Source organism: Panthera leo, chromosome D1, assembly GCF_018350215.1.
Source record: "Panthera leo isolate Ple1 chromosome D1, P.leo_Ple1_pat1.1, whole genome shotgun sequence".
Classification (NCBI taxonomy): Eukaryota; Metazoa; Chordata; class Mammalia; order Carnivora; family Felidae; genus Panthera; species Panthera leo.
The window spans coordinates 104,839,132-104,954,841 of NC_056688.1; the positions used below are offsets into that span (position 1 = coordinate 104,839,132).

Here is a 115,710-nt window from a genome sequence, read left to right on the forward strand (position 1 = left end):
CTAGTCTCTTCATCTTCCTATTAAGAGACTGGTCCTTCCTTAAAGTGTGATCTACAGACCAGCAGCGCTGGCCATCCCCTTGGGAGGGTGTTAGAGATGCAGAATTTCAGCCCCCACCCCCACCCCCCACGACCAACTGAATCAGTCTGCATTTTAAGGAGTGCCTAGGCTACTTGTATGCTCATATAGTTGGAGAAGTAGTGGGCGAGGCACCTAGGAGTCTTTAGTGGTCACCTTCTAGAATTCTGTCCTACCAAGTTCTGCAGAGCCCGGTGGGAGACCTCCTGCCCTTCTCTGTAGCCATAGCCCTGTTCCTCCCTGTTAATTGACCACATTGTGATGAGCCATAGACCTCCACCCCCAGGCTAAATCCTTCACAGATGGCAAAGTTTCCAGCAAACTTTCCAGAGCAGGGGTTTTACCGGGAGGCAGAGCCACCGGGACTCCCTGGGACCCTGAATCTTCCTGCCCCTCTCTGCAGGTCTTTATCACAGGAGCGGCCACCCTGATGGCCATGGCAAATTGCACGACTCCTAGGGTGAGTTTCTCAGCCACCGTCTCTACCTCCGGGTACAAGGCATCCTGGGAAAGCTCACAGGATCCTTGTGGGAACCTTTCCACAGGATGGCGGGAAGGGTGCAGAGGGGGCTTGGTTCTCAAAGCTGCCTGCCTGCTGTGGGACACCTGATTACCCTCCTCCCCTGTGGGGGCCTCCCGCATCTGTGCCTGTCAGTAAATGTCCCAGTCCTCCACGCCTGCCGTACAGCAGAGCCCTTCCCGCGGCCGCCATGTTGCCCCTGCTGGGCCAGAACTTCAGAGGACACCACAACGATGATTTCGAATCTAGGGAAGCGAGATGATGTGTTCATCTCCGGCTGCCAGAATGTATTAGCACAGACCAGGGGTGCTTCAAAAAACAGAAACTCATAGCCTCACAATTCTGGAGGCCAGAACCCCCAAATCAAGATGGCGGCAGGATCACGTTCTCTCTGAAGGCTCTGGGGCAGAATCCTTCCTTGCTTCTCCTGAGCTTCTGGGGGTTGTTGGCAGTCCCTGCCCTTGCCCCGCTATGGCTGCAACCCTTCGCCCCCTGCCACCTTCATCACATGACATATGTCTCTTCCTTTCTGATAAGGACATTAGTCATATTGGACTAAGGGTCCACCCTAATCTAGGAAGACCTCATTTTAACCTGATTACGGCTGCAAAGGCCCTATTTCCAAATAGGTCCCATTCACGTCCATAGGAATTCAACCTATCTTTTTGGAGGACACAAACCCACAGCAGACGGCGGGCGGCTCTTATACTGATGCCTGCTCTGGTGGATTACCAGGATTGATGTGTGCTGTCTGCCGTGGCACAGGAAGGAAGGACCATATGTGCGTCACCTGTGCCATCGGCACCAGAGCAGTCAGGACCAGCAGCAGCTCTTGGGGTCTGTGGCCCGTGGGGTCCACGGTCAAAGCAGAAATGTCTTTCCTACCTCCGGTAATCAGCTCCTAGTCCCCCGGGGAAGGTCAACAATTCTCCCCCGATCAAGAGCCCATGGAGGAAGCCTGTGACTCCCGAAGCGTGTGAGACCAGCACACTCCCTTGCTGGCTGGGCCGTGACAGATGCTCTCTGATCTCCTGGGCAGGTGAAGGTCAGCACAGGGCTGAACCTGGTCAGCTTGCCGTGCGCCAGCCTCGGGATGTGCGCCTTGGTGGTGCAGCTGGCTGCCAGGAGCAGGTACCCCCGGGTGAGTGCCCCGGACCCAAAAGGTAGAGCAAGTGGAGGGGCCAGGGAACCAGCACCTGCCCTTTTGCACACCTTCGAACCCCGGAAACGACTCCCCGGAGCTGTCTTCTTATTCCGCACTTACCGAAGTGGGAGCCAGGGGATGCGACTGAATTGCTTTCTCAATGAGCTCGAAGTCACGTACCTACAGAGGGACTGCGGCGGAACCCGACCCCAGATCTGCCTCCTCCAGACTTACCGCTAGACCTGCTCTTTTGCTTCGAGTGGTATAAAGAATGCTTGCACGGAGCGAGAGGCTCCAGCCCGTCACCTCCTACGCAGGGCGCCCTCCAGAGAGCATACAGAGCTGGGAAGACGGTGAGGCTGAAGGTAACTGGGCTTCACCAGTGAGTGTCACCCTCTCCTGACTGGGGTCCAGGTCCGATCTGCAGGACGATGCACAAACACATCGTGCGGTCACTACCGTGGCCCCCGATGTGACAAGAATAGGGAGCGAGGACACTGGTCAGAGTCCTTTCTGCTTACGTCCCAGGGGAAGGCCAGGAGGGGCCAGTGCCACTCTTCCCAATGGGGTCCAACACCCCACGTGGGCACGGGAGGGCGGACACACACCATCCCGTCCACTGCCGCTCTGTCCTGACCACCTCAGCAGCCCTACTGCCCATGACTCCAGACCTTCCCCCAAACCCCCAAGACTCCACTTCCTGCCCGTGACCTCACGTGCACCTGAATCTTCACATGGCCCCCCTCCAAGCTGTCCTTACCAGTAGAGCCCAAATTGTTCCTCCTACCTCCCACCCCGACCCTTGTTCACTGCTCCCGCCTTCCGTCTTCCTGAGTGCTGAGACCATGGTCCTCCCTCTCTCCCCTTTCACGGCCAGGCATCTCTTCCCGTCTCTACCTCCTCACCTCCCACCTGCCCCCCAGCTCTCCTGTGCTCCAACACCAAATAATCCTAGACGCTCTCCTGTGTATTTTCTTACTTGACCTCTCTATACTTTTTGCTGTGGGAAGTCTGAGTGGCTGATCTTGTGGAATTTGGAACTGGATGGCTTTAGCTCCCCCACTGTGTGGCTATGTTTTTCTGAACCTCAGTTTCATCCTCTGTGAAATGGAGCTAATAATATTACCGACCTGATAAAGGGATTAGCAGGTGCTCAACGGATGGCTGATGACTGCCACCTCCTTGAAAGCTTGTCTTCCTTTCCCCGTCCCTATACCAGTCTTCAGCCCAGTACCCAGTGCATGCCCTCCCGGTCAGATCTGCTGGACTGACTCCCAGGACCCGAGCAGGGGTGCAGAAGGGAGGAGGGACAACAAGAACATTGGGGTGGGGGAGGGGACAGAAGCCTCTCCCCTACACCCAATGTGCAGTGGCTAGGGTGAGCCCCACTGGTCTACACTGGGGGGCTCCTGTGCAGCGGCCAGGGTGAGCCCCTCTGGGTCCATGCTCGGGGATGCTGCTCTGGGGAGCCCCTGAGAATGGAGAAGAGGGCTGGGGAAGAAGATGTCTACAGGAGCTTAAAGGCCAGGGCCACTGTAAAACTGACAGGGGTAGGTAGAGGGGCGAGAGCGTGTGGCAAGGCCAGACAGATTGGGGCAGCAGATGCGATGGGGAGAAAGGGCAGAGGGGTGACACCTCCGGGTCCTGGCTGGTGCCTGAAGCTGAGCCTGCCCTGTAGAGGTTGGTGATAAGCTCGTTGCCCTGGCCCCTCACGACCGGCCTTCCAGGGCGCAGGAAAGGGATTCTGTACCATGTCACAGAAGAAAGTGAGGCTCAGAGAGTTGACATAACCTGGCTGAGGTCACAGCCAGCTCTGGAACCCAGATATAACTCGTGGGCAACCTTCTTTCCAGGGGATACCGGGGCTATAAGAGGAACTCAGCCCCGAGCCCGTGGTCTGGGGGTCAGGCAAGTGCTGCCTGGCCGGCAAGTGGGGAGGCCTGGGTCGCAGAGGAGCAGACACAAAAAGATCTTAAGGGATCATGGGATTGCGGGGGCTTCAGGGCGAGCTAAAGTCAACTAGCCTGGCTCTTCCTTCCTCTCCCGACTCTAGCACCTGCACCCAGGCCATGCCCATGGCTATAGCAGCGCCTCCTGAAAGCCCACCTCACCAGGTGCAGGAGCCCCCACCCGCTGCGTGAGCACAAAGCACCTGCTGTTCCCGGGGGCTGAGCTCAATATGGTCTGTGAGGACTCTTCTCTGGCACCCGGCCTCTCCGAGGCTCTGTGGTCTCTCCATTCCTGTCTCTGGGGGTTTGGAACTCCCAGCTTCATAGATCAGTCCCCCAGTTGCACGCACACACACACACACACACACACACACACACACCAGCATGGAGACAGACTTGCTCGTGGTGTCTTGGAAACATCCCCCATGTGGCTTCTTTGTCATCAATAAAAGGTTGGCACTCAGCTGGGATCACATCTGTCTGGACGCAGTGCCTAAAGTTGCATAGCTTACCTGTGTGTGCAAGTCTGGGGACCCCGGGCATCTCATGTCCACATGGGTAGATGGACAAGCAGGCAGGATTATCTGTCCATTCCTCATGTGGCGACCCGATTTTGTTTCCCAAGACCCCGATGCTAAATGAGAAGCCATGAAAGGAAAATATTTTCGTGAACATGAGTGGAGAAGTTACGATACTTCCATCCATTCCCACCCAAGGAAATCCGGCAACTCTCAGAAAAATGCTCAGTAAAGACAAGCGTACAGGTAGCAAGCCCTGAATGTAAACACACTTATAAAAAAAAAAAAAAGTATAATTGTTTCATTATCCCCACCCCCCACCCCAAGGAAGGAAAGCGTCGTAGATAGATGGCGGGTGGAGGAGGAGAAAGTCCCTCCCGAGATTTCTTCTTCAACATCTTTACCAATTTCATTTGATTATGGAAGTTTGGTGAGTCTAAAACTCTGATGGGGTAGACCAGCAGGCTGGAGATTCAGAAAGAGTTGCAGCTCCCAACTGTGCCTTCTAGCCAGAGGCAAATCAGTCTTTGTTCTGTTCAGGCCTGCAACCGATTGGACAAGGCCCACCACGTCATGGAGGGCAATTTGCTTTACTCAAAGTCCACTGATTAAATGTTAATCTCTCCCCCCTCCCAAAAAAAAAATCTCCAAAGAAACATCCAGAAAAGTGTTTGACCAAATATCTGGGCACTGTGGCCCAGCCCAACTGACACACAAAATTAATCATCACAACCCCCACTTACCCCAGACCAAGGCAACCCACCTTCTATGGTGAAACCCCAGTCTCCACAGAAGAAGCCGATAGAAGTCTCGGGAGGTATACTCTGTGCTCTCTGACAGATCTGCTGGGGAAGAATCCTTGTGGGGCAAATTCTCGTGGACAAAATGCATGTGCACCCGCTCTGTGCCAGACCCCAATGCAGGTGCTAGGGAGGCAGGAAAGGGCCAGGCAGAGTGGTCTCCCCACCACACATCTCGACATCTAGCTGAGACCACCAGGAAAGCCATTCCCGGCCCTTGGGGAACTCCAGAGTGGAACAGGAGTGCAGAGGAAACTATCCTAAAGCTGGCATCTGGGGAAGGAAGGGAAACTGGCCGGGCAAAGCGAAACGGGGGTCCTTCAGAAGGAGAGGAACACGTGCTGAGGACCCACAGAAGATCGCACAGTCAAATCAGAGGGTAACGTGGGAGAGGTGGAGGCTAGCCCTTGCCCCAAATATTCATACCCCCGATCCTTCCAGAAAACAGACCCAGGTTTGTTCGGCTCACCTGGTTTACGTCTGAAAACAGTGCGAGGGAAAGAGCGTGTGTCTGATGTCAGGGACTCTGACAAGTCCAGTGATGCCGAAGATGTCTTCCGTAAGGTTAGCAGGCGTCACTCCCCAGCAACGACCGAGCGCCAGGGCCCTACCCCCGGTCTCTACACGCGTACCTCAGTCCCTCCTCCCACTATGGGACATGGGTGCCAACCTGCACCCCATTTCACACCAGAGGACACGGAGGCTGGGAAAGGTAAAGTAACTGCTCCCCCCATCACACAGCCTGGTTGCCCACGGCTGAGACGGTCGGACTCAGCAGCCAGCTGCGCTAACGCTCCGTGTGTCGCTGATTCCAGAGGACCAGAGACCGGTGGCGAACCGGCGTGAACCAGAGGCCTCACCCTGGCAGAGAAGGTACTGTCGACCTGCTGATAGACATTCAGACGCGCGCCGCTTCCTGGTGCCCACCTCCGTCAGAGGTGACAGCAGGTTGCAGAATGCACATGCCAGTACCTGGGACGTGCCAAGGTAGAGTGCCCATGTGTCCTTAGTTCAGGTCTAGTTACACCTGTCTTCGTGATGTGCCACCCAGACCAAGGCTCCCATCTGGGTGATAAATTATCAGGGCACAGGAGCCCCTGAGAAAGTTGCTCTCAACCCTCAGCCCCAGAGACATATGATGACAGGCCACCAGGAGGTGGTGTGGAATTAGGTACCGAACGTGGGCAGCCACTGAGGCTGCTGTCCCAGTGGATCAGCTCTGCTCAAGGCTGCACCCAGAAAGATATTTATTTGGGGTGCCTGGGTGGCTCAGTCGGTCGAGCATCCAACTCTTGATTTCGGCTCAGGTCGTGATCTCACAGTTTGTGGGTTCGAGCCCCACATCAGGCTCCACACTGTGCAGAACCTGCTTGGGATTCTCTCTCTCCCTCTCTCTCTCTCTCTCTGCCCCTCCCCTGCTCTCTCTCAATAGTCCTGCCTGCCGTGCAGATCAGAACTACTTGGTACCCTTCAAATTAATAATCTCCCAATATTTGTGCAACGTTAACTTGGGGTGGGAAAAAATCATTTTCCCATAGATAAAAATTGTAACGCTCTTTCTTCATGGTCGAAATGGAGTTGTATGCACCGACCAGAACTCCGGTTTATTTGGAATTGTCTTTCCTGGTTCTCCTCTCCCGCATGTAACACAAAGCTGGATGGAGCGCATCACTCACTCGGTTGCCAACGGCAGAGTGACTTTCCGGGGGAGCAAACAAGTCTCTTTCTACATAGAGTTTCCAGGGGGCGCCTGGGTGGTTCAGTGGGTTAAGCGTCCAGCTTCGGCTCAGGTCATGATCTCGCGGTTTGTGGGTTCGAGCCCCGCGTTGGGCTCTGTGCTGACAGCTTGGAGCCTGCTGCAGATTCTGTGTCTCCTTCCCTCTCTGCCCCTCCCCTGCTTGCGTGCTCTCTCTCTCTCTCTCTCTCCCCATCTCTCTCTCAAAAATAAATAAACATTAAGAATTGTTTTTCAAATACAAAAATAGTCTCCACTTGTCTGCAAGTGTTCATGGTTTACTCTCTATAGTTATTCTGTCTGTAGTTTCTTTGCAACCAAAAACTTTTGTGGAGACATTTAAAGTCTCGCGGATGCGATCTTGGTAAACACCTCTTTGCTGTGTATTAATTGGTTTCGGAATCTGGGCTGCCTGGCAATGCCCACCCCAACCCCCGGGGGCTGCCAGCGGGCTGGTCTCATGGCTGGACAGGCCAGTGGACACAGTAATTTGCGATGCACATCAAAAAATATCCCCCTACCCCCACTGACATGTGCCAGTGCTAGGGAGGAGAAAGCTTTCTATTTAAGGGTATTATCCACTTATGTACTTACCTGTTTAAGAGTATTTTGGCAAAAGGGACATGGATTTCCTTTCCACCAGCTCCATGAGGACCTACAGGTGGAAACCTGAGTCAACAGGCAGCAGATTTCTGGTAAATCCCTATGAGGTTTCAGTGTTCCTCTGAGTCAGTGCCTGGGGAAGCTGCCCGCCTGGACCTGCCTCCTCCAAGAAGTCCTCCCTGATAGCCCCTCATCCTCAGGAACCTCAGCTGGTGAAATCTGATCGGTTTTGCCCCTGGGCCTCACTTGCCTACTTGGGTTGGCTACCTCACAGGCTTCAGCTGGTCTCAGCTAGAGGACAGCGTCCCCGTCTTATGCTGGTTTGTGCACCCGTGACATCCAGAACATGCCAGGCAGCAAAGACAGTTTGCTGGAATCGATCTCTTATGTGTTGACTGATTCTAAATCCCTCTAGAGAGTGTCCAGGAACAAAGTCCTTGAACAAACCCCTTTCGTATGCACCTAAAGACCCCCTACCACTCATCATACATTTAACAATTTTTTTTTTTTAATTTTGAGAAAAGGTTGGGACTCTTAACTATTCACTCTTGTTTTATTTTTTTTTTTAGTTTTTTTAAACGTTTATTTATTTTTGAAAGACAGAGAGAGAGCACGAGTGGGGAAAGGGCAGAGAGAGAGCAAGACAGAATCTGAAGCAGGCTCCAGGCTCTGAGCTGTCAGCACAGAGCCCGACACGGGACTCGAACCCACGAACTGGGAGATCATGACCTAAGCCAAAGTCTGGTGCTTAACTGACTGAGCCACCCAGGCGCTCCAACCCTTAATTATTTTAAATGTTCTCGATTCTCATCATTCTCTATTCTATTCTCCACTATGATTCTCAAGAAATCCCCACCGCGGTGTGAGCTGGCCTTTGTCCAGAAAATAGTGGTGCAGTATCATAACAAGTATCCCAGGTAAAGTTAAATCTCTCTTGAGAAACCATCATCCAAAATTGTGCCGGCTTGATGTGTCATCTTTATTGACTCATTCATTCAATAATTATTTATTGGGCAACTACTAAGTACCAGGTATTAGTCTGGACTCTGGGAATATGGTAACAAACATGATAGGAAAAAAATCCCATCCATAAGGCACCAACATGCTTAGCTGGTGGGAAATAATAAACAAGTAAGCATGTAATACATATTAATTTATTGTAACTAAAGAACAAGGAAAGCTTGCCCACCCAATCTGCTTCCAATAAAGTCATGAGGCTGATTAGGCACCACCCCTGCCAATCACATCTGCTCCAAGAGAGGGCGCAAGACGTTGCCCCTTGAGGTAGACACCTGATTGTAAGCAAATACCTTCTGTTGCAGTTACCATTGCTTCGTAACAAACAACCCCAAAACCCAGTGATGTAAAACATCCATTTTATTACGCTCATAGGTCCTGTGGTGCAGAACCTGGCATAGCGGGGAGAGTGGCCTCTGCTCCATGATTTCGGGGACCTCTGCTGGAAAGATGCAAAATCAGGAGTCACCTGACAGGTGGGGGCTAGGATGATCTGGAAACATCTTGGCTCATGCCTGGCAGACGATGCGGTTGTCAGCTGGAACACCTTCACTGGCCTCGCCATGCGGTTGGCGCATAGGACGATGGGGGCTTCCTCACAACATGGCAGCTGAGTTCCCAGAGTGAGCGTGCCACGAGAGCCAGGCAGACGTGCATGACATTCTTACGATCTGGCCTCAGAAGTCACACACCAGGGGCGCCTGGGTGGCTCAGTCGGTTGAGCGTCCGACTTCGGCTCAGCTCATGATCTCACAGTCTGTGAGTTCGAGCCCCGCATCGGGCTCTGTGCTGATGGCTCAGAGCCTGGAGCCTGCTTCCAATTCTGTGTCTCCCTCTCTCTCTGCCCCTCCCCCATTCAAGCTCTGTCTCTCTCTGTCTCAAAAAAAAAAAAAAAAAAAAGTCACACACCATACTCTTTTGGCCAAAGCCATCACAAAGGTCCTTCTAGGTTTGGATGTAGGAGAGACAAAGACCCCGCTACTCAAGGGAAGGGGTGTCGAGGTCACACTGGAAGAAGAGGACGTGGATGGCAGATACCGTTGCTGCCAACTTTAGAGAATGCGGTCTCCCACCCCTTCTGTCTCTAATCTCAAAAGGAAGAAAAAAAAAAAAAAAAAAAGCGGGGTATCCGAATCTGCCCAGAGCCATCTCGCAGGTAGAGGGCTAAAACCACTCGGGCAGAGAGTGATACTATCTGAGCATTGTGTGATATTTTATTTTGAACTGAAAGTAACAGAGCCTGCTCTCTATGCAAGGTGTGCAATTTCTTAATGACCTAGAATGCCTGCCTCCGGGCTTATTCTTGATGTAGGTCCAATGGCTAAAACACAAGGGCAGGGAGGTGCGGGTGAAGGCGCACACGCTTTGGGGGCGGAGCACTGTGTTCAAATCCTCTCTGTGCTTTTTGCCAGCTGCCTGTTCCTGGACAAGTTCCTTCTCTAAAAACCCGGGTGGTGGGAGCAACTTCCCGAGGGGGCTGTTGCCACAGCCTCCATGCTTGGTAACCACTCTGACAGAATCTCGGTCATCTGAATTTCCAGGCGTGCCTGGGTGGCTCAGTCGGTTAAGCATCCAACTCTTGATTTCGGCTCACATCACCGTCTCAGTCGGTGGGGTCGAGCCCTACATCTGTCGGCACAGAGCCTGCTTGGAATTCTCTCCCTCTCTCTCTACCCCTCCCCCACCCATGCTTCCTCTCTCTCTCTCAAATAAAAACATAAAACGTTTAAAAAAAAAAATAAACTTCCAGGGACATTGGTATGGTTTTGTGTATTTTCCATCCACTGCAATAAAATACCTTCTCGTAAATTGCTACAATCTTTATGTCCTGAAAATTCACCGTAAACGATACGCTTTTAAAAGCTGTAAACGTCTGTAAACAAACAGACTTGTTTGTTTCTACAACGGCTGTTCCGCAGAACAAGCCTTGGGGTGGGAGATCCAGAAAAACGAGGCTGGCGGATCCAGCGGGGGCGTCAGGGGCAGCGACTCCATCTTGCACCTGGGGAGTCTGAGGTTCTGGAAGGCGCGTGAGAAGAACAAAGAAGCAAGACCGTTGGCTCGGGGGACACCTCATCTCACTAATCTGACACTGAGTGAGTCAGCTCAGTCTGATTCGGGGCTGGTCACAGCGCACAGCTGGAGGGTGCAGAGGTGGGGAGAACTGAGATTTCCTGGCCACGGGGCCTGCAGACCCCATCTTCAAACAGGGACCACCTCGCTGGTCTGTGCTTCAGGAAGGGAGCCTCATACTTTGCTCCTTGGTCACCAAGGCCAGGTGTCCAGGGGTTGCCATGGAGATGAGGGCTGCCATCTTGGTTGGGGGAGGCATCCCTCCCTGGAGCAGATATCCCGCCAAGGAAAGGCCAGAGCCTAGAAAGACAAATAAAACTTTAGGGGAAATGAAAGGAGAAGAATTAGCCATCGGGGAGGAAGGGAGGGGAGGTGACTCACTGTGAAACTCTGCAGTCAGGCAGATCTCGGAACTGAGAGTCGTGGGTGGGGACATGGGAACATCTCTCCGCCAAGTTCTCCATCCCCACACAAGGATGAAGCCCCCAGCTGTCACCCGCTGATGCGTGTCCAAGGCCTGTAGCCCTGCCTCCTAGACACAACCTTCTGGAGCAGAGATGGCTCCTGGCCAGGGCCGGGCAGCCAGATTTCGACTTACGCGTCCTGAGTTCAGGTTCTGCCACCTTCCAATTGCGCGAGGGCCGGCAGGTCACGTGGCCTCTCCGCGATGCTATTTCCTCACCTGGACACTAGGGAAAATGATTCGCGCTCCGCCTTCCTCCGAGGAAAGTTTCAAGATTCGAGGGTTGAATATCTGTGCCCCCAAGACAATGCAGGCGCCCTCCCGGGAGAGGCCACAACTGCCCTGCTCGCTGCTATACGCAGAGCTCCGGCCACAGAGCAAACACTCAATAAATATTTGGTGGATCACTAAATGACAGGGTGGTGGTGAGCCTGGCCCCACCCCGTCTGGGAAAGTGAAGCAGGAAAGCTCTTCCTGCACCACTGAGCTTAGAGAAATGCGGCCTCTCAGGCCTACTCCAGACCAACCGAATAACAATTTCTGGGACCAGGGCCCAGACTGGGTTTCAACACCTCCCTAGGGTTCCGATGCTCCCCGACATTTGATAAACATTGCTGTTTGCAATGCTTGCCGGGGAGAGCTCGAGGTGGGATACGAGCTGCCGTGGCCCCCCTCCCCGGGGACTCTCCCTCCCACCTGGCACAGGTGTTCATTCCCCAGCCCACCCCCACCCCTTCCTGGACCTGCCTGGAGACAGGGGGACATGCTGTGGCGGCTGCCGCAGGGAGGAGGTCTTGTCTTCTGGGGGGGTGGGGGGGGGGGTAGGTCTGCCCCTTCCTGTTTTAGCAGAACCTGCAGCTGCCGTGGGGGATGAGGAGATAAGCTTTGAAGGTACCCAAGAACTTTGCAGAGTGGCCCCTTCCCCATCCAGTCAGCTTCTCTGTCCCCCGGCAATGCCCCGTGGGACAGCTGGGAGGCCTCACACCAAGGGTCCCAGGTGCTACTCCCCCCAACCCCCACCAACACCCTCTTCCCCAGCCCCTCTGCTGTGGTCTCTGCCCCGCTCCTCCTGAGGCCCTGAGAGTCAGTGCAAGCTTCTGGGAACACACAGGAGATGAGCATGAGATAAGCACCCCTGATAAGAACTGACACCATAACCTTTGTCCTGTCACACGTTCTCAGTAGGATCTGATTCAAGGTTTCTAGAAGCAGCAGTTCACACATGCAAAGGGGGAGGGGAGCAGACACTGAAGGAGGGGAAGAGCTGGATCTCCAGCAGGTCAAAGCCAAATGCAGCCAGGCCAAGTGACAAAGCCCGCACCTGTCCAGGAGAGCCAACGGCTCACGTCCAGGATCCAGGGGACGGCAGCTGGAACCAGACTGAGGGTCTCCGTTGATGGCTGGCCATCAGGAAGAGGATGGGGACCCGGCCACCCTGATGGGAGTCGTGGAGCAGGGAGGTGACAAATGCACTCAGCTCTCCATGGGGCAGTCAACCCTGGGGGCCTGTGGGAGCACTGGACACCACATTCTGGAAGGTTGTAGAGCACTGCTGTCTTTCCCGGAGGTTTACTGTGTTGTCTGAGAAGGACAGCTGGAGGAGAGGGAGACATTTGGCCTGGAAGAAGACAACCCCGGGGAAACTACAGGAAAGCTGCCTTCAAATGCATGACAGACCTCTGAGTGGAAGGGCGGCCCAGCCCCACAACACCGCCACCTGTCCTCACTCCAGCCACAGTGGGCCACGTCCCACGGCCAGCCGCCCACCCACCTCCCCCGACTAAGGAACCCCTTCCACGTCCTCAGCTCCCCCTGCCTCTACTCCTGGCTCAGGGATGGGACAGTAAGAGTGTGGGTGTGGCATCAGGAAGCCCCAAGCTCCAGTCCTGTCCTTCCCTCCGTGTCACTCTCCCCAAGTGTCACCCTCTGCCAAATCACAACCCCTTCCAGCCTTGGATTTCCCTGTCAGGAAACCCGGGGCGTTCACCTCCCACCTGACTCAGGTGTCCGGTCCCAGCCCACCCCCCGCAGGGCGGCAGTGAGCTTCTCCCTTTGTTCACTCATTTGGCAAGTGCTCGTCTGGTCCTAGCAGTCACCCGCTTGCACTGACATCCCACGGGACCGAGCAAGCACCCAGGAGAGGCCTGGCACTTGGGGACTGCCCGGTTAGTGCTGCTGGTGACTACAGGACCCATTCCCTGGCCACCTCTGATCTCGATGCCGAGCAGAGGACCGTACAGATACAGGCCCCTGACATCTGGAGACAGCCGAGCCCTCTCACTGCAGCACCTGTGGCTGGCTGGGGACCGATGGCTCAGAGGAGAACTCCCGATCCATATCTCTGTGGGCACACGGTTTTCTGCAGTCAGCAGATCTCGGGTTACATAAGTAAGGCGAATAGTGCCGATAGAGCACGCTCTGCCGGCTGCACGCGGTGCACAGAGCCACAGCTGGCCCGTGGGGCAACCAGGCACCCAGCACCACGGTGCACGGACCAGTATCAGCGTGAAGAAGAGGCGAGCAAGGCAGCTAAGCATCCCAGCTCTGGAACTGTAATCCTAACACCTCAGTGTGTAGCTGTGTGACTTCAGGCAAGCACCTTAGCCTTCCTGTGCCTCGATTTCCTTAGCCAGATAATGGGGAGATTTACTCCTTTTTAAAAAAATTTTTTTTAATGGTTTATTCATTTTTTGAGAGAGAGCACGAGCAGGGGAAGGGCAGAGGGAGAGAGGGAGGCACAGCATCCGAAGCAGGTTCCAGGCTCTGAGCTGTCGGCACACAGCCTAACTCGGGGCTTGAACCCACAAACCACAAGATCATGACTTGAGCTGAAGTCAGACACTTAACCAACTGAGCCACCCAGGCACCCCACCCCCCATGGAGATTTACTCTTAAGAGTTGTGGCTCTGTGGTCAGACAGCTGGTGTGGATCCCGCCTCCACCACTTATTTGCTGTGTGACCTTTATAAGTGTCCCACCCTCTCTGTGCCTCAGTTTCTTTATCTCTGGGAAATGGAGTAATATCAACAGCACCTGCTTCGCAGGGGTGAGGATTAAGTAGGTTTGTATAGAGCAAGCCCTTGAAAGAACGCCGGGCCCAATAATTGCTCACCCCAGTGTTTTAGGCTGCGTTCCTCCACAGCCGACTTGGAGACAAGGACTTACATGCAAATAGTCTATTCAGAAAATGAGCCCAGCAGGGGCACCTGGGTGGCTCAGTCGGTTAAGCAGCTGACTGTGGGCTTCAGCTCACGCATGGTCTCACGGTTCGTGGGTTTGAGCCCCAGGTCGGGCTCTGCGCTGACAGTGCAGAGCCTGCTTGGGATTCTCTCTCTCTCTCTCTCTCTCTCTCTCTCTCTGTCTCTCTCTCTCTGCCCCTCCCCCCCCCAAATAAATAAATAACCTTAAACAAGAACAGAAAATGACCCCAGCAACACCTATAAGGGAGTGGGAAAGCAGGGACCAGGAAAAAGCCAAAAGAGGGTGTCTCTGCAAACCACTGGGGCTCAGTCCTGCTGGGGGGCCTCTGCGGAGGGGAGAGAACCCCTCAGCATCCTTTCCCCACCCCCAAGGGCAAGGAGGCTGGGATGGTTGCAGTAGGAAGCAAGGGAGTCCCAGCAGTGACCACCGCATCGGGCTTCTCTGAAAACTTCAGGCCTCTCCCCTGGGCCCCTGAGCACCATTTATAATGACACTGACAAACCGAGCTCAGGAGGGAGTGGAGGGTTCTGGGCCAGAATTCACTCGATGCCTAGGTTGATGAAGGGTCTCCACGCGGGAGATTCAAAGGATTCAAAACATTCTGTAAAACATCTCCCTTTCTCACACCACCCTAGTAGGGATCTGACGCCACCCTCTGAAGTATTTTAAGCAGGGACGGTGGGGATCCGATCCAACTGGCATTTGTGAGTGACCCCTCCAGCTGAGGACAGGAGTTCAGGACGCAGGGAGCAGAAACTGGCCTGGAGCAGGCCTGGTCCAGTCTCCACCAGCCACCCTGGTCATGCACACTGGGCTCAATTCTGAATGGCAGGCCATTTGGCCTCCAGGCTGGAGCAAAGAATTTAAGGAACCAAGAGCCAGGGGCTAGGAGAGCTGGGTGAGGAGGGGTCCTAGCTGCTTCTGCAGTGAGGAGCTGAGCTGGGCCTTCCATGGCCCGGGAACAGGAGGGTGCTGAGCCTACAGATGGAAGGGCCAGGAAGGTAAGAGGCTGACACGTGATTACCGCACAAGAGTGCAACTATTTCTGATGACATGAAGGGATGGTGGAGAAGCCTCCCTAACCCTTAGGGAGGGGGTTTCAACAGGCCGAACTCACCAGGATGCATCTTGGATGCCGTGGAGCACTAGCCAAGGGGCAACGGGTATTAAGGGATTCTCAGTCCACTTTTCCATCCTCCAGAAACCTTTGTCTGGGTTTTCCTCCTCCTCACCTCCTCCTTCATCAGCACTCAAGACACCCTGGGCCCAGTCTGACACTCACTCCCGCTCCAGTGTCAGCGGAGTGACTCAGCAGGTGGGGGCAGTGCTCAGGGCCTGGACTTCTGCTCTGCCTTCTCTCTGTGTCCCCTGAGCACCCTTGGACAGCTTCCCAGGCCCTCTCATAACCCCTCAGCTGGATAAAGAGTGGTCTGTAAAAGAAGCCAGTGGGACAGCCGGACAGGGGTCCTGGGATCCCTGCGGGCCATCCCCAGGCAGTTCTAAGGAAACACTGAAGAAGATCTGGGATACAGCTGGGCAGCTTCCAAGATGTTCGTCATCAGACTCACGCTGTGAGTGAATCAAAACTTCCTCTTGGGTCTCATGCAGCAGAAGGGAGAAGGCAGGCTCACACCTTGCAGCAAGGACCTCTGCCTTGGCTAAAAAGCAGCTCAGTGATGATCTGAGCACGGTTTACAGAACTGGGGCTGAAGGTGCAATTGGGCCACAGGACAAAAGGTGGTGCATCTTACCAGCACCTCAACTTCACGCATGAATGTTGAAAATGTTGAAAAGGGAGAGCCATAGATACTTAACATTTCCCGCTTCTGGGATTCATTACAGAGCATTAACTCTGGTGGTTATGAGTACTCCGTCAGGATGATTCTCGATACACTAAGCTCGTGCAAAATCACCCATATTACAAACGAGAAAATTGAGGCCCCGAGAGTGGGACCCCTGTCCAATTAATGGCACAGGAGTGAGTTCGCCGCAAAGTTTCCACCTAGCCTTGCCTACAGGCGCCCTGGACCTCTTCCCAATCCTCGTCTCACCCGGGAATGGGTCACCCACCCCCTTCCCTCCTCTGCCTGCACACTCTTTTCCTCCACCCCGGGGGAGTAAGATTGCACGAAAGGCAAACGCAGCCCAAGAACGGGCCATCCCCCGGGGGTAAATGCGCCAAAGCGCTTTGCGCACGCGCCTTGTAAGCCCAGCCCCCTCGGGCCTTCGATCCCGCCTCTCCGCCCAACACCGACCCGGTCTCCCCGGCAACAGCCCCTCCTGCCCCACGCTGATAGGGCGGCCCCTGACGTCATAGGACGGCGCCGGTAGCCGCAGAGACGGTCGCGGCTGCACGTGGGTGAAATTTGGAAACTTACAAGCCCCACCATGGATACACCGCTCAGGCGCAGCCGGCGGCTGGAAGGCCTAAACCCTGAGTCCCCCGACACCCCCAGCTCAGTTTTACAGGTGAGACGGGCCCTTGTGGAGTTCAGGTCGGACCCAGAAGAAACGAGGGAGCCCGGGTCACCTCGGAGTGCGCGGCAACCCGGCCTGGAGTCCCCCCGACGTCAGCCGGAGACAAGCCCGGGATCGCCTATTCTACCGCAGGGTGCAGGCTTGGGGTCCCCCCGAAGGGAGCCAGAGCCGGGCCCAGAGTCCCTCCAGCGCCAGCAAGATCCAGGCCCGGAGCCGGGCCCAGAGTCCCTCCAGCGCCAGCAAGATCCAGGCCCGGAGACGCCCCCAATACTTCCGGAGTCGGGTCCAGTATCCCCCGGATTTCAGCCAAAGCTAAGTGGGGAGTCCGCAGAGTCCTCCCAGGCCCAAGAAGAACTGGACTCGGAGTTGGCCCTGAATAAGAAGGAGCTGGCCCCCGGGTCTCCCCGACATCAGCTGCAGCCGGGCCCAGCATCACCAGAGCCTTACCAGGGTCAGCAAGCGCCGGGTCCGGAGCCCTCGCGGCCACTACAGGAGCTGACAGCGCAGCCACCCGGCTCCCCCAGGGGTCAGCATGAGCCGAGCAAGCCACCTCCGGCTGGCGAGACGGTGAGAAGCGACCTCGGGGCAAAGAAGCGGACGAGCTCTTCAGCCCAGGCCCCAGCGTCCAAGAAGTTGAAGGAGGTGGAGGAGGTTCCCGTAATACCTAAGGGAAAGCCCAAATCGGGGCGGGTGTGGAAGGACCGCTCCAAGAAAAGGTGAAGTTGGAGACCGCGGGGCAGGGGTGTCGTTCTCTGTGGTGTTGGGGTGCCAGTGCCGCCTGGAGACGGGCCCTGGGTTGGAGAGAGCTCACAGTTTGGGGGTCTCACACAAACAGCTAATTATAATCAGAATGTGGTAAAACGCCCCGGAAACCCAGGGAGGGTGAGACCGTGCCCTGGAAGGTTATGTGAGGCTTTCCTCCTCAGAGTACCTGTGGACCTCTCCTGTAACACCTTATTTGTGTTTTCCTTCAGCAAGCATTATCTTTGCCCTCTGCCTAGCGAGGGAAGCAGAAGCGAGTAAAGCAGCCATAACTTGATAAAAAGCCGGGAGGCCTTCACCCCCTTGTATCTGTTAACAGTTATTTGTCTCTGTGATAAGAAGTATTACCAAGCCCTGAGCGTATAGAATACTGCTAAGCATCTTGGTGAGGGTTGGCCAGGGCAAAGGCCTTGCAAAGAGAGGGACCGGCACGCGTCGTGCCATTTAGTCTGCACATCAGTACCGTGAAGCAGCTGGTGTTAAGATTCTGCTCGTTTTACATATGAGGAAATCAAGGCTGTGGGGAGAAATGGGGGGGGGAGGGGATATCAGACGATGGGTCAGGAGTGAAAGCCGAGAGACCAGTAAGGAGGCGGTTGTAGCAGAAATAAAACAGGTTCAGAAGCTGCAGGCCGGGCTTGTGGATAAGAGCCAGAGGGCCGTTGAATTGATGTCTGGGGTCTTTGAGGAAGCAGCTTCGGCGGGTGGTGAGTGGGCCCAGAGACCGGCGAGGTAGTATCTGCAGCAGGAGGTATCCGAAACGAGGCCTGCGGAGGGAGGCAGTCAGCTGGGAAGGCCTGGCGGCAGCCCCACCTTCCAGGCTGATGTCAAATGGCACCTGCACAGGGCTCCTTGGGTGTGCCGTCTTCCTTCTCTGAAGGGTGGCGTTTATTGGGTACATACCATGCGCTCAATGCTTCTCCAGCCTTGTCTCCATTGATCATCCCACACCCTTCGGAACAGGAGCCATTCTCGTCTCCGTATAACGTGGGAAGTCGCTGAAACCCAGGCTACTTCGCCCAAGGTCACTCAAGTAGTAGGCAGTGGATTCAGGCCCTGAAACCCAGGCCGGCCTGCCTGCCTGCCTTCAACCTCCAGGTAAAGCCAGTGCTCTGGAACCGCACCGCCCCAGTAGCTAAGCCGCCGGGCACATGTGGCGATTTAAATTTAAGTGGATTAAAATTTAAGAACCCCCAAATTCCGATTCCTCCGTCACACCAACCACATTTCACGTGCTCAGCTGACAGAGCGACTGGAGGCCACCTTACAGGACAACGTCAATACAGAGCATTTGCAGCATTACAGGCAGTTCTGCCGGGCTGTGCTGCTCTAGAAACATGCAGCATTGTGTCCCGGGGCTCTGTGTGCATCCAAGTCCCCACTTCCTTGTCCCTTTGGGTTTCTCGCAACTGGGGTAGGGAGGAAGTTTGTGCTCAGCCCCATCCTTTTGGGCTTAGGAAGGTCTTCAGCACCGGGTCCTTGGGGAGAGGGCGAAGGAGCAGTCTGTGTGTGTGTGTGTCTGTGTGGAGGGGCGGGGGGTGTTCTCGAGTCAGAACTCGGCCGAAGGCGGACAGGCCTGGGGTCAAGGTCCAGGCTGTGTGTACCAGACTCCTGTGGAGCAAGAAGGCGGGGAGATGACCCACGAGAGCAGAATTGATTGACCCTTCCCCACGGTGGGGAGTGGGCTCTGCCCTGTGTGCACCACAGCCTTCAGAGGCTGGGGCGGGCCTGCCGACCTCCTGTGACCACTTGGGGTCCCATATAATGGAAGTGGATGAAAAAGAGCTCTTTCAGAAGTCAAGAAAGGGGTAGGGGAGGCAAAAAGGCCACTGGGAGAGGATCTGCTAAGGAGAAAAGGCCCACGGGACACCCAGGAAGACTTTAGATAGTTCTAGGAGAAAGACCTATGGAAAAGGGGAGAGCATAGCTAAGTGAACCCCCATGGTCTCATCACCTGCTCAACTTTCTTTTTCTTCCTGCAGTATTTTCCAGCACATCCTAGATGGATCATTCCACGTGTACATCCTTGCAGTATGCAGTCTAACAGAGACCATCCCGTTTGTCCTGTGACTGTGATGTCACTCTCACACTCAGGAACACCAGGACGTCCCCGATACCTTCTAATGCTACTGCCCCTTTTACATTCCCCCTACTGGGGAGAGGGATTCTGAAGAGTTCGTTACAGAGGCCCCTCACCACCCGCGCTGTTCTGAAACAGAACAGGCCGGCCCCGGAGGGAGGGAGCCCTATCTCCAGAAGCATTAGCACCCAAGCTGACTTTGCTTGGTGGAAGCAGCAGAACTTTGCAGAAAGGCTGTGTGGTCTGGACTATGGTCACAGACAGCCTTCAGTCTTGACTGCCGTTCAGGTACAAGGTGACCTTGGGCGATGATTCAACCTCTTTGAGCCTTGGTTTGCTCCTCTGTTGAATGGAGAGGACAAAGTACCTGTCCCAGAGACCCATAACTAGGGCTTAAGAAATGGCAGCCGGCATGAGTGGGGCCCATTCCTGCCCCAAGTTTCTGCAGACCCAGAGGGCTGACTGCCTGGCAAGCAGGCAGGTAGGGATGTCATTCTCCCTGGGTTCTGGGGTAGAAGGTCCAGAGCCGAGAAGAGAGTGGGCATCGGTGCCCCCCACGGACTACAAGAGTGCCCGTCATCTCCCACACAGGTTCTCCCAGATGGTTCAGGACAAGCCCCTGCGCACATCCTGGCAGCGGAAGATGAAGGACCGGCAAGAGAGGAAGCTGGCCAAGGACTTTGCTCGGCACCTGGAGGAGGAGAAGGAGAGACGCCGGCAGGTGAGGGGCCAGCCAGCCGGGCTGAGGCTGGAGCTCAGGGGCCTGATCCGGTGACTGCTGTGATAGGCCTGGGTGGGGGAGAGGGGGACTCCCACCTGTGCCCAGAGGGAGGCAGGGCACCAGGCTAGAAGCAGAAGTGGGGTCTGGGACCCCAGGTAGGGAAGCCCAGTGGGACGTCCAGCTTTGCCCAGCGCTCCATACGACACTCGATGATGGGGAGGAGCCCGGGACAAGGCCCCCCCAGTGGCCCTCACTGATGATAGAAGCATTTGGTGAGATGGGCTTAGGTTCCTTGCTCAGGTGGAAAAGCTTCATCCCCGGAATCGTTCCCATCGTTCTCCAAGAAGCAGCCACCATGCGTCAGCAAAGTGGATACCCCACACGTTCCTCCGGCTGTCTCCCGGACGTTGTTCCCCAGGCCAGAAATGCCCTCTCAGAGGTTCCCGATCTCTGGGAAGCCCCAGGGTGGCACACAGAGAATATGGGTCAGGGACCATCACACCAGGACTGGCATTACTGGAGGAATGTCACTTGCCTAGTGATCCCAGGGTCACGGGAGGAGTGAAGCACCTCACCCCGAGTCTGCTCACTGAGGGAAAGGGCTGAGCCAGTCATTCCGTCATCCGTCGCCTGCTCCGAGCCGCCCCAGCTAATCCCGTGGCCGAGGCCCTGCAGATACTGAAGCGGCTGCCGTGTGCCAAGTCCTTGTCTCACTTCCTGTGTGGCCCTGACTCCCTCTTGAGCAACACAGGCCTTCTTGTCACCGCCCCTCGGGAACGCCCCTGCCCGGCCCTCAGCCCGGCCGGTCCCCTGATGGGAGCCCAAGTCTCACTTCTCCTTTCTCCCCGGGGGCCCAGGCCACCCCTGTTCTGCTGAGAGGCCAGGCGAGGCTCCTGACCATACAGCGGCCTCGGGGCCGACATCCCCTCGGGCCCCACCAGGGACAGCAGTCACCACAGCCAGAAGGCACTGGACTCCCCATTCCCAAGACAGACTCCAACTAGATTCATCTTTGAAGTGCTCCCAGGAGGCCGGGTACCATTCCAGGGCCGGTGCATGTCCTCATTCATTTATTCCTCAGGACAATCCTATGTAACCCTCCTCACGTTGAAGATGGTGCGTTGAGGCACAGAGAGGTTAAACAAGTTGGCCAAGGTCACCCATCTGGAAGTAGCAGAGTCGAGATTTGAGCCGGGGCCAGATAGCTCAGGAGCCTCTTCTCCATAGCCTCCACCCTTCCCAGCCCCATGCCTGGACGAACCTTAGGGGAGACCCTGAGGAGGTGGGAGTGAGGGAGAGGGCCAGGCCACCCCTCTTCCCTGGCATTTGATGAGGGGCTGGTGCCAGGGGCCGTGGTGCACATGCCCGAGTTTCCAGGTAGGGAACCACCGGTGTCTTCCCTCCCCCGACCATCCTCCTATCTAAGCCGCATAACCAGGCACCTGCCTTGTCCGCTGCAGTCGGGAACTTCCCGCCGTCGTGGGCCTCTCGTCCCACGGGCATACCTCTTCGCTGGCCCTCCCCCCGCCACACCACCAGCGACAGTCGGGCCGGGGTGAGAGGGCCTTTCCTCCTCCCTGGGAACTCAGCCAGCTCTCACTCTGGGGCCTAAGAGACCGGGGCTGCCTCAGCTCCTAGACCCAAATCCCCATCCTCTGTGTCTTCCAGGAGAAGAAACAGCGCCGGGCCGAGAACCTGAAACGCCGCCTGGAAAATGAGCGGAGGGCAGAGGTCGTCCAAGTGGTGAGTGTTGTCTGGCTCGGGGGACCTGAACCACGGCCAGGCTGGGCACTGTGTTCGAGAGACCTCGGCAGCCCTGCCTCGCGGCCTCCACTCCCGCTGCGTATGACCCAGGCCCCTGTGGGGAGGCCTCTCTTCCCGGGGCGCAGGGCAGAGACTACAACCGCACTGACGCCTTCTCCTCACCCCACCCCCAGATCCGAAACCCTGCCAAACTCAAGCGGGCAAAGAAGAAGCAGCTTCGCTCCATCGAGAAGCGGGACACCCTGGCGCTGCTGCAGAAGCAGCCCCCCCAGCAGACAGCAGCCAAGGTCTGAGTCCGGGACACTTAGAGGCCGTCTGTGGCCCACCACTGTGTCAGACACCGCACTTCTCCGGCCGCTGGTCACGTGCCTCTGCGGGTCTCGGCCCTGCAACTCTAGCCCCACTCCACCCCACCCCACCCCAGAGGGGCTCTGAGCCTTTGAGGACTCTGGGGCCCGGCAGAGACTAGAGGAGGGAAGAGGGTCAGCACCCCCCGCCTCCTTCCCCCTCCTTCTTCAAGTGCCTTGCCACCAAGAAGAGTAAATTCTCTGGTTCCTCGGGGAGCTAACATCTGGAGGGCGATTCCCCAAATGTGTGTTTCTGTCTCAAGGTCATGGGTCCAACCCAGGCCAGGAGGCTGCAGTCGGGAACTGGTTCCTCTCACACCATCCCAATGACTGCTCTGGGTCCCTCTGCAGCCCACTGGCCCTGTCGCCCGGCAGCCTGAACCCAGCTCCCCTTCCTTTTCCACACTGAAAGATTAAGGGAGGTTGCAGGGAGCCAGGTTCCCCCAGCTCCCTCTCGCCTGTACCGGACGCTGCAGAAGCCCCAGAGATTGGATTCACGCCACGCAGTCTGCATCAAAGATATTTATTGAAACACTGCTGTATACAGGCTCAATTCTAGGTATCGGGGAATATAAAGGCCCCTGCTCACAAGGAGCTTTCATTCTGACGGAGAAAATCTAATAAACAAGAAAACGGCATTGTGTGTCAGGCGGCGACAAGTGAGGGGAGGCTGGCAGGGCGCGTGGCGAGGTGTTAAGAGGGGTGTCTGTTCAGCCAGCTGTGCATCTACTATCCGTTTGCTGAGCACTTACTGTGGGCAAGGCCCAGCACCGTGGCAAACGGTAAGCTGGCCAGCCCAGTCTCCAGGACCCCAGCCAGGAGCGGCACAGGCAGCACTGGACCGAGAGCCCAAGAGGGTTTCTCTCTCTGCTCTCCCACAGACGTTTCATCCACCAGTTACTGGCAGCAACTCTGTGCCTGGCCTCGGGACAGACCTAAGCGCAGCGATCGTTGTCCTCCAGTCCATGGTGGCAGAGGAAGCACATGGCACAGTGGGTGTGCTACAAGGGAGGGACGAGCTACCCCTTACATCTGCAAATTGGAAGGCACAGCTGCCCAGTGGCTGCTAGTCGGGAGGTGGGTTGCAAAGATTTGGGGATTACCAGCATTGCCCACAGGGCATCCCATGGAATACCAGGCCTATACAGGTGTCAGATTCGCAAGGAAATGTCCCGTGCTGGGGTCTCCGAGGCTGCCGTACACGTTGAAATACTAAACAATGAGAAGACCTTCAGCAAAGATGCCCGTTGCATTTGGGTTAGCCCCGGTTGACCACGACAGCCCTCGCTTTTGCTACTTTATAAGAAAAGCCTTATAGAAAAGGCCTTGCTTTTCTACCTGGGGCAGTGGAACGTGTAATGGTTCATGGTCAGTGTGCAGACCCTGTACTTGGGGCACGTGGATGAACCTCCACGTGCCTCAGTCTGACCATGGAACCTACCCTCCGGATTGTGAGATAAAGCGTCTAGCTCAGTACACGGTGGCTGAGGGACTAAATGAAGAGGTTAGACCAGGCCAGTGCTTCCCAAACCTTTCCCCTCTGTTTTCTACCCCAAAACCCATCACTGGTTTCATGTGAAAACACTCCCCTCCCTCCCCCTCCCACCATCTGACAAAGTTGAGCTTCAGGGGGAGTGTGTCCTGCGTGCCTCGGGAGTCCACTGCCCAGTCGGAGAAATCTTGTGGTTTTCACTGTGTGTTGCCCCTGCGCCGACCTCGTCTCCAGGGAGCTTGCTAGAAATGCAGAACCTGGGCGTCCCGCCCGGCCTGCCGCCTGCCTAGGATTCTGAGAAAGGCTGAGGAGGCCGAGCGCTGCAAAATGCAGATCCCTGGGTCGCTGCCTGACGTCGCCCTCGGGACGCTCTCGCTCGGCATCGCCGCCCTCCTTTGCCTCCCGGGCCGGCGAGCCCCGGCCGCCCTCTTACCCCGAGGTGGTGCTCAGCGCCCGGTTCAGGGGGCCGCTCTCGTCCTGGGCCCGGGCCCTCTGCGCGGACGCCAGGCGGCCGCCGCACAGCCAGGCGAGCCAGCGCGGGGGCCCGGCGGCCGGGCGGCCGGGGGCGGGGCGGGGGGCGGGGCGGGGGCCGGAGGCGCGGCGGCGGCGGCTGCTCCCCAAGCCGCCCAGCTCGCTGTCGTCCAGCAGCACGCTCTCCAGCACGCTCCGCAGCGAGCGCCGCAGCTTGTGCAGCACGTCGGGGCACGTGAGCACGTAGAGCAGCGGGTTGACCACGCTGTTGATGAAGGCCAGGCTGGTGACGAAGGGCAGGCCGCGCCACACGAGCGGCCGCAGCTCCGCGTCGGCGTGCGCGCGCGCCTCCAGCAGGCTGAACACGTGGTAGGGCCCCCAGCAGAGCGCGAAGGCCGCCACCACGGCCGCCACCAGGCGCACGAAGCGGCTGGGCCGCCGGCGGCCGCGGTGGCGCAGCTGCACGCTCACGACCGCGTGGCTGGAGGCGATGATGGCCAGCGGCACGACGAAGGCCAGCAGGAACTTGCTGACGGCCAGGGCCGCCTGGCGCGAGTTGCACGTGGCGTCGCGGTCGGGCCCCGGGTTCAGGAGCAGCACGTTGTAGTAGCACATGATGCGGCCGTCCAGCCGCGGGATGGTGTCCCGGAACACGAAGTAGGGCACCGTGTTGAGGACGGCCAGGGCCCAGAGCACCAGGCAGACCCTGTGGGCCGCCGCCACCGTGCGGTGGTTCTGCGCCCACACGGGCCGCACCACCTGCAGGCAGCGGTCCAGGCTGATGGCGCTGAGCAGGAAGCCGCTGGCGAACATGTTGAGGAAGAAGACGGAGGAGTGCAGCTTGCAGAAGGTGGTGCCCAGCTCCCACGAGTGGCCCACGGCCAGGAAGTAAGTGAAGAAGGGCAGGGAGGCGGTGGCCAGCAGGTCGGACAGCGCCAGGTGCAGCACCCAGGTGGTGACCACCGTCTGGCGCATGCGGCAGCCCACCACGAAGAGGATGAGTCCGTTCTCCGCCAGGCCCAGCACCGAGGCCAGCCCGTGCAGCAGCACCGACACGTGGTCCATGTAGCGGATGCTGGAGTTGCTGTGGCTTTGGATGCGGCTCATCTGCTCCAGGATGGGGCAGAGCGGCTTCAGCGTGACGTTGGCAGACATGGCCGGCTCTGCGGTGGAGAGGAGGGGGTGCTGAGGTAGGCAGTGCGAGGGCAGCAGGGGACCCCCCTCCCCAGGGGATTGGAACCTGACCCGTGAATGGTATAGATGAGGCCACCGGGGACCAGTGACATTGAGCCAAGGCAGTCAGGTGGGGGAATAACATCCCAGCTGCACGCCCTTGGGCGAGCCATTTAACCTTCCTGGGCCTGCTTTCTCCTCTGGGACACGGGCATCTGTCATAACAAGACCTAGCTCATAGGGCTGTTGGGAGTGTTCAATGAGCTAATATACATAAACGTTTAGAGCGGAGCCTGGCACACAGGAAGCACTGCATCAGTATTGTGACTGTTGTTAGCAGGTCCCCTAAGGTCACATGCGAGGCCAGGCCATGCAGGACTCCCAATCCCCCGGGGCCACTGGGGCACAAACAAGGCCCCACCTGAAGGACAGGGGTGGGTCAGCTGGCCTGGGGGATGGGAGTGGAAGGAAGAGGCTGTGCCTTTAAGACATGCGCCCTCCCTATCCACAGCACCCCCAGATCTTGCCTCTCTGCAGCTTCTCTGTGCAGCCCTTTGCTCCCACAACCGTGGCGTGTGGGGTATGTTGACTTTGACCGGTGGAGCCAGCCCCTCCTCTCATAGTTGGAGAGGAAATAAGATAAGAGGAGGGAGAGAGCTAGGCATGAGAACTACCAGACTGGGGCTCTGGAGGCCCAATGGGGCTGAAAGACTGCCATCTGCCCAAGGGCGCCGGGCCACCCTCCTGCCCCAGGAAACCCATTCCTTTACTGACTCACGCATTCATTCAGCAGGTAGTGATTGAGAAGCTACTCAGGTAAGCGCTGGGGAAGCCAGCCCCTGGCAGATGTGCGGACACCCCAGATGTGCACACCCACAGCTTCATCAAAACCCCAAGACTTCCTGATGTGAGGCTGGTTGAGATCCACGAGGGCAGGGGGGCGGGGGGGGGGGGGGGGGGGGGGGAGGCTGCCGGCAGGAGGCATAGGATGGCTGGCAGGGATTGGGAATTCAGATTGTCCTGAGGCCCCACTATGCGCCAGAGATTCCAGTAGGTCCTTTACATAAGCACTGTCTTGCTCAGGACTCTAGAAAAAAGGCACTAGACCTTCACTCCATTCCATTTTACAGGCGTGGAAGCCGAGGCTCAAGCCACCCAAATAACAGACAAGCGGGGAAGCAACAGTTTAAGGCTCAGTGTGTTCTCTTTCCTCCACCTCTGCCGTAAGCAAGAAGAGAAGGAAGCGGGGGGTGGTCTTCAGTAGTCACATTTCCAGGGGTAACACTGTTGGCCGGGATGAGAAAACCCACAGTCTTCTCCAGGTAGCACGGGCCTCTGGAAGGCGAGGCCCCAAGAGATCAGACTAGACTTTTCCAAGCAGATGAGCCCCAGGATCACAGGCAGGTCGGGGTGGGGGGCAGCAGTTGGGCCCGTGCTCCCCAAGAATGCTTACGCTTCTCAAGCTTTACAGTTTGCAGAACAATTACACTCGCGGTGACCCTGTGAGACCCCATTTTTCAGAAGAGAACACTGAGGTCCAGAGAAGCATAGCAACTTGCCCACCATTCCTCAGCTGCAGTGGTACAGCTGGGACTCCACCCTGCAGACAGATGAATGCCATCCCCTCTCCGCACTGGAACATTCCCTTCAGCACAGCAGCCTCTTGCCAGGTCTCATGGGGATGCTCAGAGAGCACAGTCCTGCTACACCCTGGGGACCCATCGGGATCAGTCTTTCTGGCTGCATGGAGTCGGCCCCCAGCCTCCCGGGAGTCTTGTGGAGCCCAGCAGCCAGGGGGTTAGGGGCAGGGAATGCGAGCTTTTAGAGTCAGTTACCCTAAAACTGCCCCTGTCATCCTCCCACCCAGACTGCTGTGAGTCTGGAAAGAGAGGCTTTTGTGCTTACCCCTGTGCCCTTTGCTTCTCTGAGCAGTGTGTCCCCTCCAGTCTTTGGGAAATCCAGCCCTCTGCCATCCTGACTGTTAAAACTGTGCCTTCGTGGATCCAGAGAGGGCACTAAGGCTGCCGAGCCCCTGGGCTATTATTGCTTCCTTACCTGGGCACAGAAGGAGCACAGGATTCCAGCCCCAGAGACAGCTTCTGGTGGCAGCCAGACGAGTCACCGAGTCACCGGCAGGCAGAGGCAGGGGAGTGGGGCTGAGGGAGGAAATAGCTATCAGCTCCGGAGTGTGTGTGTGCGTGTGTGTGCGTGCGTGCATGTGCGCGCGCGCGCGCGTGTGTGTGTGTGTGTGTGTGTGTGTGTGTGTGTGTGTGTTTAGGGGTGGGATCTGGGGAGGCGGGGACAGCGGAGGCTGACTTGTTACACTGGTATTCCAATAACATTTATCTCCATCAATGGGAAAGGGACGTAACTGCCGGCAGCCCGTGCTCAACCCCCTCCCTTTACACAGGAGATTTGGCAGAAACCCCAGGTCGGTACGCGTGCCCGTGGGGAAATGGGAGTGTGCATCAGGGGCTGCATTTTCGAGCGACCGCTGTGTGGGAGAGAGGCATGAGGAAGAGGACATCTTGGGCACATGTCCACCGTCCTGGCTGCCCTCTCCTCACCCCAGAATTCTCAGGAAGGCAGGGCGCGGCAGTGGGCAGAGCGGGGCCAGGCCAGCCCTGCAGCCGCAGCTAGGAGGTGAGCCACTTCCGCTTGCCAGGCCGGGTTTTGCCATCCGTGAGCAGAGCGACGGCGTCTACCTCGAAGGCTTGGCAGCGAGGTGCCTCCGTTCACAGAGCGCCCCGCACACGGGAGGTGCTCTTAGAAGTCAGTCCTTGTCCCCTCCGGGGAGGAAATGGGTAGAGGCTATAGGGCGAGGGCAATACAGCTTTTATTTAAAGTGGGCTGTGAGCTGACAGAGCTTTATAAATTTGCATTTAATTGCTTTCCAGGTCCTTGCTGACCAAGCTTCCCGGGGTCAGGAACCGTTCCTTCAAACCCAGCGTCCCAGCACGTCGGAGGGACTCAGTAAAACATGTTTAAAACCCCAGTGTCCCCCGTATCAGGGCAAGGCACCCCCTCCCACGGGATTGAGTGTACAGGAATCTTCCACTTAGACACAGGCTTAATTTCAGGGCCTGGAGCTTCACGAGCTTGCTGAGAGCCTGCGATCCTGAGTGAAGAATGTATAAAATACCAGGACCGTGTGATGGGGATAATATTTCTCGCTGCACCCCAAAGTGGCAGATCGGTAAGAGCCTGATTATCCAAAATATGAGCGCTGGGAGGCGTCCCTTCCTGTAGGTCACAGGGGGCTTGGTCTTGGAGGCAAGTGCTTACAGCCCTCCCAAGAAAATAGGCAGGTGCCTCCATTCTGCTTTGGGGAAAGGAGCACCCACCCCACCCCTGCCCTGCTGACCCATGAACATCCTCTAAGGTCATGCAGTGGAGGGTGGTGGGTAAGCTCAGGGACTCTGGGGCCCGACCGCTTGTGTTTGGATCCGACACTGCCACTCCCTGGCTGTGTGACTTGGGCAAGTAACTTCACGGCAGTAGAATTTTTACAAAGGACTCCTGCCCAGCCCCTTCCCCAAAGTGCAAAAGTCGGTGCACAAATTGCTTTGGGGGCTAAAAAAGAATCCCCCCCCTCATCCCCCTCCCTCCCCACTGGATCTCTGCCCTCCCTTGCCCCCTTGTGCAGTGAACATCTTGCACAATCTCTCAGGGCAGCCCCGCTAAGGGGCTTCGTACCTGAAAGCTGCATTCCTCAGACCTTTCCCCCAACCCTTGTTTCCAAGTGGCTCATCTCCCAACCCTCCTCCCTGAGGACAACTTAAAAGCTGCTAAAACAAACAAAAAAGTACTCCAGATGAACAGGGCCCTAAGGCATTTTCTAAAGAAGGAGGCAGTGACGTTTGTCCCCGTGGGGCCCCTCGGCTGCACTCCCACGGTGGAGACAGACCTCTGGGAACATATTCCCAGAGCCCGTGTGCCACCCGCAGTCTCTACGTGTACGATGCTAGGGTGCGACGAGCCTCCTCCCGGCTGGTTGCAGGAACCAACAGCCTGTGTCTGCCCCTCTGAGAGAAAGCCTCGGGAGCAGAGGGGGCCTGGGGCGGGGCCTCGCTGGCTGGAAGCAGAGGACAGGAGCCTCCAGCGACAAGTGTCAAGAGCACAGGCTGGGGGCCTCAGTCAGTTAAGCGTCCAACTTCAGCTCAGGTCATGATCTTGCGATTCATAAGTTCGAGCCCCGAGTCCAGCTCTGTGCTGATTGGTCAGAGCCCGGAACCTGCTTCAGATTCTCTCTCTGCCTCTCCCCCATTCTCTCTCTCTCTTTCTCTCTCTGTCTCTCTCAAAAATAAACATTAAAGAAAAAATTTTAAAAAAGAAAGAGTGCCAAGGGCCCTCACGGAGAGCAGGGTCTGGAGGAGGGTGACCCAGGCCTTTGGCGAGGGCCTGAAATAAATAGCAGAGACCAGTAATGTGCAGCTGAGTGTACATCTCCCAGAGGGCTTGTTGAACCCAGGACGCTGAGCCTTACCCCCAGAGCGTCCGGTCCAGCAGGTTGCATTTCCATCAGGTGCCCTGAGAGATGCAGGGGCTGCTGGTTCAGGGGGACCACAGAGATCGCTGACCCACTGGAAAGGAGAATCAGGGTCCTTGAGGTCTGGTATTAGCTGAGGGCCTTCTGTGACCTCCCTCCCTCCTGCTTCGAGGATCAGAGGAAATAATGAGCCAACTGCTCAGCTCACGGCCCCCACGGGGCAGGGATGCACAAACCAGCTGCCATTTAGTTATTTTCAGTGCCGTGTGCTTTGATCTCAGTCTCTTCCTGACTCCAGGCGGATTGCATTTGCCTTTCCCACTCACATAGTGGCTGAGAACCTCATTCTGGAAGCAACTGAAGGCCACACCGTAAGCGGTGAACCACAAGATCTCTGTGAAAGAGAAGTCAAGCCCTGTGCTCCAGAGACCGTCAAAGTCGGTATTGTTATTACCTGCTGTGGCTGTGTTCCCCGTTTCCAGGGCTTTCGTCGCAGACCTATTTTTTGAGGGGTCACCACCCAACCCACTACCGATAGCACTAGCTAACATTTATGGGGTACCCACTACGTGTCAGGCACCCCGCTCGGCACTTCACATGTATCGTCCCGCCAGCCTGGAGAGGCCCCATCCTCCCCTGGCACCCTCCTTCTGTCCCTGGCTTTCATGAGCAGGAGAGACAGGATGGAGAACTCAGTGAGCCCGTCTGGCTCACGGCACCCCAGCGAGGTTGATCTTTATCTTTTTCTTTTTTTTTTAAGTTTATTTCTTTATTTTGAGAGAGAGAGAAAGAGAACACAAGCAGGGAAGGGGCAGAGAGAGAGGGAGAAAGAATCCCAAGCCGGCTCCAGGCTCTGAGTGGTCAGTGCAGAACCCAACGCGGGGCTCGATCTCACAAACCGTGAGACCATGACCTGAGCCGAAACCGAGAGTCGGACGCTTAGCCGACTGGGCCACCCAGGCGCCCCTAGGTGGATCTTATTCTTAATTCCATTTTACAGATTAAGTAAGTGAAGCCCCGTTTTAAAAAGTGAAATGTAAAACGGTAAGAAGAAAATAGAATGGTAAGAAGAGATGAGCAAACTGAGGTTTAGAAAGAGGCCAAGTGGGAAGCCAAAATCCCAAGTCTGGTCACTCTGATCTGACCCTCTTTCCTCCGCAGTAAGAACAGTGGTGGCTTTTATTGCCACTGTGTTCAAGTGATGCAGGCTTTGCTCTCAACGCCGCACGTGGGTCTTTTCATTTCACCTTCACGGCCAGCCTACGAGTTAGGTAGTTATTGGCCCCATTACACAGATGAGGAAATCAAGGCAACACGGTCTCCAATGTCAGCAGAGGAGCTGACATCCTTCCTAGGCTGATGAGCTGTGGTGCCCGTGAGCCTTTGCAAGAATTGGAATCCTAACCAAGGGTTCAGGGCTCCCCCTCTCCAGGACAACTTGGCACAACTTTTCTCAAAGGCATCTTCCGCCCTTGCCGTGAGGAAGTTCCCTTGCTCTTTTCCTGCCTTTCCAGGGCCTCGGGAGACACATTGCCTTCGTGTGCAGGGACCTTTCTGTATATCAGATTCCATCCCTACCGTAATCATTCCCATTTCTTTTTTTTTTTTTTTTTAATTTTTTTTTTAACGTTTTTATTCATTTTTGAGACAGAGAGAGACAGAGCATGAATGGGGGAGGGTCAGAGAGAGGGAGACACAGAATCCAAAACAGGCTCCGGGCTCTGAGCTGTCAGCACAGGGGCCCGATGCGGGGCTCGAACTCACGGACCGCGAGATCGTGACCTGAGCCGAAGTCGGCGCTCAACCAACTGAGCCACCCAGGCGCCCCAATCATTCCCATTTCTACTTTACTGGTGGGAGCAGGTCCCTTTGCCCCTGAGCAGTGAGCACAGGACAGAATCCAGGTTCTCTGCTCCTCTGGCGGGGGTTGGGGGGGGTGGGGTTTCTCCACCACTTGAGCCCTGTTTCCTCGCAGGGATACCGCTCTGTTATGGCAGAAAAGCAGATACACGTGGAAGGAATGATGGAGGCAGGAAACCACCGCACCCGTGGGTGACTGTTGGCTAAGGAGCAAGGTGATCACATACCCAGTCTCAAGGTGTCTCCTATGTTCAAAGAGAAACAGTAACTTGACCGCAGAGGCACCTGGCAGACCACATCCCACCCAAGTGTTCGGATTTATATCAGCAGCGATAGGACAAACCAGCGTGATGAGCCTCCTGACAGAATGCCCTGAGGAGACACAATGTCACTTCTAGGCTATTCCTGCCCGTTACGGGCTGAATTGTTCCCCCCCGCTCCCCCCCCCCCCCGTTTGTATGTGGAAGCCCAACCCCCCAGCACCTTGGAATGTAGCTGTATTTGGAGACAGGGCCTTTAGGGGGTGATTAGGTTAAAATAAGCCTGTGAGGGTGGGCTCTAATCCAGTCTGACTGGTGTCCTTATAAGAAGAGGAAATCTGGACCCACAGAGAGCCAAGAGAAGACCACTTGAGGACACGGCGAGGAGGCAGCCATCGGCAAGCCAAGGAGAGCGGCTGCAGGAGAAACCAGACCTGCCAACACCTTGGCCTTGGACTTGCAACCTCCAGAACTGTGAGAGAATAAATTTCTATTGTTGAAGCCGCCTACGTGGCTGTATTTTGTTACAGCAGACCCAGCAAACTAATACACCGCCAAAAATGCATAGCCTGAATCTAAGCAGGAGGAAACGCCAGACAAAGCCGAGGGAGGGCCATTCTGTAAAGAAATTGGCCTATACTCCTCAAAACATCAAGGGTATGAAGAACAAAGAATCACGGACTGTGCCAGGTTGGAAAAGCCTAAAGCAGCACCATCTTGGCCTTGTATTGGATCCTAGTCGAGGAAAAACAAACTTTGCCCTTTGCTATAAAAGTCACGATTAGGACAGTTGGGGAGCTGCATGAGGTTTGTACGTGAGACACTGGTGTTATGCCAGTGTTGATCTGGTTTGGATCATTTTCCTTGTGTTTCAGGAAGTACCGTCTGCAGTGTTTGGGGGTAAAGGAGGACCATCTGCAACCAGCTCTCAGATGAGAAGGGAGAAAGTGTGGATGTGGGTGTCTGTGTACATAACAGAAAGAGCTAAGAGGAAGAGCTAAAACAAACGTGAAGAGACACCGCGTTAAAAAATAAAGTGCAACTGAGTACGTTTTAAACGTCCCCTTGGCTTTCTGCGACCGTTGATGAATCAGGCAACATCCAGTCTAACAGGAAGGCGCCCTGAGGAGCCGTCCAAAAAGACTTTTCTAGGCAGAAGGGAGCGAGGGCTCGTGTTCACCGGAAGCGGGGCTTGAGCTCACCCGACGTGGGACTCGAACTCACAAACCATGAGATCATGCCCTATACCGAAGTCAGATGCTTAACTGACTGAGCCACCCAGGCACCCCCTTTTGTCTTGTTTTTAACAACAGCTAACGTTCAAGGAATCTGTGTGAAGGGTATAGGGAGATTCTTTTCAGTAAGTCTGAAATTCTTTCAAACTAACTTTAAAGCCTTCCCTTGTCCTTCAGGAAAAACCCCCCTCACCAGCCCCGCCCCCTCCAGGGGCCCAGACCAGCCCGAAGTCCACGTTTGCAGCCCTATGCCTTTATCTCCCCCAATTCCCTCTGCCTCAACACAGTACCCCCGCCACCATCCCCTGTGCCCCCCACACTTCTGACCACCCCTACCCCGGCCTGGCCCATCCCTTAACCCGCTCTGTACCCCGGGTGACCCACCAAGCTTCCCCCACGTAAGCTCTCGTCACGGCAAACCTCGTCACCACCAAGCACAGAGAGCTTGTCCCGCCCGTTCTTCGTCGCTGTCCGTCTTTCTGTCCACACTGCGAGGTTGGATTATCATCCCCAATTCACAAGCCGGAAAAGGAAGCAGAGAAAAGTGACGTGGCTCAGCTAGAAAGAAGCAGGGGCTGGGTTGGAGCCTGACTCTTAAGGACCGAGCCACCACGTGCCAGCTGCCGTGGCCCACCCTCAGTGGCATTGGCTAAGGCTGGTGGGGCCGGGGCGAGGCGCTCCCCCGACATGAGGATGGCGGTAATGAGGCTTTGGGACAGCCTGGCACGTGGGGAGCCCTGCCACCTGTGAGCCAGTCTGCTTGTGGTTAACAGACTTTACTTCTCTGAACTGCCCAGGATTTAGCACAGAGGTCCCAGGTTCCCCGCACCCAGGGCCCCGTACAGTTACCGTCTCACACTGGGGCAGTACGTTTATTGGTTGATGAACCACTGTTGATCCACTGATACGAACCTAAGTCCATTTCCTTGGCCTCTACCTAATGTCCTTGTTCTGCGCCAGGATCCCATCCAGGAGGCCCCGTTATATTTATTGTCCGTCCTTGTTATTTTCCATTAGTAACAGCCACGGTCCCATTGATGTCCTGACCCTCAGGACAGCCCCGTGAGGGGCCACTAGTCTGTTTACCAACCTGTCTGCCCACCATCCATCTGTGCACTCTTAGGGCAGGGGCAGTGTCTCGGCCTCTGGGGCCTGCACAGCCGTCCGAGGGCCCGGTTAGTAAATTAACCCAGCCTGCTGCCCGCCCCCACGGCCCCCGCAGCTCTCGGTGGCCCGGAGGCCCCAGTGCAGACAGGAGGCCCTGGAGAGCCAGACTGGGCAGGGAAGGGATGATGAGGGACTTGGAACCACCCCCTCCGCCTGCCTGCAGCCTCAACCGTACCAGAAGATTCCCTCCTCCCCACCTCCCAGCCAGGATCACTCAGCGGAGACAGCATCAACCCCCAGCTGGAAGGCAGGAAGTCAGGGTGAGGGGCAATTTTCAGAGCACCTTCAGGGCCCGGGCCTGGGAGGGTGCCTTCTTTGGCCTTCAGGGAGGGAATTTCACCAGAGCCCCTGGTGGCCAGGCTCCTCCAGGTGGGCCCCCTTTGCCCCTAGAAGTTTCCAGTCACCACCTCCCCCATATAAGGCCTGGGCGTCACCGGGTCATGAGTGAGTGGGGAGTGTTATGGTGGCTGTGGTGTATTTGATGACAAGAGCCTCGGCCATGGTCTGGGATGGCTGCGTGGCGTTGCTGTTGCTGCTGCTGGTGGCCACTCTGGGGCTGGGGCAGCGGCCGCACCCTGAGCCTGGTCTCCGGGGCCTGCGGCACAGCTCTGACTGTGGGATCAAGGGCATGCAGCTGCTGGTGTTCCCCCGGCCGGGCCAGACCGTCCGCTTCAAGGTCGTAGGTGAGCGTGGCCGAACACGGGTCCCCACCTCCCGTGCAGCAGGACGAGGAGAGGCCCCTCGGCCCCGACTCTGTCACCACACTGGGGAGGGGGAGGAGGAGGAGGGAGGAAGGTGAGTTGCCAGCCTCAGTTTCCCTGGTCACCCAGGGCCTCTTTTCCCACGGCGAGTGTTCACGACCATCTTGCTGAGAGGCAGGTGTTGGTTTCACTAGGGCCCAGGCTCTGCGTCGGTGACCACGGGCAGCTGATGCCCGGGCTGCTGGCCCCCAGGCCCCTCCGAGGGGCAGGGCCCCGGTGGTTGTGGCCTGGTACGGAGAAAACGGGAGTGGGTTTTGAGGTGGGATTTGAATCTGCAGCTTCTCAACTTTGTGTTCTTGAACAAGTGACCTGACCTCTCTGAACCCCTGTTTCCTTAACTGTAAGATGGGAACGGTGACCCCAGCCTCGCCATGTGCCCTGAACAGGAGTTCAGGGGTCATGCCCGCCCCCGAGGGGTGCCCTGGTGCTCTGGGCGGGCAAGGTGGGTGGACACCCAGCAGGTGTTCCCCCCACCCACCCATGACTGCAACGGCCAGTGAACCTGACAGACGGGTCACAAGATCCCAGTTCCAAATCCTTTTGCCCCTCATTGTGTGCAGCTGAGAAGACTCACACTCAGCGCCTCAGCCACAGAACGGGGATCCCCAACTTTACAAGAACAGGTCTAAAATCCCCAGCCCAGGGGCACCCGGGTGGCTCAGTCGGTAAAGCGACTGACTTCGGCTCAGGTCATGATCTCACGGTTTGTGGGTTTGAGCCCGACATCGGGCTCTGTGCTGACAGCTCAGAGCCTGGAGCCTGCTTCCGATTCTGTGTCTCCCCCTCTCTCTCTCTCTGTGCCCCCACTCACATTCTATCTCTCTCAAGAATAAAGAAACATTAAAAAAAACTTTTTTAAATAAAACAAATACCCAGCCTGCTGCCTGGGACTGTACTAACCTTTTCTCCTCCAAGTTTTCATTCCTGCTTGCCGTCCACTACTGTTAACGGGGAACCACAGCGGGAAGGAGCCTAAGACCAGCTGAAGCTATTCCCTTACAGATAGGCAAACTGAGACCAGAGGGGAGGGGCCTGGCCAAGAACACACCGGCAGCGAGTCGCCAAGCTAAGGCTGAAGCTGGGGTCTCCCGCTCCCGAGTAGGGTTTTCTCAGCGGTCACCAGCAGCCCCTGGCTTCACCCTTCAGCACTGCTGGCCCTCCCAAACTTCCATCCCTGTCTCCCTTGCCTCAGATGAATTTGGGAACCAATTCGAGGTCCACAACTGCTCTGTCTGCTACCACTGGGTCACCGCCAGGCCCCTGGGACCCGCCGTCTTCTCTGCTGACTACAGAGGTTGCCACGTGCTGGAGAAGGTAGGGATCGCTGCTGAGCCCGGGGCAGGCCCCACGGCTGGGAGCCAGCTTGACCTCACACAAGCCCGAGAGGGAGCTCGGGATCGCTGTGCTGGTCACGCCCGCCTGTGGTCTGGTGACCGGGGCTAGCCCACAAATCCAGCTCCCTGCTGACGCCCTCCTCTGCCTGGGAGGCCCGGTGGCCTCACCTAGCTGCTCTCTGGTCACCTTCTCACCTGCAGGACGGGCGCTTCCACCTGAGGGTGTTCGTAGAAGCCGTGCTGCGCGACGGTCGAGTTGACGCGGCAGGAGAGGTCACCCTGATCTGTCCTAAACCTGGCCACACCTGGACTCCGGAGTCCCACCTGGCCTCACGCACAGGCTTCTCCCTGCCTACCCCTCATACCCGGCCCCCCCGCCCCACCCGGGAGCACAGCTTCACCCGTCCGACCCCTGCCCTGCTGCCCCTTAGACCTGGAGCCACCCGTCCCACCCTGACTCCGCCCCCGTGGGACATCTTGGAACACTGGGGGGTTGACGAGCCCCTTCACCCAGGTACGTAGGACTTCTCCGTGCGTGTACTGTGTCTGGGCCTTCTGGAGCAGCGAACTGCCTGATCGCCCTTGACTGGGCCCAGGAAGCCAGCTGCCTCTGTTTCCCTTGGAAGTCTCCTGCCCAGTGTGGCCCTTTCTTGTGTCCTCACCGCTCTGTCCCCTCCCCAGGTGCACCTCTGACCTGGGAGCAGTGCCAGGTGCCCTCTGGGCACATCCCCTGTGTGGTGAGAAGAGGTTCGAAGGAAGCCTGTCAGAAGGCTGGCTGCTGCTATGACAACAGCAGAGCGGTTCCCTGTTACTATGGCAACACAGGTAGGCCTTTCTACACCTGAAACCAGAAGCCATGAGGACGGGAGGGCTTCCTCCCCTGCCCCTCCCTCAACACTGCAACTGCTTCACACCTAGTCCCTAGGAGAGCCCGAGCTCCCGAATGGAGAATGGGCCACAGAAGGGACCTTTAGATGGGGGGACCACAGGTCCCAGCTTGTCTGATAACCATTGTCCCAAGGAACTAGTAGCAGATCTTTTTTTTTTTTTTTTTTTTTTTTTTTTTTTAACATTTATTTATTTTTGAGAGACAGTGCAAGCAGGGGAGGGGCAGAGCGAGAGGGAGACACAGAATCCGAAGCAGGCTCCAGGCTCCGAGCTGTCAGCACAGAGCCCGACGCGGGCCTCGAACCCACAAACCATGAGATCACGACCTGAGCCGAAGTCAGACACTTAACCGACTGAGCCACCCAGGCGCCCCCCTAATAGATCTGTCTTTGCATGTACCCCTACCTCTTAGATCTAGAACATTCCAATTTATTTTTTTAAGTTTATTTAAGTAATCGCCACAACCCAACGTCGGCCTCGAACTCATGACTCCAAGATAGAGTCCCATGTTCGTCCACCTGAGCCAGACACCCCTAGGGCATCCCAGTTTAGATGACAAATTCAACAGTGCCCCTACTTTCGTAGTTTATTTCCATGCACGAGAAAATCTGGGTCTGTAAAGGGTTTGCTCAAGCCAGCACAGGCACAGAGAGTAAGAGAAGCCAGGTCTCCCGACTCTCAGGACAACACCTAAGTACTGTCTCCCAGTCCACCCCCCATGTCTGCGGCACAGACACTAACTCCGAGGTCCCGGTCGGCCTCTTTGATCTGCCTTCGTCCTAGCAACTGTCCAGTGCTTCAGAAATGGCCATTTCGTCCTGGTGGTGTCCCAAGAAACAGCCTTGGCACATGGGATCACGCTGGCCAATATCCACGTGGCCTATGCCCCCACCAGGTGCTCCCCGACTCAGGACACGGGGTCCTTCGTGGTCTTCCAATTCCCTCTGACCCACTGTGGGACCACCGTCCAGGTAGGAGTGGGGCCATGGCCTGGTGCCCAGGACCGCCCCCCTGGGAGGGCCTCACCCAGCTGTCCTTCCTCTCCCACAGGTGGTTGGCAACCAGCTCCTCTATGAGAACCAGCTGGTGTCAGACATCGACGTCCAAATGGGGCCACAGGGCTCCATCACACGGGATGGCGCCTTCCGGTGAGGGCAGCCTTTCTTGCACAGGCTGGGCTGTGGGCTTGGGTGTGAGGGGAGCACGGGTGAGCTTAGGACGAGCTGCGGAGCCACCTGGGCTCCTGTCCATGCTGTTCCGTGCTGTGTGATCTCAGGAGAGCCCCTGGGCTCATCCCAGCCTCCCCCACCAGCCCCAGGGTCCTCAGCAGCACTTGCCTTTTTTCCTCCAAGAACTAAACTCAGGAGCTAAGCTGCAAGCATCCTCATCGAGGCCCCTGGAAAAAGGGGAGGCCATGAGTGTGGCTGTTGCTACCTCCCTATTTCCGAGGTCACAAAGCCACAGATGAGGCAGAAGATACCTGGGTGGCAGGGTGGGGGGGACCTCTTGGAGGGTGTGCTGGGGTGGAGGGAGGGGCCGAGGGTTACCTCTTGTTGAAATGGGCCCCTGGGACCTGCAGGCTCCGGTGGCAGAACGAGCCCGGGAGGCCAGGGTGGGCACCCCGAGGGAGCTGGGCTTGTCACACCTGCCCTTGAACTTATGGGGCCAATACATCTGTGCATAAAATCCTGTGCTTGGCACAGAGCGGAAGCCCAGGTGTCTTTCTCCCCACCCCACCCGCCCTGAGGGCCAGGGAAGGGTGCTGGTGTGAGGGTCCAAGTGTCTTTTGCTTTAAAACTCTAAGTGCCTCTACAGGCCAGGGGGTAGTTGGGGGTGGGGATAGATCGGCTGTGCTGTAGACCCTTGGGTTCACGAGTGGTGGGAGCTAGTCGGAACCCAGCAGGGCTCCAGGGATTCCCAGAGGAAGGGGGCCGTGAGGGGGAACAGCTGTAGCCGGTGGGAACAGGCAGGTGGTCAGACAGGGTCTGCAGCTCGGGCGCGGGCCTCGGGCGCGGGCCTCGGGCGCGGGCCTCGGGCGCGGGCCTCGGGCGCGGGCCTCGGGCGCGGGCCTCGGGCGCGGGCCTCGGCCTCGGGCGCGGGCCTCGGCCTCGGGCGCGGGCCTCGGCCTCGGGCGCGGGCCTCGGCCTCGGGCGCGGGCCTCGGCCTCGGGCGCGGGCCTCGGCCTCGGGCGCGGGCCTCGGCCTCGGGCGCGGGCCTCGGCCTCGGGCGCGGGCCTCGGCCTCGGGCGCGGGCCTCGGCCTCGGGCGCGGGCCTCGGCCTCGGGCCTCGCTCTCAGAAGTAAAGGGAGAGCGCCTAGGAGCTGGAGGTGAAGGGGGGTGGGGTGGGGTGGGGTGGGGTGGGGTGGGGTCCGCTTCCCTAGCGGAACACCAGGGGGCCGGACGTGGGCCCCCCACTGGGAGCGTGTGGTGTCACTTAGGCCAGAGAGAGTCCCCAGGGCCCACCATCTACCACTGCAAGCACAGTGGTGACACTGGGGCGCTACCTGTGACCAGCTTGTGCTGTCCTGGGCAGGTGAGTGGGGCGGGGGGCGCAGGGCCCCCTAGCGGCTTGCTCGGTGGGGTCCGGCCACCCTCCTGGGCCGCGCGCCCTGGTTGTTGCATCCACGTAGCTGGCGGCTGGTTTACTAAGTGAGCAGGCCATGCTGACGCTGGGTCTTCTCTCCACCCCGTGCTCTTGCACTTGGACTTCAGGCTTCACGTGCGCTGTACCGTCAACGCCAGTGACTTCCTGCCGCTCCGGGCGTCTATCTTCCCACCCCCCTCGCCGGCCCCCGTGATCCAGTCCGGCCCCCTGCGGTTCCAGCTGCGGATCGCCACGGGTACAGTCCCCGGAGCCCTCTTCTTCCTGCCCCGCGTCCCCACGCACAGCCCTCCAAGGCTCACGAGTCCCTCGCCCTGCAGATGAGACTTTCCGCTCCTTCTACGAGGAGGGGGACTACCCCATCGTGAGGCTGCTCCGCGAGCCTGTGTCCGTGGAGGTCCGGCTCCTGGACAGGACAGACCCCGGTCTGGTCCTGCTGCTGCACCGGTGCTGGGCCACTCCCAGTGCCAGCCCCTTCCAGCAGCCTCAGTGGCCCATCCTGTCAGAGGGGTGAGCGGCAGTGGGGGCTGGGGCTGCCCTGGGGGCTCCCTCCATCCCCCTCCCTGGTCCCTCTGAGGCTTCCTTGGCCTCTTTCCTTCTCAGGTGTCCTTTCGACGGTGACAGCTACAGGACCCGAATGGTAGCCTCAGACGGGGCGGGGCTGTCCTTCCCATCACACCATCAGCGCTTCACCGTCACCACCTTCGCCCTCCTGGACCCTGGCTCCCAGAGGGCCCTCAGGGGACAGGTGAGAAGTGCCTCGGAATTCCTGCTCCCCGAATGTTCCATGGGATAAGCTGGTCCCCGAAGTCCTCCACCCTGCAAGCTATGGGTCCCCAGAGGTCCCCAGACGGGGCTTCGTGGAGGGTGGTGAGCCAGGTCCTGGCCACCTCCAGACCACTCAAGAGGGAGGAAGGGAAACCCGGAGTATGGATGCCACCAACCCTAAATCTGCACCCTGTTCACGGTGTTCTAGAGTGACTTTGCTTCTGACTCTAGAAAGCGTGCGTTTCAATTCTGCTTGGAATGTTTATAATCTCTCAACTTCTCCGGGAGGTAAATGGGTCCACTTAGGGCATACTTAGGTTTTCTGCAGAATGCACAAGTGACCCCGTAGGCCCTAGGCTTCCATGGAACTTGTTCTACTGAAAGATGCCCTCGCAAGACTACATACAGCCAACTCTGTATCTCGAAGTAGCCGCACGTTATTAGCCCAGGTGCAGACAGACGTTGCCGGTTAGAACTGTGAGGGTGGCTTCATTCTCCTCTTTACCACCTGCCTCTCGGGAGCCAAGAGCCTCTCGCCTGCTGGATGAAGGCGTATCTGCTGGCTGGGCCCCCGGGGGCTGGCTCAGCTCCGCTCCGCTCCTCCGGCTTCTTCTCCTCCTCCTGGGAGCTGCCCCTGGCTTTGTTTCTGGAAGCGGGGATAGCCCGTCCCCCGGCTGCCTGGCGGAGCCCCACCTCCTCGGAGGCCAGCACTGCCGGGGGACTCAGCAGTCGGGGCCACACTGGAGAAGCTGAGGGCTGGGGCCAACTCCCAGGCCGAGCTCCCTGCCCGCAAGGAACCCGGCTGCAGACTTGGGCCACCGGGAAGGACGGGAGGCACAGCTTCCAAATTAGGAAACAACGGTTCTGGCGCTGACCCTCAGCAGGCGAGGCTGTGGTTTTGGTCTACATAGCCAGACCTCAGCCCGCCTGGCGGCCGGACAGCTGGCAGCAGTGTGGACTCCGCCTAGGTCCTGGATTCTGGGTGCTTCCTAGGTCTGGTGCTTCCTGCCCGTGGCTCCAAGCTGGCCCCGTGCTCTTGACCGTATTCTCTTCCCACCAGGTTTACTTCTTCTGCCACTCCTCTGCCTGCTCCCCCTCGGGGCTGGAGACGTGCTCGGCCACGTGCAGCTCTAGGCCCGCTAGTGAGTCCGGGGTGGGGCGGAGGGGCGGTCTTCGTTCTTCTGGCCACAGGCCTGTTCCTGGCTTCTGGGCCAGAGACCAGCCCATGATGCCACCCCTCCCCCACCCAGGACAGCGGCGATCCTACACTCCGCACGGCGAGGCCACCAGGCCGCAGAACCTCGTGAGCTCTCCAGGGCCAGTGGACTTTGAGGATTCCTCCGGGCGGGAGCCTCCGCTGGGGCCCACAGGTACCGGCAGGCGTGTTGCTGCCGGGGGATGCTCGGCCACGGTGCAGGTGGGAAAGGGTGTGACAGCACTGGGGGCAGGGAACTGTGCAAAGACAGTCCACCTGACCCAGGGTGGGGGGAGGGCAGCCTCAGCTCTGCCGGGCGTCATCACAAAGGTCTGGTGGGTGGAGACGGTCGGAGGTGCCTTGCTCAGCCCTGCAAGCCTTCAAACCCCTTCTCTCACGCAGGCTCCCCCAGGAACGCTAACCAGAGGCCTCTCCTCTGGGTGGTCCTTCTGCTGGTGGCTGTGGCCCTGGTCCTTGGGGTCGGGGTTTTCGCGGGCCTGAGCCAAGCCAAGCCTAGAAGCTCCAGGAGGGTGACAGAGGGCGACTGGGCTCAATAAAGCAGTGTCCAGCCCGCCCAGCGGGTGTGGAAAGCTATTCGTGGCGACTGGAAAGATTTGGTCTCAGAAGCGTTGTTCCTTCGTGTCAGTTCTGTCCTGTCAGAACCATGGCCTCTTCGACAAATACTTAATACGGGCCGCACCCTGGGCAGAGTCCGGTTGATTTGGGAGACTTTGCCTTTCAGCAAGGAGAGACGGCATTCCAGAGAGAACCAGATAAGCGAGGGAAGAGGAGGGTACAATCACAGCAGAGTCCGAGCCCCAGTAGGTAGGAATGGGGAGCCCCGAGGGTGAAATGGCCCATGAAGGCCTGACCCCGTCGCCCAGACGTGGGAGTTCTTTCTCACAGCACGCTGCTCAGCTCCCTGTGGGGAAGGGGCACCCAGAGCTCCTGGGGCCTTGAAGGAACTCTTCAGTCTTGCTCTGAGCCTCAGCTTCCTGCTAAAGGATGCTGGGGCCCGCCAGCCTCCCTCTCCCTTCCTTCAGCACACACCCCCCCCTCCCCGCCAGACTAGTCCACTCCCGGGCTGACACTGCAGCCTCTTGGCCCTGATGCTGGCTGCCACAGCGAGCCTGGCGCCCCCCCCACAGCTCAGTACCAGCGCTGGTTGTGTGACTGACTTTCGTGTGCCCCTCTAGGACCTAGGCCTTCATCTCTGACTTGGCCACAAAGACCTTTCCAGACTGACCTGTAGATCTAGGCTGGGAAGGGGTAGCAGTTGGGAGGGGTTGGGGGGGTGGGGTAGGGTTCAGCCTCTGGTGCCAGGGGAGAATAATCTGGTAGGTGGGTCCAAACTTGACTTTCGATCTTTTTTCTAAAGGCCTTGGTGGGGCATGAGCTGTGACAGGGAACCACACAAGTCAGGCCGGGGGCCTTGACACTAGGCAGGGGCTCCTCCTTTCTGGCCCACTCCACCTTCTCTGTCGGGGGATACTGGTCAAATAGAGGGGCTCCAAAATCAAGCTGCTTTGTTACAACCCCAGTTCTGTCTCTTACTAGCTGTAATACTGAGTTACTGAACTTTTGGGAGCCTGTTTCCCCCTCTGGAAAATGGGGGTGATCCCCACCCCCACCCCCACAGGGGTGTTAGGTAAATTAACAGAAGAATCCCTCAAGGAGCATATGACAACATTTACTGAATGCCGTAAACTACTAGACTTTTTCTTCTCTGCCCCAAGCTTCATGCTTTGCTTAAACTCTGAAGACCAGTTTATAGCCCAGAGGAGGAGGGGCTGGGGAAAAGGTTAGCTGGGGGTGGCAGCATGGATCTTCGGGTCCGAGTGTTCTAGACACTTGCCGTGGGAGTTAGCCAAGGAACTTCCCTTGTCTGGGGCTGCCTTCCCGCTGTGACCAGGGATGGCCAGTGCTGTCCGACCTCCTGGCCTGTACTCGGGGGCCAGGGTGAAATTATGAGGATTCGTAGCTTTGGTGTTGGGTGAAGGAGCCAGACTGACTTGGTCTGAAGGGGTCAAGGTTCTGGTTCTTCCATCCAGGACTGACTCTTCTTTCTTACCACGGCCTTCATCATCCAGGCTCACGTAGGCATTTCAAATGGCACAGAAGGGTTCTATGAACCCTTGCATCGATGCTGTGCTTAAACACGATTCTGTAGATACCACATGGAATCACATTATGTAACTTTAAGGGTGTCGTGTGTGTTTTCTTACCACAAAGGTAGACCTCTTGAATTATTCCCTATTTTAATAGCCGCCGTCTCTTCCATATCCCCGTTAAACTGATACATTTGATCTCCTTTGGGTAGAATTCAAATCTATGAATGTGAACCCTTGTTATCTAAGCATGTGATTCTTTGTATACAGTTCTCTCAGAAGTTCTCAGAACCGCTGGATCAAAAGCTGTGCGCCTTCTGTCAGGCTCTGGGGGAACACAGGGGGTGCCAGTAGTCTGCCCCCCCACCCGCACCCCACTCCACCTTGCTACCCCAGATCAGTATCGTTCTAAAGCTTTGCCACCCGCGCTGCCTAAGGCAGATAGCGTTGCTGGCCTAAAATGTAACTCTTTGGGGGCACCCGGGTGGCTCAGTCGGTTAAGAGTCCCACTCTCGATTTCAGCTCGGGTCATGATCTCCTGGGCATGAGATCAAGTCCATACTAGGCGTGGAGCCTGCTTGAGATTCTCTTCCTCTTCTGCCCCTTCTCTCTCTCTCAAATACATATTAAAATTTTTAAATAAAATGTACCTCTTTGATTAGAGGACAAGCATCTTTATAGCCTCGGGGTCTTATGAACTTTCTCTTTGTGTCTCTGCCCTCCTGAACTTCTCTCCCTGTCTGCAGAGAGCTTCCCCACGTCAGGGGGCAGGCAGGGTCTCCATCTTCTTTCCCACCAAGTCCGCCCCTGCTCCCTTCCTCGGTGCAGTCCTTCTATCTTGCTGTTCGAGAGGATTACGCAGCTGTCGTTTTTCCCTCCTATTTGTATCTTCGAATGTGGCCAGAACCTTATTACCCTATGTAATCACGAAAGGATCCATTTGCTCTCTGGATGTCCCAACGTGGCGCTTGAGGTGTTTCTCGCCCACTGTCAAGTGTATGCAGGTGTGGGGATTTTGACAACTTTGGCAATCGGTACTTGTCCGCGGAGTTTGTCAACACTCCTGTGTCCAAGGGCTCCGTTGACAGGAGCGGACGTACGTGAGCAGTGAGGGTCGCTGCGGCACGAGGTTCCCTTGCTTTCCCCGGAGAGGGGCAATCCCGGCTTTGGCTTTCCCGGATCTCAAAACCCCATCCAAATTCTGCCCAATGTAGAACTTCTTCCCTCCCCTAAACCACCTCTGAGCCGGAGCCGGAACTCGAGCCTTGACAACAGTTGGGTCAGACCTGATGGGGTTGATAACAAACCACTTGTGCTGACCTGTGGCAGGAAGCAGAGCGGCTCAGGGGCCTCTCAGGTTCTCTCTTCCTGCCCTTTTAGGGAGGGGGTAAGGGCTAAGGTTGGAGCTGGGTGAAGATCCCACGGACTCCCCTACTTCGCCTGCCCCCGGGCTCCCTCATGCTTCCACGTTGGCAGAGAGCAAAGCCACGTGCTCTGCCTTAAAGGGGGACGACACCTCACAGCCTGTCGCCTCGACTTCAGCAACCTCTGACTCCCTGAAGAGTGGCCGCGTGCCCAGGCATTTCTGTAAGAGCTTTTCCTAGAAGAGTGCCACTTCTGTCCCAGCAGCAGGAAGACTAGATGCCCGATCAACCTTCGGAAGGAAACCACTAAACTGTCAGATGATATGCACATCTGTTAAAAACCTGTTTACATCATCACAAACAGGAGACAGGGGGGAAACATGCAGATAGGCCAAAAATAAAAGCAAAAACTCTGAGAAGTAAAACCAATTTCTATTCTGGGGTTTCTGCAGAACCCTGGAGACCTTGATGTTCTGTTTTAACAAGGCCAGGGGAGCACAGATCAAGCCCAGAGCCTGCCAAATGTGAGGCATCTCGAGCTGGGCCTCCTATGGAAGCTGGGACTGGAGAGGGCTTCATCCTCGATGCAAGACTGAAGGAGAAATGAACCCCTTGCACAGACAGGGGCAGCAAGGGGCCTTGCCTATTTTCAACTCCGTGCTGGATAGACAGACACAAACAACAAAAAGCACTCCCCGAGAGTGACAATTCCGTCTTCTCTAGGGTGTGCAGGCCAAGTTCTTAGACGAGGGTAGGGGTCTAGGGAATGCTCAAAGTTTCAGTTGAAAAAAAGCTCAATGGCTAAATTTAATTTGAAGTGATCCCCGGGCTTCAGGCAAGAGCAAATAAATGCAAATCCTGTCGGGGAGGGGGGGGGGGTTGCAGAATGTGGTTTCAGCCAGTCTCAAAGAATTCTCATAATAACTTCCAAACTCATGAGATACTATAGAGTGAAAAGATAAGGCACACACTGGGAAGAGAGGTAACACCTTGACAAAATGATCAAACACAGAAATGTGTGTGTGTGTGTGTGTGTGTGTGTGTGTGTGTGTGTGTGTGGGCCTGGACGTGGATGAAAAGAGGCTCCACCCCATCAGTAATCACGGATGTGAAAATTAAACTTCAAGGTACTATCACATACCCACGAGACTAGCAAAATTTAAAAATCGGAAAACACGAAGGGGTGGTGAAGGGTATGAAGGCTCGAACACTCCTCCACATGGTTAACGAGAGTGCAGACCGATAACGCTGTGTGGCTAAAGGGCTCGTCGTTACCTATGGTGCCATCTATACATGTCCCCTCCTAGGTTAACTAATAGCCTAGGAAAGACCCTTGCGACAGAATGTTCACAGAAACATTGTTTGTGATAGGCAAATTGGAAACAACCCATGTCAGGTGTCAACAGGAGGCCGTAGCAATGCATTGTGGGTGTGAACCTATGACCGAGTCCCACAGTGAACGAGAGGGTTTATCTGTTCGGGTTTATCACTCGCAGGCTGGCCTCCCCGAAAAGGGAACTGTCCTCTTACAAGGCTCCGTGGAGCCCGGCCATTGCCAAGTGCCTAAGGCACCGATCAATTACAAAGCTGGGACCCCAGCCCCCTGATGAGACACTTTCCTGAGGATGGAGGCGGCACTCATCAGGTAACTCCCGCCACGCGGGCTGGCCACCACGGCCAGCTGCAAGAACAGTGTGGACCCTAGATCCGCGACTGTATCGGGGCAGGGTCGGTGCAGCCCCCAGACGGTGAGCTGGCAGGTTAGGGCTGGAACAAAGGTTCTGCTGCGTCACGGCTCCCGTGTCCCCTCCCCTGGTGACCATGGCAGAGCTGAGCCTCGTGACCATGCAGCTCAAATGCACCACAGCCCCACGTGGGCACCTCCCGCACACAGCGCACTGCCCTGCGAGGGACGGGCCACGTGGGACCCGCCCTTCGGGGCTGCTCCCCTCTCCAAGGAGCGCGGTTCCAGAAGCCTGGTGGGAGTTCCGTCTGGCCACTGCCTTTGTTTGCACAACAGTGAATGAACCATAACCACACGCGTCAACGCGGGTAAATCTCGAGAACAACGTGAAGCAAATGAAGTCAGAGCAAGCTGAACGATTTCAGGTCCAAGAAGTTCAAAATTAAGCATCCCCCCCCCCCCCCCATACTCACAATATCGTGGTAAAATTAAAGGGAAAAGTGGAAGAAGGATCCACCCGTTTCAGGGGAGTGGTTTCTTCTGCAGTCACAGAAGAACAGAGGGCCCCTACTACTGTCCTTAAGCTGGGCGCTGGATACAAGGGTGTTTAGTATTCTTTAAACTGAAAAGGTATGTTTGAGGCCCTTTTGAGCCAGTGTTTCACCATAAGCAATTTCAAAAATGTCAAAGGCCTGTTCCCACGGCTGCAAACCTCCCGGTGAGATCTTCGACTTCAGGCTGCTGGTTGAGACTCCAGTCTGCTGGGCATTTCTCCAGGATTCTCATCGCCCGGCTGTCCACACTGTCTGCTCTCCCCTCCCGGCTCGTCCGTGGGCCCGCTCCCCCGCCCCTCCTCGCTTCAGCCAGGCGGTGGGCAGCCACGTCCTCTCCTTCACTGGCCACCCCCACTCTGCTCCTCTGCTCTGTGTCCCAAACCTGCCTGTCACCTCTCTTCAGACCTACCTGACTCGCGGAACGGCCACAACCCCTCCTCCACGTCTGCGCCTCTCAGAACTCGTCCCGTGGCCGTGGTCATCCGCACACTGCTGCCTCCCCGACTGGCCTATGTCCCCTGTCACTCTGTGTCTCCAGAGCCTTAATCTTTGTGACACAGCCGTCGAGCGTCAGGGGCCACCGCGACCCCGAGAGTGTCACTGGATGCCAGCGCAGACAGAAGCAGGGAAAACAGCAGCCAACAACGTGTGCTCTCCACGTGCGTTCGCGCCATTAACCCTCGGCCACCCTCTGAAGCGGGCACCCGTTGGCCAGGTTTTCAGATGCGGAAACTGAGACACGGACGCGGGCACAGAAACCTGATGAGCCGGGATCCAAACCGGGCTGGACCCCAGAGCCCACACTTAACCACGACTCTGCACTCCTAGAAAACCGGAGCGGGCTGTCAGCTCCCCGTGCCTGTCTTCACAGATGACGGGGTAGTCAGCTCGGTCTCTGCAGCCGGATGGCTTCAAGTCCCAGCTCCATGACTCGCTGGGCGGCCTGAGGCCCAGGCACCCCGAGAGCTTGTTTCCGTCTGTACAATGGGGGTAACGGCACCTGCCCGGCACAGTTGTCCTCTGGTGCCTAGCCGTCCCGGTGCCCGTGTTGCCGGAGAGACTAACGTAACCACAGCGCCCCCAGGTGGCCTCCCTGGCCAGCGCCCCAAGGCCAAGCAACCTCCAAGGGCGGAGGAACATGGGGTTTGGACACACTTGGTCCCCAGGCACGAGCCCAGGCGTGCATTGCCGAGGGGCCAAAGTTCATGCTGGCTGCAGTGAGCGCCGATTACACCACAAACCATTTCCCTTCAGACACCTGGACTAACAACTCGATCCTGAACACAAAACTCAGGAGCCTGACAACACGAGTCTAGAAGAGGTGAGCCCTCTTAGAATCCATCAGAACCCAACCCACCCGGCTGAGAACTATTGCCAGAAGGTTCACCTACAAGGCGGCTGAGCCCACAATGGAGAGAGAACGGCAGGAGGGCGGGGGGGGGGGGCAACTCTCCATTCCATTTTGGCCGAAATAACCAAGTCTGTCATCCCCCTGCTTCTGTGTCCTAGGAGTGTCAGAGCCTGGGCTCTGGACTGAGCCCCCCGAGTTGAGTCCGCCTGTCACTGAGCAGCAACGTGACATACAGGAAAGGGGGCGTGACAGCGGTGAGCACACGACCCCGCCCTCGGAATGAAAATCTAGCTGAGAAAGACAAACGCACAGACACCCGCGAGATCACAGAGCTGTGCTAGAGCCGGGCACCGTGGCCCGGTGAGGTCGCTCCCCTGCGGGGCTTCCTGGAGCAAGCCCATCTCTGGGGAGGGACCCCGGAGAAGAGCACGCAGGGCGGGAGGGCGGAGGTAGCTGGCGGAGGAGTAACGGGGGCAGTACCAGCAGTGGCGTGGGAGTCGCAGTGCCGGGCAAGCGGTCAGGCAGTGGGGACAGCGCCCCCACTTGGGAATACAAGCGTTACGGGGGACCCTTGAGCAACGCAGAGGTTAGGGTACCAGCCCCCGGGGAGTTGAACATCCGTGTGTAAGTCTGACTTCCGGGATTTAACTACTCACAGCCTATCGAGCGGAAGCCTCATGGTAACACCGAAGCTGACGCAGACGCGTCTTCATCATAGCGTATCGCAAATGCACACGTCCACGTATTGTATACCTTCCTCTGACAATGAAGTCAGCCATGGAAAACGGTACTCGGAAGATTGTAAGAGAAAATACGCGTAGGGCACCGCACTGTGTTCACCGAAAAGAAGTCTGCGTGTGAATGCACCTGCACCACCGGGGTCGTTAAGCTAGTAGTAAACTAGGAGGAGGAGGACGACGAGTGGGGGCAGGGGTGGCAGAAGCAAAGGCAGGAGAAGCAACGGCAATAGAACTGGTGGCGGCAGTAGAAGTGGGACGAGTATCAGCGGCAGGAGCTGGAATGGTAGGAGGGCTGACAGGAGCAAAAGTGGCGGCAGAGGCAGAAATGGTAGCCGCAGGTGGTAGGAGCAGTGGGGTGGTAGAAGTGCTAGGAGGGTAGGAGCACTACAGGTAGCCGGAGGAGGAGGAGGGGAGGAGGAGGAGCGGAGCAGGAGGGAGAGGGGAGGAGGGGGAGGGGAGCAGGAGGAGGAGGGGAGAAGCTGTAGGAGGAGGGGAGTAGTAGGAGGAGGGGAGCAGGAGGAGGAGGGGAGAAGCTGTAGGAGGAGGGGAGCAGGAGGAGGGGGAGGGGAGTAGGAGGAGGAGGGGAGCAGGAGGAGAGAGCCAGAGGAGGAGGGGAGCAGCAGTAGGAGTGTAGCAGGAGGAGGAGGGGAGCAGGAGGAGGGGAGCAGCAGTAGGAGGGGAGAAGCAGTAGGAGGAAGGGAGCAGGAGGAGGAGCAGGAGGAGGGGAGAAGCAGGAGGAGGGAGAGCAGCAGGAGGAGGGAGAGCAGCAGGAGGAGGGACAGCAGCAGGAGGGACAGCAGCAGGAGGGAGAGCAGCAGGAGGAGGGACAGCAGCAGGAGGAGGGACAGCAGCAGGAGGAGGGACAGCAGCAGGAGTGGTCACAGTTGAAGCGGCAGCACCAGACACCACATACGCAGTATGTATCCCGTGCACCCCCATCCGACGATCTTTCATCCGTCCTAACTCACTTAAGCCTTACAACATCCCTAATAAGTACAATATCCCCAGCTTATGAAGAAACCGGATCAGAGAGAAGTTAGCAATATGCCCAAGGGTCGCACCCTAGTGAGGGCAGGGCTGGGATTTGGCGCTCTCACCTCGTCCCCTGGACCCCAAAGGAAGAGGCCTGAAGCCACAGGGGGATGCAGGGCAGCTACTCAGATGGCGGGCGGCTAAGGGCAAGGCTGCTTCAAAGAATAAAATGAGACAAAGTAAGTACGGCGTCCAGCACTCACTTGATACGAGTAGACAAGCTGGCAGGAAGGAAATAACATACCAGGACTTAAAACCCAAACGCGAGGCTCCCCGAGGCCAGGACAGCAGGGGTTAAGGCCGGGTTTTAGGGCAGTGGTCTGGAACTGACTGGGGGGGGGCAGGGACTGCAGTCCCTCGGAGATCCTTCGAGATGTATTCCCAGCCCCACCCTGCTGAGAACTGCCCCCCGAGCACGGACATAACACATGCTTCATACCATCGGAGCACGGCCAGTGTCCCCTCCTAACCCAGGGATCCTCCAAGAAGCTGTGTCTTCATCTCTGAAAGTTTTCCTGGAAACAAAGCCGACCTAACCCCGCATATTAATATCTGGCTAGAAACCAACAGATGGCGCAGTGCTGGGCTAGCACCATGGTCAAGCTCAGGCCCAGGATGCCCCCTGCCTTCCACCCGTCCCCGCCTTCAACACCGCTGCTCTAACACCTGCAAACCACAGCTCTACACTTCCTCCTTTCGAGGTCTGTCCGGCTCAGAAGGGCTCGATGCTTCTTAACAAGGGATAGAATCCCACCCTCTTCAAACCCAAGATTGGAGTTACTTTGGCTAACGTTGCAAAACCTCTAGGTGTTCTGAGCGCCGCCTCCTCTCTCCCCTCCTGGGAGTCTCCTGTGAGAACTAACCCAAGAGGCTGTGCGCTCGAAGATGCCCACAGCTGCACTATGTGCAAACTACAGCTGTGGTGCATTCTCCAAAGGGGGGGTTCCGTGGACAATCTCACACACACACACACACACACACACACACACACACACACACACACACACACGCTGTCCAAGTCAGATGAGCAAGGTGGGTTAAAAAGTTAAAGGGTTTCTTTTCTTGCAGTTTTCAAAGGTTTTACTGGCCAAGAAGCATCGGGACCCTCCAAAGGAGAAAACAGCATGCCCCAACTTTCTCGAACAGGGAACAGGGGCCCAGCAAAACACACATGGAGTTCTTGGGTGGCATCGACACGGACCCTGTGTTTCGACCCAGGCCCCCGGCCCCAGAACATACCCTCATCTACAGCCACGGACCCCCTCTTTCTCACCTCGTATTCCCTTACTGGCTCCCATCAGGTCACGGGACGGCTCTGATCCAGGGTCCAGAAGACCTCTCTGGGCCACCCCAGGTCACACACCCTGGCCTCCCTCCTGCCCCTCCCCGGGCCTTGTTCACTCCCCCTGGGAAACCTGGCCTCCCAGCAGCACCCTTCCCCCGCTTTTAGGTCCTAAGCAAGAAGACTGTAAGCTTCTTTATCATGAGAGAGAGGCCACCCAACCTTCAGTAGCAAGAATCCTACTCTCACCCCCTACAGCAGCCTTCACCTTCACTATCTGATCTTCCATGTTTACTTATGCTCTGGAGATCTCCCCTGGAATCAGCCCTACTTCAAACATTCAAAAGCCAGAGCTTGGAATGTCTGATTGAAGCCAGCCTGGGACAGGTTTCGCAGCCCCCACAGCGGAGGGAGTCCTTCCTGGATGCTCACAGTTCCTCACCAGCAAGAAAAGGCTGTTTCTCCCTCCCTTCTGGGCTGCTGTGGAAGCCAGTCCCACAAAGAAAAGATGTGGCGGTGCCAGTGACAGGAGATCCTCTGAAGCCCAAGGTCAAGGCCTGCAGGGGCATGAAAGAATCCTTCTGGCAAACGTGCTTCCTCCCCCTGACTGTCCCGGCTTAAGGCTCCTTTTACAGACACACACAGGAAGGTGCTAGGTTTATTGTTTTCTTTTTTTAATGAAACTAAATCACTGCTTACAAAAACCTTCAAGAGCCCTCATGCCCATCCCTTCACACGTCCCTTGGCTCAGCCTCTCCCCATCTCCCAGGAACTGGAACACTCCACGAATGCCACGAGGGGAGAGGCCCTGGGCTCCGACCCGAGCCTTCAGAGAGTGACAGTTCTACCTCCCATGATCCTTCCTGTCAGGCCTGGAGGTTGCATGGATGAGGGTGGTCCCCGCCGCCGTGACTCTCAGGTCACCACCCGGACCAGAGTGAAATGATGTGAATGTCCCGCCCCAGAGACCCCCCCCCCCTCCCCCGCTAGTCTCTCCCCTTCCTCCCCCCACCCCCCCACCCTAATTCTACCCCTCTACTGAGATGAGGCCCAGCTCCCAGATCAGAAGGGCCAGGGCCTACAGGCTGTAGAACTTGAGGCTCCTGTCCATGCCCGTTGAAGCGATGAACTTGGCGTGGTGCCCAAAGGCCACCCCTGTGGTCAGGCCGCTATGCTCTGAGGAGAGAGACGAGAGGCAAAGGTGAGAAGGCTTCTCCCCCTCGGGTCTGAGTGCGGATCCTGATGATCTACTCCCAGTCTGTCCAGCCCTCCCTGGGTCAGTGCTCGCTACTTCCCAGTGGACTCACGCTGCCGAGAGCAGGGCGCTAGTCCAGCCTGCATAACATCCATCCCCAGGGCCTTCCTCGGCGCCTGGCACACAGCGACAACTCAGGTTTTTGTTGTAGGCTGAGCGAACAGAGGAACGTCACTCCTCCTTGCCTGAGCTTTTGGGGCAACTGCAATTCTGCGCAGTTCAAGTCCTAGAACTGACTGGGAGCCGGCAGAGGGCGAGACAGACGAAGCAGACATGGTCTTGTTCTTCCACTTCTCACCACCTTATTTTTAAAAATTGGGCTGAGTTTTCAGTTCGGTTTAAAACCTCAGTGCTCAGCTGACTCGCATATATTTATAGTATATATTTAGTTCCAACTCCTTGCTTATATTATAATCGGAACCGTCCGTTGGCTTGTTCTGGCTCAGGGGGTTCCGACTTAGGGAACCTGGGCCCCCGGCACAGGGCAGGGCTGTAGCAAGGGCAGAAGGGGCTGGGTGACGTGCCTTGCCGGATTGGGGTAGCTCAGGAGCATCAGAGCAAATTCCTTGAAGGCTTAGGACAACGCCTGGAGCCCCCACTACAGCTCAGGCTGTGGTTCCGGCCCACTGCTGCACCCCGCTCAACTCCGAAACACCGGAGCCCAACGAAGGGTTCCAGTTAGGCCTGGACCCCTGGAACACACACACCGAGCCGGGCTCAGGAGAACACGGGGGTGGGAGAAGCATCTTGGGTCTTGCCCACAACGTGCTAACGAGGATGAGAATTTCATCAACAAAGACAGCTAACAGCTGCCATTCACTCAGCACCCAAGTGTGCAGCAGGCACTCTGTCACCACGCAAGCCATTTCTGTGTCACCAGCTGGCACCATCTGCAAAGCAGTGCCAACGTGACCAGTTTAAAAAATGAAAAAGCTACGGCTCTCAAAGAGGACGTCATGTACCCAGGGCCACGCAACCATCAGGAGGTTAGTAGCCCTACTATCCGCAGTCTCAGCATTTTATGCTTTTCTTCTCCGACATTTACAATCGCAAGTAAGTAGGGGCGCCTGGGTGGCCTCAGTTGGTTGAAGTGTCCACTCCTGACTTCGGATCAGGTCATGATCTCACAGTGGTGGGATCGAGCCCCGTGTCGGACTCCGTGCTAAGCGTGGAGCCTAAGGATCCCCTCTCCTCGCGCTCTGCCCCTCCCCCGCTCGCACCCGCACAAGCGCTCTCTCCTCCAAAATAAATGAACTTCAGAAACAAACTGCAATCAAGTAATTATCTGTGAACTCATCCCACATCTACCCTCCTCAACTGACTGGAAATTCCATTAGTGCAAAGCCTGGATCTTAGTCACTGCTCCAATCCCACAGAAGACAAAGACACAATGCTGAACAATGGCAAATCCAAAACAACCGTGCCAAACACGGTTCTAATTATTTATGCACATGTGTACGTGTGTAAGTACACAGCTATTTCATCTGTTTATATGTTTATGTGCATTAACATGACTTCATACATATATATCTATATATATATATAAAAACTCAGCTAAACCTCACACACCGCACTGAGTGTGCCCTATTATTGTTCCCCAGAGAGACTAAGTAACTTGTCCAACGACGCACAGCTTGCAGGGGTAGAGCCAGCCTTTAAAGCCCAGCAGTCTGACTCCTGAGTGCAGTTTCTTAGCCACTAAACTCTATCGCCTCAGGAAGGGATTAAAAGCTGCCTAGGCAAACTCAGGCCTACTCCCTGGAAATTCCTAACCTCGTGGTATTTACCCTCTTCCTTCTGGGCCAGGACACTCGGAGACCTCAGGATCCCAGAGTCAGACCCTACCTGTGAAATGAAGGATCTCTGTCCACTGCTTGCAGATGTAGATCTGGACGTCTGTGCCCCCAAGGGCCAGGTAGGTACCACTCTGATCGAAGATCAGTGACTTCACCTGCCAGAACCAGGAGAGACGTCACACGAGAACAGAAATTATGGGACAATTAGGGATACACAGAGCAGTTTAGACTGATTCACTGAAGAATCAACAAGTGAGGAGAGGCAACCGACAGAGCTGGGGAAGGGAGGGGGCGCACCTCAAAATTGTTATCCAGCTGCAGTGTCTTAAAGTTCTTAAGTTTGCGCAGATCCCAGAGCTTGACAGAGGAGTCATCAGCCGCCGTAGCCAGATAATAGCCATTCTCTGAGAAGGCAATGCTGGTGATGGGGCCCGAGTGGCCAGGGAAGTTGGCCACGTTGGTGCGCTCCTGCAGGCGGAGGACGAGTGGTACAACGTCACCCACTGGTCACGACCCAGAGAAAATGGGGAGTTCGCCAGATGCCTACCTCTGAGCCATCCTCCACCATCCTTTAGGGAAGGACAACTAACAGGAATCGCAGAGGTAGATGGCCCAGCCCAAGACCCCGGGCCACATCCATCACATCACACACAGGCGTGCACATGCGCACGCACACGCGCACACACACACACACACGCACGCACAGCCACCGTGTCTCTGCCCTTCGGACACCCAAGGGCCGGGTGCCACTGGCACTTATCACACCGCATAGTCACGAGCTCACACCCTGGGCCTCAGATGGAGGCTGCCATGTCCCACCTTCAAGTCCCAGATCTTAATCTGCGAGTCCATGGTGCCTGTTCCGAAGATGAGTCCATCAGGGTGGAACTGTGCACAGGTGAGAGCTGTAGAGGAGGGACAGGGAGCTGTGGTCAGAGCCCACGGGAGAGGCCAGCACAGCAAAAGGGGCCTCTCTTCACATTGTTCACCGTGCCCGGTAAAACGCCTGGCACCCGGCCGGCACTGGTGGTAAATAAATCTTAAGAGCAAAGGAGCAAATGATTAAGTAAAACATATAAATAAATGATAAGCAGCAAAAGAACAGACAGAGCCCAGTGCCTCTATGACAACTTACAGCAGCCAGAGGTCTCATCTGTCACCTTGGTGAGCACACGCCCTGTCTGGATGTCAGAGAAGGCCCAGTACTGAAAAAATAGAGACAGCGAGCCAGTAAGAAAGTGGGTGCCCAACAGGAAGGTGTTCCCTCCTCCCCGGATGTTCAAGCTTGGAGACCAGCAGGGCTCTGCAGGGTCTGGGCTGGGACCGCACCTGGTCATCGGAGGAGCTCAGGAGATAGTCCCCAGTGGCATGGAGGCTGAGGCCCGTCACTGCGCTCTCATGGGCCCGAACAACCTGCACACAAGAGGCATTCGGGACCGACCAAATCCTGATAGTAGCATCTGGGGAGGCAGAAAACACCAGCTCCTAAAAGGAAAAACAAGAGGCAAAATATCAGAGGCAGAAAAGATCGACCCCAACAGTCTTACAAAAGGGGGGTGGGGATGGCCATGAGCCCAACAACTGCTTCTCTTTCAGGCCTGTCCTGCCCAGAACCATCCATCCAACTGGTGATGCGTGAGAGCCAATGGTAAACGCCATTTAAAATGGTAACTCAAACAGCATTGGCCTAGAAGAGAAGGCTTCACTGTCTAGTGGTAAGAAGGGTAACTGTAGCAGAGAGCAATCTCCCACGCCCTGTTTCTAGTAGCAGAGAGAGAAAGCTGACCGGTGCAACTGAGAAACTGAGTTTTTTTAATTTTAGTTTATTTCACTCTGTTCAAATAGACACATGTAACTAGCTAATGGCTACTGTCAGGAACAGCGTACTTCTGAACAGCAGAGGGTCTGTGAGGGTCTGCAAGGGCCTATTTTGCTGCATCATAGACTCCAGGATTTCAGGAGCAAGTTAATCCTCAGAAAGATTTGGGGCAGAGAGAGAACTTCTACCGTGTACACGCACCAATTATTTGGGTTAGGACATTAAACACCATAAGGTAAAAACAACTACCATCTTTCATTGACACGATTTCATAAGAGAAACAACTTATCCACACCTGGCCGCAGGAAAGGAGTGCCTCCCATTTTAAAAACACTTAGTTTTAGGAAAAATCCACAGTATTCACCTATTTCTAATTTCCTTAAGGGACAGGGAAGAGGCTAATTGGGAAGCACAGACCCAGCCACAATCCTACAGTCTTAGACCCAAACCGTCCCAGACCTAAAGACTCAAATCCCACAATGTCACTAATCTGGTCTGAAGGCTGCCTGTACCATCTAAGCCAGCAACTCCATCAATTTTAGCCCGCACCATGTTCAACGGTTGATGTCAAGTTCCCCCCGACCCCGCAGGACCATGGGAATGTGGATGCACCTGTCCTTCCCAGGTATGTTAAGATTTTGCTCAGCTTTGTTTTCCATAGTCTGTACTATAAACACTACAGGACTTTCTTCCTTTTCCTAACACGCCACGTGCCTATGAGTCTGCTTATTCCAGCTCTCATTCCCTCCCTTTCCCTGGGCTGAAGGCCACTGCTTTAGGGGCTTCTGCACGGAGGACAGGGCGACCCACGGCTGTAAACAAAGGCCTCGAAGGGCCCACTCTGGAGGCTCAGTGCTCCTCCTCGGGCCCACTTCACTTCACAAGGACACGGCACGGCGCTGGGTGACTGGGTCTGCAACCCTAGACCACCGAAACCAGGGCACAGGAATGAGGGACCCAGGGTGACCGGCAGGACCCTTTACCTGGGAAGGGTGGAACACCACACTGGTGACTTTCTTGGTATGGCCTTTGAGGGTGGCCAGGATTTGCTCAGAACTCTTGTCGAAGACGACAACATTTTTATCCGCCCCTCCTGGAAAGGACCCAAACGAGATCCAACAGTGAGTCGTGCCCACCCGCACCCCTCGGCCGAAGACGGTACTTTGGCCCCCAGGCCCATGCAGAGGACAGGAGCGTGCCCCTACCCTGCCGCCCTCCCCACCTCGGCCCGCGGGGCCAGACCGGCTCTCACCAGTGAGGATCTTGTTGGTGTCGGCAGGGCAGAGGTCCAGGGCGAGGATCCCAGGAATGCTGGCACTGTGCAAGCCCTGAGCGGAGGGCGCGACACCAAACCCAGTCACGGCCGAACCGAGGCCAGCCACGAAGCCACTCAACGCCCCCACTTCCGCCCCGGGCCCAGGGGAACAAGAGTGACTTCTGTTCCTTATCCGCTGCGCTTGGCCTTCTGCCTGGAGGCGGCACGTCCCTCGCCGCACTCCTGGCAAAGCCAGCCCCGGGCAAGAAGACAAGCCCTGGGACGCAGCGGCCGGGGCCCCCAGGCAGCTCTACAGCCCCCCGGCCCCCCCACGCTGGCCCGCCCAGCCCAGCAACAGCTGCAACACCCCGCCTCCCAGTTAGCGGGGACCTGGCCACTCACCACGTGGGATGCCACCTGCCGGTATTTGCTCAGCTCCTCCGGCTTCACCAGCTCCTCAGGCACAGTCTTCCCTCTCTGAGAAAAAGGAAAAGCGCCCCCCACAAAAGCAGCAGTGAGTGCAGGATTCGGCGAGCCCCCTTTCCCCTAAGGCGTCAGCCGCCTCCACCGGCCAGCCCTCTCCTGGCTCTGGAGGACTCACCTTCTTACGCTCCGTGGTCAGCACGGTGGCCTTGTCTTGGAGCTGGGGAAGAGAGGGGAACAGGCGCAACGTGAGACCAAGCACTCTGCCAGGCCAGCGGCACGCCGGACGCTGGTCACATCTAGGCCTTCACAAGTGGCACCCACACCTGCGATCTGCCGAGTTCTGTGCTAAAGGCTCACGTGCGTTACCTCCGCTTACTTTCCCCCCCAACCTGATGAGGAGGTGCAATGACCTTACTTCACACAGGAGGACACTGAGCCTCAGGGGAGTGAGGTCACTTGCCCAAGGCCTCAGAGGGGACAAATGGCTGAGTGAGCACCTGAGCCAGCAGTGCAGGGCTCCCAGACCGAGTTCACACGTGTGCACCAGGAGGTTGCAAGCCAAGCAGGGAAAGCGCTCGGACAAGACACAAACGAGCAGCTCCGACAAAAGGAGAGGCCGTGAGTACGACAGAGGCGCTGGCCCTGGAATCGGGCCCGCTCGGCCTCTTGGGAGCCTGCCTTTGAATCCGAGCCTCAGGTTCTCCATCTGTCCTGTCTCCCTCGAAAACGTGTAACAAAGCGTTCTACGACCTGCAAAGAACCCCGATAACAGTAAGAGCTCCAAGCTGCACTACCAGTAACTACAATCTTGTAAATTCCACGAGCCTAGAAAATAGACACCGTTTACTCTCGGTCTGGAAGGGAAACGGGACATGGAGTCGGTTGAATCGGCCCAAGGTCCTGGGCTTGTCAGCGGTGACCTCAGAGCACGAACGCAGGCAGTGCGGGCTGAGCCCACGCTCAGCACCGCTCTGCTGAGTGACCGGACACGGAGCAGTGTTTCTATCACACCGCACTCAAGGCGGATGGCGGGGGGGACCGAGGGCTGACCAGCATCCCCACAAAGTGACCTCCAGCAACTCACCTTCTGGATAATCTCGGGGGTCATTCCCACCAGCTCGCCCAAATCCATCGGCTCGCCTGCACCCTGAAGACAAGAAAGGTAGAGGTGAGGAGGGCACAGAACGCCAAAGACTCCTGCAGGAGAGCCGCGTGAGACCCCACACACCAGGGGCTGCTGACGGGCGGGGAGGGGTGGACACTCACCGCGACACTCGGCTGCGAGCTCGGCACGGCCTGGGGCACGATGAGACCGGCCTGGGGTTTCAGGGTAGCCAGAGCTGGGAGAGAAGAACACGTTAGAAACGGGGGATTACAAAGCAGGACCGGCCCAGAGGGGGGAGTGGAGGGGCGGAGGCTGCACCTTCTCGGGCAGCAGTAACTTCCTTGGTGAGACGGGCAATGACACGGCAGGCGGCGTCGTGCTGGTAGAGCGCGTGGGACAGCTCCTGGCGGGTCGTCTGCAGCTGCTGGCGCAGAGTGAAGCTGTGCAGCATGACTGCATCCTGGGGGGAGGGACACGCCACCGTGAGGGGTGGGGAGGGTCAGGGAGCACCCAGCAGGAGAGGCCGGGTTAGGAGGACACGGCCGCCTCCTTCCACGGCCGGGACCGTGCGCGCGCTGGCAGCCGCTCCGGAGCTCCTGCCCCATGCCAACACGGGGCGCCGAGAGGAGTGGCAGCCGGCTCTCTCCCACCCCTGTCTCCACTGATTTACTGGCAAATCTCAGTGCCACGCGGCCGCCCCCCACCCCGTGTCAGGGTAATAATGCCACTGCCGACATTTAGGACTGCCCTCATTGTGTCGGGTGCAGTGCAAGACAGTCGCTCAAGACGTATTCATTCCTTCATCTTGCAGAGCACCTACTACGTACCAGGTGCTGCTCCTGGCGCTGCAGATACACCCACAAATGAGACAAGTCCGTGATGTCACGAGGGTGACACTCTAACCTTATTCTAATTCTCCCCGAACCCGGAGAGATCGGCCCAAGTTCTTGTCACGGTCAGGAAACCCAGCACTCACATCTGAGCGAGGTGCCCAAGGACACGTGGCAAGTGAGCAAGGGAGCTAAACCTGGACCCCGGACCTGTGCGACTTCGACAACCGGCCGCCGCCTCCTCCACGATCGTCCTGCCCCTCCAAACAAAACACGAGGCTCCGTCCTTCCCACCCGAGTCCTAGTGCCGTGGTCCACCCTCCTCAAGTAGGGAGCTGCCGGTTCCCTTCCAGGGACTCACCCACTCATCCTGCAAGGCTTTCAGGATGGCTGGGATGCTGGTGGCAGAGGGAGGCTTGGGCCGGATGGGGTGAGCAACTGCCAAGAGAGGGAGAGCGGATGCGAAGAACCGTAAGGCGGGGACTCTCCCTCTCCCCGTCCCCCCCACTTCCCCTTCAGCCTGCGTGAACAGAGCACTATCTCCCTCTCTGGGGGCCGGGGCCACCTCCCACCCTGTCAAGCTTGGAGTTACAACAGCCCTGGACGGAGGCCAGCCGCCAGGCACCTTTGATGTCGATGAGCTGCTCCTCGGACAGGGGCTGGTTGTTGATGGGGTCTGTGCCATTCTCCGCAATATACTTCTCAATGAGCCGCCGCTCATAAACATGATTAGAGACAGGGGACACGCATGGGTGCTCGGGCACTTCATTGGAGACTGTGGAGAAAAGGCAGACAGTGAGCTTGGGGTGGTGAAAGGGACCTCGGACAAGGGGACGCCTGACAGGCTACTGGCCCCAACAAAACATGTCCCCACACTCAACAGAAAGCAGGACGTGACAACCAGTTTTGTGGCGCCCCCGTATCTGTACGGCTACACGACTAGCTTCTCCATCGCTCTCCTGACAGGCAGTCAACAAATGATTCTGCGCGACTACGATGTGTCACGCACCTACAGAGCAGTCGATAATCCCCACCCATCTCCGTTTGGAACAAAGATGCTTCGGCACCCATTATGCTCTATGACACAGATACAGACGGCCACTCAAATCGCTACCTAGAGCCTCGGTGGATTAATAGACAAAGAAATCACACAGCAACGTGACAAGCGTTATAACAAGAAGAAACATTTACGTGGTGTTTCTCAGGTGCCACGCATGACTGTAAACGCTTTCCATTGATTAACTCATCCTCACAACCCCCAACAGGGGTATCATTTACATGCCGGCCCCAGTAGACGATGCACCCCTTGAGGATAGGGATTATGGCTGGTCTCTGACTTCCAGTACAATGCAGATGCCCAGCAGGCACCCAGTAAACATCTCGTGTAAACATCTAAAGGAAGGATGGCGCTGGGAATGGGGGGGGGGGGACCTTCCGCAAGACTGAGAGGGGACAACCAACGAGAAAACACTCTGCAAGCTGCAATCTCTTCAATATGAAAGATTCCTTTTTCTAGCCCTCATTTCCCTTCCTCCCTGTTTTTGGATTTATGGAAGGGTTCCGAGAAGAGCAGGGCGGGGAGGGGGGGGGCGGCTGGAGAGCTGGAAGCAAACAGAGAAGGGGATGATCTCGTAACCTGATGGAACAATGAGAATGCAAAACCGATGCGCGCCGCATTAAAATACCAAAAGGAAAGACTGCGCAAGGCACGAAAAAGGCATGGATTCAGGGGGCAGAGAAACTAGCCCCACCGCCCTGCGACACTCTCCTTGAGCCTTGCATCCTCATCTGTAAAACCCGGATCGTCACGTCTGTTCTGGAGAATTCTTGTGAGAATAAAATGAGATCACAGACTTGGAAGCGGGGCGTAGACCAAAAGGCTTTATAAATGTGCGCTGTGTTTGGTGGCCGTGCAGCCTGAGGCTGGGAGCCAGGGGCCTGGATTCCAGCCCTGTCACTGCCTCCAACTCACTGTGTGACCTTCGCAAACTGCAGAATCTCTGACTACCCGCGCGGGACCTCCGGCGTCAGCCCGTGCAAATGAATGCCCTCTTTCTGCAGATGAGGAAACTGAGGCCCAGAGCCTGCGCCAGATCACAAAGCCAATCGGGAAGGGAGGTCCTGCACAAGCCCGATTCCTACACCACAGCTGTCTCCCTGCACCAAGCTCCCTCCATCCAGGCCTCAGTTCACTGCGTAAACGAGGCGGCTGGCCTCAGTGACGTCTGCGACAATAAACTTGAGGCGTTATGTAAACTGTGAAGCGCTGCGCAAATGCACCCCACGCTGAGGAGGAGGAGGACCCCCGCGCTGACAAGCCGCCGCCCTGCCCCCCGGGAGCCCTGCCGTCGCCTCCGCCCCGACCCCGGCACCGCAGCGGCCCGCAGCTCCTCCCGCTCCGCGCTCCGGCCCCCTGCGACCCGCGATCGGCCGCAGCCGACACTCACTCGAGCAGATCAGGGACATGGCGCCGTCGCTGCGCTCCGAGGCGCCTGGCACCGGGCTCCGGGATTCGCTTCTGCGCCGCCGCGGGCCGCTTCCGGTCCCCCGCTGTTTCCGGGACGCTCCGCGGCTGGCGGGGAGCGGCCCCGCCGAGCGATGCTCGCGTAGAGCTTCACGTGGGGCTGCGGCCGGTCGCGCGCCTCAGCCTCCAGCACCTAACGGAAACTGCCCTTTCCCACAATGCAGCCGGGCAGGAAAGGGCCCGCCAGGGAATACTCGGCCATTTCCGGACAGGCTCGGCTCCTTCCGTAAAGCGCTCCCGGGGGCGGACACAAAGTCGGAACTACATTTCCCACAATGCAGTGGGAATTTAAAGCCAATGCGAGGAACGAGGTTTTGTCGAGACCGGCGCTGCGCTGGTCCGTGGGACCGTCGTCTTGCAAACTTCTTAGCGTATGAGAATTTCCTGATGAACTTGTTAAAATGCATATTCCCGGGGTCTGCCTTAGACAGTATGTATTTTCAGGGCGTACTCCACGTGATTCTGAGGCAGGTGTATCTAGGACTGCCCTTTGAAAGACACTGCTAGGTGACCGGGGAAGAAAGCGCAGATACAGAAGGACAGAGAAACTAGCACTGGCCAAGAAATGGTTCTGTTCCTGCCCCTACTACCAATTCGCGCTGTGATCTTGGGCAAGTCATCACCTTTTCTGCCCCTTTCCTGCACGACTTAGCTAGGCTGGAAGAGCTCAGATCTGTCGGTTCTAAGTGGATACCTGTAGGATAAGATTAAGGAATCATGTACAGAACACGTGGTGTGGACTGTAAGGGATCCAGACAAAGCAGGACAGACGGGTGTGATCAGTGAAGTCTTCTTGGCTGAAGAGGTGTGAATGAGCTGGATTTTGACAGGTGGGCAATATTCAGATAGGAGAGAGCAGAGGGCATCCCAAGAGGAGGAAGAGCATGCACATAGGCTTGGAGAGAAGCACGGCTGCAGGTATATAGGGCAGTAAGGCATAGTGGTCAAGAGCATGGACTCTGAAGCCAGCCTGTGGGTGCTCTAATCCCAGCTCACCCAGCTAGCAAACTGTATGACATTCTCTCCTTAATTTCCTCATCTGTAAAATAACAAAGGTTGAACTAACTCACAGGGTTGTTGTGAGGAGTTAATATTAAAAAGTGCTTTGTACTTTGACACATAAGTATGATACACGCGTTCGTGTTTGTTACCATTATCCCTGAAGCCAAGCAAGATTGTCCAAACCACTATGATCTCTCCCTTGAAGCAGTAAAATAGCATCCTAATTGGTCTTGTTTCCAGCCTAGCCTCCTTCTAATCCACTTTTTATAGAACAGCCAGTGATCCCCTTTCCATGAAAAATCTATTTCTGCTATTCCTCAGGCTTTTCATTCATTCAACAAATATTGATTGGGTGCCTCCGTGCCAGACTCCGCTCTGGTAACTGGAGATACAAATGGTGATGGCCAACAAGGTTTTTGCTGTCTTGGAGCTTACGTTCTTTGGGGGAGGGGGTGGCATAGACAATCAACTCTAAGAAGAAAATTCCAGAGAGTGGTAAGGGCCAAGAATAACACAAATCAGAGAAAGATGGATGGGAAGTGGTGTGGATGGGAGAGATGGGCTGCATTACGAGGGGTATTCAGGGAGGGCATGTCTGAGGAGGTGACATTTTTGCTGAGACCTAAATGAGGGAGAGTATTCCTGGCAGAGAAAACTGGCCCCCAAGTCCTGTACCATCTAGCCCCTACTGACCTCCACCACCTGATCTTCTCTCCAGCTTCCCTTTCAAGTCCTCAAACTTACTCCCTCTGGCTGGTTTCACTACTTGTGCCTGGCACACCTCCCTCCTCTCTCCTCCCCTCCTATTGCCTCCAAAGGAAACTTCAGTCTCATTTTAAATGGCACTTCCTCTGGAGCCTTTTTCTTGACCCTTGACTCAAGTTTAGTCCCCCACAGTACTCTGTAATTCTCCAAGCTATTCTGGTAGCTATAATCACTTACTTATATCATTGTTTACAAGTATCTGTTTGATATCTGTGTTCTCCACCAGACAGCAAATGCTGTGATATCAGGAACCGTCATTGTTCTGGTCACCGTTGTTCCTCAGAGTCTAGCACAGCCCCTGACACACAGCAGGAACTTCATAACTGTCCTTGGTTGAATGACAGGCTGCCCGTCAAGCCAAGCATCCTGCATCTTTGGATGTGGTAGGAAATAAAATGGATCCTTTCAGGCAGGACCATGAACCAGAGGCAGTTACTTGGGGCTGGCAGCTGACCAGCAGCTGAGTTGCAGAGTGATAACTACACTTCCAAAAGATTCCTCTGGAAGACACTTACTGGACGGGTTGGAGGAGGACAGACTGGAGAAAGAGAGAGCCAGTAACGATCCTTACTGAGTGCCTACCGTGTGCCAGGAAAGCACACTACTAGGTCTTAGAGATACCACTGTGAGCAGAGGCAGAGCTGTCCCTATATTGGAGAACTTACGGCTGTAGCTGAAGAATGGAGAAAACAGGGAATCCTTTCAAGCCTTGTGAATTTCAAAGGCTAGAAAGGATATAGGGAAATTGATTTTGGAGTAAATATTACAGATAAGAAATTGATCCCAGATTCCTCCTCACTCCCCCCAATCTCCACCTCCCACAAAGGAGGTAAAGATCCCCTAGGCAGGGAAGGAAGACATAGTTAAAAAAAAAAAAGAAAGAAAGAAAGAAAAGAAGGGGGGGGATGTATACATAGTTGTAGGTGGATCCTGGAGAAAGGAACTCTATACACCCTAGGCCATGGCTGTTGCTACTTGGGAATTAAAGGGACATATTGGCCAACAACCCAGAAAAGCTCCATTTCCCAGGTAGATGTAGTGGCAGCCTGTGTGGAAAAATAACAGAAGAGCAGGTAAGACAATGCAGTTAACTGACAGTGAGGATTAGATGACTGCCCCTACCCTCCGCCCCCACACTTTGGCCCCATGTGAATTTTCCAGTGTGTACACTCTGAAGACTAAGGGTGGGAAGAACTGAGATTATTTCTTCTTCTTTTTTTATGTTTATTATTTTTGAGAGAGAGAGGGAGACAGAGTGCGTGTTGGGGAGGAACACAGAGACAAAAAGACACCGAACCCAAACCAGGCTCCAGGCTCTGAGCTGTCAGCACAGAGCCCAATGCGGGGCTTGAACTCACCAACCTGAAGTAGGACGCTTAACTGACTGAGCCACCCAGGCACCTGTCTGAGATTATTTCTACTGCTCAGAGAGAAAAGGTTTGAAAAGAAAGTGACTTGTCATGGGGGGGGGGGTAGTTACATTTTTTAAATGTTTATTTTTGAGAGAGAGAGAGAGAGCGAGCCAGGTAGGAGCAGAGAGAGAGGGAGACAGAGAATCTAAAGCAGGCTCCACGCTCTGGGGTGTCAGCACAGAGCTGACATGGGCTCAAACCCCTGAACTGCAAGATCGTGACCTGAGCCGAAGTTGGACACTTAACCAACTGAGCCACCCAGGTGCCCCAAAATGTTACATTTCTTGCACAGGAGTCTGGGAGATTGGCAGTCCTTACAGATCAGAAACATCTCACAAGCAAATGTAAAATTGCAACTGTTAGAAAAGCTACAAGGTGAGGCCCAGGGTGCTGCTAGAGCCTGTTCTGGAAGAGACCCTTAGCTGATGCAGGGAGTAATGAGGGTCCAGAGGAAGATGGCTGCACACCCCACCGTGAAGTGAAATGGTATTTTAGAACTTCTAGGACTGGATAGTAAAGTTGAAACAGCTGAGGTCAAGAGGGATAAAGAAAAAATTGCCTAGAATCACAAACCAGCCAAGGGATCACTCACAATCTTGCTTTTGTGTGTGTGGAAATGGGGTCTGGAAGTTGGCTCCTTTCCTTCTCTGTAACTGAATGAACATTCGAGAGCCATCAGCAGGGTTCGGGTGCATAATTGCTCTTAGAGGGGGCGGACGGATCCTTCCAGAGCTGGTACCTCTTACTGCTCCCCTAATACCTTTTTCCTTTGTGCCTTTTTAGCGCGAAAGTTCCTCAAAAAGACCAGGTGCCTCTTGGTTAGAACTACATTTCCCACAATGCCCGGGAGGTACTGGGTAGCTTGAAACTACGTGGACCGAAATGCTGAGGGCTTGAAGAGACGGCCCGGCTTCGACTCCGAATTTCAAAGATTCAGTTTACTTACTGCACAGCTCAGATATAGCCGCTTCTTCCCCCTTTCCTGCCAGAAACTTCCGTTCCCAGCTCGAACTTCTGATCCCACTCTTTTTTGGTGGGAATGCTCGGTGGGGGTGGACAGTGGGGGGAGAAACGTGATCAAGAGGGTAGGGCGCATGCGCCCACGGCACGGTGTTTGGGCGGGGAGGGGGACCGGCAGGTCCCCGGGCTCCTCCCGCCTTGCGCGTGCGCAGACGGTAAACCAACGCCCCGGAGTTGAGGCGCGGGTTTGGTGGCGCGTTTTAGCGAAGTCGCACGTGAAGGGCAGTAGTGGCCGGAGCCCGGTGAGTGCCAGTCGAGACCGGGGCTCGGGGACAGAACGCGGGACGGGGAGGCGGCAGCCGCTGCAGGTGGGAGCAGGGCGGAGTCGCGAGGCCTGACGGACACGGGTGGGGAGGGGTCCGACGGCCCCCAGCGGGGGAAACAAACGGGGGACCCGAATCCTCGTTGCTATGCAACAGGGGGCGTCGTTACTAGGTAACAGGGGAGGCACGCGTTTCCGGGGTGAAGAGGGTTCCGAGCGCTGCTCAGAGGTCCGGCAGGGGCGGGGCGGCTGTCAGGCTGGGGTAGGAGGCTAGCGCTGAGCGGGTCGCCCCCGCCCCACGGCCCAGCTTCCCGCGGCCTCGCTTTGAGCCCCTTGGGGTATCCCGAGCCCCTTGGGGTACCTCGAACCCCTGGGCCGCGCCGCGTCCCTTGCCAGCGACGCCACCCAGCAGGGCTTGGCAGGGGACTTGCTGTTCGAAATAGCACATGCGACTGACACCCTGTCTGGGGGGAGGCTGGGCCCTGGGGAGGAAGCTGCCCCTTTGCCCGTCGCCCTGCCCCCAAACAGTTGCTGGGCAGCAGCTGCCAGGGGTTTAGCGGGGGCTGCCCCCACCTGCCGGGACGCTGACTTCATTTTCCTCAGTGGCAGCTTCGCCCCGTCAAGGAGCTTCCTTTCGACGCAGCTGTGCTGCTCCGGCGGCCGCTGCGTATTTGGATCAACTTTAAAATAAGCCTCCTCTCCCTGCTTCTCCCTTGCTACCTTGGCGAGTTTCTAATATTCAGTTAACAAGCACCCATTAGTCATCGTTCTGCGCTAGGCACTGGGGATTCCAAAAAAAGTGAAGTTCAACCGGAGGCGCGGGAAGTCTGGTGGGGGAGGCCGGCGTGTAAACCTGCTGAATTATGCTACAATGTAATGAACGGTGTATTGGCAGTTTGTGAACGGCAACATTCCTACTGACGCTTAAGGTTTAGAAAGTTCTTGCAGAAACACGTAATGATTCTTAAGCCTGCTTAACCCCATTTGACACTGAGGAGACTGAAACTCAGGTTAAGTCATAGGCATAAGGCGGTGGCTTCTAGTTTGTGGCAGAATGGAGCCTGGGATGGAAGTCTAGGTCCCTACGCGCGCTGCCACACTTTAGAGACTTTGCCTAGAATAGACTTTTTCCTTTGCTGCTGATCATTTCTGGCAGCTGTCTGGTTATGCATCAGAAATCCTCAAGGGGCTCTACAAACAAAATCCTGAGCCCCTATTTGGGAGCGTCTAAGATGGCCCCGATTGGGACAGACATCCTTGCTTGAACAGGCTCCACAGACTTTTCTGCTGGGCAACCAGAGCCGAGAACCACTGCTCCACTGGGGCAGCTCTGAGCAATGATGGGGGAAATCAGGGCCAGCAGAGGGCACTAAGTCAGCTGCCCCTCCTGCCACGTAGTGATTCACTGTGGGAAAGGAAGCTATCCCGAGGAAGGAGCCTTGGCAGGGGTGTATGGACTGCCCCACCCTGCCCTCTTGGCAAACCACAGCTAAACATATAGTGCCTTCTCACTACCATAGTTAAGTGGAGCAGTTTCCCCAGCTGAGCCGGGTTCTCTTGGCCCTGCCCGAGCCATCTTCCAGGTACCTGGACAGAAGTGGCAGGGCTGGCCCCAATCTTTTGCTGTCCTCATACCTCTTGGTACAAAACCACGTGCCGCAGGTGGGTCAGCTCCTGGCGGGACTCTGCATATCCTCTCACTTTGAGCTCATTCATACTTGGTGGAACTCTTAAGTGCCTTGAGGGCCATGTGTTTCTGAGGCAGCACAGGGGTTGGAACAAGCAGAAGGGCGAGATTTAGATCCTGGGTTCCGGAGGCAAGTCTCACCCAGTTCAGCCGTGCGAGCTTGAACAACTCCCCTGACCTCTCTAAGCCATGGTTTTCTGAGTAAAATGTAGAATAGTAGTACCTTGTAAGATTGTTGGAAGAGTTCAGTGAGATAGCGAAGTAACAGGCATTTTGTAAATTATAAAGCACCACACACGTGCAAGAAATAAACGTCTATGCTTAACATCATTCACATACACACTGAACCGGGGCAGATGGCTGCTTGTATGTGTGAATATGAACACACACACACACAATTTGTTGAGTGCCACCATTTGAGGCCAGACACTGCAGGAGGTGAATATGTTTAAGACCTACTTCCTCTCAGAGCTCAAGGCTGCTCAGGCTCTTGACTGCCATGGTTTCTCTTTATGAAAAGTATTTGGTTGGGCTGCAGTGAGGAGGTGTGATGACAGTGAGTCTGGTTCCTGCTGCGCAGAAAGAACCTGGAAGAAATGAGAAGGGATCCTGTTAAATAAAACAATTTGAAGAAACGGACCAGCCAATGATCTTCAGTCTCCTCTGCAAAGGGCACCCTCTAGAATCCTGTTAGATTTGGTTTCTGGTGCACTTCAGAAGGTCAGCTGGGGAGCCAGTGATGGCCTCACTGTGGAGGGTTTATTCCAAGGTCCCCCAGCTCCTGTTGACTGAGGCAGATGTCTGCTTGAAAGTCGAGGCTGGCACAGAATGCAGGAGGCCGCCGTGGGGGGAGCAGCTCACATCACCCTGACCTTCTAGAACCGAGGAGACGACATCTGATCCCTCCTGGTGGAGGTCCTCGGATATAGGATCCAACCTAAGATAGCAACCCTGCTCTTTAAGTCCCCAGTGTGGTTATGACCCAGATAGCTCAGGAACTGACCTGTGCTTCCCTCCTGTCTGACCACTGGCAGGCAGGAACCATCTGGTTCTTGATTTCTGCCAAAGAGGGGAGAAGAGTAAAAGCCTTCCCAGCCTGAGGCCGCTCCACATGAATGCATGGTTTTGCAGCCCTGCTTGATTCCACAGACCTCAAGAGGAACTCAGGGCAGGTGTTTCTAGGCCAGAAAGTGCCCCGGATAGGATATTTTTATAACTCTTTCTTGGACTCTTCTCCTTTCTACAAAGTAAGAATCCCTCTCCACCCTGATGGCTCTGATTTCTGGGTAACTCCCAGAGTGATCTGGTAACCTGCAAAAACTTCAAACGCCTGGCTGCTCCTACATCAGGGGCATGGCTTAGCCTCTGATCATTGGGTCTGAATCATGGAAACTCCCTGGAGCTACAGGTTCATTTCTGACCCTGGGAGAGAACAGGGGATTTGCTGGTGCTGTTTGACATTTCTCAAGCACAGTGGTAAATAGCGAACTTGCAAACATTTTTTTTGGCTGGTCCACACCTGCTTCAATGAATCTGTGCGTGTTGGGTCTTAACTTGCCTGTGGCATCATATTACAGATGAGCTCAGAGTACAAAACACAAAGTGGGTAAGTGAATTGTCACCAGGAGTCATTCACGGAGATGATTGCTAGATGCCAAGTTTATTTTAGCCCATGAATAATCTATTGTGTGACTCTCTAAATCCCTTTTTTTTTTTTTTTTTTTGAGTGAGCGAGCGAGTACTCTTGAGTGAGCAGGGGAGAGGCAGAGGGAGAGAGAGAATCTTAAGCAGGCTCCATGCCCAGCACGGAGCCCAACTCGGGATCTATCTCACAACTGTGAGATCATGACCTGAGCCGAAATCAAGAGTCAGACGCTTAACTGACTGAGCCATCCAGGCGCCCCCTAAATCACTTTTGAAACTGACTTCGGAGATGATACGGCAGGGCAGTATGTGTGAGGGGTCTGATATCGGACGCACCTGGGTTCAAATCCTGGCTTCCCCCCCCCCCCGCCCTTATTGCTTATCCTACCTTGGTTTCTTCTTCAGTAAAATGGAGAACAGTAACAATGCCTACCTGATGGTGGCGATTGTATGAGATAGGGGGCACATAGTTAGCTTTTTATTAATAATATCTTTCCCTAAAGGCTGTGCTCTAACCCTTTGCCTGCATTGGGGGCTGGGGAGTTGATTGAGGTCATTCTGTGTCAGTGGGTCTCAGCTCGGCACAGCGAAATTACCCGGGGAGCTTTTGCAGGTTCAAGCCTAAACCACTCCCAGACAGTGACACCAGAAAGTCTGAACTTGGGACAGAGGCATCAATAGTTTGTGAAGCTCCCCGGTGGCTCCAAAGAGCAGCCACAGTTGAGATCCACGGTGTTAACCTTCTCTCCCAAATAAGTGTGCGATTTGGAAGTAGAAGCCTGGCTTCAAACCCTGACCTTTCTACTTAGCCCAGTGACCTGGGGCAGTGCCTAACCCCTGAGTCTGTTTCTTCTCATCTGTTACCAGTAGGAGGTTAATACCACCTCCTGTGATGGTCCTGCAGGACAGGAGGCACATATGCAGTTTTCTCTTGCTTGAGCACATACCTGAGCACTTCTCTTTACATCTTTACACGGCAGGAATCTTATTTGTGTGCTATTTCCTAAGTTGTTTTTTATGTCTGCTTGATCTTAAGTAGATTATAACCTCCCTGGGGACAAAGCCTTATATTTGTTTTATGCCCGTAACACCTAAGACCCAGAGACGGGCCTTCAGATTTTTAGAACTGGAACAATCCTAGATCTAGTCTCCCCTAAGGCATTGGAGAATACTTGCCGGTTAACGAACGTGCAAGTGGTAAAGAATGTGAAAGAGGAACCGGTGAATCAAAAGGTCGAGCTCAGCTGAAGTTAAAAGGCCCACTTCTGCCTTTCTCGCCTAACAGGGTGGGGGTAGAGGAGGGCTTTCGGGGGGTGTCTGTGCCCGTTCTGGTGCTCCGCTCACCCTGTGCTGCTCTCCCAACAGACCCAGCCATGGCAGGCCCACCGCGGGGCAAGCATGTGTTCAAAGTCATCCTGACGGTCCTGGTGGCCCTCATCCTCCTCCACTCGGCATCATCCCAGTCCCACGCAGACTTCGCGCCACCAGGCCAGCAGAAGAGGGAGGCCCCGGTTGATCTCTTGAGCCAGATAGGTCGATCTGTGCGGGGAACGCTGGAGGCCTGGCTCGGGCCAGAGACCATTCACCTGGTTTCAGAGGTAAGGAAGGTGCTTCCTGCTGTGACTACACACACCGAAGAAAGACAAAGGAGGAGACATTCATGGCCACCCCGTCTTGGGTCCACATCCTCTCTGTGTCATAATCCCTGCTGCAGAGAGCCCCACATTGTACAAGATACAGCCAGAGAGTTCTCGCTTTTTCGCAATCCCATTGTTCGATTCCTACCCTAGGGCCTGTAGCTCTCCCTTTCCCTTATTCCTGCCCTCTCTTGTCAGAAAGACTAGGAAACGGGCCAGTCTTTATAAACCCATGTCACTGGATGACGACATAGTCTGACTTTGGTCTAAATCTGACCTAAAGTCTTAAATTGGCAAAATGTCAAGACCTGAAAATTCCTTCCCCTCTAGAGGTAGAGGTAGGCCTGACTCAGGGGCTTAAGACAGAGCTGTCTTTGCCAGCTAATGACATCCTAGGTGTGGCATCACATGCTTTTGATAGGTCATTCTAAACACTTGAGACGATCATTTATAAAATCCATGATCTAGTAGACCTGAGGGACTCCTCCTCTGTTGAAACATCCTAGCCCTTCACAGATGTTGCTTCCACGACTTCATGATTCAGTGGGAGGACCCTGTTCTACAGGGTGACAACTGTAGAGATTTGACGACCACCACCCCCCCATACACACACATTCACCTACTACCATCACCAAAATATTCTAGCAAATCGGTTGAATTAGGGCCCAGATGTCCTGATTTCCAGTTTTGGAAGGAGACACGGCCTGCCGTCCAGGCTTGGTTCGCAGACCTCTGGCTGAGAAGGAGGTGAGGGACGTTCCCTCCTGGCCTTGCCTGCGCAGTGGTTGGAGGCTTAAAGGAGAAGGGCATGATTGATTATAAGCTTATCTCCTTGCCCCGCTCTTTCCACAGACCTTGTCTCAGGTGATGTGGGCCATCTCATCAGCCATCTCGGTGGCCTTCTTCGCGCTGTCTGGGATTGCTGCGCAGTTGCTGAATGCCTTGGGGCTAGATGGTGAGTGGCAGAGTACTGGTTCGGTCCCCTGGAGCTTAGCCTGTCACTTCCTATTTGTGGGAGCTTATCTTTTCAGGGCGCAGACTTTTCCCCAGGTGCTTAACCCCTGCCAGGTGTCCCCAGAGGCAAACATAAGAGCAGGCTAATGGTTGCCCCTACTTACCAGGTGTTTGCTTCCTGTCTGGCTAAGCCATAGTATCTCATTTAATTGTTACCCGCGGCCCAGAGCATCACTCCCATTTTGTAGATGAACCGGGTTCCAGGCGAGGGAAGTAATCTGCCCCCAGCCAGCAGGAACAGGAGCGGACTGACATTCAAGCTCCTACCTTTGTGACCCTGTGAGGAAGGATTTTTCCTTTGCAGGGAGTTTTAGCTCCTTTTTTGGTTCCCCCCCCCCCCCCACCCCGTGCCCTCACCATTCCAGATTGGCTGATTCTGTGGTTCTCCCTCTTCCAGGAGATCACCTCACCCAGGGCCTGAAGCTCAGTCCCAGCCAGGTCCAGACCTTCCTGCTGTGGGGAGCAGGGGCCCTAGTTGTCTATTGGCTTCTGTCCCTGCTCCTTGGCTTGGTGTTGGCCTTGCTGGGGCGGATCCTGTGGGGCCTGAAGCTTGTCCTCTTCCTGGCCGGCTTTGTGGCCCTGGTGAGGTCAGTGCCCGACCCTTCCACCCGGGCCTTGCTCCTCCTGGCCTTGCTGACCCTCTACGCCTTGCTGAGCCGACTCACTGGCACCCGGGCCTCAGGGGCCCAACTGGAGGCCAAGGTTCGAGGCCTGGAGCGCCAGGTGGAAGAGCTGCGCTGGCGACAGAGACGGGCGGCCAAGGGGCCCCGGGGTGTGGAGGAGGAGTGAGGGGACGCCGGGACAAGGCCGCCTGCGTCGTCCTCGTCGTACCAAAGAGCTGCACTGCTTCTGGATCGCACAGCCCCCCTTCCAGTACCCTGCCCCTTTCCTGCCCCGTCTCTGAACTGTCAGAACCTTCCTGTCTTCACCGGACCCCACCCCCCACCCCCGGCTGAGAAAGAGGAAGACCATTCCCCATGCAGGTCCCGGGGGCCCTGCCTTCTGAGGTTCTCTGTCTGGGATTGGGTTCTCTGTCTGTCTCTTAACCCTTTCGCTGCTCCCAGCCTGCCTCAGTCGGGGCAGGTTGGAACAGCCTCCCCATGGCTTGTGCGTCTGCTCTCAGTGAACATCACTGCCCCGGTCTCCTGTGACTCAGCTGGCTCCCCTCTGCTGCTGCCTTGCCTTCCTCCTGATACTCTCCTAGCTCCTCCTTTGCCAAGTCCCCAAGCTTCCTTCCTCGTGTGTCTCCTTCCGGCCCCGCGCTCCACCCAAACCACAATCCCTCCAGGCATGCTCTTCATTGCCTAGCTCTGGGGAAGAGGCAGGGCATGTGGGACCTGAGGGGAAGGCAAGGGGGAAGTTCCCACCCGGGGCTGGGAGCAAGGATGTACATGGAGTCTGTTCTAAGTGCCTTAATCCGAGCCAGCAGGGCCCTTTGCCTGCCCGCCACTGTACTGTATGTAGGAAAGTGCACTGTGGCTGCTTTGTGTCAAGAAGAGAGTTTTCCCTCTCAGATTCTTGATTCCCCTTCAGCCAAAGCAAAAGGTGACTGCTTCATAGGCCTGTGCCTGCAAGTTGGACCCTGCGGTGGCCATCAGATCCCCTGTGGGGATTTCAGAGACACTGGAGGAGAAAGGAGGACTCACCTGTCTGCACAGCTCCAGACTGTTCTCCACCCCTCCCTCTCCCTCCACTCCTGCCACTAAGGACTTGCCGATCAGGGTCCACCCTGGTGGCCCCGGAGGCGTGCGGAGCAGACACACTAGAGCCGCACATCGGGGCCTCTTCCCTTCACAAGCTCTGAGAGGGGCAGCGTGAGCCTGCCACCCGAGCCCTCTCCTCCAGGGCTCTCATTCTTCCTCTCTGAGGTTCCGGGGGAGGTGGGTGTCCTCCGCCAGGCCCAGCACGTGATGTGAAGAATGAATTAAACGCCCAGTTCTTAACTGTTAAGGTTTGATGTGGAATCACCGCTGCAGTGAGATATATTTTTATCAGCGCTTGGTTGGTTTTAAATAAAATGCACGCTATTTTATTATCTTGTTCCATATAAAATGTATTTACTCAAAGTCTGGATTGCTTTCATTTCTCCCTCGGGCTAAATCCATTCCTGTAGAGCCGCTCCGTGTTCTTGACTTGTCCCTGCAGGGGCAGTGTGAAGCTGGTAGAGAAGGAGGGAGAGGAGGGGGGCAAAACAGAATTGTTAGTACTGGGTACCCTTCCCTCGTGGACCATTCCTTCCTGAGGAAGGCATGCGCCCTTTACAAAACTTCCGGGAACTGACCAACCGCTCGGGTGGAATAGCGTGGATGTGGGGGAGGGCCATGAAGATACCCCTTCCCCCATTGAGTGTAAGAATAGGAAAGGCTGGTGGGCTGGCAGCCAGGAGATTTGCCTGTCCTCCCTCCTCCCCTCATCAGATGGGATTTTCCTGCACTATGGTTCTCAACCTGGCCTATGTTAGATCAGTTGTTTTGTAGAGGGTTACAGGCATGTCGTTTCTGCCCCCCCCCCAGCCCCCCCCCACCCCCCCACCCCCGGTTTCTTAAGCTGTCCGGGAGATGCCAATGTGCAGCCAGGTGCTCTGGTCTGGACCTCTCCTAACTGCCTGGCAGGCAAGGCTGGGCCAGGAGGCCAGGACCTGGGAGGAAGGACTTCCTTCAGGAGCAGAGGGGCCCTCGCCCTTCCTGAGGCCCACAGACCCCTCCCAGAGCTGGGGCTAGGCAGGAAACTCCAGCTGTCCGCCCCTGAGAACTTCTTCCACAGGAGTGGTCCAGGGCTCTAGCAGCGAAGGCCCAGGTGATGGTCACCTGGGCCTTGTTGGCCCCTCTCTCCCCCTTTCCACCCTTGCAGCTCAGTTCCGCACATCCCTGAATTCCTGATTCAGGTGTGGATGCCTCTACAGGTGAGTTGCTTGTGGGGCGGGCGTGAGGCGGAGGAAGTGGCCGTTTCCCCCACGGGCAGGAGCTTCCGAGAGGGAGCGACCCGAACGCCTCGAGTCCCTCTCGGTAGCGGCGGGTCAGCCCCTGTGGCTCCGTCCCCCAGGGAAGCGGCCTTCTCCCCGACCTGGTGCACGGGGGCGCTCGGGGCTTGGGGATCCGTAGGGCACTAGGACCCGGCGGGGCGGAGGGGCAGCCCATGTGCCGCGCTCGCTCCCTCCCACCCTGCTGCTCCAGCTCCCGCTCCATTGTCTGGGAGCTGCGGCCGCGGGCGGGCGGCCGGGCGGGCTGCGGCGAGGACCCAGCCGGCCGGGTCGGGGCGGTGCGGAGCGGGCGCGGGAGATGCCGGGCGGGCGGGGGCCACCTGAGCCGCCCGCCTAGTGCCCGCCCTCCACGGGACGGATGTGCGCCGGGATGGCGGGGCGCGCGGCAGCTGCTCCCCGGGGGCCCGGCGGCCCCTGGCTCTGCCTCCTGGTGGCCCTGGCCCTGGACGTCGTGAGAGGTCAGCGGGAGGGGAGGGGCGGGGCGAGGGGCGGCCGGGGCCGGGCTGGAGGGATGCGGAGAGCCCGGAGCTGCGGGTTTCCGGACTGAGCCCCGAGCCGGGTCGCCCCACATTGTGCCCTGAGGGCTGGAGGTCTCACCCCCAGGATCTTGCCCCCCCAGCCGCGCTCCTCTGTGGCTTCCCGCACTCGCGGAACCCGGCAACTCTTCCTGACCCGGGATCGGCCGGGCCCCGGGCGCTCACCGCCAGCCCTCCCACCCCCGCCGGGTCCCCGCACCTTCCGCGAGCTCCCCTGCCGCCCGGGCTTTTAACCCGGCTGCCCCTGACCCAGGCGCGCCGGCTCCCTAATCTGCGGTGCCCACGGCTGCACCCCAGTGGCTCCTACCCTCCTCCCCCCACCACCAACCCAGCCCCCACGGGAACGGGAGCAGCCCCTATGCCTGGGACCTGCGAGGTGCGCAGCCGCCCTCCCCTTGCCCCAAAGAGCAAGCTGACCTTGGAGTCTCCAGGGATTGCCCCATCCGTGCCTTCCTGAATCCTGCGGCGATCCCTATCACTGGAGGAAGGAGCAGCGACTCTCCTGTGCCCGGGGTGGGGGGTCAGACTGCCCTTGGCAGGGCTGTGGCTGCTAGGTGGATGACACCACAGAAGAGTGGAGGTGGGGGAGGGATAGTGAGGCATTCACTACCCCCCTCACCCTCCCCGTGAGAGCTGAGCTCTGGGTGCTGGAAGTCCGTGGGAGTCAGGCCACATAGCATCTTATAATTATCCTGGCAGTGAAATAGGAGGAGGACCGGAGGTCAGGGGCTGCCCCCCGGGAAGCCCTAGTCACTTACCTGTTACACTTGGGGGCAGGACGGCTGGAGCCTCTCAGACACACGCTCCTTGGTGGGGAGGGTCTGGAGAGAGGTTGAAACCATCTTTCAAGCCCAGGATGGGGCACGGAGGAAGCTGGCTCCGGGGCTGCTTTCAGCCACCTGCTCCCCTCCCCAGGGGACCCAGCAGGAGCCCTAATAACCCCTTCTAAGAGATGAGGAAGGCCTTGTCACATCCATTATTCAGTAGCAATAACCCCTCTCCCCCCAGACAGCACTCCGCACTTTACAAAGCCCTCCCCTCTTCACGGTGTCACTAAATGCTCATTCTACAGGTGAGGAAACTCAGGCTCTGAGATGTTAAATGATGGACCCAAGCTTCACGGAGTCAGAATTAAGATGTACACGCAGTCCTCCAGGCTCCCAGAGCATCATCTCCAGGGAGAGCTGCCCAGCTTGGGGGATTCTGGAATGAGTAGAACAAGTCCCCCTGTGAATAGACAGGAAGACAACTAATTCAGATGAGGCGACTAGCCGGGGAAAGACTGAGGGTACTGGTGAGAGGTCCCGTAATCAAGAAGGGCTTCCTTGAAGGAGGAGGCAACATTCACCCCGGACTCTAAGGGAGGAGGGAGAGACCCACAGTCCAGGGAGCACAGCCGGCAGTGGTCACCCTTGCAAGCAGCACAGGGAGCGGAGGTGAAGTATCCCTCTGGGTGTAATGCCTGAGCTCTGACTCCCGGCAACACCTGTCTCCAGCCGGGTGACCCCAAGGCAAGTCCCTCGACCTCAGCCTCATCTCCCACACCCGTAACGTGGAAATAATAGTGACAGGGCTTGGGTCTCAGAGTTAGTACACAAACTGAAGAGTTAATATACGTAAAACGTTTTAAATAGTAGTCTGCATGTAGTTAGTGTACAAAAATATTTATTCTTATTGGGGCTGACTAATAGTCGGTACAAACCCAATATGGTCTCCGGGGTCCTTTGCCCCTCTAGTCACTGAATATTTTGACTCTCTCCCCAGGCTCATGGGCCCCCTGCCCCCGCCCCAATCCCACTTTTGCACTCCAGTACCCAGTACTGGGTACAGAGGCAACCCGTGCAGGGTTGCCATGGTGATGATGGAGGGGAAGGCTGGGTGGATGCCCAGACAAGTCTGGCCAAGGGCTCAGGGACAGACAGCATCTCTGCTTCTACAAAGCCCACCTTGTCGCCACCTTTTACTGCGCAGGCTCTGTCTAGGGAGAACTGTACCCTACAGATGCCTCGATATCAGAGGCAAGTAGGTAAGGGGGCAGGAATGAGGGTGAAATGCTGAGAAGGTTCTGCTCAAGGGAGGAAGGTCTGAGTCTATGGAAGGTAGAAGGAGGAATGGTTTGGAAGCTGGCATCCTGTCTGGGATATACCTTCAAATCCTGGCCCTGTCACGTGCTACCTGTGTGAGGTTCTTTGAGCCCCCAGTTTCCTCATCTGTGAAATGGGACAACTGTGCCCCAGAACGGAGCTCAGTTCAGCCCTGCCAGCTCTGGAGCTGTCACCATCCCTATCCCTTCTTCCTCAGTGGACTGTGAACAGGACCCCTTGGATCCTGTCTACCTGCCTGCGGCCCTAGAGCTCCTTGATGCCCCTGAGCACTTCCGGGTGCAGCAGGTGGACCGCTATCCACCTGCCAACTCCTCTCTGGGCTCCAGATCTGAGACCTTCCTGCTCCTGCAGCCGTGGCCCAGGGCCCAGCCACTTCTCCGGGCCTCCTACCCGCCCTTTGCGACGCAGCAGGTAAGGAGACGGCACCAGGGACTCCCCGGCTAAAAGGATTCAGAGCTGAGGGCTGCTGTATGTGGCTCCGGAGTCCCCCCAGCCCCAGCTGTGCTCCCCATCATCCGGAGGCCTGCAAATGCCCTCTCCTGCCAAGCTGGGGCTGGAGGCCTGGCATCCCATCTTTCCAGATCTTGCTTCCCTCAACCCCCTGCTTTGTGAACACCCTTATTCTCCCTCCAGGTGGTCCCTCCACGGGTCACTGAGCCCCACCAACGGCCAGTGCCGTGGGATGTGCGGGCTGTGTCAGTGGAAGCGGCTGTGACCCCAGCAGAGCCCCACGCCCGCGTCCTCTTCCACCTCAAAGGGCAGGATTGGCCGCCGGGGCCTGGCAGCCTGCCCTGTGCCCGGCTCCACGCCATTCACCCTGCAGGCACTGCTCACCGAGCCTGCCACTTCCAGGTGAGTGGGCGGGCCCTGCCTAAGCTGCCCGGCCTGCTGTGCCGACCAGAGGACGGCCCTGGGGTAGGGAAGAGAGGGCTTACCACCCCGGCTGGTGTGGGAGTCACAGACCACCTGACTCCCTTCCTGCTCCGCTAGCTTTCATGGGGACCCTTTGAGAGGGTGGTTTAGGGACCCTTAAGGAAGTCAGTCCGTTGGTGATGCCTTTGGGCAAGTAACTTAATTTTCTTGGGACTCAGCTTCCCCGTCTATAAAATGGAGTAATAACGATGCCTACCTCGTGCGGAGCTAGAATAAAGAATGAATGAAATGAACGCAAGAATAGCTTTTAGCCCAGCGCCAGCGCCTGGCACAGCGTGATCACCCAGCAAGCGTTCACGCTGTTGTTAATATCACTTTTATAATGGCAACTTCCACTGTTTTGGGGGTCTAGCACAGGGATCCACTGGAAAGAGGTATTTTGAGGGCTTTGGGATTCTTAGAAGGCTGGGGTGTAGTCAGGGTGGTCCCAGGGCGTAATTAGGGGGGAGGCACTGGGATTGGCTCACTTTGGAATGAGGCTGTTCCCACAGGCAGAAGCGTGGCTCTTGGATGAGTTCCGAGACCTGGCCCCAGTCACGTGACTGGTTGGCTGTGTCACTGTGGCCGCTGCTGGTCCTGCAGCAGGAGGACCCCTCTAGCTCTGCATCTCCTATCGTGGATGCTGGGGCTCGCCCCCCCCCCCCCCGCCCCCGCCATGCCAACCGTTGGCTGTTGTGTGTTTGCAGCCATCCCTAGGCGCCTGCGTGGTGGAGCTGGAGTTTCCCTCCCACTGGTTCTCCCAGGGCTCCAGCACGCGGGCCGAGCTGGCCTACACGCTGGAGCCCGCAGCTGAGGGCTCTGGGGGCTGTGGCCCCGGCGGGGAGGAGGACGCCAGGGAGCAGGCTCTTCCGGTGGGCAGCGTGGAGCTGCGCCCCGCGGACCCCCCGCGGTACCAGGAGGTGCCCCTGGATGAGGCGGTGACTCTGCGGGTGCCCGACGTGCCCGTGCGGCCCGGCCAGCTCTTCAGTGCCACCCTCCTGCTCCGGCACAACTTCACAGCCAGTGTCCTGACCCTGCGGTGAGAACGGGGCTCCTGGGGTGGGCTGGAGGCAGGGGCCTCTGCAGGAAGACAGGGCAGGTGCCTTCTCCTTCTGGGGTCCTTACTGGAACCCTTGATCTCTGCAAACACGAGCCCACCAAAACCCCTCCAGGCCAAGAGCCGTGATTGTCCTGGCAGCAGGCAGGACCCAGCAGCGGGCACAGCCCTGAACTTGGAGTCAGAATAGGAAGCTCCCCTTCCCCTGTCACCTCCTTGAGACTCCTTGTCCAGTGGGGCTGACGTTGCCTTCTTCACAGGGCAGCTGTGAGGGCTTTAGGGAGGGAAAACAGGAGACGACTTGGAAACTGGAAAGTGCGGTGCCTGGGGGTGGTTAATGCTCTAATGGGATGTTTGCCCCAGTCACGTTCATCTGCATGTTCTCCTGCCTGCCCCTCACCTTTGGACAGAGCCTGCTCCTCCCCCACAGAAAGGCTCTCCTTTTTGTGTCCCCTTCTACAGGAAGTTCCCCAAAGTAGCCCCCCCCCCCACCCCCATTCCACTGATGAGGATTTGCAGAGTATGACGTGCCTCTCTCTCATATTTGGGTTTGTGTGTGTCCTGTCCCTGTGCGTCTCCCAAGTGCCTGTCCCGTCCCCGTCTGTCACACTGTCCTGTGCTCACTTGCACACTCGTTAGATCTTTCATAGACACTTAAAATATGCAAGCCCTGTGTCTCCACTCTGGAGCTACAGAGAGTAGCAAGGCCCGGTCCCCACCTGGCACTAAGGGGACCAACGGGTAGGGAAGGGAGCTGTACGGCATGCGCTGGGGGATATGCTCTGGTGGAGGCACAAGGCGCGGTGGGGGCCTGCATTAGGGGCGGAGCAAGGGAGAAATCCATCCTGCCCCCGGAAGAGCTTCCTAAAGGAAACTATTCGAGTTGCTGGAGGCTTGAAGAACGAGCAGAGGTAGAAGGCTGAACGTACCGCCTGAGCAAAGACTCGGGCATAAATGGGCTGTGGGTGGGGGAAGAACTTTCGGTGTAGCTGGGGCAGGGTGACAGAGATGTTACAGGCCAAGACGAAACCAGAGCAGATCCTGGAGGGCCTCGATGCCGGGATTAGACTTGACGCTGGGGGCAGCGGGTCTTTGGGTGCTGGGGTCTTTGGGTGCTGGGGAGAGCTGTGTGGCATGACGCGCATCGAGATGGGGTCCTTGTGGATGGGAGGATGGTGAGCAGGAGGTTCCGACGGGAGTCAGGGAGGCCAGACGGGAGGCCGGTGCCTGGAGCCCCTTGAGTTGCTCCTCGTTCGGTCCATAGTCTGGCACCCGCCTCGACACACTGGGCCTGCGTCCTCTCCCCAGGATCAAGGTGAAGAAGGGGCTGCACGTGACGGCTGCCCGCCCCGCCCAGCCCAGCCTGTGGACTGCCAAGCTGGACCGCTTCAAGGCCTCCAAGCACCACACGACTCTCATCACCTGCCACCGTGCCGGGCCCACGGGGCCAGACTCCAGGTGGGCAACTCCCTCCCCGGAGGAGCAGGGGAAGGAGTGAGCGGGTTTCTGGGGCCCAAGGGAAGGGGGCTGCCACGCCGCCTCCGTAGCCCCACGGGAGCAAGCACAGAACAGACTCCTTCAAGGAAGCAGCACAAAGCAGACAGTCATTCGTCGAGCTCCTACGTATCCGTGTCTAGCTGCAGCTACCTGCAGTGAGTGTCCGTGAGTCTTAGTCACGTGATGCCAGCCTATCCCGGCCACTCAGTTCCAGCCCTCACAGCCCCTACCCTGCCTCCCGCAACCACCAAGTGGGGCCCTTTTTCTGGCCCATTGATAGTTCCAAAAAAGCTCAGCTGTGGTTAACATGATCTCTGATTTACTCTCTGAGCCTGGGCCGAGGCCGTCAGCATGGTAACGCCTGTTTGAGTCCTGGTTCCGACACTTTTGGGTGAATAATCACGGGCAAGCCAGTTCACTTCCGCCTTTACCACCCCCCCCCCCAAGCCTCAGTTTCCTCACCTGCAAAATGGGGCTAATAATGCATCCCTCGGGGTTTGTGAATATGAAATAAGATCCTCTATGGCAAGCATCCAGCAAGTGGTTTTTTTGTCTGTTTTTTTAATGTGTTCTTTATTTTTGAGAGAGCACAAGCTGGGAGGGGCAGAGAGAGAGGGGAAGAGAGGATCTGAAGTGGGCACTGCGCGGACAGCAGAGAGCCCCACGCAGGGCTCAAGCTCACGAACAGTGAGATCATGACCTGAGCCGAAGTCAGGCGCCCAACCGACTGAGCCACCCAGGCGCCCCAGCAAGTGTTTGATCGAAGGAAGCTATGAGGGTTATTATTCAGGGGGTTGAGTGCCGGTCCTGGGGCTTCGAAGTGACTCTTCCTGCTTGGTAGAAATTGACACAGGTGCTGTTGCCACCTGAATGGCCATGGAAAGCAGAAGTCTGAGTGGAGAGGGCCCAGGAAGGCAGGAGAGCAAGCAAGCTTTCCAGGGGGGTGGTGAAGTGATTACACGGACCTTCCAGAAGCCAAGAGCATGTAAGAGCTTGGGCCCTGGAGCCAGGATGCTTGAGTTTAATCCCAGCCCTGCCGCCTTTCACTCTGTGACTTTGGGCAAGTTCTAGAACTTCTGTACTTAAGTTTTCTCATCTGTAAATCGGGGATTGTCTTAGGACCCACCTCATGAATATAGCAAGTGCTTACAATAGCGTGTGGCCACTAGCAAGCACTCAGTCTCTCTCTCTCTCTCTCTCTCTCTCTCTCTCTCTCTCTCTCTCTCTCCCCCTCCCCCTCCCTCCCTCCCCCCCCCGCCTTCTGGCCAGCAGCCCCCTTGAACTATCCGAGTTCCTGTCGGTGGACTTTCTGGTGGAGAATGGCACTAGTGGGGGTGTGGCGGTCACTCGCCCTGTCACATGGCAGCTGGAGTACCCAGGCCAGGCCCCCGAAGCAGAGAAGGACAAAATGGTGTGGGAGATCCTGGTGTCGGAGCGGGACATAAGAGCCCTTGTCCCACTGGCCAAGGTAAGGAGTCCCCCACCCGTGCTTGGCTAGGCCCGCGGCCAAGTGAGGCAAAGAGGCTGGGGCTAAGCTCCTCCCGCACCCCCAGGCTGAGGAGCTGGTGAACACGGCTCCGTTGACCGGAGAGCCGCAGCGTGTGCCTGTGCGCCTCGTCACTGTGGACGGTGGGGGTGCCCTGGTGGAGGTGACCGAGCACATCGGCTGCGAGTCGGCCAACACACAGGTCCTGCAGGTGAGTGGCACACGCCGACCCCGTGTGAGTGTGCCCAGTGATGGACCTACGCCTTCCCCACTCAGGTCCCCGAGAGAAGTTTCTTACTGGCACCAGAAACCTCAGCGGGGGAACCCCAGATTCAACTTCTTTTGTTCCCACCGCCTCTGTGCACAGTCAGGTGGGAGCTATGTAACCGCAGCAGCCCCAGCTTAGGCACCTTCACGTTCATTACTGCACTGACAGATGAACTGAGCTGGGGAGAGCTCAGAGCACTTTGGGGGCGCCTGGCTGGCTCAGTCAGTAGAACACGCGACTCTCGATCCCAGGTGTGTGAATTTTAGCCGCGTTCTACATAAAGCCCACTTAAAGAGTATATACCTTGAGATCGACAGATTTTAGTTTGAAAGCCATTTTTATTATCAGCTGTGTGATCGGTTAGCTGTGTGATCGTGGACAAGTCTCTTAACCTCTCTGAGCCTCGGTTTTCTAAGCTTTAAAACGGGAATATGTTATTCCGTTGCAAGAATTAAAAGCATCAGTGATAATTATCAGAGCCTGGTAACGATCCATGAGGTAAAAAGACAAAAAGGGGAGGGCGACTTTCCACACTTTGAAGTTCAAAGAGGAGAAGCCCAGAGCCCGTGTTTCCTAACTCCTTGCTGCCTGCCTGGAAAAGGCGTCTTGCCATTTATGACGCCGCTTTGGCCCTGTGTGCAGTTCCTTCCTGAGGGCTCTGGGGTGGGTAGGTCTGGCCTGGCTCTCTGCCTTCCTTCCTGTGGTGGGTTGCCAGGTGGCTCCAGCAGGAAAGCCAGAGGCCAGCACTAATGAGGAGCCAAATCTGTGGGCTCCAATGCTCCTCGGCCAGGAGAAAGACTTTGTTATATGCAGATAGCCAGTTTCCCCAGCTGAACCCCCGGGGTGAACTTGGGGGATGGCTGGTTCCTCCAGAGCGGATCTTGACTGCATGGCGAAATCTTCATAATCTTAAAACATGCCAGTGACATGCACCACGAATTTCAGCCCTGCCCCTTCTCACGGCGAGGGGTCAGGGCAGCCCTCTGTGGTCCACACCTGTCTCCCACGACTTAGCCCAGCTCCTGCCCTCCCGTAGGTGTCCGAGACCTGCGACGCTGTGTTTGTGGCTGGCAAAGAGAGCCAAGGCGCTTGCGGGGTGCGGGTGGACTTCTGGTGGCGCCGGCTGCGGGCCTCGCTGCAGCTGACGGTATGGGCCCCGCTGCTGCCCCTGCGCATCGAGCTGACCGACACCACCCTGGAGCAGGTCCGAGGCTGGAGGGTCCCCGGCCCAGCCGAAGGGTGAGTGGAGGCCTTGGCGAAGTCGCTCTGGGACCGAGAGAGGTTGTAGGGAATGTGGCCTTGGTCCCACGCACCGGGGCGGGGGGGGGGGGGGGGTTGTCTAAAAAACTACCCGGTTGCTTCCGGTTCCTCCTACCCACCCGCCTTTCACCACCCAGCCTCTCACCACTTCATTTGTAGTTGCAGACCTCCACCCTCCTTGCCTCCCTCTCCCTCTTCCACGCCTCACTTCTCTGAAGGATTTATCACTTTCTAATGACTGTAGAACCTCGTTCATCTGTTTGTGGTCTGTCCACCCCCTTCACGCTCCTCCCCGCGATTAAGACTTGAAGGCAAAGGTTTTTGTCTAGCCCGTTCACTGTTGTGTCCTCAAAGCCTGAGATGGCCCCTAGCTCAGTGAATACTGAGAGTCCCGCCAGAGCCAAAGGTGAGGCTCCTCCTCGCCTCCCCAGGAGCCAAGAGTTCCAGTTAGGAGCAAGAGGGCAAGAGTGGCTTGATGGACAGGCACAGGCACCAGTTAGGAACGGGGTTGTGGCGCCTCGCCAGCGGGGAGAAGTGTGGCTGTGCTCGAAGAATGGTGCCACCAGAGTGTGTGTGTGTGTGTGTGTGTGTGTGTGTGTGTGTGTGTGTGTGTGTGTGTGTCTCGCTCTGTCCCTCTCTTGCTCTCCAGTGGGCGGGGCCCTCAGAGGCTGGGGGCGGAGCCCGAGCTGACGCCCCGCCCCCGGGCCCTCCCCTCCCCACAGGGTGCCGGAGCCCGAAGCTCCCGCGGTTGCAGAGGAGGCGGAGCGGCGCGCCCGAAGCTGCCGCCTGCAGTACCAGCGCGCAGGCGTGCGCTTCCTTGTCCCCTTTGTGGCCCATCCGCTGGACGGCGGCCGCCGCCTCACCTACCTGCTCGGCCCCGATTGGCTGCTGGACGTGTCCCACCTTGTGGCGCCGCACGCGCGCGTGCAGGACCCGCGTGTAGCCTCACTGGAGGGCGGACGCGTCCTGGTGGGCCGGGAGCCCGGTGTCACCTCCATCGAGGTGAGCAGACCCCCTGGCAAGGGTGGAGGTGCCCCCCGGGAGTGTTCATGGGCAGGTATGAGCCCAGTGGGATTGGGGGCTGGGGGAAAATAGGGTGGCCCTGTAATGGGGGATATCCTCCAAGAATGAAGGGCTAGGGGTGGGTATGTGGGGGCCAGGTCTTGAGAGAGGAGGAAACTGTCCCTGGGCATGGGATTGGGGTCCAGGTATGTATAGGGCATATGGAGTGCAAAGGGTGGGGAAAAGCAGCCCGTGCAGATGCTGGGCCCAGGGCGGAGGGCCCAGGGAGGACCCTCCGTTGACTCAGACCTGTCTGTGTACCTACCACCCCCCACAACTTGTAGCTCCCTCTCACCCTCAGGTGCGTTCCCCACTGTCTGACTCCATCCTGGGGGAGCAGGCATTGGCCGTGACGGATGACAAGGTCTCGGTGCTGGAGCTGCGGGTGCAGCCGGTGATGGGCATCTCACTGGCCCTGAGCCGAGGCACTGCCCACCCCGGGGAGGTCACAGCCACGTGCTGGGCACAGTCAGCCTTTCCCGCCCCAAAGCAGGTGACAGCTGGGGGTCAGGGGGATGAGGTCAACATCTCCAGATGGGGGCTAATGACAGGGGGGTGGGAGGTACCTGGACCCCTCACCTTAGCATTTTCAGAATGAGGTCTGACTGCCCTATAAGGTAGTGAGCTCTCTGCAGCTGGAGGTGACCAAGCAGTGGCTGGCTGGAGTGTGGCAGTGGGAGGTTGATTAGATGGCTCTGAGGACCCTCCCGATGACTCAGACCCCAGGGCTGAGTGGCAGACAGGTGATTGACGCACGTCCCCTCTCTCCCTGTGTTTTGTCCATTTGCCTGTGTCTGTTTTCTCTCTGATCTCTCCTCCGTGTGGCCTGTCTCTGTGGGAGTGGTCTCTGTGTGCATGCGTGCGTGCCCTCGCATGTCTCTGCCTGTGTCTGTGTGCCCCACAGGAGGTGGCCCTCTCCCTTTGGCTGTCCTTCTCTGACCGCACCCTGGCCCCCGCTGAGCTCTACGACCACCATGACCTGGGACTGTCTGTCTCAGCTGAGGAGCCCAGTGCCATCCTGCCAGCCGAGGAGCGGGGCGCCCTGCTCGGGGTGGTGGTGAGTGGGGCGGGTGCCGAGGGGCTGCCCCTGCACGTGGCTCTGCACCCGCCGGAGCCCTGCCGCCGGGGCCGCCACCGTGTGCCGCTGGCCTCCGGCACCGCCTGGCTGGGGCTGCCCCCTGCTCCCACCCTGGCCCCCGCCCTCCCATCCAGCCCTGCCCGGAGCTCTCCAGCCACGGAGGCCAGCACGGGCCGTAAACGATGGGAGGCGGGCGGTGTTGGGGACAGGGGGGGCGTGAGGGGCAAGTTTGAGCCGGCAGAGGAGGAGGCCGGAGGGGAGGAGGAGGAGGAGGAGGAAGCGGAGGAGATGGTCCCCGCCCCTCAGCGGGTCACCGACCTAGAGCTGGGCATGTACGCTCTGCTGGGCATCTTCTGTCTGGCCATCCTCATCTTCCTGGTCAACGGTGTGGTCTTCGTGCTGCGCTACCAGCGCAAGGAGCCCCCCGACGGCGCCGCCGACCCCGCCTCCCCCCAGCCCCACAACTGGGTCTGGCTGGGCACTGACCAGGAGGAACTGAGCCGCCAGCTGGACCGGCAGTCCCCCGGCCTGCCCAAGGGGGAGGGGGGCTGCCCCTGCGAGAGTGGGGGAGGAGGGGAGGCCCTGACCCTGGCCCAGGCCCCCTCCGGGGGCACCGCCGGCTCCTCGAGCACCCTGGCCCGGAAGGAAGCCGGGGGGCGGCGGAAGCGCGTGGAGTTTGTGACGTTTGCGCCAGCCCCCCCAGCCCAGCCGCCTGAGGAGCCCGTGGGGGCCCCTGCCGTGCAGTCCATCCTGGTGGCCGGCGAGGAGGACATCCGCTGGGTATGTGAGGACATGGGACTGAAGGACCCCGAGGAGCTGCGCAGCTACATGGAGAGGATCCGGGGCAGCTCCTGACCCCTCCCCGCCTGCCCGGCCTGCCCGGCCCAGCACCATCGGCCGCCAGCCCCGGCAGCCTCCTGCCCACCCTCTGGTGCTCGCTGATCCAAGTCCCCCGCCTGGTCACTCGAATGGACTCCCACCCAGGCCCCCTCTGCCCTGCCCCCCCATCATGGACCATGCTCGTGAGGAAGGGCTTATGCCCCTTATTTATGGGAACCATTTCATCCTAATGTCGGGTACAGAATAAACTCAAGGAACCCCCACCTGGGACTGCTGCTGTCTGTGTCCTGGGGAGAGAAGCGAGGGGTCGGGGGGGAGGGGGGCGGCGTGCTCAGCCCCTATCCCTGCTGGGACAGCTTTGAGAGACTGGGCCCTGAGCTGCCCTCTCGTAGCGACCAGCGATCCAGATAAACAGGAGGGCCGTGGCAGCCTGAATGCTGGCCAGGAGGAAAAAGTAGAGGTCCATTCGGCAATTGTTGATGTTCCCTGGGGAAAAGGAGGGGTTGGCATTTGGGTTGGGTCGGGCAGGGCTCCCCTGGGACTGGCCGCTGAGAAGGTGCGGGCAGTGGGCGGGCAGACAGCCCTCTAGCATCTGGCCTGTTTCCTGTGGCTTCTGTAACTCCCTGGTTGCTAGCTATTCTTTACGGGGCTTAAAACACCAACACAACAGGGAAAGGTAAAGGTGGCCCTTCAGCCAGAATGACAGACTTCCAGATGCAGGAAGGAGCCTTGGAGGCCTGCTGAGTACACGGGTTCCTTTTTGACAGTTAGGGAAACTGAGGCCCAACGTGGGGAAGCCACATTGTGGGCGACTGGCCAAGTCTGGGCTAGAACCCGGTTCTCCCGAGTCCAGCCTGCGAATTTTCATTCTGCCCGGGGTCAAGTCACTTAGCAGCTGCCACGACCCTTCTGAGCCTCCCACCCCCAGGGAGGGCCCCACACTCACCGAAGTCCTTGGGGCAGTACAGCCAGCCCCCTGGCAGTGACAGGAGTGCCACGAGGCTGGAGCCCAAGAGTGAGCCCACTCCTGACAGGCAGAAGAAGATGCCCATGATGGCACCCTGCATGGAGCGAGGAGCCTCCGAGTAGGCAAACTCCAGGCCTGCAGAGGGAGGGGGGTGGGATCAGGCCGGTGGAGAGGCAGAGACGGAGTCCGAGGCCCCCAGCCCACACTCAACAAGCCCCCACCCTGGCCTCCCTGGCAGGACCGCCCACTACGTGGCTAGGACGACACCCATGCACCACCGACCCCTTGCCTCCGCCCTGCTCGTCTGTTCCCCTCCACCTGGACGCCCCCACATTGCTCTGTCTCCCCTCCTCCTCTTCCCTCTGCCCTGGACCAAACTGCAGACATGGTTATTTCCTGCCCAGCCTCTGCAAACGCCTCTTAAACTCCCCTGCCTCCTGTCTTCCTCCTCACACACTCAGATGGGTCTAAAACACGTCTAATGGGATCCTTTCCCTGCAAAAGTCTCCTACACTGGGTGTGTGTGTGTGTGAGACTATGGCCCCCAGAAGAAACTTCAACATCCAGGTTTGGCCCTGCACCTCCCAGCCTTCCGGATACTCCCCACAAAGCTCAGCTCTTTGCCAATGCTGTTCCCCTGCCTGTGACCTCCTTCCTGCCACCTGCTGAGTCCTGCCCCCGCTGCCCACCTGCCTCCTCCCCACCTCGTCCCCGGGCTTTCCCAACACCCTAGGGTCCCTTCCACAGTCCTCCACTGGGTTTACCGTCTGGGTGATGCCTCCCAATTCTGAGTCCCCTCCCCGAGCCTAGCCCTGGCCGGCAGCTGAGTAAGCTGCTCCCTGGCTGAGTGAAGAGCCCACGCCCACCCTTCGGCTCTGGCTCACAGCCCGGCCGGGGAGACAAACACGTGCTGCCTTTCTGACAACGCAGCACCCCATGTGCCGGGACAGACATTGGCAACAGGAGGAGAGAACGACTCCCTCTGCCTGGGGGGCCTCGGAAAAGGCCATACGGAGAAACTGGCATTTAGGCTCAGAAGGGAAGGGGAAATGGTTGTTCACTGTGAACCTGAGGCAGAGGGAACAGCAAATGCGCAGACCCGGGGGATGAGGAACACGGCACCAGGGACTGTGTGGGAAGTCCTTACGGGAGCGTCTTAATCCCCTCCAAATCTGCAGCGCCCATCACGGTGCCCGGCACAAACCAGATGCTGGGAAGTCCCCACTGGGTAAAGGCAGCCCCACTTAGGGAACCTGGCCTTCCTCCACCCGCACGAACCCGAGAAGCTGTGGCCGTGAGGCCGCTGACTTGGCCCGAGGCGGCACCAGGCAGAGCCCATCACTGGTGCGAGAGCAGGGGGAGGGGTCCAGCATACCTGGGATACTGGCAAAAATCTCACTGATCCCGATGAGCAGGTACTGAGGGACCTGCCACCAGATGGACAGAGGTGCTGCGTAGTACACATTCTTCCCGATCTGCTGGGACACCGTCTCGTTCCGATGGATGTACTGTAAACGCTCCATCTCTAGGCCTCCTGGAGTGGGGGGAAGGGGGGGACTGGAGTCAGGCCCACTGTGGGCAGCTTAGCCCATGGCAGAGGTTGGCATGTAGTAGGTATTCACTAGGTAGCCGAAGACTGAGCAGCAGGTAAGGAAGAGGATACTGGCCCAGGGGCAGGGTGGAGGTCCCAGATCTGAGTTTCAACCCTTTGATTTTTGCCTTGGCTGCTAGGAAGCTCAGAAGAGGTTTTGTAGTCATTCACAGGGACAACTTGCATTAATTGAGAGCCTGTTATGTGCTAGGCATAATCCAGTGGAGAAATGGGCAGAAGTCATGAATAGACACTTTTCTAAAGAAGACATCCAGATGGCCAACAGGCACATGAAACGATGCTCAACATCACTCCTCATCGGGGAAATACAAATCAAAACCACACTGAGATATCACCTCACCCTGATCGGAGTGGCTAAAATGAACAAATCAGGAGACTATAGATGCTGGTGAGGATGTGGAGAAACAGGAACCCTCTTGCCCTGTTGGTGGGAATGCAAACTGGTGCAGCCGCTCTGGAAAGCAGTGTGGAGGTTCCTCAAAAAATTAAAAATAGATCCACCCTATGACCCAGCAATAGCACTGCTAGGAATTTACCCGAGGGATACAGGAGTGCTGATGCATAGGGGCACTTGTACCCCAACGTTTATAGCAGCACTCTCAACAATAGCCAATTCATGGAAAAAGCCTAAATGTCCATCAACTGACAAATGGATAAAGAAGTTTGGTTTATATATACAATGGTATACTACTTGGCAATGAGAAAGTGAAATCTGGCCTTTTGTAGCAACACGGATGGAACTGGAGAGTATTATGCTAAGTGAAATAAGTCAGGCAGAGAAAGACAGATACCATACGTTTTCACTCATATGTGGATCCTGAGAAACTCAACAGAAGACCCGGGGGTGAGGAGAACGAGGGGGAAAAATGTTACAGAGAGGGAAGGAGGCAAAGCATAAGAGATGCTTAAATACTGAGAATAAACTGAGGGTTGATGGGGGGTGGGAGGGAGGGGAGGGTGGGTGATGGGCATTGAGGAGGGCACCTGTTGGGATGAGCCCTGGGTGTTGTATGGAAACCAATTTGACAATAAATTTCGTATTTAAAAAAATAATATGCAGTCTTGCATATGAGATAAAATAAAATTAATTAAATAAAAAATAAAATTAAAAAAAAAGGAGGTTAAGCACCCAGCCCACAGTTACGCAGCTAATGAGTAGCTGGGGCTGGATTTGAGAGCCCCGGTGTGTCTGATTTCGCTGCTGGCCCCGTTTCCGTGCGACCACACGACTTGTGTCCACTTGCAGGATCAAGTGTTACAGAATTGGTTTTCTAACCTGGCTTGCAAAGCTTCATTTTCTCTCCTTCCCCTTCTCTGCTTAGGAGGCAGCTGTGCTGTAGTGGAACGAACGCTGGATGTGGTGTTGGGTGACTCAGGTTCCAATCCTGGCCCTGCCACGCTGGCTAGCTGTGTGACCTTGGGTAAACCACGTAAGCTCTCTGAGACCCAGTGCTCACGTGCAAGGAGTGAGAACAAAATTCCCGGGGTTGCTTTGACGATGAAACAGGACAGGGTGCATTAAAGCACGGCACCGAAAAGAAACGTGGTTTGGTTTTCATCCTTGTTAACACGATACTGTTTATCGAGCTTGAATTCCCCCCTGCCTCCTACCTGTGATCCAGGCACAGTACTGGGGGTTTCCCCAGAACACTCCTGCTAGACTACATTCCGTGAGGGCGGAGGCCCGGTCCTGCACCAGGGCTGAATCCCCATTGTATCCCCATTGAGAAGATGGCACTCACAGACGCTAAGTAACTTCAGAACCATTCAGTTTCTAATTGAAAAGGACTCAGGTTTGTGCAGTAGCACAAAAGGCTTCTTGACCATTTTATAAATGGCTGCAAATCCTTTAGAACTGGAGGAAAGGAGAGAATAAATGATAAATTCTTTCTTTTTTTTTTAAGTGGCTGAGTGTCTGAAACATTCATCGAGCCCATTGTCTGGGTGCCCATGGGCACCAAATGAAAAAGAAAGAAAGAACCCTGGCTTTAGGGAACTTCCATCCCACTGAACACCTTATTCCCTCTCTTGGCCTGAGTTTCTTCACTCGTCAGGACGAGGGGAGGCTGGACTGGAGGAGGAGGGTCCCCTTCAGCTCAGGCCCTCTGGGAAGCCAAGGTGGCATCCGTGGCAGGAAGGTGTTCTTGGCCCCGGGCCCACGGCTCCAGCATTAGCCCGAAATGGAGCCAGCCTCCCCCGACCCCAGACAAAGGCCAGCTTCCCTCCCAGAGTCCCTCCACTCACCTGCCACAACCACGGAGGCAAAACCAAAGAACATCCCCAGTGCCATCTTCTGCAGGGCCGAGGGCAACAGCTTGCAACGCAGCAGTAAAGGGTCGAGCAAACGATCCTTCACGGGCACCAGGATCAGCACCACCACGACGTTGGCCAGGAGGAGCCAGGCTTCCGGGATCTGGGCGAGAGGGAGCCAAGCAAGGCAGGCTAGCGGAGCAGAAAGGGCTCTGGGCCGGAGTTGGGAGAACTGGCCTCCAGACTGTCCCTGGGTGGGCCAGGGTCGGCCCTCTCCCCTCTCTGAAATGCACATTCCTCAGCTGTGGAAGTCGCTGATGGGGTTAGATCAGGGAGGGCAGATGGGTTCCTCTAAGTCTACCAATGGGGAGCGGCTGCCGGGTACATTCTTGGGCCCAGCACGAAAACATGTCAAGGTTCATCAGTGATGTCTTCCCTGGGCAGGGAACAAAGGTATAGCGGCCAATGTCATTTAGCTGCCAGTTCCTAGGACCTTTGATGAGTCTTTGGGATGCCAAAGAACTGGTTTGGAAAGTCCCGGTAGAAGGCAGACATCTGGGCATCCGGGGGTCCCCGAGAGTGAGGGGACTCAGGATAGAACTGAGGGTCCCCGGCGCGTCTATCTGAGGGCCTGGCGGAGACGGGTGGGAGCAAAGCCGGCCTGAATTCTTCCGAGCAGTTGAGCATCTTGGCAGGATGCCTGGGCTGGGGCACAGCTTTACCCATCCCCCAGGCGCTTTTCCCGTTCCCTGAGGACCCCCTGCCCCCTGGGTGTGGAAGCTGCTTCTTTTCCTTCTCTTCTCGGAGGAGGAGGAGGCACCCAGCGGGGCCTGAAGTGGGGGGCTGGACGCCCACGTGGTCTCTTACCTTGTAGCTGCTGCCCTCGGCTCTCAGAGCCACGGAACTGTTGGACGGGTACTCAGGGAAAATGTTCGGGATGTGGAGGTGAAGACCTTGCAGGACATACGTGGACTGCATCTGCCAAGAGAGGTGGAGGCCTCACCTTCAGGCCGGGAGACTCCCAGCTCCCAGAGGGCCATTCTGCAGCCGAGCTCCCCGCGGTCCCCTCCCCCAGCCTGGGTTGGGGGGAGGGGAGCGGGGAGCTGATCTCCCTCCCCTCCATCCTCCTCGGGGAGCCAGGCCCCGTAGGGGAGCTTCCTGCCTTCCTGCGCTCTGCTCCCAGGCCTGTGCGTTGCGTGTGCAGCCTTGTCCCAGAGCCTGGGCACAGCTGGTCCGACTCACATTTGTGTCTCCAGGGCCTGGCACAGAGCGGGCGTGGATAAGTGGTTGTTGACGTAGGGAAGATAATGACATGGCTGTCCCCGCGGGGAGCTGGCATTTGACACCGAGGCCAGGCTGAGTCCCACAGGCTGACACAGCACAGACGCCGCATAGGCACGAACCCACCAGAATGGCACTGGACACGGGTGCAGGAGCAGGCTCCCGGCGGGGGCCCACCGCCCACTGATACCCACAGGTATCACCCCTTTGGTTGCCGTATAACACAGGGGATTGTATAACACACAATCCCACAGGAGGGGCAGGGGAGGGCACTTGGGTCGCTCAGGACCGCGGCTATTTACCTGGTGGTATGTAGGATGTCAATATTCTGAGAACCAGTATGACTGACAGTCAGCCACGGGCACCTGCACCCCATGTCCTGTCCCATCATGGACACCTTCCCTGTGCCACCCCCAAGTAGCAGGCTGGCCCTGCACAGCCCCCATCTTCTGTAACTCGAAACAAGCTTCTTACGAAGGGGATATGGAAGGCCATGACCTTGTGGTCTGGAGGGTAGAGGCTGGGGTAGGCTGCTGTCCGCCCTGTGCGCACACACACGCACACACACACACACACACACACACACACTGCTAACCTTCCCCTCAGGAAATGGTGGGGAGTAGTAGCTCTCTAACCTGGCTGAGTACCAGCATCAGTTTCTTATTCTAGAGACTTCTCCCAGCGATTCTCTTTCAGGGGTCTGGGGTAGGACATGGAATCCGTTTTTTTAAAGCTCTGCAGGTGGTTGTGAGACCACTGGGGTGGGGGATCACTGCTGCCATGTATTCAACCTTCGCCCCTAGCTGGCCGGGAGGCATTGAGCAACGGGCACACCTTCTCTGGGCCTCAGATGCCATGGCCGAGAATCTGAATGCCGTAGAGCTGTTACAGCCTCGAAGCCACCTGTTTTATACATGAGGCCCAGACAGATGGGGGTGACATTCACGTCATGGGGCCTCAGACCTGTCTCCAGAGTTCCTCATGCTATTAATTATCAGGATGGTGGGCCCGGGGGGGGGGGGGCACCTGGGCGGTTCAGTCGGTTGAGCATCTGACTTCGGCCCAGGTCATGATCTCGTGGTTTGTGAGTTCGAGCCCCACATCAGGTTCTCTGCTGTCAGCACAGAGCCCACTTCGGATCCTCTGTCCCCACCTCTCTCTCTGCCTCTCTCTCTCTCTCTCTCTCTCTCAAAAGTAAACATTTAAAAATTATCAAGATGGCTTTGTGCCAGGCCCCACGTAGCCCCAGTTCACTCTGTGAACCCCTGACCCCCTTTTCACATGCTCCGTGAGAGCTGAGCCCAGTCGGGCGACTGGGGAGCCAGTGTCGCCAGGACGAAAGGTCAGGACACTCACCTGGAAGTACACCATCCAGTAGGGCACCAGGGTCACCATGACGGGCAAGATCTTCACCAGAACCTGGAAATTGGCCATGTCCTCTTGCGGGGTGGGGCCGGGCTGGGGAGACCTCTGCGCAGGCAGCGTTTGGGTGCCTTGAGAGTCTCTGTGGGGCCACGGCAGCAAATAAAATAGCAGCCGTCATCACCACCGCCACGGCCATCGCCAGCCCCTAATTTAATCTTGCTCCCCTCTCACCAGTGACCGTAGCCATCACCTCCAAAATGACCCATCTCCTCCCTCCACCAGGAGCACCACCTTCCCCAGCCTCAGCATCCTCACCGTTATCGTCGTTAGGGAGACGATCGCCCCCCAGAGCCAGCCTCCCGCAGTGCTCACTACACTCCCAGTCACCGTCCTCCCTATTACCTCCTCTCTCGCGCAGGTGGCTGATCAAGACCCATCCCACCCGAGCCGTGGCCCCGTGGTCCCGGAGAAAGTAGACCAGTGACTGTGGCGAGCGGAGTCTTGGGGGATTTTTGGCTCGCAGCATCAGTTTTCAGTGGGAAGCAGGGAAGTCCCTGTCCAAGCCTGACTCAGAGAGGCTGGCCCAGGTTTGATACGCCCCCCAAAACCCCCTGCTTGCTGTCTCCAAGTCCAGACTCCTCCACAGGCAACATTACAGCCCTCTCCCTACCGGATGAGGAGGGAGGGAGCAGAGAGGTAGGGGTGCAAGGGAAGTGATCGGGGAAACAGGATAGATCAACCACTGCTATGACCTTTGCCCTTTGCCGCATCCTTTGAAAATTAAAACTTTTCCTTAATGCTTATTTATTTGGGGGGGGGGGAGAGGGGCAAAGAGAGAGGGAGACAGAGAACCCGAAGCCGGGTCAGGCTCTGAGCTGTCAGCACAGAGCCTGACACGGGACTCGAACCCACGAACCGCAAGATCTGAGCCTTTGAGATGCCAAAAGGGATAACACCAGTGTGGTCATTTCCAAAGAAGGGCCACCATCACCTTCTCCCCTCCCAGTATGTGATGACACTCTTCCACTAATGGGTGATTAGTTCCCCTGCCCTTGAATCTGGGCCAGCCGTGTAGCTGTGCTGACCAAAGGAATGAGCAGAGGTGATGCTCTGGGATTTCAAGCCTCCTGAAGGACCAACAGCTTCTGCTTCCTTCCCTTTGGAACATTCTCTCTTGGAAAGCTCCCTCCTCTGGCAACCCAGACACCTCGTTGTGGCAAGCTCCAGCCACAGGCGTGAGGCCCCATGTCTGTGCTGACACCTCAGAGCCTGGAGCCTGCTTCGGATTCTGTGCCTCCCTCTCTCTCTGCCCCACCCCTCCTTTCTAAAATAAATAAAATAAACGTTAATTTTTTATTTTTTTAATTTTAAAACAAAACCCCGCAGCAATGCACCAGCTTGGAAAAACATGTTCCGCACCTTTCCCGCCTCGATCCCACCGACAGGATCTGTAACTGGCTCCAAGGCCTCCAAGTCGGCTTGGCGTAAGCAGCCAATTAACTTAGGAAGGAGAAGAGCAAAAGGAAGGCATCGTGCATTTGCAAGATCAAGAACCTCCCTCCCTGGGATGCCGGCTAGTGGAGTAGGAGCAAGTTTGGCTGACTTCTTAGACGTTCTCATACCTAATGTCAGGGTGGTGTTGTATCCCAACAGCCTTTGCTGGTACTATCTCCGCCATCACCGCCTCCCCTGCCACGGTCGGTCGCCATTGATTCGCTAACAAACACCGCCACCTCTACCTTCACAGGCACCGTCACCGTCAGGACCATTAACATCCTCTCACTTTCTACAGTTTACCCACTGCAGTATCACCACCCAACACCTTGACCTCCGTCACAGTGGGCAGCTCTGGTCCCCGGAGAGCAGGTTGTCATAAAGGGTTACCTCGGGAGGTGGAGCGGAATGTTCTCCCAACTGGACTGCGCCTCCCCGGGAGAAGCCCCGCCCTTCCCCAGGCTCCGCGGCCCCCTTCGCCACGAGCCCTCTCCTCACCTGGTGGAGTGTCGGTGCCACAGCCGGGGACAGCAGTTTTGGAGGGCAAGTTTAAGCATGGAGGACACTTGGCTGCCTGTGGGGGGCTTGGTGACGAAGATGGGGGTGGCAAAGAGGAAGATGAAGAAGGCCAGGCCCACGCAGCCCACGGTGATGCCGTAGCCCAGCAGGAAGTTGACGTTCTGTTGGATAAAGGCCACCACCAGCAGCGACAGCACGGCACCCACGTTGATACTCCAATAAAGCCAGTTGAAGAAGCGGCGACTGGCATGGCGGCCAAGATCCATCACCTGCTGGGCAGGCGTGAGGGTAAGGGCCCAGGAGGTCCAGGGGCACCCCGCCACGATGTGCCTGCGCCCCCTTTCCCACAGAGGCACTTCCTGGGTCAGTGGGTGAACATTCCAGCACTTTCCTACCCCCGGATCACTAACTAGACACTCAATAAATATCTATGCATTGAATGAATAAACCTTTCCCTTGGGAGTCACTTGTTAATGACCAGGACATTTGGCACAGCTGTTTTTTCATGCTCGCGGCTCACGGCGCCTTTTTATGTTCACCAAGTAGCGCACACAACAGATGTCTGATGCCACTTTGCTCGTTTCCGGTTGATTTCTCCCTTTGTCTTTGACTGAACAACCTTTATACGCATCACCTTTGTAATCGGAAGAAGGCCAATAAAGATCAGGTCTGTTCCGCATTATTAAATATGATGTACGCATCTTACTGAAAAAACAGTTAAAAGTCTAATTGAGAATCTCCTCTGCAACTTGGAGATGCAGAGTTTTCTATTCTGGCTCATCCCTTCCCCTCGACTCGCTGCCTCTGGTATACGGGCAGTCAAACAAGGTTGGCATATCAGCGAAAACAGAGGTGGGCTTGGACACAGCCCCAAGAGAGGGTTCTGGCCTGGTGAGAAAACAAAACAAAACAAAACAAAAAAACAAAACCAGGCCCCCCAGCAAGGGCAGAAGGACTGAAAATCTTTACCCAGGATTTGGATCAATCTGCAACAGTCAGGCCCCAGGCCCCCTTCCGGTCTGCTGGCTCGGGTCAGCTGCACTGACTGATCCCACCTCTCCCAGACCCCAGTCCCAGTTCTGACTCTGTAGATCTGGGGCAGGGACCAGGCATCTGCATTTCTAAAAGGCAGTGAGGACTAGAGGTCAGTTCTCTAGGTGATTCTGTGCACATTACACCCGTCGCCCTTTCAACAAACCGCCACATCTCAAAACCCAAAAAAAGCTCTCCTTTTTGTCAAGCTTTACTTTCTGTAACTGCGTGGGGGGAAAAAGTATGTATTTTGCTCCTTTTCCAAATATAAAATTAGAGTCCATACGGATGCATCCCCTCGGAGGTTCTGAGGGGTCCTTTCGGCAATGGAGAAGGACGGGCCTGTCCACTCAACGAGAATTTTTGCTGTCGACTTTCAAGCAGAAAATTAAATAAGTCCTATTACGTGCAGCCACTTCCATTTAGTCATTGGAAGTAAATGAATACGACAATTGCAACTCTAAGGGGAAGACCAGCAGCCCATTCAGGATATAAATGAGCTCTCCCAAAATGAGCACTTTGTCAAGAATGATGGATGGCCCTTTCTGAAATCAGCAAGGGTGTTCAAACCGCAGCTCCTGGGTATGGCTGTCTGCCAGATGCTGCCAACTTTTCCCACCCACACATCCTTCATCTGACCGCCCCCCTAAATTCTGCAGCAGCCCCTTACCGCTCTGATGTACCTACTCCTGTCACCCCCATCCACTCTCCACCGCAGCCAGAGACATTTTTAAAGAACTCAAATCCAGTGAGGTCCACCCCTGCCTGAAACCATTTCAGTGTTTCCAGCCTGTCCTACGTCAGGTTTGGACCCCAGGGGGCAGCCTCCCAGTCTGGCTTTGCCCCACCCAAAGGCCAAGCTCAGAAAACAGGAGAATGTTCGAGAGCAGTTATCACTCTTGATGTCACTGGAGTTCTGCCACCAGGTGGAAGGAGAGACAGGGGGCACTGGATGGCTGAGGCTCTCTGGAGGTCAGTGAGGTCAAGGGCACAGATTAAGGGCCCCTGGCAGTATACCGGATGTCAGTGAAAGAGTACAACGAAGGGAAGAAGAGGGATTCCTATTGGTCGATGTTGGGGATCTCCTAGTCTGAAGGCAGGTCGACAGCATCCAAGGACTGGACAGGCTGCCCAGGGGGCACTGAGTCCCCCGTCACCAAAGAATCCAAACAGGCCGGATGAGGAAGTCCTTGGCAAGGACACTGGAATTGTGGACGCCAGCTGGATGCAATGATTCTTTTTAAAATGTCACCCTTTATGGTGGTGAATACATACAATGAAAGAACATTTGAAAAACAGAGACAATGAGGGAAAAGTACAATTAGCCCAGTGGCCTGACCACTGCTACAGTTTTTTTTCCTGTTTCCCGTTTTAGCTGATTCCTGGTCTTTTTTCCTATGGAAGGGCTGGAAGGCTGCCCTCCGGGCTATAATCACATTCTGCATGCAGTTCTGCCTCGATTTGGCTCACTAACACCATAGCTGGTTTAATCATATTACATATTACTTAAAATTATTGTCTAACATCCTACTGAGGAAAGCTATGAAAACATAGCCACGTGGTTAGGCATTTACTCATTTGTTTAGTAAATATTTACTGAATTTCTCCTATGTGCCATGCTCTGTCCAAAAGCATACAGAGAAACACTCATCAGTTAAAATATTTGCCCCAATGCTCCTGGGTAGTGAGTAGCAGAGCTGGGATCTGGACAAACTGGCTTGAACCAACCTTTGCACTGCTGGTGAGGTAGAGGCTTTCTCCTTCCCTAACCCCCCCCCCCACCCCTATAACACATAAAGATGGGGCTCATGGGGGCGCCTGGGTGGCTCAGTCTGTTAAGCCTCCCACTCTTGGTTTCTGTTCAGGTCATGATCTCACAGCTTCGTAGGTTCGAGCCCCATAACGGAGGCTGCGCTGACAGCACAGAGCCCGCTTGGGATTCTCTCTCTCCCTCTCTCTCTGCCCTTCCCCCCGCCCCTCAAAATAAATAAATAAACTTTAAAAAAATATGGGGCTCATGGTGGGGCCTGAAGTCCAGCTTCCCACTCTTTGATCTGCTCTCTGTGTGACCTTGGACAGGTTGATCAATATCCCCAAACCTCAGTGTCCTCACCTGTAAAATGGACACAATAATACCACCTACCTCCGGGATAGTTAAGAGAATTAAAGGAGTTACAACAGTGAAGGTGGCTCGTGGAGAAAAGCAACTACCCGCTACGGTTATCGCCATCGCGGCCATCGTGACTGTTAGAGTTGGCTCCCCCCGCCCCTTTTCTTTCGAATAAGGAAACCGGGCGCAGAGTGGGGAAGTGGTTTGCCCGAGGTCTCCCCTGGCTCCCGGTCTCAGCCCCCACGAACCCCGCGGGCCCCGCGCGTCGCCTGGGCCTCCGCCCGCCGCCACTCACCTGGTCGGCCCCGAAGGAGGTGAGGTTGCTCCGGATGGAGCTGGCGGCCAGGGCGAGCAGCAGCAGCCCCGAGTAGAGCGTGGGCGCGCAGTACAGGGCGGGCGAGGCGCGCGGGCAGTCCGGCGACGGGCAGGCGGGCCCCAGCGGCGACTCGGGCACCTCCCCGCAGAAGGAACGGCGGCCGTCGAGGAAGGCGGTGGCGGCCAGCAGGCTGGAGGCGGACAGGTAGAGCAGCAGGCTGAGCGCGATGGCGCGGTGGCGGCCCAGGTAGGCGTCGGCCAGCCAGCCGCCCACGGGCGCCAGCAGGTAGGACGCGCCCAGGAAGACGAGCGCCGCGCGGGACGCCTGCTGCCCGTCCCAGTGGAAGCGGGCGCTGTTGAGGTAGAGCACCAGGTTGGCCGAGACGCCGAAGAAGGCGGCGCGCTCCAGCGCCTCCACCAGCAGCACCGCGGCCGCCGCCGTCCGCCGCCACCGTCGGGGCCCCCGCGGCCTGCGCGCCAGCAGCGGCCGGCGCTCCTCCCGGGCGCGCGGCGGGGGCATCCTCCACCTGCGGCCCCCGAACGGGCGGCCCTCCCTTCTCACCCGCTGTGGCTCACCCCCTCTCCCCCTCTGTCTCCCTGACCCCTCTGCCTGGTTTTCCCCTTGCCGCCTCTGCGGCTACCCGGTCTCTGCCTCCCCGTCCCTGACCCTCAACTCTCCCCCTGTCCCCTCCACCCACCCCTGACTCTCCCTCCTTCCTCCCGCGGCTCTTTTTCCCCCTCCTCTCCACCCCTCAGGCCCCCCTGCCGACCCCTTTTCGCCCCACTTCTCCGCCCCTCCTCCTCCTCTCCTGTGGGTCTCCCAGTCGTTCGCCCCGTCTGAATTGTCGTCCCTTCCCCCTGTGACACCTGGCGTGTCCTCTGGGGGAGGCGGCCCTCGCACAGGGCTCGCTCTGCCCCCACCGGCCTTGCTGTCTCCTCCACCTCCTCCTTGCCCCCTCCCCCCCCCTGCCTCCCCTCCTCCTTGGCCCCCTCTGGCTCTGGCTCCCTGCTCGGCCGAGGCCGCCTCCGACCAGCTTTGTGCTTCTTGAGAAATTCTGGGCTCTTCTCGCTTCCCCTTTCTCTGGCCAGGCTGGGTCACATGGTGCTGTGGGGTGCTTGGGAGAAATGAAAGCCTGGGTCACAGGGTCTCTGCCGGCCTGGCTTTCTAAAAACCTCCCTCCTTCTCCAGACCACTCTTCCCACCCCCACCTCGGGAGCCCGGGAGCCCGAGGACTCTTTTCCATCTTTCACTTTCGCTTCTTCCCTGGAACCCACTTTGGCTGCATCCTCTTTCAGTCACTATCCAAAGCTACAGTGAGGGAACTACCAAAGCCATTTGCATCATGTGGTCCCCACCCCCGCCCCCGCCCACTTTACAGATGCAGAGACCGAGACCCAGAGGGAGGACCTGTAGGCAGGGAGGGTGGGGATTACCAGCTCTGCTGGTGCTAACTGAACCAAGGGTGAACCACTGTAGGGGCTCGTGAGTGACAGGGGAAGCTCTCGGAATGCAATTCAGATTGTGTAACTGCCATCAGGAGGAAGGAAGCGGGGACACCTTCAGGAAGCATGTGGTGCCACAGAGGGCCCACGAGTGAGTCGAGATTTAGAGTGGTCTGGACCTCAGACCAAATCCAAACCGGGCCTCAGCACGGCCTGCTCAGAGACCTGCGATGCACTGAGATTAAGAGCCGGCCCTCAGGTGCAGCCTAAAAGCCCAGAGAGTTCTCACTCCCGCCCTCCTCCAATCTCACAACAGCCCCGGGGACCTTCTTTCCATTCCCCCCAACTGCTGAGCTCTGCTTCCTGCCAGAACTGCTCTCCCTCCGGAACTCTGCATGGCCGGCCTCTTCTCTTTATTTGGATTTCAGCTGAAATGTCTCCTCTTCATAGAGACCTTCCTGACGGTCCTCAGTAGTTGCCTGCTGGATCCCCAGCACCCTCCATCTGTCACACTGTCTTGTTTTCCTGTCTTCAGAGCACAGAATACTTGTTCCATTACTGGTTTATTGTCTTCCCCAATAGAGTAGAAGTTCCATTCGGTCAAGGACATTGTCTTTTTTTTTTTAAAGAATTAATTAAAAAAAAATTTTTTTTAAATGTTCGTTCATTTTTGAGAGAGACAGAGAGCATGAGTGGGTGAGGGGCAGAGAGAGAGAGAGAGGAAGACACAACTTGAAGCAGGCTCCAGGCTCTGAGCTGTCAGCACCGAGCCCGACGCGGGCCTCGAACCCACGCATCACGAGATCACGACCTGAGCCGAAGTCCGACGCTTAACGGACTGAGCCACCCAGGCGCCCTGGATGCTTCCAAGTTTGGGCCATTATGAGTAAAGCTGCTTTGAGCATCTTTGAGCAGGTTTTCACGTGGATGTCATTTTTCAACTCCTTTGGGTAAATCCCAAAGAGCGCGATTGCTGGATCATATGGTAAGAGTATGCAGAGTTGTGCGAGAAACTTGCCAAACTGTCTTCGAAAGCGGCTGTGCCGTTTTGCATTCTCCCCGGGGATGAAGGGGAGCTCCTGTTGCTCCCAGTTCTTGCTGGCGTTTGGTATTGCCAGTGTTCTGGATTTTGGCCATTTTAATGGGCGTGTAGTGGCATCTCATTGTTGCTTTGATTTGCATTTCCCTGATGACAGGATCTGAAGCGCCTTTTCCTGTGCTTGCTGGCTTGCTTGCTTTTTATTTTTTTTAAAAGACTATTCATTTATTTTGAGAGAGACAGAGACAGCGTGAGTTGGGAGGGGCAGAGAGAGGGGAGAGAGAGGGAGAGAGAAAGAGAGAGAATCCCAAGCAGGCTTCGCACTGTCAGCGCAGAGCCTGACATGGGGCTCAAACTCTCGAAACCATGAGATCGTGACTTGAGCTGAAACCAAGATTTGGACACTGAACCAACTGAACCCCCCCAGGCGCCTCTCATATGCTTATTTCTGATCTGTTTCTCTTTGGCGAAATGTCTGTTAAGGTCCTTGGATTTTTTTTTTTAATCAGGTTGCTTGTTTTCTCATTGTTGAGTTTTAAGAGTTCTTGGTATATTTTGGACAACAGTCCTGCATCAGATGTGTCTTTTGCAAATATTTCCCCCCACACTGTGATTGTCGTCTAATTCTCTTGACGTGGTCTTGCACAGAGCGGAAGCTGTTGGTTTGATGAAATCCAGCTTATCAATGATTTATTCTGTGGATCGCATCTTTGGCGTTGCATCTAAAAAGTCATCACCATACTCGAGGTCATGCAGGCTTTCTCCTGTTATCTTCCGGGAATGTCATAGTCTTGTGTTTTTACATTTAAGCCTATGATCCATTTTGAGTTAATTTTTGTGAAGTACGTAACGTCTGTGTCTGGATTCATTTTTTAAATGTTTATTTATTATTTATCTCGAGAGAGACCGAGAGAGGGAGAGAGAGAATTCCAAGTAGACTCCCCACTATCAGCACAGAGCCCGACGCGGGACTCGAGCTCACAAATCGTGAGATCATGACGCGAGCTGAAATCAAGAGTCGGCCACTTAACCTCCTGAGCTTGTCTAGTCTTTCACTGTTTTATTCCCCGTGAGTGTCTAGTGTGTGGCCCCTAGTAGGTGCTCAATAAACACTGGTTGAATGGAGGAATGGAAAGAGGCTCCCAAGCCAAGATTTGTAAGAATAGCATCAGAAAGGCTGAAAGCCAAAGTAAACAGCTGTAGATGGCCACCGAAGACTGGGTTCTTAAGCTTCCTATCAGGCGACAAGCCACGCTGGGATGGATGGACAAGTCCACGCAGGGTAAGGTGTGATGCAGGGTGGCAGAGAAAAGACAGCGCTCTTCACCCGGGATTCTCTTTCAGCCCCTGCGGTCAGGGACAGGTGCTTTGGATGGGGCGGCCAGACCCCGGGGTCTCCTAGCCTCTTCCCGAGGCTCCAGTGAAGCTGCCTCTGCCTCTACGTGGAGGAAGCTTGGGATCGTCAGCGTGTGATGAGAAAGCACACGTCACATCAGACTCAGCTGTGACCTTTCTTGGCAAGGTCACTAGGGTGGCGGATCTGACAAGCACCAGCCCCAGGGGGCTGAGCTTTGCAGACGAGAGTACTGATCTGCTGTCAGTGACCTTCAGGCACTGGAGGATGAAGGGCAAGTCCCCCGCAAGCAATGTGGCCAGCGGAGAAGAGCCAAGAGAAGGAAGCATCAAAGAAGAGACAGGTGAAGTTTCTTCCTTTCTGTCCAGTCCCTGCTCCCGAGGTGCCTGGGGGCCAGGAACTGGGGAGTGGGGGTGGGGTGACTAGAGAAGGTCCCGGGACCTGCTTACTTAGGGAGACCGTGGGGACAAACTGCTTCTTGCAGGCAGAGGAAGCAGCATTCTGAACAGAGACGTGACTGTCACCTGAACACGGGTTAAACATCGATCACCCGTGTTTAAGGGAGCTGGAGAGTAGACTTTCAGTACTGAGGAGACCCAGAGCTGGCGGCCCATGACCATGACCCACAAACAGAGGCAGCTGGGTCCAGAGAGAATTTGGCCACATGGCGTGAAGTTTTTGTCTTTGTTTCCATTATTGTTTTTTCATTCAAAACGTTTTTAAAAATTATTTATCTCCTGGGGTGCCTGGGTGGCTCAGTCGGTTAAGCGTCGGACTCCGGCTCAGGTCATGATCTCACAGTCCGTGGGTTTGAGCCCTGCATCAGGCTCTGTGCAGACAGCTCGGAGCCTGGAGCCTGCTTCGGATTCTGTGTCTCCCTCTTTCTGTGCCCCTCCCCCGCTCATGCTCTGTCTCACTGTGTCTCTCAAAAATAAATAAATGCTCAAAAAATCTTTTGAAAAAATAAAATAATTTTAATTATCTCCTTTAAACATTAAGAAATGTTCGTGTGGGGGATCCTGGGTGGCTCAGTCGGTTGAGGGTCCAACTTCAGCTCAAGTCATGATCTCATGGTTCATGAGTTCGAGCCCCGCATAGGCTCTTTGCTGTCAGCTCAGAGCCTGCTTCAGATCCTCTGTACCCCGCCCCCCGTTCTCTGCCCCTTCCCTGCTCTCTCTCTCTCAAAAATAAATAAACATTGAAAAAAAAAAAAAAGAAATGTTCACGTGAAAATCTAGATTTCCAGCTACTTTTGAAATCGGGGTGGGGGGGATGGCAGGGGGTCTGGGAACTGTGGGCTGGCACCCTTACACGGAGCCGAGTAGCAGCCGCCCCGTCTAGTAGGACATGTGCTGAAGTGGCCCTGTAGACGCCTCCTTCAGAGCTGGTGAAATGAGTCTTTTCGCCTACACATTTGCTACCGCTGAGTTCGAGAAACGCAAGGGCTGTCCTGGGAGCGAGCTAGGGACGTCTGCTGGCAGTGGCTTCTCCTCGATCCTCTGGACAGCACCCTGCAGGGCCAGCGAGAGGTGCCAGGTTGTGGGAAGTCCCTACCTAACCCCTCAGGCCCCCAGCCTCACCTTCTAAATTACTTGTCACCGGGCAGTGACACCTAGATCTCGCTCCTAGTTTCCAGGTACCGTTTCTCAGTAACGCCCCAGGGCCGTCCTGTCACATGGCCCACAGACCGCAGGGTCTCTGTCAACAGTGTACAGGTACAGCCTCTCCCTGCAAGTTCGTTAAGGATGGCCACGGCGTGGCCCCTGAAGTGGCACCGGCTGATCTCCCAGGTCTACCCAAGTCCTGCCTCGAACATGTGGGACAACGTGGGTTTCTCTTATACGTGGCCAACCTACTCCCTGTACTTGTAGGGGCTCCTGGGCTTGGAGATAGGGGGAAACCACGACATAGAGCCGCTTGGACGAAAGCTATGACAGCCATGGAGTGGAAAGGGACCTAGCAGAGGGAGGGACAAGGACAGCCCAGGGCAACCCCGCACCGCTGTGCAGGTGGCCGTCCGCGGCAGTCTTCTGTGCCAAGGGCGGCCAGTCCGGGCACATGCTGGTGTGTGTGGGTGGCCGGGAACTGCACATCCGGGTGGCTGAAATGTCCGTGCTGGACCCCCGTGCTTGAGGAGGCGGGCGGCCGCACACGCAGTGCCCTTCCTCGGCCGTGTCGTTGCAGGACACGGCTGTTCTATTTCATTCCAGGGAAGCCGGGTGCCTTTAAAGGCGAGGAACAGAGCAGACACCTTTCCAAGCCCATGAGGCCAGAATGAATGAGCAGGGCACTCCCAGGGCCCCAGCAGAATGTGGGACATGACTGTGGACGGGCCGCAGGGGGAGATGGCAGTAGGGGACGTGTTCCCACATTGCCTTCCCTGCCCCCTTAGCAGCCAGGAGTGAGAACATCCGCAGATTGGGGATGGCCGTGGGGTGGTAATGTGCCACCAGCGATCGTTGTTACATATTATTTCCTTTTACTAAATGCCCACGCCCACCAACCTTTTAGAAAAATGGCTGGCCGGCATGCCTGCCGCTGTTCCAGAATCCCCGAGGGTCCTGCCCCCAAGTCATTGGTCTTGCCTGGCAACTGTCTCTCGTGTCCACCCACTTCTGTCCCATCCAGGAAGCCATCCTGCCCTGCCTGGACCACCGCAGCAGCACCTTTCAGTGCACGGACCACTGAGGACAGAGTGCTCGAAACCCTGCGGTGGGAGGGGGGTCCCCCGTTGTCCAAACTCCTCAGTCCCTTCCCCTGCCAATCCCTGAGCCTTATCCCTGGCATCTCCCTCTCCGTACCTCCCGCTCCCATGATGCCGCGCGGCCGCTGTCAGCTTCCAGTCCTGTCTGTCATCTGGAACTTGCCACAGGCTGCTCCCCCAGCCTATTGCCTCCCATGACTAATGAATCCTGCTCCCCCAGGACTTGACTGAGCTGTCACCTCTTCCGAGAAGTCTCCCCCGGTTTCCCATGTTCAGGTTAGCCCCCAGAGTCCCCTGCAGGGACTCATGTCACAAAGGCCTTGCTTACTTAGCTATTTCCCCCACTGGACCAGTACCGTCTGAGGACAGGGGTTGTGTCTTCATCTGTGTCCCAGGGCCTGCCACCGTGCTGGGCGTAGAGTAGGTCTACCCTCCCCAAGGGGATCCACCCTGAGGCTGGATGCCCGACAAAAGGCCTTGTCTTGACCTCTCGAGAGCTAAGTGATCTTCATCGAGTCCCTTAACCTCTTCGGTTTCTTTATCTGCAAAATGGAGAATGAAAATACTTAACCATACGGGTTTTTCTTCGAGTATCCAAATGAGATAACCCAGCCCGGCGGCTGGCATATCGTAAGAGCTCAGGAAATGTCTGCACCTTAATGAACTAATAAATAAATAAAAACAAATGTGTAGAGATCGTTTACTATGTGCTGAGTGCTGTTCACGGGGCTGAGGATACAACAGGGAAGCAAATGGAGACAGTGGGGATGCTCCAGTGCTGGGGGAGACAGACAGGGAGCAAGCGAAGAGAAGGGAGTCAGAACGGGGTGCATTTAATGTCACATGTAACAAAGGCTGAGTGAAACATAAAGTTGCAGCAAGACACAGGGATGACAGTGGAGGCTTCTTAGACGGGGTAGAAAATAATAATAATTTATTATAAAGTCTTTTCTCAACCTTGCCACTATTGACGCTTCGGACCAGATGCTTCTTTGTTGCGGGGCCTGTCCTGTGCATTGGGGGGGTAGTTAGCAGTATCCCTGGCCTCTGTCAACAAGATGCTAGCTGTCCTCCCCCTCAGTTGTAACAATCAAACTGTCTCCGGACATTACCAAACGTCCCCTGGTTGAGAACTGCCAATATGCAAATGTCTGCGGTTAAAGGGTATGGTGGGCTGATGGGTGGCCCCCCCCCCAAATGTGTCCACATCCTAATCCCTGGAATCTATGAATATTGTCTGATATGACAAAAGATGTCAGCAAATTAAGGATCTTGAGAGGGGGTGCTTATCCTGGGTTATCCCGGTGGCCCTAAATGCCATCGACAAGTGTCCTCGTAAGAGCAGGGCGGAGGGAGGTGAGACAGGGCCACGCGGAAAAGAAGGCACTGGGAAGACAGAGGCTGAGAGTGGAATGATGTGGCCACAAATCCAGGAATGCCAGGGAACTCCTGCCACCATGAGACAGGGAGGGGGCAAGGGACAGACTTTGTTTTTTGTGTTTTTTTTAATGTTTGTATTTACTTTTGAGAGAGAGACAGAGACAGAATGCAAGCGAGGAGGGGCAGAGAGAGGGAGACACAGGATCCGAAGCAGGCTCCAGGCTCTAAGCTGTCAGCACAGAGTCCGATGCAGGGCTTGAACCCACGAATGCCGAGATCAGAGATCATGATCTGAGCCAAGTCGGACATTTAACTAACTGAGCCACCCAGGCACCCAAGGGACAGACTTTGTGAGGGCCTCTGGAGGGAGTGCGTCCCTACCAACGTCTTGATGTCAGACTCCTAGCCTCCTGAACCATGAGAGCATACATTTCTGTTGTCTGTCACCTGATTTGTGGTCCTTTGTTAACAGCAGCCCCAGGAAACGAAAACAGAGGATATACATCATCAGTGTTTCTCAACATCGAATGTTCTAATCTAAGGTTCAAGTTGCCACATGGAGAATTTATGAAAGGGGTTGCTGATGTTGGATGAGGGTGATCTCATTTGCAGGTCACCCGAAGCCAGAAAAATTAGTAAAAACTTTGGCCACTGGACTCCAGACCCCAGAAGATGTCCACGGGGCAGTGGACAGATCTGAAGGTCAGGCTGTCTTCATGGGACACTGCAGCCCCATATGGAAAGGGCCAGGATGACGTGGCTTAGCTAGCAGGACAAAAAAAAAAAAAAAAAACAAAAACCTTGGGGATTTCATCAACAGATTCAGGATGAGTCAACATTTTTGGGGCCACGGTGTAACAGTGGCTGTCAAGGTGATGAGATTATAGGGCTTTGTTTTCTTTTCCTAAACTTCCGGGGTTCCTCTAATGTAGTTCTGAGGCTTTGATTGTGACACAAAGGTCAAATTTGGTATCACCTCTGCTCCAGGTTGGGTTCAGCAGAACATTGGGTCCAGTAGGTTCCACACTTAAAGATTCAATGGGGAGCGACCAGGAGGAGGAAGGGGCTTGAAATCCTGCCCACGGGAGAGAAGAGACAACGGGGCGGAAGGTCCCGGTTGCCAAACGTCCACAAGGCTGCCCCTCAAAGAAGGCTGACATGTCTGGGGCAACGCTTTAGCAAAGAGCTAGGATTTCATGGTGATAGGTTTCAGCTCTGAGCACCATGGCCCTTTCCTTAGAACCAGCAGTTTACAAAGTCAGGTCCATGGATGCCCCTATGGGTCCCCGAGGCCACTGCCGGAATCTAGAGGGTCAAAACGATTCTCATACTAACATTAAGACAACATTCGCTTCTTTACTGTCATAATCTACCTCGTACAAAAGCCTTGATGGCTATAACTGCAGTGGCATAAAGTTGTCCTAGAAGTCACAGAATTCTCCAACCCCGTGCTCAGAGGACAAGCGGGAGACGCATTGCTAGCTTTACTTAAGAATGTCCTCAACGAAGCAGCTAAAATTACTAACGTTATCAAATCACAACTCTTGCGTGCACAATTTTTTAGTATTCTGGGTGACAAGAGGAGAATATATAAAGCCCTACTGCTGAATCCCACGGTGCAGTGGCCACTACTGGGAAGAGTCTCGTGTCATCTGACTTGCCAGTGAGCTGGCTGGGTCGTCGTTTTTTGGGGGTTTTTTTGTGGGTTTTTTTTTTTTTTTTTTTTTTTTTTTCATGGAATGCCACCTTTACTTGAAAACTCTGGCTATTCAGACTGGAGAATTTGGCAGATAATTTTTTGAAACTGAGCAAAGGAAGCCTGTCACTTCCAAAAAAAACAAATGGCAGTATTTGCTGCCAGTCGTGAATTTGGAGCTCTCAAGTGAAATTTCGAATTTGAGAGAAACTCTTATCTACCACTGCGCTCTTGATAGCTTCCCACTACTTAAAGTTTTCTGAGGAGATCAGAGACGACATTAACGAAGGCGACTTTTTCCTATCATATAATGCCACATGTCAACATTTGGAAGATCTGCATAACTTTTGTGAGCCAGCATGCTCCAGAATGATCGATGCATGTTATTACACAAACATGCATGCATGAAAGATCCATTCAAAGTGCCAGGTAGGTCAATGGATTTTAATTTAACAGCGGATTAAAGTTCATTAACACAATTTTAGATCCCATACTCCAGCTAATCTTTAGAAAACATCACTCGTCAAACTTTGTTGCAGTATCGGCGAAGGATATCTAAATTATCTTTAAAAGGTATAAAAATATTTTTAAAAAATAAAAGGTATAAAAATGCTCCTTCTTTTTCCAACTGCATATTATGAGGCCAGATTTTTTTTTTCCATATACAGTGTGCTTCGACCAAAACAACACATTTCAACAGACTGAATGAAAAAGCTGATATGAGAGTCCAAACATCTTCTATAAAGTCAGACATTAAAGAGATTGCAAAACATGTGGAATCATGCTACTCTTCCCCCCCCCAATTTTTTTTGGTTTGGAATATATGGTAATTTTTCATTGAAAGTATTATTTACATTGACATGTGATGAGCTCATTGTTGCTACTTTTAAATGACTTAAATAAATGTTTAGAATATGTCAGTTTAATTTCTTTTTTTTTTTAATGTTTATTTATTTCTGAGACAGAGAGAGACAGAGCATGAGTGAGGGAGGGGCAGAGAGAGAGGGAGACACAGAATCCGAAGCAGGCTCCAGGCTCTGAGCTGTCAGCACAGAGCCCGACGCGGGGCTCGAACTCACAAACCATGAGATCACGACTTGAGCCGAAGTCGGTCTCTCAACCAACTGAGCCACCCAGGCACCCCTATCAGTTTAATTTCTAATACGGTAAGTATCAATAGATACAACCCACATAAACAAAAGTTCTTTGGGTCTTTGATAATTTTTAAGAATATAGAGGAGGCTGGAAGGATCAGTCAGTTAACTGTCTGACTCTTGATTTTTGGCTCAGGTCATGATCTCACGGTTTGTGAGATTGAGCCCAGTGTCGGGCTCTGTGCTGACAGCGCGGAGCCCGCTTGGGATTCTCTCTCTCCCTCCCTCTCTGCCCTTCTCCCACCTCTCTTTCTCAAAAATAAATAAACAAACAAACAAACATTTAAAAAAAAATTGGAGGTGCCTGGATGGCTCAGTCTGTTGAGCATCTGATTCTTGATCTCAGCTCAGGTTATGATCTCAGGGTCCTGAATTCAACCCCTTTATTGGGTTTCATGCTGGGCATGAAGCCCACTTAAAAAAAAAAAAAAGACCATAAAGGAGACTTGAGACCAACAAGGTTGAGAACTGTTGCCCCCTGTGTGCTAGAAGGTGGGAGACACACCCCCCCCCCCAAAGAGTCAGGTGGCTGCCATATTGGGCAAGATTTTAGGTGTCCAAAGGTCTGGGCCATGCCGGGACACTGCCTCTATGGCAAAGACCAAGACTTTGCACCTGCAGCCCCTCCCACCAAGAACAGGGCCCAGTACGCAGTGGGCCTTTTGGGAACTTGGAACATAGACCATCCTTGGCAATTCTGTTCCCACCCGTTTATCATGTGACATGAGGGGCTGCCGGTTCTGAGTGGGGTCCAGAGCAAAAGAAGGCTTTGTGGCAGTTCCAGGCAGTGGCACAGGCTGCTGTGCCCCGCCCCGGCCCCCGGCTGTGAGACCTGGACAGTCCAATCATGCCAGAGACACCAAGATGGATACGGATGCTGTGTGTAGTCTCTGGAAGGCTGTAAAGGGGGAGACCTTGCAACACAAGCCTCTAGAGCCCTGGAGAAAAGAGGTCTGACTCCTGCAGCAGAGAACCACTTGTCATCTGAAAACCATCTCCTAGGGGCGCCTGGGTGGTGCAGTCGGTTAAGCATCTGACTCTTGGCTTAGGATCAGGTCATGATCTCATGGTTCGTGGGTTCAAGCCCCGTGTCAGGCTCTGCATTGACAGTGCAAAGCTTCCTTGGGCTTCTCTCTCTCCCTCTCTCTCTGCCCTCCCCCTGCAAAATAAATAAACTTAAAAAAGAAAACAACAAAGAACCATCTCCTGCTGGGCTACCAGGCCCTGATAGAGACTTGTGTCTGATGATGGGTGGCCAACGACTAGGCGACCTAAGTGCTGGTCATCAGCTGGAGACTGTAAGATCTGTGGGGCGGGCAGCGGGGATTCACTGCACGCAACAGCTTCAGGCCCAAACAGGCCCAGAAGGTGCAATGATGTTCCAAGAACAGATGGCCCCGACCTCTGTGGCATCCATGTTTCTCTTTGAACTCATACCTCTGGCCTCTATGGAGCTGCCATTGATGGAAGAGAAAAAGCTCAGCCCCGGCTCACAAACGGGACAGCAGAGCAGGCCGTTAGTGAGCAGAAATGGGAATCTTGCCGGTGGGCAGAGATATGAAAGTACCTTTGGTCATCCGCTGCCTGTGGAAGGAAGTGGCTGAAGGCATGGGTGTGCGTGAACCCGCGGGCAGGGCCTGTGGACAGGTCTGGGGGAGCGGGCGCCCGTGTCTTACGTGAATGCCCAGCACAGAAGCTCTACCCAAAGGAGGCTCCAGCAATCTGGTGGGCGTGATGCCTTTTCCCGGAGGTGTTAGCCAGCTTCTCTGCTTCTGTCCTTCAGCGCTGGTGCATTGGGAGGCGGGAATGGGGGCTGGACCTGGGGTGGACTGTTCTGAGAACCATCACGGAAGTCTGACATCCAGTACCACTCACTATAGTGGGGCCAACCCAATGGTGCTCCATTTTATTGACTTTCCTTCTTCTCCTTTGTCATCCCTCCACGTTCCTCTCTGTTCCCTGGGATCACATTCCCTAATAACCCATCTGCAACCAAGGCTCATCTGAGTAGGGGGGGCAGGCTAAGCCCCTATTTACAACCGTAACCCCTTCCTGGTTCTCCTAGTCCCCCTGCTTCAGCTCGACTTCTTTTCTCCATATAATTGACTTATTTGCTATGTCCGTTGTCTATAATGGGACTCTCCCACCAAGAACAGCAATGTTTGCCCATTTCGCTCAATGCTGTGTCCCCAGTACCCAGAACACACGACATCTGTGCTGAATGCGTGACCAAGTGATGTGGGTTACTATGTGTACATTTAAGGACCGGATGTATAGACTGTGGTACAGAACGCTGGGCCTCAGGAAAGACGAGGACTGGCTGTGGACCTGCTTCGGGGATTGTCTCAGGACTCCGGAGACTGAGGAGGGGGCTTGACTTGAGCTGGGCAGGACTGGTCCAAATTCAGAGCCCCATAGAGCCAGAGCCTTCCTGCCAGAGATGCTGTGTCTCAGCCAAAGCATTCATGCTTCGACCACTCCCCACCCCCACCCCTTCCATCGCAACAAGGCTGACCTGTTCAAGGCTAAGAGCTCAGGGTCTTGGGTTGGACAGACCTGAGTCGGGAGCCTAGCTCTACACCACTCCTTAACTGCGGGTCCTTGAGCAAACTGCCTAACCTCAGTTTCCTGATCTGCACAGGTGTATTAAGGACAGTACCCGTTTCATTGTGCTGCTGCGAGAACCAGAGTGTGTGTGGTGGCGGCGGGGGGGGGGGTCCCCATGTGAAACACTGGACACAAGACGATGAACTCACTAAGTGCCCGTCAGCATGAGGCTTCCCCCCTGCGCCACATGCCGGGGATGAAGTTTGAGGGCCTCCCTTCCTTCGGGCCAGAAAGGCAGACTTACTTCCCTCAATAATGTTGCTTATTCCACTTTGCTGGGCCAAGGTCAGGAGAGAGACACAGTGTGGATGGAAGATGCCAGGGGCACTAGGTGTCCCTGCAAATGGAGTTCAATGGGTCTTGGCTCCAGGGTGCCTGGCCCGCTCTGTCAGTAGAGCACGTGACTCTTGATCCCGGGGCCGTAAGTTCGAGCCCCATGTTGGGCATGGAGTGTCCTTTAAATCAATACATCAATAAATCAATACATACAATCTTAAAAAAAAGGTCTTGGCTCCAAGAGTTATAAATAAAAACGAGCTCATTGAGTTGGGTATCCAGCTGGGTTCATTTTCTAGGGTTCTGTTCAGAGCTTCACGTCCGTGACACGTTCCTGAGGTACGTCACATCAATTCCCAGGGATGCTCCCACCACGACGTCCTGCCTCAACTTACCCCATGCCCTCTGCCAGGAAACCTGCCATCCTTCTGTTTGTCCTGCTTGTCTTATTTCGTTTCTTTTCCTTCCCTTTCCTGCACGTCTTTCTATCAGGCTCTTCAAGTCATTCCATGTTAT

The 115,710-nt window shown here is 56.1% G+C and overlaps 7 protein-coding genes and 5 long non-coding RNA genes across 16 annotated transcripts; 6 read left to right on the top strand and 6 right to left on the bottom strand.

The window, feature by feature from the left end:
• Window positions 1-10,115: 10,115 nt before the first annotated feature.
• LOC122199471 lies at window positions 10,116-11,575 on the bottom strand. Its single transcript, XR_006193518.1, has 2 exons — window positions 10,819-11,575; window positions 10,116-10,737 (listed from the first exon to the last, which is right to left on the bottom strand). It is a non-coding gene; the product is annotated as an uncharacterized LOC122199471 (long non-coding RNA).
• A 4,440-nt stretch (window positions 11,576-16,015) lies between these two features.
• CCDC86 (coiled-coil domain containing 86) lies at window positions 16,016-22,891 on the top strand. Its single transcript, XM_042904581.1, has 4 exons — window positions 16,016-17,295; window positions 20,013-20,142; window positions 21,811-21,885; window positions 22,080-22,891. The coding sequence occupies exons 1-4, from the start codon at window positions 16,490-16,492 to the stop codon at window positions 22,197-22,199; spliced, it is 1,131 nt and encodes a 376-aa protein (XP_042760515.1). The 5' UTR covers window positions 16,016-16,489; the 3' UTR covers window positions 22,200-22,891.
• Window positions 22,892-23,229: 338 nt separating this feature from the next.
• On the bottom strand, window positions 23,230-28,001 carry PTGDR2 (prostaglandin D2 receptor 2). 3 transcript variants are annotated; one of them, XM_042904578.1, is made up of 3 exons: window positions 27,957-28,001; window positions 27,445-27,545; window positions 23,230-25,379 (listed from the first exon to the last, which is right to left on the bottom strand). In XM_042904578.1, exon 3 carries the CDS (start codon window positions 25,369-25,371, stop codon window positions 24,175-24,177), a length of 1,197 nt encoding a protein of 398 aa, XP_042760512.1. In that variant the 5' UTR covers window positions 25,372-25,379; window positions 27,445-27,545; window positions 27,957-28,001; the 3' UTR covers window positions 23,230-24,174. The 3 variants fall into 3 exon arrangements, with proteins under 3 accessions (XP_042760512.1, XP_042760511.1, XP_042760513.1); XM_042904577.1 differs by lacking the exon at window positions 27,957-28,001 and having other exon boundaries at window positions 27,445-27,632; XM_042904579.1 differs by lacking the exons at window positions 27,445-27,545; window positions 27,957-28,001 and adding an exon at window positions 27,295-27,304.
• Window positions 28,002-31,658: 3,657 nt separating this feature from the next.
• On the bottom strand, window positions 31,659-37,254 carry LOC122199472. The gene is made up of 5 exons (XR_006193519.1): window positions 37,190-37,254; window positions 35,227-35,388; window positions 33,618-33,721; window positions 31,966-32,110; window positions 31,659-31,863 (listed from the first exon to the last, which is right to left on the bottom strand). It is a non-coding gene; the product is annotated as an uncharacterized LOC122199472 (long non-coding RNA).
• Window positions 31,830-33,178, top strand: LOC122199475. Its single transcript, XR_006193523.1, has 3 exons — window positions 31,830-31,953; window positions 32,349-32,472; window positions 32,874-33,178. It is a non-coding gene; the product is annotated as an uncharacterized LOC122199475 (long non-coding RNA).
• On the top strand, window positions 34,673-42,553 carry ZP1 (zona pellucida glycoprotein 1). Its single transcript, XM_042904576.1, has 12 exons — window positions 34,673-35,083; window positions 36,354-36,475; window positions 36,697-37,009; window positions 37,177-37,320; window positions 38,167-38,354; window positions 38,434-38,531; window positions 40,095-40,222; window positions 40,305-40,494; window positions 40,588-40,732; window positions 41,813-41,894; window positions 42,003-42,122; window positions 42,350-42,553. The coding sequence occupies exons 1-12, from the start codon at window positions 34,861-34,863 to the stop codon at window positions 42,502-42,504; spliced, it is 1,908 nt and encodes a 635-aa protein (XP_042760510.1). The 5' UTR covers window positions 34,673-34,860; the 3' UTR covers window positions 42,505-42,553.
• A 1,063-nt stretch (window positions 42,554-43,616) lies between these two features.
• LOC122199473 lies at window positions 43,617-48,236 on the bottom strand. The gene is made up of 2 exons (XR_006193520.1): window positions 48,067-48,236; window positions 43,617-45,709 (listed from the first exon to the last, which is right to left on the bottom strand). It is a non-coding gene; the product is annotated as an uncharacterized LOC122199473 (long non-coding RNA).
• An 11-nt stretch (window positions 48,237-48,247) lies between these two features.
• LOC122199474 lies at window positions 48,248-50,127 on the top strand. Its single transcript, XR_006193521.1, has 3 exons — window positions 48,248-48,978; window positions 49,167-49,262; window positions 49,667-50,127. It is a non-coding gene; the product is annotated as an uncharacterized LOC122199474 (long non-coding RNA).
• A 2,961-nt stretch (window positions 50,128-53,088) lies between these two features.
• On the bottom strand, window positions 53,089-63,235 carry PRPF19 (pre-mRNA processing factor 19). The gene is made up of 16 exons (XM_042905419.1): window positions 62,996-63,235; window positions 61,174-61,323; window positions 60,910-60,986; window positions 60,037-60,178; window positions 59,880-59,953; window positions 59,698-59,760; window positions 58,789-58,830; window positions 58,590-58,664; window positions 58,185-58,260; window positions 57,916-58,025; window positions 56,443-56,598; window positions 56,249-56,318; window positions 55,933-56,018; window positions 55,411-55,581; window positions 55,163-55,268; window positions 53,089-53,238 (listed from the first exon to the last, which is right to left on the bottom strand). The coding sequence occupies exons 1-16, from the start codon at window positions 63,012-63,014 to the stop codon at window positions 53,141-53,143; spliced, it is 1,515 nt and encodes a 504-aa protein (XP_042761353.1). The 5' UTR covers window positions 63,015-63,235; the 3' UTR covers window positions 53,089-53,140.
• A 4,196-nt stretch (window positions 63,236-67,431) lies between these two features.
• TMEM109 (transmembrane protein 109) lies at window positions 67,432-75,570 on the top strand. 2 transcript variants are annotated; one of them, XM_042905420.1, is made up of 4 exons: window positions 67,432-67,513; window positions 72,230-72,462; window positions 73,354-73,456; window positions 73,913-75,570. In XM_042905420.1, the coding sequence occupies exons 2-4, from the start codon at window positions 72,238-72,240 to the stop codon at window positions 74,302-74,304; spliced, it is 720 nt and encodes a 239-aa protein (XP_042761354.1). In that variant the 5' UTR covers window positions 67,432-67,513; window positions 72,230-72,237; the 3' UTR covers window positions 74,305-75,570. The 2 variants fall into 2 exon arrangements, with proteins under 2 accessions (XP_042761354.1, XP_042761355.1); XM_042905421.1 differs by having other exon boundaries at window positions 67,506-67,579.
• Window positions 75,571-76,792: 1,222 nt separating this feature from the next.
• On the top strand, window positions 76,793-88,759 carry TMEM132A (transmembrane protein 132A). Of its 2 annotated transcripts, none has more exons than XM_042905084.1 (11): window positions 76,793-76,953; window positions 79,333-79,547; window positions 79,770-79,988; window positions 80,756-81,087; window positions 82,414-82,563; window positions 83,872-84,070; window positions 84,156-84,299; window positions 85,393-85,595; window positions 86,339-86,618; window positions 86,980-87,171; window positions 87,583-88,759. In XM_042905084.1, exons 1-11 carry the CDS (start codon window positions 76,854-76,856, stop codon window positions 88,609-88,611), a joined length of 3,063 nt encoding a protein of 1,020 aa, XP_042761018.1. In that variant the 5' UTR covers window positions 76,793-76,853; the 3' UTR covers window positions 88,612-88,759. The 2 variants fall into 2 exon arrangements, with proteins under 2 accessions (XP_042761018.1, XP_042761019.1); XM_042905085.1 differs by having other exon boundaries at window positions 83,875-84,070.
• A 17-nt stretch (window positions 88,760-88,776) lies between these two features.
• SLC15A3 (solute carrier family 15 member 3) lies at window positions 88,777-102,246 on the bottom strand. The gene is made up of 8 exons (XM_042905086.1): window positions 101,522-102,246; window positions 98,064-98,353; window positions 96,063-96,210; window positions 94,293-94,403; window positions 93,420-93,588; window positions 90,939-91,097; window positions 89,543-89,698; window positions 88,777-89,082 (listed from the first exon to the last, which is right to left on the bottom strand). The coding sequence occupies exons 1-8, from the start codon at window positions 102,059-102,061 to the stop codon at window positions 88,928-88,930; spliced, it is 1,728 nt and encodes a 575-aa protein (XP_042761020.1). The 5' UTR covers window positions 102,062-102,246; the 3' UTR covers window positions 88,777-88,927.
• Window positions 102,247-115,710: the final 13,464 nt, after the last annotated feature.

Coding starts and splice junctions, on each gene's coding strand:
- CCDC86 (XM_042904581.1), top strand. CDS start 16,490: ATGGATACACCGCTCAGGCGCAGCCGGCGGCTGGAAGGCCTAAACCCT. Junction 17,296..20,012: donor AAGGACCGCTCCAAGAAAAG/GTGAAGTTGGAG, acceptor TCTCCCACACAG/GTTCTCCCAGATGGTTCAGG. Junction 20,143..21,810: donor AGAAGGAGAGACGCCGGCAG/GTGAGGGGCCAG, acceptor TGTGTCTTCCAG/GAGAAGAAACAGCGCCGGGC.
- PTGDR2 (XM_042904577.1), bottom strand. CDS start 27,607: ATGCACGCACGCACACACACGCACACACACACTCCGGAGCTGATAGCT. Junction 25,380..27,444: donor TGTGCTCCTTCTGTGCCCAG/GTAAGGAAGCAA, acceptor TCTCCACCGCAG/AGCCGGCCATGTCTGCCAAC.
- ZP1 (XM_042904576.1), top strand. CDS start 34,861: ATGGTGGCTGTGGTGTATTTGATGACAAGAGCCTCGGCCATGGTCTGG. Junction 37,010..37,176: donor TGACGAGCCCCTTCACCCAG/GTACGTAGGACT, acceptor TCCCCTCCCCAG/GTGCACCTCTGACCTGGGAG. Junction 38,532..40,094: donor ACACGGGATGGCGCCTTCCG/GTGAGGGCAGCC, acceptor CTTGGACTTCAG/GCTTCACGTGCGCTGTACCG.
- PRPF19 (XM_042905419.1), bottom strand. Junction 60,179..60,909: donor AAGCCTTGCAGGATGAGTGG/GTGAGTCCCTGG, acceptor CCCTCCCCCCAG/GATGCAGTCATGCTGCACAG. Junction 58,831..59,697: donor CCCCCGAGATTATCCAGAAG/GTGAGTTGCTGG, acceptor TCTCTTCCCCAG/CTCCAAGACAAGGCCACCGT.
- TMEM109 (XM_042905420.1), top strand. CDS start 72,238: ATGGCAGGCCCACCGCGGGGCAAGCATGTGTTCAAAGTCATCCTGACG. Junction 72,463..73,353: donor CCATTCACCTGGTTTCAGAG/GTAAGGAAGGTG, acceptor CTCTTTCCACAG/ACCTTGTCTCAGGTGATGTG. Junction 73,457..73,912: donor GAATGCCTTGGGGCTAGATG/GTGAGTGGCAGA, acceptor TCCCTCTTCCAG/GAGATCACCTCACCCAGGGC.
- TMEM132A (XM_042905084.1), top strand. CDS start 76,854: ATGTGCGCCGGGATGGCGGGGCGCGCGGCAGCTGCTCCCCGGGGGCCC. Junction 76,954..79,332: donor GGCCCTGGACGTCGTGAGAG/GTCAGCGGGAGG, acceptor CTTCTTCCTCAG/TGGACTGTGAACAGGACCCC. Junction 82,564..83,871: donor CCCACGGGGCCAGACTCCAG/GTGGGCAACTCC, acceptor CCTTCTGGCCAG/CAGCCCCCTTGAACTATCCG.
- SLC15A3 (XM_042905086.1), bottom strand. CDS start 102,061: ATGCCCCCGCCGCGCGCCCGGGAGGAGCGCCGGCCGCTGCTGGCGCGC. Junction 98,354..101,521: donor CCTCCTTCGGGGCCGACCAG/GTGAGTGGCGGC, acceptor CCTGCCCAGCAG/GTGATGGATCTTGGCCGCCA. Junction 91,098..93,419: donor TGCCTCCGTGGTTGTGGCAG/GTGAGTGGAGGG, acceptor CCCCCACTCCAG/GAGGCCTAGAGATGGAGCGT.